Source organism: Leucoraja erinacea, chromosome 38 (assembly GCF_028641065.1).
Source record: "Leucoraja erinacea ecotype New England chromosome 38, Leri_hhj_1, whole genome shotgun sequence".
Taxonomy (NCBI): domain Eukaryota; kingdom Metazoa; phylum Chordata; class Chondrichthyes; order Rajiformes; family Rajidae; genus Leucoraja; species Leucoraja erinaceus.
In genome coordinates, this window is record NC_073414.1 from 6,360,050 (window position 1) to 6,504,228 (window position 144,179).

Sequence of the window (144,179 nt, forward strand, 5' to 3'; positions counted from 1 at the left end):
GGACACAACAAGTTATTGTACAATGATGACCACACATCTCTATGATGTTGCCTTAGTTAAAGTCAATTTTTCATTTTAGCCACTGTAAACACTCAAGAGCATGGCAGCATCCATCCAACAGAAAAAGGGTCTTAATGTGGGAAAAATTAAAATTATACTTTGACAGCAAAAGAAAAAAAACCTCTTGTCTTCAGAGTGAAATCAACATCCATGTTCTATTCATACAAAGAATGTCAATAAAAGCATAAAAGCAGTTGCTTCATAAGATACCTATTTCAGAAGTGGTCACGTTTCCATTAATGTGCTTCACCCTGCTGCAGGAGTTGCTGCCTCACAGTGACAGAGACCCCGGTTCGATCCTGACTACGGGAGCTGTCTGTTCAGAGTTTGAACGTTCTCCCCGTGACCGCGTGGGTTTTCTCCGGGTGCTCCGGTTTTCTCCCACACTCCAAAGACGTGCAGGTTTGTAGGTTAATTGGCTTCTGTAAAATTGTAAACTGTCCCTAGTGTGTAGGATAGTGTTAGTGTATCGGGATCGCTGGTCGGTTTAACCTCGATGGGCCAAAGTGCTTGTTTCTGCACCTTATCTCTAAACTGAACTAAACTAAAAATCTTCCTGGGTGCCTACCAAATAGCAACTGTTATAAGACAATAAGATATTCCGCATAGATACTCTGAAATTATTTAGTCATGCACCTACTGTACCTCTGTTATGAGGCATTGCCAGCTGCTTCCTTATGGGGAAGTAATACTGGAGAGGGTAGTAAACAAGGGGAGGTATAGGGTTATATTCAACTCCCTTCCTCTATCTAATAAACAGCTGTTTCCAAAGAGGCATTATTGGGACCTAACTGCAGAAAACAATAAAAGCAGAGCAAAAAAATATATATATTACCTTAAGAAAAATTAGAAACATTTCAAATCATGAGTTAATGGATATGTCTATAAGCTTAAAAATTCTATGAAATTGCTATGCTTATGAAAATTTAATGTTTGTGTGACAAAGGGACTGAAGAAAGGTCTCGACCCAAAACGTCACCCATTTATTCTATTCAGAGATGCTGCCTGTCCCGCTGAGTTACTTCTGCATTTTGTAATGGTAGCTGGTTTAACTCTCCTAATTTTGACTGGGACTGTCATTGTGCAAATTGATTAGGTGGGGCAAAGTTTGTGAAGTGGTCTGCAACGTTTTTGGAGACAATATGTGGATGGTCCAAGTGCAGAAGGGGCTACACTAGATCTCCTTTTAGCAATTGACCATGGGAAGCACTTGCTGCTAATATAAAGGAAGATAAAGATGAATAGAAACACAGGAAAGCATAGAAATGAAGGAGTATTCAAGCATCATAGAAACATTGAAACAGAGAAAATAGGTGCAGGAGTAGGCCATTCGGCCCTTCGAGCCTGCACCCCCATTCAATATGATCATGGCTGATCATGCAACTCAGTATCCCGTACCCGCCTTCTCTCCATACCCCCTGATCCCTTTAGCCACAAGGGCCACATCTAACTCCCTCTTAAATATAGCCAATGAACTGTGGCCTCAACTACCTTCTGTGGCAGAGAATTCCACAGATTCACCACTCTCTGTGTGAAAAATGTTTTTCTCATCTCGGTCCTAAAAGATTTCCCCCTTATCCTTAAACTGTGTGACCCCTTGTTCTGGAGTCAAGTCCATTCTTTCTAAAATCACGTTCGATGATGATGAACTTCATTTCTGACTATGATTACTTTGTTGGGGAAGGTTCTGCAAACTTACTTTCTGTTCTGCTAAGATACTCCGGATCAGACATTAAAATAGATGACTTCCCCTCTCTGTTACCATTCGTCTTTAAGCCATCAGCAGTTCTAGTTATATTTTGTTTTGCTAGTCTTAAGAGGACAAAAGAACTCCTTGTGCCACTTGTAATCAGAAAACAATTGGTAAGTAGTCTTTAAGAAGGAACTGCAGATGCTGGAAAATCAAAGGTACACAAAAAAGCTGGAGAAACTCAGTGGGTGCAGCAGCATCAATGGAGCGAAGGAAATAGGCAACGTTTCGGGTCTGAAGAAGGGTTTCGGCCCGAAACGTTGCCTATTTCCTTCGCTCCATAGATGCTGCTGCACCCGCTGAGTTTCTCCAGCTTTTTGGTAAGTAGTTTGCTGCTTTTCGTCTGATTTGTGTAGTTGATGTTGTGATAGTGTCCTTTTCCATTTTGAGAGTCAGCTGCTGTGCATTTGGTTCCTTTAAAGGAACCATTGAAACTGTGGCAAAGTGCATTTAATTTACAAAACTAATTTTTTGCAAATGTATGCCCTCTGTGGGGAGCCCGACCATTCAAGTACTCGTTTTTTTGTGATTTTCTATGATATTTTATCTTCTAAAACAAATGAAACAGAACTTGGGAGGTATGACCAATTGGCCCTTATGCCTGCAATTGGAACGGTGAATTTGTCATTTATTTAAAACCTGGAAGTAGTAGATAATCATGCTTTAAAAGAATCATGTTGCAATGTGTCTTTTAATCACTGCTAATAAATCTGTGAACAGAAGCAAAGGCTTATTAGTTGTACCGCTGCAAGTGGGAATTGTTCTGTTTCGGGACACATGGCAATGAAAGACTCTTGACTTGATTCTCAATGGTTCAATTCAATGCTACTTTATCGTCACATGTACTGTGGTACTTTTTTTGCATACAGTTCAGTAAAAAATATTATTACACATAAGCAAAATCATAGTTGAATACAAGTGTATATGAATAGTAGATTATATTGACACAATGAAGTCTTTCCAACTTCTGCCATCAGGCTGCTGATATAAAGTCCCCCTATCCAAGAAAAACATCCACAAAAACTCATTCATACCCATTGCCATAAACAGCTTCAATAAAAAATGAACAATGGACAAATTAACCCTGACGCAATGTCACTTTACACGTATCCACAACTTTTATCTTGTCTATTTTTACAGTTTTTAATCTTTATATTTGCTTTTAAGATCGATACACACTGTGTGTGCTTGCAGAAACCTGTGTTGTATAACTGCTTATCAGTACATTGTCCTGTCTGTATGTTGAGCCACGTCAAAGAAGATGTTCTGTTACGACAGACAATAAAGTTTTCTGAATCTGAATCTGAATCTGAATGTACAAGAGTCACAATGTTTCTGGTGACATTTTTCACGATTCTTGACTAAATGCCTCTTGACTTGGCGATTGCTAATGTGCTAATTTATTTTGAACAGAAAAATATAATTTTTTTTTAAAAATCTCTGTATAAATTGACCGCAATATATAATGTTTTACACTCTTCTTCACTATGAAGTTCCTCAAATGTTTTACTCTGAAGTTCCCCAAATTAAGCCTGTGCAGGTCTCGTTACTTGGAACAAACAAACCCTGATTAAGTGTACAAAGACACATTAAAAAGACATTTTATTTCCTGTTTTCAGAAATAGGTAAAGTAATATGATTGAGTAAACTTTGAATATCACATGAGGATTGTATTTTCTCTTTCTACCTAACATAAACCTAACATAAACGCGCAGCTCGTGTATTTTAAACAGCTAAAGTATTCACCGTGTAACCCAGTGCCACCAATTGGACATACACAATGAGATTTATTAAACTATTAAACTGGTAGGAAAAAGAAGGTTTGGACCATTTCCTACACATTAACAATTTGTATGTGAGCCATGTTTCTGGACTAAATTTCAGAAAGATATTTAGGTAAAGAAGCCCATTATTCTATCCAGAAAGACTGTATCTGACTAAGACATAACAGAAGGGTCTTGATCCGAAACATCACCCATTCCTTCTCTCCAGAGATGCTGCATGTCCTGCTGAGTTACTCCAGCTTTTTGTTTCTACCTTAGATTTAAACCAGCATCTGCAGTTCTTTCCTACACATTTTGCTATCAAGTTCCCTTTCAATATTACTATCGAGGAGGACTTGAGTGTCCATGTCATCATACCACAATTTTTTTCTGGTTAGTAGGGTTCCTGAAACTGTGAGGTTGATCGCACTAACTGTGAGTTATTGTATTGGGCGCTAAAATCAGGCAAGAAATTTGCAATACATGGCAAAATTTTAATCTTCTAAATCTGCCATTTTATTTGTATAATAATAGTTGTTAGTATTCTTCCTAGATTGAACATGTCTCTAGAAAAATTCCCAACAGTATTATTGATTGATATGTTCTGTTTTTTTTTCACAGGAAAAACATTGACTGTGCTTCAGTCATGTCCCCTCTGTACACTGCAATATGTTTGGCTGTGCTGTTTGATCCAATAGGCACCACAATAATTCAGACTGATGTTTTCGACAGGTAGGTTCAGTGCATTACAGTCTGCTGCAGCTGCTATTCTAAATTTAGTACCTAAAAAAAAATGCAGAACTCTCCATTTCTGTGTCTCTGTGTTGCAATGTAATCTTTCACATAGTATCCAGAGAGCAAATAACAGCAGATGTGAAAAAAATAGACAATGCTGCAAATGCTCAGTAGGTCAGTTGGCATCTGTAATGAATGACTTTCACAGTCCGGCCATTAAGTTGTGACAGGGTTTCCTGCTCTTTGTAGCTTTTGTTCTACCAGCAGGCTCTTCCTTTGAGAATAAATTATTTGTGTTTTCTTTGTATTTGAGCCTGATTCACTACTTAGAAGAATGTCTTGAGCACGACGGATTCACAGTTATACCATATTTTCCTCATCCCTTCTCTGAACTCTATTGCAAATTAGACAAAAGTGCCAGAGAAACTCAGCGGGTGAGGCAGCATCTAAGGAGCGAAGGAAATAGGCAACGTTGCTTATTTCTTCGCTCCTTAGATGCAGCCTCACCCGTTGAGTTTCTCCGGCACTTTTGTCTACCTTTGATTTTCCAGCATCTGCAGTTCCTTCTTAAACATCTATTGCAAATTAGCTAACTAGACTGGACAAGCTAGATGTTCCCAATGTTGGGTGAGTCCAGAGCCAGGGGCCACAGTCTTAGAATAAAGGGGAGGTCATTTAAGACTGAGGTGAGAAAAAACATTTTCACCTACAGAGTTGTGAATTTGTGGAATTCCCTGCCACAGAGGGCAGTGGAGGCCAAATCACTGGATGGTTTTAAGAGAGAGTTAGATAGAGCTCTAGGGGCTAGTGGAGTCAAGGGATATGGGGAGAAGGCAGGCACGGTTTATTGATTGGGGACGATCAGCCATGATCACAATGAATGCCGGTGCTGGCTCGAAGGGCCGAATGGCCTCCTCCTGCACCTATTTTCTATGTTTCTATGTTTCTAGGCAGAATTTAAGTAGAATTTTGTTTTCTGCACTTCTTAGTACCAAATGCAAAATATAGTTACCTATTACGTCTCAAGGAAAATCAACATGCACAATAGTCAACTATCAATCCAAAATTTCAGGCTTAAAATTCTGCTTGAGTTTTCCTAATTTAATGCTTTAGAATGGGAAGGAGAGCATTGAAGGCTCAAACTAACAAAAAAGCAAATGGCCCTTTTCAAACATCTCCTTGAGAGATCAACTAGGATGCAGCCAGAATTAAAATGGGAAATCTTTAGCAAATATTCAGGGTCACATTTGACTCTTTTGAAAATAGAAATCACAGTTCCTCATTGTATGAACTTTGTTTTAAAGCTGCAAGTGGAAGTGTTTGCTATTTGCTCAACTGTGGCCAGGATCATTCTGCATGGTAAGAATTTTGCAAATAAATGTTATATGTATATTTTTTTGTAAAGCCATGTTTAAATGGTTGATTCTATAAAGTACAGAACCCTTGGGATACGACTGGTTGAAATATTGTCCATTGCTTTGCTGGTACCTCATATTCAGTGCAAAAGCCAGGTGGAGGCGTTGTGCAAAGGTCATGTGACAAGCAGTGTGCTTCACTAAAACTAATATTTCAATTTGACGAAGAACAAATATATTTTTCAAAATTTTTTTTTTCTGGTGTTTAGATTTAAGAGATTTCTAAGTATGCCAGTCAAATGTGTAGGAAGGAACTGCGGATGTTGGTTTACACTGAAGATAGACACAAAATGCTGGAGTAACTCAGTGGGGAGAAAAGTCTGAAGAAGGGCCTCAACCCGAAACGTCACCATTCCTCCTCTGCAGAGATGCTGCCTGTCCCGCTGAGTTACTCCAGCAATTCGTGTCTAAGCCAGTCAAATACTTGATCAAAACCAATGCAGATGCATTAAAGGAACAGACTGGATGTCTGAAACAAATAAAAAATCTAGGTGCATTTGAGATAGCTTAAATGTTTCTCTGAGAAGAGACTGCCCACCACCCACCCCCCCCCCCCCCCCCCCCCCGGACACTTATTATTATTTATTCAAATCGTTTGCTATGTCGCTCTTCCAGGGAGATGCTAAATGCATTTCGTTGTCTCTGTACTGTACACTGACAATGACAATTAAAATTGAATCTGAATCTGAATCTGAATCTGAATCTGAATCTGAATCTGAAATGTTGCTTTTTATAGTGGGTTAAATTAGAATCCTGGACTTCCCTCAGATAAAACACACAACTGAATGGCCTTATTTTAAACGTTTGTTCAGCTGTGATCTGTTGGTGTTTTATGCAAAGTACCAAATGTATAGCGTGTGTAATTCTCTGACAACATCAATCAGATTTTAAATAGCACCTCCAATATATTGAAACATCTTAAATGGTTCAATAGTGAATCTTCAATCAATTGTTAAAGAAGAAATGGAACATCAAGCCATATGAAGTATTCAACAAAGATGCCCAAAGTTTTGGTCAATGAGATAGATTTTAGGCTGTGTTTCAAATAAAATGAGAGTGAGAGAGAGTAAGAGATATTTAGAGAGGAAAATCGTGAAATTTAAATCTTTACCAGCATGAGCAACATATTAATAAGTAAGAATAAGATCAAGAGCAGCTCCACCAAGTTAGACATTACAGGAGTTGCAGGAGGATTAAGTAGACAACTTTATTGAGGGTAGTGGTTGTTCAAGTAGGATATGGAGGGATAGAGAATAGACAATAATAGACAATAGGTGCAGGTGGAGGCCATTTGGCCCTTCGAGCCAGCACCGCCATTCAATGTGATCATGGCTGATCATCCCCAATCAGTACCCCGTTCCTGCCTTCTCCCCATATCCCCTGACTCCGCCATCTTTAAGAGCCCTATCTAGCTCTCTCTTGAAAGCATCCAGAGAACCTGCCTCCACCGCACTCTGAGGCAAAGAATTCCACAAACTCACCACTCTCTGTGAGATAAAAGTGTTTCCTTGTCTCCATTCTAGATGGCTTACTCCTTATTCTTAAACTGTGTGTGGCCCCTGGTTCTGGACTTCCAGGTTTTGGCTACTCATAAATGGAAGAATTTAGTGACTTTAGTAAGTGCTGCACCAAGACTGTGAAAGAGCAGGGAAGTAGGTCGGTAGGATCCACATGGGAAAGATAAGCATGAATTTTGGAAGTTGACAACATTTTCAGAAACATTGAAGCAGAAATGTTCAAGCAGACAGTTCTTGTTTTTTTTTAAAATAAGTGTTTTGAAGGCAACTCAGGAGTTGATATGATGTGACAGTACATGGGAAAAATATTTATAATAATCTTATTTATATAGCACATTTTTAGTCAACTTGCATTGACCCCAAAGTGCTATACCACTACCCTCAAAACACATAATTACATTACATTTACACACAGGCAAAGGTGGGTGAAGTATCTTGCCCCACGGACACAACGACAGTATGCACTCCAAGCGGGATTTGAACCGGCTACCTTCTGGTCGCCAGCCAAACACTTAGCCCATTGTGCCATCTGTCGTCCCCAATATCAAAGAGCACCATGCTCAGGAAAAGAAGTTTGGTGATCAACCTTTTGGTTGGACCAGGATCAAAGGAACAAGAAGCAGGTCTAGTAGACAAGGCGAACTTTGAAAATGCAATTCCACGTCTTAATATAGAACAAAAGAAACATTGATTTCAGGATTTGTGGAACAGCGGGAACAAAAAGGATGGAATGTAGAAACAAGGAACTGTCAATGCTGGTTTACTTACACAAAAGGACATAAAGTGTTGGAGTAACACAACAGGTCAGACAGCATCTCTGGAGAATATGGATAGATGATGTTTCAGGTCAGGACCCTTCCGCAGACTAAAAGGATGGTTGTGCTATTTATAAGTGGAGGGATCATGGAGGGTGGTTAATACGATGGTGACAAAACTTTTAATGGTTAATGCGGAAAATAAAATCCAACAATGGATAAACTAGATTGCCGCCAAAAACATTAAAACTTGAATCAGTTAAAAATGGAGGAAATGGAGATGGCGGGTATATAGGAACGTTCAAAGATGAGAGTGCAATTGTTATAATTGGCACAAAATATCAAAATATATGCTTCGTCAGATTGGAATCATTATAATGTCATAATTATGGTCATCTTCTTCTTGCGTATGGCATGCACGGCCTAAAGTTATAGGTCAACTTGTTCTATTTGATCTTATTTGTGCACGTCGAGTTAATTGCAAAACAGGGTGGACCACGTGAAGGTTGCAATCTCCCACCCCAAAATGATGGTGAACCAATGGTGGGATAGCAAAGTTTATTTAAGTGCAAATTAATTAATTCATGAATTATGGTTCGGAATTTTAGTCAGGCATCCTCAAACATTAGAAAAGTAGAGAAGAGAATTCTATTGCAAGTTTCTCATTAATAGATATCTTTCCTATGAGTACGGAAACTATCTGTTCTGACAAGCGGAAGGACTTGTCAGAAAACAAAAATTCATAATTGTTAGCTTCTGAACTGTTGTGTACAATAAACTAAATTAGTTGGGTTGAAATCTGTGAAGTGTTTATTTAATAATGCATTATGGAAATTTGATCTATGTGATGATCAATTTTTGATGCAAGAACGTCATGCTATATTATAGCAAGCTGCAACAACCCTTAACCTTCTCTGAATTTCATAGAAACATAGAAACATAGAAACCTAGAAATTAGGTGCAGGAGTAGGCCACTCGGCCCTTCGAGCCTGCACCGCCATTCAATATGATCATGGCTGATCATCCAACTCAGTATCCCGTACCTGCCTTCTCTCCATACCCCCTGATCCCCTTAGCCACAAGGGCCACATCTAACTCCCTCTTAAATATAGCCAATGAACTGGCCTCAACTACCCTCTGTGGCAGAGAGTTCCAGAGATTCACCACTCTCTGCGTGAAAAAAGTTCTTCTCATCACGGTTTTTGTAAGTTTCGATTTCCCCCTTATCCTTAAGATTTCCCCCTTATCCTTAAGGATTTCCCCCTTATCCTTAAGGATTTCCCCCTTATCCTTAAGGATTCCCCCCTTATCCTTAAGATAAGGGGGAAATCCAGTGGTAACTCACCACTACTGTCCCTCAGAAATGTTCTGGGCCTACACGAATTTCTAAGGTGATCGATAATACTCACCAGCAAAATGCTATTATTCAAGTGAGGGGGAAAGATTTAATAGGAAAAAGAGGCACAACTTTTTTACACAAAAATATGTGGTCGCTGAGGCAGGCACTATCACCACATTTAGAAACATTTGACAAGTTCATGGATAGGCTAGGCTTCGAGGGATCCACACCAAACACAGGCAGGTGGGACTAGTGTCGATGGGGCATGTTGGTCGGTGTGGGCAAGTTGGGCTAAAGGGCCTGTTTCCACGCTGTGTAACTATGGCTCAAAGTCTCTTATGAGAAGGAAAGGCACAAAATGCTGAACTAACTCAGCAGGTCAGGTAGCATCCCTGGAGAACACGGATAGATGACATTTCCAGTCGAGAACCTTCTTCACCTTTGTATCACTTCTCGCAGCCATATCGCTTGTAGGTTGTTGAGGTTCCAGCTCCTCTTCCAAACTTTCAAACGTGGGTTCAGGGGTGGTTTCAAGCTCATCCAGAGCTTTTTGGAGCTGGAAGCTGATTGTAGTCTTCTTGGGTCCTCTCTGACCTCTTCTCTTTCTCATCCAGTTTTTACGATAAGATCGTTTTAAATCCCAAATCCACCAGTACCGTTTGATGGAGTCAGTGCCCTTGACGTTCAGCAAACCTGATAAGAATTTTTAACTCGATCCTGGCATGGGAGTCGACTTTAAACACGATTTGTCTGGAGGAGAGCTCAGTGCAGCTGCCTTCACTGCTTCATAGCAGCCACCGGACGAGAACCTTCTTCAGACTCTTCAAAATAACCTGCATTCTCATTATTTGCCAATTTAGTTCAGATACAAGTGAACAACTATAATGTAAAAACAAAATTATGGAAAAAAAAGCACAAAAAATAAAGTTGTTTCTGTTTTTGAATCTAGACTTTGCCAAAACAAGACTGCAGGATCCCGGATCATGTGGAAGGATGGACTATACATGGACTATGGTAATTAGGATCAACTATTAACTATCCATTGACTATTTGTGCCAGGTTGAAGTGTTATCATATCTGCAGCCTGCACGTTTCAACTGTCCAAGTTCAAGTTCAAGTTCAAGTGAGTTTATTGTCATGTGTCCCTGTATAGGACAATGAAATCCTTGCTTTGCTTCAGCACACAGAAAATAGTAGGCATTGACTACAAAACAGATAAATGTGTCCATATACCATGATATAAATATATACAAAGGCATATTGCAAAATGGACAAAAGATATTTTCACACAAATCATCTTAAAAAAATACCTTTGTGCTTATATCATCCATAAATGAAAATCTGTTTCATGTTTGAGCATTGTTCTGGTGGTACAGTGCTTTGTTATATTTTGGGGTACAGTACAATCTGAATCACCGCCGCAGTTTAAGAATAAGGGGTAAGCCATTTCGAACGGAGACGAGGAAACACTTTTTCTCACAGAGTGTGGTGAATCTGTGGAATTCTTTGCCTCGGTGGAGGGCGGTGGAGGCAGGTTCTCTGGATGCTTTTAAGAGAGAGCTAGATAGGGCTCTTAAACATAGCGGAGTCAGGGAATATGGGGAGAAGGCAGGAACGGGGTACTGATTGGGGATGATCAGCCATGATCATATTGAATGGCGGTGCTGGCTCGAAGGGCTGAATGGCCTACTCCTGCACCTATTGTCTTTTGGCTTTTCCAACAAAATTATGGAAAGGCACATGGTTACAGCTCAAACTCAATTAAATGATCACATTGTTTACCAAAAGTCGCACCTTCAATTGGCCTCAAACTGGAGGGACACCATCCACAAAATCCTTCAATTCCTCTGGCAGGATCAGTAATGGCACAATGGCGCAGCTGGTAGAACTGCCACCTCACTACGGCAGAGACCCGGGTATGATCCTCGTGTGCTGTCTGTGCAACACTTACACGTTCTCCCTATGACTGCTTGGGTTTCCTCCAGGTGTTCTGAACCCAGAGACGTGTGGGTTTGTAGGTTAATCAGCCTTTGTAAATTGCCCCTAGAATGTAAGCGGTGGATGAGAAGGTTGGATAACATAGAACTAATGTGAATGGGTGTTCAGAATCGTTTGTAGTCATCAGCAAAAGTTTTTCCTTAGTTGGGAAGGTTTCCTTATATTACAATTACAACTAATGCTTATTACATTATATTTGTAATTAGAATGGACCATCCCCCAGTACTAACAGTATTTATAAAGGCCATGTTTGGCAACTCAGGTATAGCCTGTGTCGGCCTAATAAGAAAATAATCAGTTCTCATTCTTAATTCCAGCTGTTTGAGCTGAGATGTAAGAGAAAAGACATTGGAAATATCAGGAAGAAAAAAGATGCTTCGTAAAAAATGCTGAACTTATTTTAAAGAATATGTGATATTTTTTTTTATTTGTTTATCTGGGTTGGTTAGCATTAGTTGTCTTTGGGTTTTCTTGGACTGGTCAATGAGTGAACTGGCTCATAATTAGATTAGTAGTATTAGACAGATTAAATGGATTTTACTGAATTGAACGATAGCTAGATTGTTGGACATGGCATGATGGACAGTTTGGACTAAATAATGTTATTTGCATTTTTTTCCAGGCCAAGTGGGCGCCGAACCTGCAATCACACATGGCATTTAACTCATGAGGACATTGACGTAAGGAAAAAAAAGCCAAATAAAGCACTGTCATTATTTTATTACAGTGCAGAATAATGTGATACAATTACAAGTAGCAAAAAACAATATTAACCAGACAGATTAAATAGCAATATTTGGTAATATTTAGTTAAAGCTAAATATGGATTCGAATTAAAAGGGTTGAATGTCACCACAATATCATTAGATTTGCACTGAAAGAAGTACTTAGTCTACATCAACTTTGGAATTCATTGACCTATGGAACAGAAAGTACCAACATACTGATTTATAAATTTTGAGAACTCAATTTGGCAGATGCTTGAAAAAGTAAACCATATTTTTATCATATAAAAATTATTTAATGGTGGTCAAAAGATTTAACAATATCACATTTCATGCTTTATGATCGTTACTGCGATCTGAGTAATTAGCTGGCACTAACTGGATTGTTAATTATTATTAGCACATTGCCATAGGAGTGGCTAACGTGAGTTTGCAAGCTGCAGCCAGTGGCGGACTGGCCAGGGTGACAGCTTGCCCGATGGCAAGTTAGCCCCTGTTCAAGTGATAGCAAGTGATGGCAAGTGGGCCCCTGTTAAATGATAGCATTGTAGTTGCGGGTGGTAGACAAAAATGCTGGAGAAACTCAGCGGGTGCAGCAGCATCTATGGAGCGAAGGAAATAGGCAACGTTTCGGGCCGAAACCCTTCTTCAGACTGATGGGGGGTGGTGGAGGGGGGGGGGAGAGGGAAGGAAAAAGGGAGGAGGAGGAGCCCGAGGGCGGGGGGATGGGAGGAGATAGCTCGAGGGTTAAAGAAGGAGAGAAGACAGCAAGGGCTAGCAAAATCATCCATCCCCCCCGCCCTCGGGCTCCTCCTCCTCCCTTTTTCCTTCCTTCTCTCCCCCACCCCCCATCAGTCTGAAGAAGGGCTTCAGCCTGAAACATCGCCTATTTCCTTCGCTCCATAGATGCTGCTGCACCCGCTGAGTTTCTCCAGCATTTTTGTGTATCTTCGATCTTCCAGCATCTGCAGTTCCTTCTTGAACACGTAGTTGTGCTTGGGCCCCCTTTGTCTCCTGGCAACCAATATTTTTAGACCCAGTCCACCACTGGCTGCAACTGATTAAAACTTGTCGACAATTTACAAAGGGAATCATTATGTCTGGAACCAGATCTTTCGTGCTTGATATAAGATACGGCTGTACTTGGCGTGAATGGTAAACATATTTTCAGATGCAGCACTGGAGGTCATGGTAGTCAGTTGAAAACAGATTCTCATTCCATAAGGAACTAGGAAAAACCGAGACAACAGTGGGAGGTGGTAGTCACAGAGGTTAACATGGGCAGAGCTCAAGACTAAGACATAACTGCAGGGAAGAAAATGTACAATGTCTTCACACATGCAGTTAAGATAAGTAAATAGACTTTCAAATGCCATCTCCAAACAACTCCATCACCAACAAACATATATTATTTAATGCACACACCGCGCAGGACTACCGCGCTGTTTCTCTGAACCAAACTAAAAATTTGCAGCCAAACACCTCAGCTACTGACATACTGTATATCATGATATATCCACGTGGTTGGTAACTGGGTGCAAGTGACCTCTGGTCAGGGCAGTTAGAGTAGTGGCAAGTTTGCATAAATTCTGCAGTAGAGAATTAAGCTCAAAGAATAATTTGATTGGCATGCAGAAGGAAATGCTTGGAGCATCAACAGGCGTGTGTGGAAATATGTATGACATGTCGTGGAACAATGGAGAATCCAGATCCAACACCGCACACTGTGGTGGACTGGAAAGCCATTATTTTCTACAGCCTCTATATCTATAAGCATAAGTTGGTCTGACGCCTACAGAGTCCTTGCTTTTGCCACAAAGCTCTCTGCAGTCTTTGGAAATGTGATGATAATTGCTTTAAATGGCAAGGTGACATTGTTGGGAGTCTTCCCAGTGTTCGACACTGGGAGTTTACAACTGAGTTGACATCAAGGTGATGGCTATATCATTGTAGTCCAATTTGGCAGCTCTGGTATCAGATCAGCATTCAATAAAAAACAATGTCATGATCTGTCTACACTGCATATTTGTAATGTGAGCAGGCATCATAGGAGCCTGATGCCCACCCTAGTATGGCAAGCGCTGAGCATAGCCTGCAACAATGTGTATCCACATCTCTACACAACTTCAAAGCAAATCAGTACAAAACAATGGATCTACAAGCAAGCTAAGCATAAATGGAAATTCTGGAAATATAATTTATCACATGCCAGAATTTCTGATAAGAAAACTGTGAAATATCTAAACTCTGATGTGTTAATAATGCATTAGATTTAACACGCATCAATAGTTTTAAGAAAGCAATCAATCTTAGCATTTCTTAGTATTCACTCCGTAATTTTGATTTTCCAGTTGATTTCATTCGATAAATGGGGACAGAGCCAAACCAAAAGGGGCAAAGATCACACAAACCAGTTCTCCATTCTCCAATGGCATTGTTTTTGCACCACCACAATGTGAGTGCTGCCCATTTGTGTTATTTTATTGACATGAAACCATAGTGATTCATCACCCAATTTCCCAATGTTCTTTCTGGGATATCAAAGGTTCATGCATCTAGATTAGTTTAGTTTAGTTTATTGTCATGCATATCGAAGTACAGTGTCAAGCTTTTTTTGTTGCATGCTATTCAGTCAACTAAAAGACTAAAAGGTTTCCGTGCAGTTCCCGCAGGTTGCAGGTGGTTGCCGGAGGTTGCAGGTAGTGGAAGCAGGTAGGGAGACTGACAAAAACCTCCGGGAACCCCACAGAAACCTTGGGTGGGGTGCAAAGTCTCCAGAGGTTTCCGTTCAGGTTTCCTAAGTGGGACAGGGGCATAAAACACTCCCAAATTAAGTTGAGCCCGTGGGTCCCTGGAGGGAGACCGCTTTTCAGGGCTCTCGCAACGGCGACTTCTCCCGCCCGAGTTGCGGGGTCGAAGAGCTCCTGGAGCGGGGCCTGTCATCAACGCCCCGCGCGGCTTGGAATGGCCACGGGACTCTGCGAGCGCATGCCAGGGGCTCCAACACCAAGACCCGGTGTGCGACCTTGCATCACCCGGCGTGGCTTTAATGGCCGCGGGACAATCGCCATCGCCAGCCGGGGGCTTTGACTTTGACTCTGACATGGAGGGGGGGGAGAGTGCAGTGGAGAGATAAGTTTTTTTTGGCCTTCCATCACAACGATGTGATGGATGTTTATGTAAATTATGTTGTGTCTTGAGTCTATTTGTTTGTAATGTATGGCTGCAGAAACGGCATTTCGTTTGGACCTCAAGGGGTCCAAATGACAATTAAATTGAATCTTGAATCTTGATCTTGATCTTAAGGGGTAGAACTGGACTAGTTCTGAGGAACTTCTCCATCATAATATAAACAGTGCCACAGTAACTCCAATACATTATTTGTTGCTTTCCTTTATTCACTTTATTCACTTGTTAAACTATCAATTATCCCCCTTGGTGTTTCCCTGGGGTCATCTGAAATTTTTGGAGGTATGAAATTGACTTTTTAATGTATAAAAAGGGAAACAGCAATAACATTTCACGTCAAAGGCCCTTCACCAACATTGATAAGGGGTCTTTTGCCTGAAACATTAAATCTGTTTCTCTTTCCACAAATGCTGCTGGAACTGCTGAAAATTTCTAGTATTTTCTGTTTTTATGTTGGATTTCCACATCTGCGCTCTTTTTTATTTTCGGGTACAGGGAAAAATAAATTGAATTTGTGTTTTATGTTTGCAACTTTTTGTCAGAAGTGTGTTGAGATTGTTAATGCACAATTTGGCGTTCAAAGAGCCAATCTAGGAACTCTAGGGAAAAGACCTAGGGAATTGGCAAGACGAGAATGTACGAAGTGAAAGATCGGAACATTTATGCCTAAAATAGACATGAGGCAAAGATGGAAATATTTAAAATTTTAAAATGTGCTGAATAATCCAATTTACCTCTTCTACATATCCAGCCTAATGCTTGCACCTACGACACCTTAAATATCTTTTCCAATACTATCACAAGGAAAAATTCCGATTTTTTTCCTACAACACTCTGTATACCAATTCTACCATTGTCACGTTCATCGCAGTACATATAACGTGTACAAGAGCCGAGAGAATCACTGAGCTATGAAGTAACTTAAACACAAAGGATTCACCTGCAGTAAAATGTCTAGGCTTAGAGTTTGATCCATGCATTCGAATGAGGTTCACCTCAGGAAAGTATATAGGTTCTCCACCTAAAACTGAGTGGGTGCTTCTCACTCATTGACTAACCTTCATTGCATAAATAATAGTAGGCCTCCCTCGATCATGACTGACCATGGGTGATGCATCCTGGTCAGATGGATGCAAGCCTGGGCGATCAATGTCATATGGAGGACAGGCTGTTGCCCATGCAGCACATCCCCCCCCTCTCCACGTCGCTGATCGATCCAAAGGAACAGCAGGGCCGTTACAGTTTGGCACCAGCGCCATCGCAGGAGCTGCCAGAGTGAGGTTGTAGACAACGACGAACTGCCTTAGGGGCTCCGACTCCGGATTTTCTTCAGGTTTACTCTGGGATCCTTTTCCATGACTGGATATGGCCACAAGGCAGTGGAGGTTTTAAATCAGAGTTTTCCCTCTCCTAGATGGACTGCCTTCCCAGGCTGACGAGTCCCATCTGCCCGAGACTGGTGGGGGCGGGAGCGTCTACCTTCCCGTGCAGGTCTATAGCACCTGCCCACTGCCCACTTTACATAAACACATACAGGATAAATCTACACTTGCATGTCATTGAAATCTGCTTTTACGTCCTATAAGGGACATGGGTCTTCAATCCAAAGATGATAGGTAAAAGGCAAATTGAGAAGGAAAATGGCAAAATATTAAAATAAATCTTGCCCAAGGGTACAAAGGTGACAGGATGCACGTGAAGATTATTATTCTGTTACAATCTGGGTAAAATACTCGTGACAACAAGTCAACAATGACTCATGACAAATAGTGACATGCAACCTTCACAAAAACTTTGATGACAGGGAAAGATCTGGACCAATAAATCAGCCATTACAGTATCTCCATTGATTCAGCAGTGCCCATGAACTATGGCAAGAACATTTTTTTCAGAATGCGTATCCTGTCAAAGCTTTTTTACCTTAGTAGTGATTCTGGGAGACTGCCTGTGCTTTTAAAGTTTTTTTAAATTCTGATGAAAATGTTCCTTTACAATACATTCATTGGATGTATTCTTCAGGATTTTGGATCTATTTAAGTGCACGGCAAAAAGTGTACCACAAGGCCATATTACAAAGGCCACAATGTTACGGTAAAATGAAACTTTTTTTCAGCCAAGTTTTATTTTATTCACTCCTATTCTGTAACTTTGGGCCAAAATGTTGGACGTTTTTGCTTACTTACTTTGAGGAATATTGATAGTTGATGTCCACAACTTCAATAGGTGTTATGAAAATATTATATAAAAACTTGCTGCTGCGTTTTCATTTATATTTTCCATTCTTTTATCCCTGTATAACAGGACCTTCAAGTTGACTTGTTCCTTCACTGGCCAAGTCTAACCAATACTGATGCTTTCAAGTTTTGGTAAGTAGCATGTACATTACTTTGTCAATCTTACTCTGATGCAGCAATATCCCTATTGCATTCTTTTTAGAAGGGCCATTACTGCCATTTAATCAGGAAAACATTCAAGGTAATGGAAGCCTTGATGGGATATTGGGGAAATGGAAGCTTTAATTGTTCACATCATTGATTAGCACGGGTGTCAGGGGTTATGGGGAGAAGGCAGACGAATGGAGAAACATAGATCAGCCATGATTGAACGGAGGAGTAGACTTCATGGGCCGAATGGCTTAATGCAGCTCCAGTCATTTATGAACTTATGAGCTTGTCAAGGGATTGATTACAGAGCAAGTCTGATGGACCTGGGTGCATACTTGCCCTCTTGGGTATCAATTGGGCTGCGGCATAGTTAACACCTGGAAAAGGTAGACATTGTAAACCATATATAAAATTTCATTCTTATTTATAATTTGTCAGGTGACACATTCCTCGCATTTATTAGATATAGACTCACTGCAATAGACTCAGGAATAGTTGTTTTCCGAAAGTCATAACTACTCTTAATTCACACATGCACTGACTTCACAGCCCAACACCCGGACTTCCATCTATTATATCCACGTACTGAAATTTGGAACTGTAATGTGTATTGTAACTGTAATTTTTAACATTTTTTAAAAACATTTTTAATATTTAATATAATCTTTAAACATCTGCCTAAGAATACTACCTATTCATCCTTCACCATTTTGCATTTATAAATATATGTATATAGCGCCACAGAATTGTGCACCTATCCCCCCCCCCCCTCTCCCTTTTGTTTTGTTTTCTGTTTCTTGTGTTTTTGTACTAAATTATATGTATGCACTGAGTACGAGCTGCTTTTAATCTCATTGTACATGTATAGTGACAATAAATGGCATATCTCTATATCTATATATTGTGTAATGAAAACCAAAGGATATTTGGGGAAACAAAAATTGACAGTCCATTCATGTGTGAATAGTTATCTTAAATTACCATACTTATATATTAGTTGAGATACTCACATATTCAGGAATGTTTAAGCCTCCCTGAAAGAACATCTCTATATAACTAAAAGTCTTTGTCTTGTTTGTGTTTGTGTCTGTGTGCGTATGCGTGTGTGTGTGTGCCAATCTGGTTAATTCCTATCTTTTTCCAAACACTAGGCCATAGGCTTCCCATTTTCACACACCCTACTCACATTCCCCCCCTGGTGGTGATAAACATCTTGCTGTCGCATTTCCACCTATATTTCTGGTTATTAATCGTTGAAATTTAAAAAACAGCCAAAACCGCCCACTCACAGACAGCATCCAGCCTTCTCACAGTGATGATGTCACAATGTCTCTAACAGTGCACCAATCACAATGGGTTCTCAAGCCGGCTGCCAACTGTCACAATGACATCATATTGGGACGTTGCCAATGGTAACGAGGTTGCTGCCCCTCTACCAATATCTGAAGGGGCTGCTCATCACATTCTGGTTGTATTTTTGTCCCGCAATCCTGGTGCTTGGGCACAAGGCAGGGTGTGGGGAGGGCCAACTGGAGGGGGGGGGGGGGGGGGGGGGGGGGGGGGGGACTCTCATCGCCATTGTTAGCTGTTTGTTCTCATTTCCACCCTACAAACAGCTAACAATGGCCTTTTCTTTATCATCATTATTTTTTTGCATATCTTCCATTCATTGTTCTTTATTTCTCCACATCACTGTCTATATCTCCCATTTCCCTTATCCCTAAGCAGTCTGAAGAAGTCTCAGCCTGAAACGTCACCCATTCCTTCTCTCCAGAGAGGCTGCCTGTCCCGCTGAGTTACTCCAGCTTTTTGTGTCTATCTTCTTTACCCAATGCAGTGTTAATGTGAAACTTACTTTCACGGGAACAGCAGAGATTTATAATAAGAATATTTTGAGGAGTAACTAGATACGAAGATTGAAGCAAAGAGTGTCTATATAAGAAAGGTCTCAAACCAAAATGTCACCTATTCCTTCTCTCTAGAGATGCTGCCTGTCCCGCTGAGTTACTTCAGCTTTTTGTGTCTATCTTCTATTGCTCTTGGATTTGATTAAGAAGATTGTGTGGTGGTTTAAATTGAGCGCGAACAGCTGATTCGGCTGAATGACCTGGTTTTTGTGCTGCATGGTTTATGCCTTCAACAGCATATTGGATCAATATTTAGTGTTATTTATCTTATGTTAGATGGATACCTGATATTGCAGAATATGTTTTTCCTTCATAATGGTGTAGCGGTTTTTTTCTCGCTGTCCAAATGACTGGTCTCTACCAATCCAAGGTTAAACACAAAATTAAATCCCCAATTCAATTTGATAAAACTTCAAACAGTGATGGAAACTTATAATTAGTCACAAAGAAACTTACAAAATTCTTAAGGGGTTGGACAGGCTAGATGCAGGAAGATTGTTCCCCGATATTGGGGAAGTCCAGAACAAGGGGTCACAGTTTAAGGATAAGAGGGAAGTCTTTTAGGACCGAGATGAGAAAAACGTTTTTCACACAGAGAGTGGTGAATCTCTGGAATTCTCTGCCACAGAAGATAGTTGAGGCCAGTTCATTGGCTATATTTAAGAGGGAGTTGGATGTGGCCCTTGTGGCTAAAGGGATCAGGGGGTATGGAGAGAAGGCAGGTACAGGATACTGAGTTGGATGATCAGCCATGATCATATTAAATGGCAATGCAGGCTCGAAGGGCCGAATGGCCTACTCCTGAACCTATTGTCTATGTTTCTATGTTTATCATTGAAATTGTAAAGAAGATGCAGAGTATAGTTTAGTTTACTTTAGTTTAGTTTAGTTTAGTTTAGAGACTAGCTCATTTTCTTAATACTGAATCTGTTGAAGTTCAAAAGAACTAATTGGTTGCTTTCTATTCAAAAATAGCACTGCAATTTTTTTTACGGAGTAATGATTTTCCTCACATTTTGCAGGGGGAATGAATGGATAAAACATGGTACCTGTGCTGCCTGTGCTGACAGCATGTCCTGCCCACATAAGTACTTCAGCCTTGCACTCCAACTACAGAAACAGTTTGCCATCAATGAGTGAGTTATTTTATCAGATAATCAAATTTCACTTTTTCCGGTCGGTTTTGTCCATAAATTGGAAAATGCATACACAAAATGACTCAATATGATAACTGTTCCTTCCACAGTATTGTAATGAATGGTGTTGATGAAGAGCAATTAACATGTACATATATTTATTATCTACCTATGCCTGGTCGCTATGGTATAGAATCAGGGTGTCCCATACCCAATGGCTGGTTTTGATGGGCAGGAAGTAACAGTGCATTCTACATTATTTAATAGTGTATCGTTGCATAAGTATCAACAGAAGCGATTCCTTGTCAATTTCCAAAGCAACTCCCTTCAGTGATGTCCCGGAGTACAAATCGCAGCCTGTGTCCTTAAGAACACATATCTAATTCAAACAAAGTTAAATGTAACTTACAAAATTCTTAAGGGGTTGGACAGGCTAGATGCAGGAAGATTGCTCCCGATGTTGGGGAAGTCTAGGACAAGGGGTCACAGCTTAAGGATAAGGGGGAAATCCTTTAAAACCGAGATGAGAAGAACTTTTTTCACACAGAGAGTGGTGAATCTCTGGAGCTCTCTGCCGCAGAGGGTAGTCGAGGCCAGTTCATTGGCTATATTTAAGAGGGAGTTAGATGTGGCCCTTGTGGCTAAGGGGATCAGAGGGTATGGAGAGAAGGCAGGTACGGGATACTGAGTTGGATGATCAGCCATGATCATATTGAATGGCGGTGCAGGCTCGAAGGGCCGAATGGCCTACTCCTGCACCTAATTTCTATGTTTCTATGTTTCTATGTAAAGAGCTTTTTTTTCTCTTAAGACTGTTATACTATAAAATAACATAAAATTGTAAAGTTATCTTAATTAGAATTTACTTGTACATATGACACTGTTATTAAATCAACAAAATGTACTCATATATATTCAAATCCTATTTAAATTAAATAATATTTCTGGGTGTTCGTTCATATGTGCAGTTGTCCATATGTTGGGCAGTCATAACATATTTAGGGCTTGTAGCTATCATGGTGAGTTATCCACAGCCACCTCTTTCATACCACAGGCCACCAGGTCCTGTGGATTTATTGCTTTTCAGTCCCATTAATTGTTTCGAATTCAATTTTATGATGGCTGAGATTGAATTATGGGACAAAATTCTTTCCTTCTAATATCCCTTGTGTAAACCCAATAACCAGGCTCTCACTGCCACTGAGTAGAACTACTCCACCTTAATTCAAGCTCTGTGCAATAGCCAGGCAGTGAGATACAATGTCAGGTACCAATGTTGATTCACGTTTCTCTCTCACATCGGTTGTTTCGACAATAATCGACCAGGCACCGGGGTTGCTTTAAACGTACGTTTATTGAGCAGGAGTCTTCACACAGGTTACAACCTGGCAAAGAGTCAAGCTGCCTGCCCTTAATTGCAAGGCTCTTTATATGTTAATGCCACCGTTTAGCACCTCCCACATTCCCCCGATCAAAGAACCGACACGTACGAAGAATACAGGAAACCAAGTATGTACATATAAGGGGATGGTAGAGGAACCACACATAATCTCAGACCAGTACATCCCTTAGTCTTCCTGGCAAGGGGGGGGGGGGGGGGTGGTTGTGTATTCCTCAATCTTGCCAGACTGGGCCTGTGATCCTTTATTCATGACTACGCAGTAACTGCAAGACATTGTGTATTCCCTCCTAACAGCCTGTTCCAGCAAGCCTGGTCAGCAGCCATCTTATGCCCTTTGTTTCAGTCTACCTGGCCATCCATTTTGTCTTACAGAACAATCTTATAGCATTGATTCAGAATTTCTATTCATCACCTAGTTCACCGTGACTGGAGTGCATCAGCAATATGCAGGCTAAGTTTCACTTTACCGACATATGATATTTTGATTACACTATGAAAATGGATCATATGAATATCAACATAAGCAAAGCGCTATTCCGAGAAATCCCACTTTTCACCTACAATGACATTAAATATACAGAGCCAGAATCTGGCTGATTTCTTTGGTGCCACAAGATCCAGTTTGATTTTATTTATAGTATATCACACTGGAGAAATCACTTCAATCCCAAAATTAAACCAGGCGCCTTCAATGATAATTTAGATCCGATTAAGTGCCAGTGTCAGGCACATTCCAAAAGATCATAATGCCAATTTCAACGTATCCAACATAAACTGCAGCTGAATGATTCACACCATCAGAGACTCTCTCAATTAAATCATTCACCATATCATGCTGAAGAAACTCAGTAGGTCAGGCAGCATGTGTGGAAGTAAATGAGCAAATGATGTTTTGGATTGGAACCCTTCTTCAGACTGACCCGAAATGTAATCTATCAATTTCCTTCCATAGATGTTATCTGACCAGTTCATCCAGTGCTTTGTTATTTTCTCAAGATTAAAGCATCTGCAGTTTATTACGTTACCACATCATGTTGCTTTTCTCACTATTTAAATGGAAATATTATTGACATCATAAGATGACTCAGCTCCTTCAGAAGTAGCTTGCAAGTTGCTTAGACACCCTTGAACTTCAGAGAGTGCACATTAACAATTAGTGATTTATTTTTCTTCTCAGCATTAACCTGCTGAGATTCACATTCAAGTAACATCACCAGCAGGATATTGGAAGCAGCAGATCGATTTCATCAGTTTGATTTTACTGAGGAATCTCAAACACTGGGATTTACAGTGTTGCTTGCTTCCCACGAACATGGGCAGTGATTGATCTCACTCATGCGCCCAAAAATATCCTCCATTTTCTTAACATAAGGAGTTTCCACCCCCTTAGTGTAGAGCTGGGCTGCCGATTAGAATAAATTCTTGACAGTCAACGCCATAATTCCTGGCAGCTACCCGTAAATCATTAATGTCTGCGTCACCATACATTTCCACCACTGTCCAGCTAGATGGATTCTCATGCCATTTCTGACTCCAAACATACAGCACAGCGCTATCCAGCGAGATCAATGCAGAGTTGTTGTAGAAAATGCCATAGACTCCTAAAAATAAGATTCTGTTGCTTAAGTCCACTTTGTAAACTTGCTGCACTGCATGCCATTGAAGGGCAGAAATATCATTGCGAAGTGCTGTGTAGCTCAGCCAACTGAAGACAGTATCTGGTGCTGGAGCAGGAGCGGCAACATTTCGGTATCAGCAGATACATGAGACATGAGACACATCCTGAATATCTGCTGGAGATAGAGCAGCAGGAGAACATGAAGGCTACCAAGGGGATGTCCCAGCATGTCTTACTGACCAAAGAATTACCTTCCAGCTGAGTGGAGAAGGGAAGCATTGTCTATGTAGACTGCAACAAACTTCATATAACCATATAACAATTACAGCACGGAAACAGGCCATCTCGGCCCTTCAAGTCCGTGCTGAACACTTATTCTCCCCTAGTCCCAACTACCTGCACTCAGACCATAACCATCCATTCCTTTCCCGTCCATATACCTATCCAATTTATTTTTAAATGATAAAATCGAACCTGCCTCCACCACATCCACTGGAAGCTCATTCCACACCGCTACCACTCTCTGAGTAAAGAAGTTCCCCCTCATGTTACCCCTAAACATCTGTCCCTTAATTCTCAAGTCATGTCCTCTTGTTTGAATCTTCCCTACTCTCAGTGGGAAAAGCTTATCCACGTCAACTCTGTCTATCCCTCTCATCATTTTAAAGACCTCTATCAAGTCCCCCCCCCCCCCCTTAACCTTCTGCGCACCAAAGAATAAAGACCTAACTTGTTCAACCTTCCTCTGTAAAAACCTGCATCATAGTGTTATTTTTTTTAACCAGCCAGATATATCACTGGTCCCTCTCCACACTCTAATCCTTTATCCGTTCATTGGATAGAAACAATCCGCCAGCTGTATCTGGATGAAGCATCAAATTCCACCCTTGGTGATTACAACCATCTGAATGAATCCTGCTCTGCATTTCCTCCTGAAAAATCTAAACAAATTAAACTATAGCCCATATACACAATACACATTCCTCACATTAGCCCCACGCTACAGATCTAAATGTTCCTTAACATCGTGAACCCTTTGGAATGGTATTCAGTGTCAAAACTGCAACAGATATATCTGATCAATATAGTTGTGCATTCATAGAAACATAGAAAATAGGTGCAGTAGGAGGCCATTCAGCCCTTCGAGCCAGCACCTCCATTCATTGTGATCATGGCTGATCGTCCCCAATCAATAACCCGTGCCTGCCTTCTCCCCATATCCCTTGATTCCACTAGCCCCTAGAGCTCTATCTAACTCTCTCTTAAATCCATCCAGTGATTTGGCCTCCACTGCCCTCTGTGGCAGGGAATTCCATAAATTCACAACTCTCTGGGTGAAAAAGGTTTTTCTCACCTCAGTCTTTAATGACCTCCCCTTTATTCTAAGACTGTGGCCCCTGGTTCTGGACTCGCCCAACATTGGGAACAGTTTTCCTGCATCTAGCTTGTTCACTCCTTTTATGATTTTATATGTTTCTATAAGATATCCCCTCATCCTTCTAAACTCCAGTGAATACAAGCCTAGTCTTTTCAATCTTTCCTCATATGACAGTCCCGCCATCCCAGGAATCAATCTCGTGAACTGCCTCAATCACAAGTATGTCCTTCCTCAAATTAGGAGACTGTACACAATACTCCAGATGTGGTCTCACCAGTCCCATATACAACTGCAGAAGAAAGCTCTCCTGCTCTCAAATTCCTGCACTCCCACGCATTCCAGTTGCTTTCAATACATCTCAGAATTCCTGGAGAAAACACACAACTAAGAGCAGATGATTCATCTTTCCTCACCTTCCCAGTTGTTCCCAATTTTTCTCAGCTTCCCATATACTCCCTCCCTCAGAGGTCGCCACTCTAAGCAGGAGCAGACCAAACAAGGGGAAGGAACCACCTAAGAGCAAGAACAACAATCTAATTAGGAATGATTATATGGTCTGCTGCAACAAGCCTCTAATTTTGTAACAGGGAAAGATTCCCCAATGAAAGATTATGAATGAACACGCCTTGTAGATTTTGTGCTGAAGAGATGAGGTCCACAGTAGGTCACCTTGGTGTGTGTGTGTGCATGTTTACAGGCGCATGTTTGCATGTAGGAGTGTATAGGGAGCCGAGAATAATGGTGATGGGGGCAGAACTAGAGGAGTTTTGTGTGTATGTATGCTCCCTGTATACGTGCATACTTACATAGATGAGAGTGTTAGAGAAAAAGGGATAGATCATTATTTTGAGTAGTGTTAAGCTCACCTTGACATATCTTGTACGTTCTACATTTTATATTTGCGGCATCACTTCATTGTCCTGAAGGGGAGCATTCAAGCCACTTTCTAATAGGCTCTTCTTGCGGTTTGCCCTAGTTGTCTTCTGGCTCACTGGCACCCAGTACCTCCCTTCTGGCAATTATCTCAATGTAATGCCCCTGTCCCACTTAGGAAACCTGAACGGAAACCTCTGGTGACCTTGCGCCCCACCCAAGGTTTCCATGAGTCGCCAGAGGTTTTGGTCTCCTCTCTTCTCTCCTGCAGAGTGGCACATTTCCAGGGCAAAATATGGTGCACGTTTCAAGTATCTCGCTGCCTTTAAGGAAATGTGCCTTTAAGGCCTGCTACCCTTCTGTGACTGCCACACATCAAACTATCTGTGGATGTGTTAAACAGAGTATGTTCTATTGGAAACTCCAAATGTCTTGTTTCCTTCTGGTTGCAAACACTCTAATTTTAATTCAAACATCTTCTTCATCAATTTCCGAATCCTATAAACACTCTTTTAGGGGACTAAAATTAAGTGGAAATCGAGTTGGAGGTTTCATGTTAATTTAACCTGAATTAATTGTGATTTTATTTTTTAATTTCAGGGCCTTCATTGCTGCTGGTATCACCCCTTCTTGTGATAATAGCTACAAGGTAAGATCTATCCCAAAAATATTTACTGATTTGAATATTTTTATCTCCATTTCAAGTCTCAAGTATATCTGGATATAGAATGGTGCAGTGGAAGAAACTGTGTATCATATCACATCTGAGCTGGCTCTTTTGCAGAGTAATCCACTTAATCGTACTTCCATTGCTATTTTTTTCCCAGAGCCCACAGACTCCTATTTTTTTCCCAGAGCCCACAGACTCCTTTTTCAAGTTTTTATCGAATTGTTCTTTAGACATCACTATACAGTGAGAAGAACTTTTTTCACACAGAGAGTGGTGAATCTCTGGAACTCTCTGCCACAGAGGGTAGTTGAGGCTGTTCATTGGCTATATTTAAGAGGGAGTTAGATGTGGCCCTTGTGGCTAAGGGGATCAGGGGGTATGGAGAGAAGGCAGGTACGGGATACTGAGTTGGATGATCAGCCATGATCATAGTGAATGGCGGTGCAGGCTCGAAGGGCCGAATGGCCTACTCCTGCACCTAATTTCTATGTTTCTATGTCTATGTTAATTTCCCCTGTTTTGTTTGTTTGTGTTTGTTTTGACTAACAAAAATAGGATAAGGACATAACTCCAATTTTCAACCTGTGCACACTGTAATGCCCCTGTCCCACTAGGAAACCTGAACGGAAACCTGAACGGAAACCTCTGGAGACTTGGCCTCCCACCCAAGGTTTCCGTGCGGTTCCCGGAGGTTTTTGTCAGTCTCCCGACCTGCTTCTACTACCTGCAACCTCCGGCAACCACCTGCAACCTCCGGGAACCGCACGGAAACCTTGGGTGGGGTGCAAAATCTCCAGAGGTTGCCGTTCAGGTTTCCTAAGTGGGACAGGGGCATTTTTTTAAGCCACCCTGGGACCGACAATGCACAACATATCTGTATACAGTCATGTATAAATTTAAGATGAACTCCAAGAGAAAAATTGTAAACATTTAATAAAAATCATGCTAGTGAACACTAAGTTCCATGCAATGTGAAAAAATATATCATCTCATGGTCCTAGACTAGTTGGACATTCACAGCCATGCTGTTCGTGTAGCGTTCACATAGACAGAAATCTACACGATTGCAGAAATGCCACTCACTCGATGTTCAGGAAGCATCTAACCCTCCCAGTTCTAGGTGTGCTGACAACCAATGGTCTTTATTCAAGGAAATGAGGAAGATCCCAGGCATCGATTGATACTTTATTACCACATGTGCCACGTCACAGTGAAAATTGTAGTTTTGCATACCATACACAAGGTATGTAAAGAGTTGCCACATATAGGGGTCTGATAAAGTTACACAGTATTCAGTACAATCCAAAGTAGTCCTATTTGTTTTTGGGGACCCCCTATGCCAGGTCCTCTTTGTTCCCGGCGCCCTCCCCCCCCCCCCCACTCATGCCGGGTCCTCCTTCATTCTCGGCAGCTCCCACCCCCTCACTCCGGGTCCCTCTCTGTTCTCTCAGCGGCTTCCCACGCCAGATTCCTCTTTTAAAGGTACACTTCCCAGAGCAGTGTGCCAACTGCAACTCACATCATGTTTGGCCTGGAAAACAGCCAGGCTGCAGAAACGATGGGAGAGAGATCCACAATATTCAGAAAAGGACAATGACATACCAGTGGGTGAGATAAGTACCAGAAGGTACTGGGTGCCGAGGAGCTAGAAGACAACAAGGGCCAACTCATGAAGAGCTCACAGAAGCAGGCTGCGATCAATTGTTCGAATAATACTGCTGCTGCCTTGCTTCCAGTTATGAAATGCCTCAGTTTTGAGAACCCACATCCTTTTTAAAAATCCCTCAGTGGTTTCACCTCTCCCTTTCTCTCTCAATAACTATTAAAAACATTGGCGTTTCTCCAAATGTGGCGTCATGTGTATCCATGATTTCCCTTATGCTGCCACAGTTTGCTGGTCTTCAGATGTTTGATCTTGAGATACCAGTGTTCTTCCACAAATCTCTCATTTTCTCTCCTCCGATAAAATGTATAAAACTGAACGTTTTGGCCCCAGGGTTATCCCGACATTCTTTGCAGCTGGCAAAAGCATTTTAACTATTTTTAAATGCCTTTGAAGATATTTGGAAACAATTAAACCAAAGCTAAACCTGAATTATGTATCATTTTAATAAAAGTCTTCACAGAGGTTGAATACAGAAAGCATCTAGCCATTCAGTCCTATACAACTGAGAATTCTCACTGAAATCAGTGATGCTGCAGGTCAGAAATGTAGATGTAGTAAGCAGTTACTGAACACTTGAGGATGAATCCTTGAGGAAGAGGATGAATATCTCTTGATGTGATTTCAATGTGCCCGGTTTCTCCTTTTGTGATTTATGAACACATTTTATTTGCTATAGCTTCTTTAAACTGCCTTCAGACACCTTGCCTCACCAAAACAAAAAAATAATGACCACTAAATCACCTTTCATATCAATTTGAATACGTCCCATAGTGTGTTATGAGCAATTAAATATACACTGCTGCAATGCAGGAGATATGGCTGCCTAGGTAAAGGTAAATACAGCAAATACCCAGAAACAGCAAAATGATAACGACCACATCATAATTTTAAAGGGATAAAAATTATCCGGAGCAGCAAGGATAATATTCTTGTGTTTAAGGAACTGCAGATGCTGGATAATCGATGGTAGACAAAAAATGCTGGAGAAACGCAGCGTCTATGGAGCCAAGGAAATAGGCAACGTTTCAGGCCGGTCTGAAGAAGGGTTTTGGCCCGAAACGTTGCATATTTCCTTTGCTCCATAGATGTTGCTGCACCCGCTGAGTTTCCCCAGCATTTTTGTGTACCGAGGAAAACCTTCTTGTTGTTCTTTAAACAATGCTATTAAATTTGTTAGATCCACCTGCAGACCAGCGGTTTGTGTTTTCCCACCCTCTGCTAGATGGTACTCTCACTGTATTGCACAGGAACATCAGCTCAGACTTTTGAGTTCAAAGCAAGCTCTTACACAGCTCGTTATTGGTTCTTAATTACCTTAAATCTATCTAGTTATTGACCCATCTGAAATAAGAAACAATTTCTCTTTATAAATTCTATGTAAACCACTCTTGATATTAAATATTTTAATCAAATAACTCTTCAGCCTCTGTTCTGAAGAAAGCAATTCCAGTTTCTCCAATCTATCCACATAAAAGCAAACCACCATTCATGGAAATGAAGCGGTTAACTTTATAACCTGGCCTAGAAACTAGACTCTCAAAGGATTGGTATAATTGGTGTCTTGCAGAATCTATTTTATTGAGATGGATGAAGTAGAATTGGCCCAAATACTAATTGGAATATTAATGCTTTTGGGTAGAAATTCTAAGAAGAATATTTACCACACTAAGTTTATTAAATTACATGTTTTATAACAGTGATATAATGCAATTCACTTTTGCAATTATATCACCAGGGTTATTACAAATATTTGAATTGTTTTATATATGGGGAAAAATCTAAAAATATTGATGCACAGGATTTTAATAACCTCAAGTACGTTTATGTCACAAATCTTTCCCTGGTCATCTTGTTGGCCAAGTGACAAATGCAACACTAAGCTGTCACGTAAAACAATGGTGGCCTAGTTTTAACTATTCCACCGTGTGAGTAAAAGCATAAATTAGATACTTAACATTTTCTCCTGAAATGTGCAAGGATAGAACTACAGATGCTGGTTTAAACAAAAGCCAGACACAAAAAGCGGGAGTAACTCAGCGGGTCAGGCAGCATCTCTAGAAAATGAACAGGCGATGTTTCAGGTCGAGACCCTTCTGCAGACTCTTCACTCTTTGGTCCGAAGAAGGATCTGGACCCTAAACATCACCTATTCCTTTTCTCCAAAGATGCTGCCTGACCCGTTGTGGTACTCCAGCTTTTAGTGTCTACCTTTTGCTCCTGAAATGTTGCCCAGGAAAAGGTAATAAGTTCCATTTTGGGTAGAAAGTCATGAAGACGTGATTAAAAATCTTTCACTGAGATCAGTCAAGTGGCAAGATCAGCTTCTTCGGACTATCCAGGAAGATTTGGGAAAGATTTACGAGAATTAAGAGACTGTTCAGAGACTGAAAAATGGGAGCCTGGAGATGAGCTTCTGTTTTTAAGTTTTAAGCTCTTCTGGACCAATCTTTTTCTCTAAGGCCTGGTGGAACATTCACTGTAGCTCACCACTCAGTTAACACTGAGTCACAATAGTTTGCTTCCATAATATGTGTATTTAGAAATCTATCCAAGCTCTAGGTGTGTGTTCTCATCATCAACTCAGAAAAAAAATGATGAAATGATTTGTAAGGTTATTTCAGTAAAGATTTATATTAAATTGGGAACTGGCTGCTCCTAGATGGGTAAGTCAATAGGGTAATTTTAAGTAACAATCCTGGCTGCCTGGTTTCAACAAGGCAACTAGGGTTAAAATTCAACCCCATAGGCTGAATATTATCTATTATTGCAGCTTCTTGAGTATTTATTTATTTGGACCACAAACTGGGAAATGTCCCAACAACATTATCTCACAAAGCAGCAACGTAAGAAAAACTATATGACAAAGATTAAGTAAAAAAATGAGCCTTGTAACTTTCAGTTGGGTAATTTTCCAAATCATTTTCTCTTTCCCCATAGCTAAAGTGGCACAATTTGCCATAATCAAGCATTGTGTCAAGCTGGTCTCTGTATAATGCATACTAACAATATATGGTGCCTCTTAGATATACTAGAGTATGACAACGTTTTCAGAATATTCATTGGTGTTAATATTTCGATTGTAATCATGTATTGCCTTTCTGCTGACTGGTTAATAGGCAACAAAAGCTTCACTGTACCTCAGTACACGTGACTTATAAACTAAACTGAACTAAACTATTATGAGAATATTATTTTTCAATAAAGGAATTACCAAATTCCTTCATTTAGAGACAAAATAATTAAATGTTATTTGCCAGTGGTGTTTCAAACAGCACATTTATCGGAGATTTTCTAAATTGAAGAAAATAATTCTTCACCATTTTATTCTTTATCTAAATTTGATCCTCTAATTTTTTTATAATGTGCTTCAATGTTTTCTCTTGCTTCACAATCCATTTTCCCTCGGGCTATGTCTTGTAATTGAACTTTCCCCTTATCAACCTGAATCTGTCTTTGTATCCACTCGCAGTTGGAACATTTCCACTCGGCCCTAACTGATATGGGCACTCATGTCGAGTTCCAGTGTTGCACACTCAAGGTAAGATTTTCATCAATTTGCAACTTTGATTAATTTGCAGTTATTGATTGCCAGAGTAAGAGGCACAATCCCAAAAACTTCTTCAGCACAGGCTGGAGAAGGCTTGCATCAGTTTTGTGCAAGCATAAAGATTTCTACTGCATAAGTTCCAGGCAAATGCACAAGAAAGTATTTCCTTGAGCAATTTCCCAAAGCTGATGGAAAGTGAAATGATTAGGGGAAGATTGGGAAAGATGGAGAAAAGATCTTGAGAGGATAGAAACATAGAAACATAGAAATTAGGTGCAGGAGTAGGCCATTCGACCCTTCGAGCCTGCACCGCCATTCAATATGATCATGGCTGATCATCCAACTCAGTATCCCATACCTGCCTTCTCTCCATACCCCCTGATCCCCTTAGCCACAAGGGCCACATCTAACTCCCTCTTAAATATAGCCAATGAACTGGCCTCAACTACCCTCTGTGGCAGAGAGTTCCAGAGATTCACCACTCTCTGTGTGAAACATCTCAGGATCTGAGATGACGAAGTAGTGTGGTCAAAAAGGAAACTGGGAGATAAAGTGGGTGGGATTGTCCAAATTAAGAGAGGTGATATATGGTCATTTGTGGAAGGACAGATGTAATGGAGGGAGTAATAGTGATATAAAGACATTAAGAGAGCACAAATGGGGACTAGTTCAATAGAGCGCCAGGACTCGAGGGTTTGGCCTATATGTTGAGCAAGCTAGGACTTTATTCCTTGAAGCATACGAAGCAAAGGGGTGATTTTACAGAGGTGTTTAAAATTACGAGGGGAATTAATAGGGTGAATGCACAAGACAGTTTCTTATCCAGCATAAGGGAATCAAGAACCAGAGGACATGGGTTAAGGTGAGAGGGAAAAGATTTAACATTTAACACTGTTTTGCTGGAAGGTGAGGTGGTGGGTATATGGAATGAGCTGACGGAGGAGGTGGTTGAGGAAGGTGCAATAACACCATTTAAAAGACACTTGGACAGGTACATAGACAGGAAAGGTTCAGAGGGATATGGGCCAAATGCGGGCAACTAGCTCAGACGGGGGGCATCTTGGTCAGCATGGAGGAGCTAGTTCAAGGGGCCTGATTCTGTGCTGTACTTTAGGACTCTTAAAAAATAAAATTATCGAAGAAGATCTTTACATCTGGCTCTCTGATCCTTTAACTGGTTTAGACCTTAATCTATTGGCTATCTCCTGCCTCAGATACGGTTGAAACATTACTATCCTGAAGCATAAGGTACACAAAAATGCTGGAGAAACTCAGCGGGTGCAGCAGCATCTATGGAGCGACGGAGATAGGCAACGTTTCGGGCCAAAACCCTTCTTCCTTCTTAAATATGATCCTGAAGCATGCTTTTAGTTGTGCACATCAGTTTCTATCCATATTTGCTTTTAATACATGATTCTTCCTCTGATGTTATATTATTCCTCCTGGAAAAGCATCCAAACTATATTGTGCACTTTGCCTATAAATAAATAAATGATCTTGAATCTTCCATGCAGGAAACCATGTAATTGAATTTGCATCCATTATTGATTCATTATGGAACAGTAATCTGATAATAGCATCAACAGTATTTTCTGGGTTCTCTGCATCTCTGCTTTGTGGTCCTTAAGATCTACAGTACCTGTCCCACATGTTAAAAATAAAATGCCAAATGCAGGAAATAATAAATGCTGGAAGTAGATAACACTAGACCAGATACATCCTTTCCCCCTCAATTTCAGCATTCTGATGAAGCTGCTCACTTTGATGTCCTGGTCCATTCATGTGCCTTGGTTAATTTCACTCTCCTTCTTGAAGCATCATCGAATGGAACTCAAACAGGCCATTTGACCCACCATAATTACACTAACTAGTGGGGACCCAAACATTATCAATCTGATGTACCAGCACTTGACCCACAGCCGAGGCAATGCAACAGCTGGAGACACTTGCCCTTTATCTCTTCCCATCCCCTCATCCAAGATAACTAACAATCCTTCCAGCTGATATATCAATTTATCTATCAATCTGATTGAGTTTTTTGAAGAAGTTTTAGTGGTCTGATAAACGACTCCTGGAGTTTTCAACAATACTTATTCACAAGTTCAAGTTGCAGCATACAGGTTTAACAGGTCTGGCCACATCGGTGGTCAGCGCTGAACTAACGCGCGCAGGGGAAAAAACGCGCGAAAACATCAGCCCCTTCGAAGTCACGTGACCGCGGCTTCTGAACGCCGGGTTCGATATCTGCGTGCGCTAGCAGGTGCCGCTACAAAGTAACCAAAAAGGTGGATGAGGGCAAAGCCATAGACATTGTCTATATGAACTTCAGCAAGGTTTTTTGATAAGGTTCTGCTCTGGAAGTTTAGATTGCAGGTCATGTCAAGAGAGTTTATTGTCATGTGTCCCACATAGGACAATTAAATTCTTGCTTGCTGCAGCACAACAGAATATTGTAAGCATAAATACAGAACAGTTCAGAGTGTCTATATAGCATAGACCATATATATACACACAAATAAACAGATAAAGTGCAATGGGCTGTTATAGTTCAGAGTTTGTTTGATGGTGAGTTTAATAGTCTGATGGCTTGTTTGATGGATCCAGGGAGAGCTGGGAGAGATGGTCAACTTGGATGAGTTGGGCTGACGGGCAGATTTCTGTGTTGTACAATTCTATGACTATTTCCAGCATCTGCCAGTATTAGCCTTGTCAAGGGCATCCAATGGCAAGGGCATGTCTTTTTAATGAATGAAAGCATCTACAAGCACCATTTTGTATAAAATAATAATGCATTTGGTGTCTAATGGTAGTCTTCCAATAAAACATTGTTGCCAGACCTGTACTTATTTTGGCTGGGTGAATCACTTGCAACCTTAAAATCTTGAGGTAAAAAGATAATGATTTACTACAATGTTAGCAGGACAGCCTTTTATAACTCTCTTCCTTTTTTTGTTCTTTTAGAAACGCCAGGTTCTCATGCAAATCAAAGTTCCCCTAAGTAAGGACTTGTCTATCGGCTGCAATCATACCGAGGAACATTTCAGCAATCAGTATTATCATCCATGTACAAACAAGGCTGAAATATACTTCTATCCCTTCACACATCATCCACATAATCCTTGTCCCTAAAGGGATCTTCTATTTACATTGTTGTTGTTTTCAGGATGACTGCTTTTGATTGAAATCTATTAGGTGCCCTATCTTCTGATATTCCATGTAAGCCAAATGATTATTTGTCTGTTATGTTTCTGGGTGAAGGGCAAGGCAACAGTGTCATTATTATGATAAACGATTGTGTCTGGCCCTTCTTCATTTATCTTATGATTCAAAATGTAATTAAGTTTAACCTACTGATTTTTTTAGCCTTATTGTGTTGCATTTCATTTGACAAGGTTAACATTCAATCTCCAGAACTGTATCTCTAAGTTCATTTCTGGCACGTTGTTTTCTCTATTAAATCAAAGTGGCACCTCTGTCAGTTCTGCTCCCAATGAGAATTATTATCTGCCCCATACTTGCATTAATATCCTTTATTGGCACAGACATTTGCATTCATCTGAGATTATTCAACAATTTAAAATTTGTCTTTTTATTTTAAAAAATGTTAGTCCATTCAGCTTCACTTCATTGTATTATGTCTCTTAAATTCCTGTTTCATGAAGGGATTGTAAATTGAGGACTATTGTTATTATTCGCTCTTATGATTTTGGTGTACTTCCAATATTTACTTATGACGTAGAAGGAAGCCAATCGGCCCACTGAGACTATTCTGGTTCTCAGAGCGACCCCATTCACCCACTCTAATCTATTCTATAACACATGTTTATTAACACAATCCTGATTCCCCAATAGCCATCTCCACTAGGGGTAAGTTACAATGGCCAATTCACCGAACAGTCTGCATGTCTTTGAGCTATGGGAGGAAACTAGATCACCTGGGGAGAAACGCATACTGTTACAGAGAGAATGTACAAACTCCATACATACAGAAGTAAAGGTCAGAAGTGAATCTGGGTTGCTGAAGCTGCAAGAAATCTGAATTACCTACAGTGCCACTGCGCCACTCATAGCTCTTGGAGTGACTTTATGGAGTTAAATGGGATGATATATTATTAAAGCACATTACTGAGACGTATAATATGGCGTTATCCAGCAGCTGACCATGGAAAACCAGTTAAAGATCAAATTTACAGTTTTGTATTTCACAAGGCTGTTTTCAACCTTTTTGTAACCTTTATTCAAAAGATTGATTTTATCATTTCTTTACTAGAAAACATGGTATTTTATAAATGTTTAACATCAATAAATCATTTATGAAAGTGGTTCTCACTTCCTTCTGTATCTTTTCATGAGCCCATGAGGTCTACTGGAGCACTTTGTTTTTAAGCAAAGTGGACAGCGCCCCGCTGCGTGCAGTATCCATGCAGTGTAGACATTGATGAGTAAGAGTCTGGAAGATAAAGATATAGTTCTATATTTAAACAATTAAATAAATTAGATTATCTACAAAAATATTCAAATACATCAATTGAGTTTATACTGGTCTGGCAGGTCAGGTGAAACATTGCATTTTTGGGAAATAGATAAAAAGAGGTTCATGGCAAAAACTCCTGCAGTAAGGATCTGCAGCTGGATGAAACTGGGCACAGAATAAAATACAAGATTTGGACATTGGGATGCTTAATGGTGGTGTGGTGGAACAGGGAACAGTTATCTGGATATTTTGTTCTAAGAAGCAGTCACACCTTTACATTAATTACTGTAGAACTGCACAGTCTGAAGGAACAGGAGGATGAGACGAGTAAGGGAATCTAACCCTTGCACCTGCCCAGTACTTTCAAATTCACTGCAGCCTGTATAGATAAGAGCTGCAAACTGCAGGAAGGAAGACCAAAATGACCACAGTAAATCACGAGCGGAATAGATAAGGTGAATGCACAGTCTTTCCCCCCCACCAAGGACTAGCTGGTATACGTTTAAGGTGAGACGGGAAAGATTTAATGGGAACCTGTAAGATAACTTTTTCCTACAGAGGGTGGGGATGTGGAACAGGCTGCCAAAGGGGATAGTTGAGGCACGTACTATAACAGCATTTAAAAGACACTTGGACCAGACATTGATAGGAAAGGTTTGGAGGATATGGGCCAAACTCGGGCAAATGGGACTACTAAGTCCCAAGGGACATCTTGGTCGACATGGATAAGTTTTGACGAAGGGTCTATTTCTGTGCTATACGACTCTGTTGATGGAGAGAAAAGGTATGTAATTATAGGGGTTATTAAGAGTTAGCAGTTATTATTTGCAACTTCCATCATAAACCCCAAAGTGATATCTGCCAGAGTAGACAATATCACCTCTGCACTGGTAAGCAGATTTAGAGGGGAAAGATCCAACTGCTGAGGTCCATATGTGAACCGATGACATAAATAGGATCAGGTGGGAGGTTTTCCTCAAGTGATGTGAGCAGCTAGGGATGAAACTGAAAAGCGGAACCACAAATGTAATAATATTTGAATTACCAATTTAGCTTAATGAAAATTGTCATAGAGACAGGGAGTAGAAAATATGGCTCAAAGGACGGCTTAGGAGAAAGGGATTTCAATTTATGGGGCACTGAAACTAATAATGAGGAATGAGGGAGCAGTTCCATTGGACACACACACTTCACTATAGAAACATAGAAACATAGAAAATAGGTGCAGGAGTAGGCCATTCGGCCCTTCGAGCCTGCACCGCCATTCAATATGATCATGGCAGATCATCCAACTCAGTATCCTCTTCCTACCTTCTCTCCATACCCTTTAGCCACAAGGGCCACATCTAGCTCCCTCTTAAATATAGCTAATGAACTGGCCTCAACTACCTTCTGTGGCAGAGAATTCCATAGATTCACCACTCTCTGTGTGAAAAATGTTTTCCTCATCTCAGTCCTAAAAGATTCCCCCCTTATCCTTAAACTGTGACCCCTTGTTCTGGACTTCCCCAACATCGGGAACAATCTTCCTGCATCTAGCCTGTCCAACCCCTTAAGAATTTTGTAAGTTTCTATAAGATCCCCCCTCAATCTTCTAAATTCTAGCGAGTACAAGCCGAGTCTATCCAGTCTTTCTTCATATGAAAGTCCTGACATCCCAGGAATCAGTCTGGTGAACCTTCTCTGTACCCCCTCTCTGGCAAGAATGTATTTTCTCAGATTAGGAGACCAAAACTGTACGCAATACTCCAGGTGTGGTCTCACCAGGACCCTGTACAACTGCAGCTATAATCAAGCTGGAAGCATTGTTTCAAATAACCTGAGCTGCAGATAAGAGGTTAGAGGTGTAGGTAAAGGGAGGGGGTGCTGTTTCAGGTGACGAGAAATTAAGAAAGTTAGAGTGAAAGGACAAGGTGAATTATATTAGATAGCAAAATGTATAACAATACGCAGAACGTATTAGGAAATAATATAGTATACATTGGAATAGTATACATCCTTATTAAAATCAGAGCAGGGACAAAATAGTGAAAAACACACAGCTGAAGGCTTGTCATTTGAATGCTCATGGAATTCATTTCAAGGTAAATCAATTCACACCACAAATTGAAATAAATGGATACGAACTAATAGTTATTATGGAGATGGGTGTACATGTGCAGTGATCATGGCTGGGAGCTAAGTTCATAATAAATTCATAAGACACAGAAGCAGAATCTGACCATTCGGCCCATCGAGTCTACTTCGCCATTCAAACATGGCTGATTTATTCAGGGATTTTGAACTTTTAGAAGAGTGGTAGCCCAGATAATAAAAGGTGGGATAAAGACAGTAGAGAGAAAGCATTTTAGTTTGTAAAATCCAAAAGTAGAATTTGTTCAGGCAGAAATGAGAAATAGCAGAATGGTAGACAACATTAGTGGGACTTAGCAAAAGGACCCAAACAGTAATTTGAATGTGGGGCAGAGAATACATCACAATGTTAAAGGCTTCTGCAACAGGTGCAATACAATAATCATGGTCGACTTTATGTACAGACTGAACAAACCAAGCTAACACAAACTGTGTGGTAAGTATAATTATGGAATGAATACAATACAGTTATCTAAATGAATATGTTAAGGGACCAAAGATAGATTATATTAGATTAGGAGCATAATGAGAAAGGATGTAATTAATAATCTTGAAAGTTAGGGGCCTCTGGGAAGAGTAATCATAATGTGATAGAATTTTATATTAGGATTTAAATAGCTTTGGTTCAATCAGAAACCGTTCTTTATTGTAATCAAAACAAACTACAATGGATCAAAGTGTATGGATGTATTGCCCTTAAATTACATCATTGTGATAATAGATTTCCCATGGTTTTATTGAATGGTGGAGCAGGTATGAAAGATTGTATGGCCTATACATGCTTATATTTCAGCAGTCTGAAGGGTCTCGACCCGAAACGTCGCCCATTCCTTCTCTCCAAAGATGCTGCCTGTCCCGCTGAGTTACTCCAGCATTTTGTGTCTACCTTATATTTCTTATGTTCTTATATTCCTTTTCTAGGTATGTATCATCAAGATGTGATAGGAGAAGGTTATAGGAGAAGAATTAGGTCATTTGGCCGATCGAGTCTACTCCGCCATTCAATCATGGCTGATCTCTGCCTCCTACTCAATTTTTCTGCCTTCTCCCCATAACCCCCGACACCTGTTCTAATCAAGTTTTGTCTATCCCTGCTTTAAAAGTATCAACTGGCCTGGTCTCCACAACCCTCTGTGGTAATGAGTTCTGCAGATTAAATACCCTCTGACTCAAGAAATTTCTCCTCACCTCCTTTCTAAAAGAGCGCCTTTTAATTCTGAGGCTATGACCTCTGGTGCTAGACTCTCCCACCAGTGGAAACATCCTTTCTACATCCACTCTCATAAGAACAAATGTAATTACAGGTACAACTAAATGTTTGCTTTCAAGCTTCTAGTATTAGCTTCTCCTGTTAACCTATGTTAAGGTATTTTCATTGCATGGTGGAATACTGAGGCACTTAGATTTGGACTGACTCACTAGATCAATTTATCTAAGTTCTCATTTCAGTGGTCATTCATGGCTCACACTCCTCCCTGCTTAAACTTAGAATTGCATGCATGAGTGGTCAATCAGTGAAATCAGGATTGGACCTGCGATGTGTTCAATAGTTAAGGAGTCAGTTGATGTTGATGCATTGTATGTGCAGAATAGATATGTGGTTGCTGATACCTGTACCAGTGTGATACTATATAAAGGAATGGATGCCAAAACGATTTCCAGTCAAGCACAGCCCACCAGACAATCTTGGCCAAGTGCTGCCAAACATAAGTTTAGGAATAAATATTATGCATCAACAGCAAGTATTTATATTTGTAGCATTTAGTTCAAAGACAATAGATGCACAGGTATAATTTTTGCCTGTAGGTCAACTGCAACCAATCACACTGCATTGGTATGGCACAGCCAAAAGTAGAAATAGTCATCTATGAATAGTGAGTCTCTGGAACTCTCTGCCACAGAGGGTAGTTGAGGCCAGTTCATTGGCTATATTTAAGAGGGAGTTAGATGTGGCCATTGTGGCCAAGGGGATCAGAGGGGTATGGAGAGAAGGTAGGTACGGGATACTGAGTTGGATGATCAGCCATGATCATATTGAATGGCGGTGCAGGCTCGAAGGGCCGAATGGCCTACTCCTGCACCTAATTTCTATGTTTCTATGTTTCTATATGGGCCACCCATCATCAATGTTACTGCTGTGCTCTGCAAATGAAGAAGGGACTCGGTCCAAAACATCACCCATTCCTTCTCTCCAGAAATGCTGCATGTCCTGCTGAGTTACTCCAGCATTTTGTGTCTATCTTCGGTGTAACCAGCATCTGCAGTTCCTTCCTTTACTCTACAAATTCATCATGTATCGCACTATCACTGCAAGCATTTCACAGGAAATAATTGTAAGGCTTTTCCCATCAGATCTGTATACCAGGGTTCATTCCCTTTCAATTTTGCAAGGAATATGAGTTTCTAGGTAATGTCAAAATTGAAAGGGTGACCTCTGTGTGAGAAAAGGGTTAATAGGGATGGTTGATTTATACCAGAACTCTGAAAAATATAACTTAGAAAGAAATGAGCTTATCAGCAGAAGCCAGACTGCTGGTAGAATAAAGTAACAATATACAGAACAGAGAGAAATTCTAGATAAAAAGTAGCAAACAGATAACAACTTCAGCAGAAGCCTTGGGAGTCTTTGACGTCAGGAGATGGTCCGAGACATTCCTGGACATTCTCGTGGGAATGTGGGCTTTATGTTATGATTGGACGAAACTCGATGGGGAGGCATGAGGTCGTGACCATAGTGAAAAATGGTATAAAGATAGAAAGCATCTCCATCTTCTGTGTGCCTCTAGGGGACATCAGAGGAGAGGCACCTATTCTGCAGAATATGAAATTAATAAAAACACTTCTTTGTCTGAATTTGTCTCAAGAGCATTTGTGATTTTTGAATCTCACACTATGTTTCTATATGGGCCACCCATCATCAATGTTACTGCTGTGCTCTGCAAATGAAGAAGGGACTCGGTCCAAAACATCACCCATTCCTTCTCTCCAGAAATGCTGCATGTCCTGCTGAGTTACTCTAGCATTTTGTTGTCTATCTTAGGTGTAACCAGCATCTGCAGTTCCTTCCTTTACTCTACAAATTCACCATGTATCGCACCATCACTGCAAGCATTTCACAGGAAATAATTGTAAGGCTTTTCCATCAGATCTGTATACCAGGGTTCATTCCCTTTCAATTTTGCAAGGAATATGAGTTTCCAGGTAATGACAAAATAGAAAGGGAGATCTCTGTAATCTTTGCTGGAAACTCTGCAGAATTAATTCACCTTGCCCAGTGGCAGAGCACTAGGCCGTGGCCATCACATGACTCACCACAGGCCCACTGGAGGCGTCGGGAGACATCTTTGGGCTGGGCTGGGCTGGGGCCCATTTCCGGTTGGCGGGCTTTTTGCAGAGGGTGTGTTCGCAGTCAGCAAGACACGGTCGTGAGGGAATTCTCCTTTGGAGCCGGCAATCGTCGATTATAAAAGCGGAGGACTAAATATCCGATTCAATGCGCTCCACTGCAAAGTACGCCAATGTATAACGCGGTGAATGTTTGGTGCATTTTCTTCACGGTCACGTCGCCATCGCCGTCGCCATCTCCTTCCCGACGCCAAATTTTGTTTGGAAAACCTGCCAGGTTGCCCAGCGTTTATTGACTTCGCCTGCCCTTAGGAAAATAATTTGCTGCGTTCTTTATTAAGATTGTTCTTTATGAAGAACGTAATTGGGGAAAATTACAGAAAAAACCTTTCCAGTAAACCTTAAAATGATCATCCCCAGAGCTGGGTGCTCCGTTTGAAAGTGCACCATAATAATTTAGTCGATACTGGTGATTTAGCAAGCACCGAAATTAAGTTATAGTTCTTCCCGGATCGTTTTGGCATATGCCCCCAACTATCTTCTGAGTATTCCTGAAAATGACCTGTAGACTTTATCATCAGACAGCAAGCTTTCTTTTGATTCTGCATTGATTTCTTTATTGACAATGTGTGCTATTCAATATGTTGTGTGATTGATTAAAATTCTAGTTGCAACAAATTGCACTTAATAGAATGGGCACCTTTATGCCCCTGTTAGTGTAGTATAACAAACGCACAAAACGTGGGGAAGAACAAACTCAGTGTCTCCCAATGTTTTTTTCGTTGACTGCTGGGTGAAAAGGGATATCATATGTATGAGAATGCATTTACCTGTACCTAAAGTTATTAGTTGAGGTTATCATGTAGTTAAAATAGTGATGCAATGCAGTCATTATATTTACATTAATGTTACGGGATCATTAATTTCCATATTCATGCTATTGCTTTGAACTTTCTGGTGTTTTTCCCTCAGAGAAAATTGTACAGGTTGTGTTCCTTGGGGAAAAGTTAGACCTAAGATAAAAACATGGAGCTATTTACATGTATATAATGATTTTTCTCTAACTTCATGGTTTACCAGCTTTACACCACCAGTAATCAGCTAATTTGCTTCTGCCAGTTTCCCCTTGCAATACCATTCTCAAAAAATGAAATTAATGATATTCTACAACATTGTCAGTTGGTCCATTCATATTACTTGTCTGATCAAATGTGTATTTCCATATTTGTAAATAGTGTCTCCCTTCTAGGTATTGGAATCAAATGTAATTGTGATTTAGTTTTAATGTAAATAAACATAACTTGTGAAATTTCAGAACAATGATTACAAGGGAAGGAAGAAGAGTCCCTCGATTGGCTGCCTCGCTTTCTCGGCATATACCTTGTCCTTCATCAGTGCAAAATGAAAAAACAGTGGAAAAACCACCAATCGTTACTACAAGCCTAGAAACAACAGCTACCGCAGAGCAAATTGCTTCTGCAATTGTCCCCACATGTGATGCAACTGTTTCTGATTCACTGGAACTCCAGGTGAAGACATCAGAGAGTGAAGAATGTCTTCAGGTGCCAGTTGATGCAGACAAACCAGGTGTGTACATGACTAGAAAACAGATTTTGGGAGTTATTTGGAAGATATTAAGGAGTGTCTAGGTATCAAATCTGATGTTGGTATTGGCTGTATAAGGGAAGATAGTCTTTTAGGAAGGAACTGCAGATTCAAGAAAGTTTATTGTCATGTGTCCCAGGTAGGACAATGAAATTCTTGCTTTGTTTCAGATGCTGGTTTAAACCGAAGATAGACACAAAATGCTGGAGTAACTCAGCAGGTGTCCTGCTGAGTTACTCCAGTTTTTTGTGTCTATCTAATGGAAGATAGTAGGTGGAGAGTGAAATTTTCCATGCAAGCTCAACACAGAAGCGAATCACTTTGCCTAACACATCGTTGCTGGTTTCAATGGTGTGTACGGACCTCCACTGTGCCATTTCTGAAAAGTTATTGGGGTGGTTTGTTGTTGAAAGCTAAAATGCAGTTTTTATATCTGTTGCAGATCTAGTGTATAAAAATTCTGGCCACATTTGCAAAAAAATAACTGCAGCAATTCCAGTCTTTTCTCCCATGTCGACTTTTTTCCATTATATTGGATATTAACATTAATCATAAGGGACACGTTCCATAAAATTGGCCAGGCATCTCGACTAGTTTGGAAAGGGACGAAGAAATAAAATGTTCCTATAAATATTTTTAATTGTTTATTTAAATCTTTGATCTTCAAGTTCATCCCAAAAAGCAACAGAAGTAGTCTTGTGATATTTAAGGATGTGTAACATGAGAAAATGGTTAAATACAGATTGTGACAAAGGTGGAATGTCTTGAGAAAGTTAAAGATTAGGAAGAAGAACATTTCAATATAAGAATGGAAACAATTAGCTATCCTTTCTTTACATTTCTTGCAAATCTAGTGAATTTCTTGTCCCTTGATAATATTCTCTGGTTGAGCTATGGAACTGTTTGAGCTCTTAAGAATAGATAATCTATCACAGTCTGCAAGCAGTGATTTGTTTTGTCTTTCTCTCGGGATTGTTACCCTTTTTCTGCCCACTGAGACTGCTGGAGAACAACTAATAGTAATGAGGTTAATGCCGGTTGCTTATCTTCTGATATGATTCCTAACTCGTAAGTGTATGGAAGTATATGCAAGTGTCCTTCGGGCTAGTTATTACTTGTGATTGTGGACCATAGAAGAAATTTATAATATAAGATGGTTTAACTCGGACTATGGGCACCCAAAATTTGGTTATTTCTACTTGGAAAAATCTGGTAAACAGCATTCTATTTGAATTCTGGCTTCATGACATTAACAATGTAATTACAATAATTTTATTTGGTTAGGAAAAATCTAAAGGTTTATCCTAGGATGAAATGACAGAATTGAGGTAGCCTGATCTAAAACGTGTATAAGAGTTATGTATTGTATTGTTTCAGTTCCAGGTATTTGTTTTAATTAGGTTATACACATCATAAATACCGGCTGTAGATATCAGCTGTCCATTTCCCTCCAGATGCTGTCTGACCCACTGAGTTTCACCAGCACTTTGTTTTGTGGTGCTTTTATTTCCACTTTCACACATTGATGAAATCAAGAACGAATCGACCATTGTTTAAATAATTTCACTGAAAATGGATTGTTATTTCATTAAGTTTAAGAAGGAACTGCAGATGCTGGAAAATCGAAGGTAGACAAAAGTGCTGAAGAAACTCAGCGGGTGAGACAGCATCTACAGAGCTCCATAATTGCTGCCCCACCCGCTGAGTTTCTCTAGCACTTTTGTCTACCTGTTATTTCGTTAAGATTTGATTATATGTATAAATAAAAGTTGCTCCCTATTTGTCTTTTTTTGTTGGCCGATTCAGATTATCATTTAGCAATTGAATTTTCTGAGGTCAGGTTGTGTAAGGTCATTCAACCTATCATTTCTGGGTTGTCACTTTGAATGAACTTTCATATTTAGCCTAGTTCCCTGCCTTTTTTTAAAAAAAAACTCTGCACAGTTTGTATTGTCATTATGTCCAGATGTGAAATTTCTGTATTCTGTTAATAACCTGTTCTATGTGTGTGGCATGTATTTTTTTTAAATCCAATTCCCTTTTGATTATTTAGGCAGTTTTCTTAAACATGTGCCCCATTCAAATAAAACATAGATAGGCTAAAAGCTCATAATTTTGAATAGCTTCAGTAGAGAAGGCCTCTGGAGAACAATTCTAGTTTTTTCACTGTGTTCATATATTTTATAAATTGAGGATTCTTCTGTTGCAGAAGAACTTCCTGCAAAGACTGAAGTAGTTGAAGATGTGAATGATTTCATTAAACTACTGGAAGAGTTTGAAGAGAAAAATATAAATCCAGTATCTGCACTGTTACAGTTTTGCCAACGAAAAGGATGTGAGTTGCATTTTCAGGAAGTGGAGAATGCAGGTATTGTCTTATTCTGGTATTCATAATTATTTTACATATGCCTTTTTAAGGAATGATAGTTGTTGGATTTTTAATTCCAAACCTGTTCTTTGCTACCAATAACTACTGTGAACTGCGACTATGACGTCAAGTCAAGTTTATTTGTCACATACACAAACGAGATGTACGTCCTACCTTCTCCTGTTGTAAATTACAGAGAGCATTATATTTTTATAACTTTTTATAATCCTTTGTTTTAGAAGGCCAATTGATCAAACCATCAAATTGTACAGCTAACTTTATATTGTCAAATCATTTATCATTTAAAGGGATGGAAAATGTAAGATTGTGCAGTTAATTGCTCTTACTGTTACTGGATAAATCCACAGTGGGGAAATATGTTCAAATTTGTTGATGACTTTATGTTAGGGGATGAGGTAAGTTATATAGATGACAGCAGAATGATGCAAAGGGATATGAATAGATTGAAGTCACAGTGAAAAAAATATGTTATGACTGAACACAAGTTTTCATCTTCTGGTGATCCAATAAGATAGTATTTCCCTGATGTTCCAAAAAGGAGTAGAGGGATTTAAGAGACCATGTACAGAAATTGGTGAACCCATGTGAAAGGTACAAAAAAAATTCAGCATAATGGATTATTAATCATTATTAGAGGATGTAGCAGAAAAGGTTGGAGTTTAAGATCCAGGTGCCCAAACCTTTAACAGGACTTGGCAACTCGGGAAGGATTATTTCATCCAGGGCAGATTTTCATCCAGGGCAGATTTTCATCCAGGGCAGATTTTCATCCAGGGTAGATTTTCCATCCAGGGTAGATTTTCCATCCAGGGTAGATTTTAAATCTTAAATGCTTATGACACTAAAATTGGGACCAGTTTTCCTTGATAGTATTCCCTTGCTTTATTTAGAGAACTTGTCAGGGAAGGGTTCAAAAGCACTTTGTGTACTAGTTCGCAGAAAGATAGTAAATGGGACTGAGATGTAGATCAACGATAGTCTAATTATATTTTCCGAATGAGGAGTTCAAGAGCTGAATGGCAAAAATGCATATAGTGCAATATAAAATCAATGCATAACAATAACAGACTAAGGCTTCAGTTGTCTAGTTAAAACAAACGTAGTCAACAAAGAAAAATCACTAAGCCAAAAATAAGGTGGAAATAAAGTAGAAATTTAGCAGATTGAAAGATTCAGAAAAGAAGAGTTGATAGCCAAGGTTTTGTTTTGAGTGATGGAGAATGTGGACCGGGAGGTTCGGTCAGAGCATAGCAGTGGGAGTAGCAGTTATCACAATGAACTAGATGCTGGTTTACAAAAAAAGAAATGCTGGAGTAACTCAGAAGGTCATGCAGTATCTCTGAAGACATAGATAGGTGATGTATTGGGTCGGGACCTTAAAGAATCTTTAGCTGGAGTGTTCCTGTGTTATTCTGTTCTATGTAAATTATTTCATTTGGACAAATCCAGAACATAGGAAAAATGGGGTTATGATTCAGGCCTCTTAGCAGTGCTATTGGGGTGGGAGATTGCAACCTTCACGTGGTCCGCCCTGTTTCGATGAATGCAATCGACCAGGCGTGCACAATCAAATAAGATCAAATAGAACAAGTTGTCCAATGACTTTAGCTGTGCACGCCATACGCAAGAAGAAGCAGTGATATTGCATAGTACTCTCTCAAATAATCCAGAGCACTCATGTCAAATCAATGTGTATGTCCGTGGTTATTTTAAAATTTCAGGATTGAGGTAAGTAGTTTTTAATCGTGCAACCAATCTAATGATCTAAAGTCATGAAAATACATTTGAGTTGCGGATCAACAAAGTCATCAATGAGTAACATAACTGGAGATAAGAGTAACTGCAGATGTGTTAGAATCTTGAGCAAAACACAAAGGGCTGGAGAAGGGACAGGGTCAGGCAACATCTGGAGGAAATGAACAGATGTTCGGGTCAGGACCTTTCTTCAGGTTGGTCTGTGTTCATAACATAACTAGTTTGAAGAGCTGAATAACCAACTTTTCCTGTGGTTTTTATTATTTGGCCATTGCTAATTCTATTACTCAAATATTAATTTTGTTATTTCTACAAGCTGGTTTAAAAACTGACTAACATTACCTTTATTTTATTAGGAATTTCTGCTATCTCCTGTTATTCTCTTCGTGCTGTTGTAAATGGATTTGAGTTTAAAGAAGGAACAGGTGTCAGCAAAAAGGAGGCCAAATATAATTGTGCTGAAATTGCATTGAAACAACTCTATCAACAGTTGCGGTTGTTTACTTCGAGCGGTAAGGAACCTCTCTCTATTGGAGTGATATAGCATTGCTTATAAAATTGTCTCAATATCCTTTGTATTTGGATCATGCCTGATTAAAGTAAATCCTGTCTAAAGGGTCGTGCAGATAAACCCATTAAATAGCACTTTCTCCCAGTAGCTGGGTCCCCATTTGATTGTGTCTTTAAAGAACACTGCTCATAATAATTGAATATTCAGGTGTTTCTCATCAGAAATATTGCAAATGATTGTGGTAATAATCGCATTTTCTGATGTGTTTTATATTTTAATTCCTGTTGGGGAGGGGGGTTGAATCAGGAAATCAATTTTACAGATAATGTCTGTATCCAAGAAGGTAGGGGGCATGTGATGAGACACTATTAAGCAAAAATGCTTAGAGAGCAAGGAGGGAAGAGACAAAGACTTTAAGACTTTTGCCTCCATCACAGTGAGGAGGTGTCTGGTGAACTCGCTGTGGTGGATGTTAAATTTGTGTTTAATGTGTGTTTTGTTATTTTATTATATGTATGACTGCAAGGCAACAAAATTTCGTTTAGACCGAAAGGTCTGAATGACAATAAAGGATACTTTGATTTTGACTTTAAGAACTTGCCCTCCTCCCATCTAAACTAACCTAAACATGCCTTCCCCCAAGTGACAATGTACATTATTATATCCTGTTACTTTTCACAAAATCACAATTTTTAACAGTAGACCAGTTTAAATTGCCCCAACAAGTATATATGCCATCTAAAGTTCAGATTTGATCATCTCGTCCATAGAATATAACACATTTTCTTTGCCTGTGATTTTATATCTTGCACAAAATATTATACCCTTTAGCAGTGCACTGAGGATGGCTTGATTGTATTCATGTATCGTCTTTCCTTTGACTGGATGGCACATACAAGCTTTCACTCTTCCTTGGTACACATGACAATAATAAACTAAACTGTATAATCACATAATGCAAGTACAGTTGCTACCTTACAGCTCCAGATACCTGGCTTCCCATCTGATCTTGGGTGCTGTGTGTGTGTGTGTGGAGTTTGTGCAGGTACTCGCATAACACATGGACAAATAGTGGATGAAATTTAGTAGAGAATTGTGAAGTGATATATTTTGGCAGAAAAAAAGAATAATTCTTCATTGGAATCCTCCATTCACCTACCTTAATTCACGCTTCCCCTTTTAATATTCTTCAAAATGTAGATCTATCTGCATCTTATGCGGAACTTGAGTTGGTGCACTGGGATGGAAAGTTTAGTTATCAAGAGGATTGCACATTAGGAATGTGCCATTCCATTTAAACTAATTTGTACAATATAGAAACATATAAAATGATCTTATAGAAACATATAACATTCTTAGGGGACTCGACAGGCTAGGTGCAGGAAAAATGTTCCCGATATTGGGGGAGTGCAGAATCAGGGGGCGTCGCAGTTTAGGAATAAGGGGTAGGCCATTTAGGACTGAGATGAGGAAAAACCTCTTCACCCAGAGAGTTGTGAACCTGTGGAATTCTCTGCCACAGCAGGTAGTGGAGGCCAATTCACTGAATGTTTTTAAGAGAGAGTTAGATATAGCTCTTAGGGCTAACAGAATCGAGGGATATGGGAGAAGGCGGGAACGGGGTACTGATTTAGGATGATCAGCCATGATCCTATTGAATGGCGGTGCTGGCTCGAAGGGCTGAACGGCCTCCTCCTGCACCTATCTTCTTATTGATGTGCTACAATGTTGAGAACTCTGCTCTATCATTCCCTTCGCTCTATTTATTGTACTTGAGTTTGAACTGGTTATATATATGTCTGGTATAGCTGACCTGTTTGGATAGCATGCAAAACAAAGCCTTTCACTGCACCTTGGTACATATGACAATAATAAACCTAAACCTAGATTTAAAGCAATGTGTGCAAGGGCTGAATAGGGATTTTAAAATTGCTCCGTTGTTTTGGCTCTTTCACAGGCATCCAATTGGTGACATGGAGCAAATGTATTTAAAGAGTATCAATTGACTTCTACATTGTGTGGCAGAGTCGTATCTTTCAAAGGCTAGCAGCTGTCGTTTACATACACAGAAATTGCCAGTGTAAACAATCTGGATTATTGCAGTTATTTGTGAATGAAGTGATGTTTGCTCATAAATAAGGAGTGGCAATAGTCTTCTCAAATTAGGGATTTTTAAAAGCTGCTTTAATCAATCAAAGATTAAATATGTTCAGTAGCTTTACATAATTAAAAAAAAAATCAGATTGAATCAATTATCGGCCCTCATTTTAATGTGAAATTGGGTATGGCAGGCATCCGATTTGGGGAAAACAAATTTGAAAAGGAAGGGGTAGCCAGTTTTAACATACAAATCTAATTATCAATGACAGAATCAAGCTTGATCTGCTTATTTAAAGACCACCTTTGCTTGGCAACTTCTTTCCCCATGGCTGTCTCCTGCCAAAAGGGGCAAGTTAAAATCTCTCTTCCTGGAGATGCTATTTGGGTGTGTGCTGAAACGTTTGCGAGACCAAGCATAGGCTTGGCGATCATTTCGCTGAACACCTCTGCTCAGTCCGCGTAAACCTACCTGATCTCCCCCCCCCCCCCCCCCCCCCACACTGACCTTTCAAGTTCAAGTTCACATTTATTATCACATGCACCAATTGGTACAGTGAAATTTGGGTTACCATACAGCCATACGAATAAAAAAGAAAAGAACAACGCATGATAGAATGTAACATGAACATCCCCACACGTCGGAATCAACGTTTCCCACTGAGGGAAGGCAATAATGTTCAGTCCTCTTCCTCTTTGTTCACCCGTGGTCGGAGCCCTCCACAGTCGCTGCTACGGGCGGCCCGATGTTCAGGCCCTCTCGCCGGGATGATCGGAACTCTGACGTCGGAACGGAAGAACATTCTCAGTGGCTTGGAGCTCCGAATCGGCCACTTCCTACTTAAGACCGCGGTTCCCGAAGTCCACAGGCCGAGCTGGGCAGAGATTCAACACTGGTGGCTCTTGGCAAAGGGATCACCAGGACTCCGTGATGTGAAAGTCAGCGGCGCCCGTGGCTGGAAGCTCCGCAACCACAGGTCCACGATGTCAAAGCAGCAGGCCCAACACTCCGGAGCTTCAAACGGCAATCCACAGTAAGGCCCCGCAATGGAAAATCAGTGCTGCACCGCTGCTAGATGGTCTGGTTGATCTGCGGCAGGAAAGGCCGCGCCAATCCAGATGGTAGGCCGCGGGGGGGGGTGGGGGGGAACCATGACTTGACTTGACTTTTGGTTTCACCAGCAGTGTTTAACAGCAGTGTTTATATATAGTCCCCCCCCATTTTAGGGCACCATAATGTTTGGGACAGCAATGTCATGTAAATGAAAGTAGGCCTGTTTAGTATTGGTGCATATCCTTTGCATGCAATGACTGCTTGAAGCCTGCGATTCATGGACATCACCAGTTGCTGGGTGTCTTTTCTGGTGATGCTCTGCCAGGCCTGTATTGCAGCCATCTTTAGCTTATGCTTGTTTTGGGGGCTAGTCCCTTTCAGTTTTCTCTTCAGCATATAAAAGGCATGTTCAATTGGGTTCAGATCAGATGATTGACTTGGCCACTCAAGAATTGACATTTTTTTAGCTTTGAAAAACTCCTTTGTTGCTTTAGCAGTATGTTTGGGATCATTGTCTTGCTGTAGAATGAACTGCCAGCCAATTAATTTTGAGGCATTTGTTTGAACTTGAGCAGATAGGATGTGTCTATACACATCAGAATTCATTACGCGACTACCATCAGCAGTTGTATCATCAATGAAGATAAGTGAGCCAGTACCTTCAGCACCCATACATGCCCAGGCCATAACACCCCCACCACTGTGTTTCACAGATGAGGTGGTATGCTTTGGGTCTTGGGCAGTTCCTTCTCTCCTCCATACTTTGCTCTTGCCATCACTCTGATATAAGTTAATCTTTGTCTCATCTGTCCACAAGACCTTTTTCCAGAACTGTGGTTGCTCTTATTATTGGCAAACTGTAACCTGGCCATCCTATTTTTGCGGCTAACCAGTGGTTTGCATCTTGCTGTGTAGCCTCTGTATTTTTGTTCATGAAGTCTTCTGCAGACAGTGGTCATTGACAAACCCACACCTGACTCCTTAAGAGTGTTTCTGATCTGTCGGACAGGTGTTTGGGGATTTTTCTTTATTATAGAGAGAATTTGTCTGTCATCAGCTCTGGTAGTCTTCCTTGGCCTGCCAGTCCCTTTGCGATTAGTAAGCTCTCTTTCTTCTTAATGATGTTCCAAACTAATTTTGGTAAACCTGAGGTGTGGCTGATGTCGGTAATAGTTTTTTTTCTTGTTTCTCAGTCTCATAATGGTCTCTGATTTTCTTGGCACAACTTTGGTCCCCTTGTTTATGTAGCAATAAAAGTTTCCTAAGGTGATGTAAAGACTGGAGGGAAAACTTGGTGCTGAGACCTCGCTTATACCTGCATTAAGGAGGCATTTAAACACACCTGAGCAATTACAAACACCTGTGAAGCCATGTGTCCCAAACATTATGGTGCCCTGAAATGGGGAGACTATGTATAAACACAGCTGTAATTTCTACATGGTGAACCAAAATGTATAAAAAGGCCTTAAAATCTGACAATGTGCACTTCATCTGCATGTGATTTTTTATTTTCTATTACAAATCTCAAATTGTGGAGTACAGAGGCAAATCAATAAATGATGGGTCTTTGTCCCAAACATTATGGAGGGCACTGTATTCTGATATAATTAGTGGTGTAGATAGAAATTACCGAATTTCAGAATTTACTTTTCACGGAAATGAAAGTCCAGTCGATTGAAATGATTTACAGAGAAAGATGTTCATATAATTGCAAAGCAGACATGAAGAGAGTAAATTAGTCATTTGGACGAGTACATTAAAGGCAAATAAAAGAACTCTTCATTCATGTGACCAGAGTAAAAAGGTCTGCTTCCTTTGCAGGGGAATAGCAGGAACAGCTTTTTGTGTTATTCCATAACTGCACAGAAGAAAGCATATTGTAGATTTTAGTTTCATTTTTAAAGGAATCCTTTTCAAATTTATAATGTGTAATACATGTGTAATGTATTTATAATTTTTAATGTGTAATAATTTATAATTGATTGGAAAAAACATTGATTACACAACGTGGGAGGATATTATATTAACGAGTCTCCAGTTGTGTGGGGGCAGATTTTGTATACGATGGAAATGATTTTCTGATGCCATTATAATTGTTCAGTGAAAGTGTACATTTAAAGTATCTGCAGGATAAATCGGCGTGTTAACTGGTTTTCATGTACAAAGAATTGTCTTTACTGGCTTAACAAAAAACCTTTTACATTTTCTTCATGCAAGTATGGCTAAACTTAGATCAAGCTGCCCCAAAGGTGTTGATGGCCTGTGCTATGTTACTTCAGTCTGTGTTGTGAGAGTACTGCTGTATTTTGAGATTTTGACCTAGCAATGATGAATGAACAGCAGTTGTGTCCAATTTAGGATTGTGAGTGAGCCAGAATAAATGTTGTAGGAGACAGGACTTGTGCTACATTTGACCTTGTAAACATTGGCAGTTTGCATTTAAGAGATGCTACCAAAAAAATGAATTGCTGCAGTATATAACATAATGAACCGAGCATTATAAAATAAGTACTGGACATTGGTGAGAATAGCAGAAAAGCAGAATAATAGAGAATAGCAGAATAAAGAAAAACAAGCAGTTTCTATTTCCTATTTTCAGATTTGCAGTTTTCGGACTACAGTAAACTCTCGCTTTTACGGACCTCTTTCAAAGGGATTTTGGTTATAGCAGAAGCACATACCAACGGCTGACTGCACTGCCCCCGGATCATACCACTTCCCCACTGCATACTAGCCCCAGCTACTCGCACCACCTCCTGCCACTGGTAGGCCACGCCTGCCACTAACCAATACCTGCACTCTGGCTACCCACCGGTGACTCTGCCGATCGTTGCCTCTGCCCCGTCAAGTCATCTAGATACCAGCTCCAGAGTTGCTGCCTGACCTGCTGAATCACTCCAGCACTTTGTGCCCTTGTGTGTATTAACCAGCAACTGCAGTTGTTTGGGTCTACTACTTATATAATCATAATACTTAGTTATAGCGGGCAGTCGGCAATAACAGACACTATTGTCCAACCCCCATCCCCCATGGTTTGTTACAACAAGAGTTTACTGTACCTTGCTTTTCCAATCCAGCTGGTGGTAATGATGCATTTTTAGGAACAAGTGCCAAAGCTATTTGTATTGGATGTTGCAAGTAATTAGAGAGTATTTCTTCACACTCCAGAACCACCTACTACAGTAAATCAATAATTGGTACCTGTGGCAATTCAGTGCTAGACTGGTGCATTTTCTGGACTATTGCATATTAATCCTATTGATATATTTAATTTGCTTACGTTTGGTGTTATTGTACATAGAACAATGCACCACAGGAACATGGCCTATTATTATGTCATATGACACCAATTTACATTGCATATTTGACTGCATATTTACATGCTAGAATTCACAACTTGTTCATGTCTGTCAAAATGCTTCTTAAATGATACTCTCATATTTGCTTTCACCATTCCCCTTCAGACTAAAGAGTCCAGACCTGAAACATCGTCTATCTATTCCCTCCTGATCTGCTAAGTTATTCCAACACTTTGTATTCTTCTTTCTATAGCTAATACTAAAATCCAGCCAACATCCTGTTGAACCTCCTTTGCACCCTGTCCAAAACCTTAATATCCTTCTGTAATATGGAGATCAGAACTGCACATAATACTCCAAATGTGGCCTAACCAAAGTTTTATACAGCTGCAACATGACTTGCTGACCTTGTCTATACTGAGAAAGAACGGGTTAATATTTTGGGAGTATACTGTTATCATAACTGGGACAAATGTTTAGTAAAGATAGACTCAAAATGCTGGGAGTAACTCGGCGGGACAGGCAGCATCTCTGGAGAGAAGGAATGGATGACGTTTTAGGTCGAGATCTTTCTTCAGAGTTGAAATGTCACCCATTCCACTCCAGAGATGCTGCCTGGCCTACTGAGTTACTCCAGCATTTTGTGTCTATCTTCGGTGTAAACCAGCATCTGCAGTTCCTTCCCACACATTTAGGACGCTTGGAAAAATAGAGCATTAGAGAACAGCAAATGAAATACTCCAATTAAGGACATTAATGAGTGGAATATAACAGTGAAAGGTGACTTATCCTTCCAGTTGAAGGTAGACAAAAATACTGGAGAAACTCAGCGGGTGAGGCAGCATCTATGGAGTGAAGGAAATAGGCAACATTTTCATCACAGACTGATGTGAAGGTGGGGGGGGGGGGGGGGGGGGGGGGCGGGAAGAAGAAAGGAAGAGGCGGAGACAGTGGAGAGCTGAGAAGAGCTGAGAAGTGGAGAAAGCAGGGACTACCTGAACTCGATGGATCCGTGGCGTGTTCCCAGAGCAGACTGCCCAGCTTGATCGCCGACCTGGCTGGCTGGCGGTGAAGCCCTCCCAGTAGACTCCTCTCCTGCACGTCGGAACATCACCAGCTCCGCTGCCCCCGGGACAAGCCACCAGATTAGAGAAGTCAATGTTCTTACCGCTGGGTTGTAAACTTCCCAAGCGAAATATGAGGTGCTGTTCCTCCAATTTACGGTGGTCCTCACTCTGGCCATGGAGGAGGTCCAGGACAGAAAGGTCGGATTCGGAATGGGAGGGGGAGTTGAAGTGCTGAGCCACCGGGAGATCAGATTGGTTAATGCAGGTGTTGGGTGAAGTGATCGCCAACCCTACGTTTGGTCTCACTGATGTAGGTCATCTAGAGCAGCGGATGCAATAAATGAGGTTGGAGGAGGTGCAGGTGAACCTCTGCCGCACCTGGAAAGACTGATTGGGTCCTTGAATGAAGTCAAGGGGGGAGGTAAAGCGACAAGTGTAGCATTTCCTGTAGTTGCAAGGGAAAGTGCCAGGAGAGGGGGTGGCTTGGGTGGGAACGGACAAATTGACCAGGGAATTACGGAGGGAGCAGTCTCTGCGGAAAGCAGCCAGGGGAGGAGATGGGAAGATGTGGCCGGTGGTGGGATCCCGTTGGAGGTGGTGAAAATGTCGGAGGATTATTTGTTGTATGTGACGGCTGGTAGGGTGGAAGGTGAAGACAAGGGGGACTCTGCCCTTGTTCTGAGTGGCGGGATGGGGAGTGAGAGCAGAGTTATGGGGCATAGAAGAGATCCTTCCAGCTGAGGTCACTTATGGCTTCATAATTAATCTTTATTGCACTGCCTTGTCTGTTTACTTTCTGCTTCAAAATCTGCTCATTTTGTTATCCCATAGATTTTCCACCTCAATATTCATGAAATAACTGAAAATGTAAACGCAGACATGTCTGGTTCTCAGCTTTGACATTTAAAGTACTTCATATTTTTTTCATGGAGAAATATTATGCCCTTGTCAAATTTGAAAGAAATGGTCAAATTTGAACGTATGCAGTAAGTAGCCCAATTCCTCTGGACAAACGAGGTTTGGAATGACTCAACAGTGCGGCCAACTGGAACATGATGGTAATGCTGCTGTTCAAATAGCCAATAATTCAACTGCATCATTTAAAGGGGCTACTTTACTTAAATTGTGGCTGAAACATACCATGCAAAACATTGTTCCATTTCTAGTGTTTTTAATCATTTTATTCTTAGGAAGCAGCAAAGTTGGCATTCAACCGCTCCCTTAATCTTACTTAAGAAAGTAATTACAAAATTAAATAGTTGCAGTGCTACTTAAGAAGACGTTGCAGTGGTAGATCTGATGCCTCACAGCGCTAGAGACTGAGGTTCAAACCTGACCTCAGATGCTATCAGTGTGGAGTTTGTACGTCCTTCCTGTCACTGAGTGGGGATACTTTGGTTTCTTCCCACATCCCATAGACATACGGGTTTGTGAGGTTAATTGGATTCTGTAAATTGTAAATTGTCCCTGTTGTGTAGGATAGTGCGAGTGTATGGGTTGATCACTTGTTGTTCAGTGGATCAGAGGGCCTATTTCCATGCTGTATCTCTAAAACTAAAACTCCAAAATGAAATTCTAGATCGGAGAGCATCTGTGGATAGAAAGCTAACATTGTTAGATCAATGGCTATCCACTTACACACAACAACACTTATTGACATGTTGGAGTATGAATGATAGTTAAGCACTGATGAATGCTCGCTTGACAGCAGAGAGCCTTCTGTAGCTTTAAAATGGCTCCCCAATGTCACACCTGCATTAATTTATCTTTTTTTATTCCAACAGCACAACCTCCAGAAGTTGCCAAGTCATGTGCAAGATCCAGAGTGTTATCTGTGAGACGGCCACGTGTCCCAACTGGTAAGAACACTGGCAAGGAATCATTTTTAAGCTATGAAAATGTTTTTATTTTTTTTTAAGTGGTAAATCATTGCCAAATTATGTGGCAAACCAAATACGAGTTAAAATAAATGTAAACTCCTTTTTTTAATTTCAAGACTACTTCCTTGAAGGGATCGTGGATTAAATTGCTCTGATCAACAATTTGGTGGAGAGTTAAGTGGCCCGTCCCACTTTCACGACCTAATTCACGACCTTTCTTACTCGTGGACATTTTTCATCATGTTGAAAAAACTCCCCGACCTACTTGATGCCACGAGTACCTACGACCAGCATCATGACTTGCTACGACCTTGTGACGACCATGCTGCGAATACGAGTCAAGGGCGAACTCGGCAGAGGTCATGAACCGGGTTGTGAAAGTGGGACTGGCCCTTTACACACATGCAACTTTTCACCATCACCTCCCATTGCGAACAACATTGACCACCCCTTCCCCAGCACATTTTCCTGCCATCAACTTAATGTTCCTTCCTCAATGCATCAATGGAAATGCATCAATCATTAGGTCTAATGGATTTGGAGCTCTTTGAACTTGGGTTTGTCACCACCACCACCCCCTCTACTTTATTTGTGGCTTTGGTTCTAATTTCTTGCTGTAGGATTCTATCTTCTAGAGAGAGCAAGCCTCATCTGGCAACTATTTCTCTAATTTTTGAGAGGGTCTCTACCCTCTCAATGGCTGTTTGTATGTATGATGTTCAATAATAAAAAGTTCCACCAAAAGGCAAGGTATTGTCTAGGCAAAGTGCAGCCTAGTATTGGTCTCGACCCTAAACCTCACCCATTCTTTCTCTCCAGAGATGCTGCCTGTCCCACTGAGTTACTCCAGATTTTTGTGTCTTATTTTCTAATACTAGTAAATTCCCTCGTTAGCAAGGAAACTGCCGTGCATATAAAGTAACCTTTAATGCAAGAAACTGGGAGGGGCTTAGATTAGTAGATGTTATGTTAGATAAGAGATTTGGTGTAGAGGTACAGAATAGAAACGGGTCCATTAGCCCAACAAGTCCACGCCAATTGACCCATTCACACTCGCTAATTTTGCATCCAATCCCTACTCATTTGGGGTAATTCAGAGGCCAAATAACCTGCAAACATTGAAGTCTGAAGAAGGGTCTTGACCCGAAACGTCACCCATACCTTCTCTCCAGAGATGCTGCCTGTCCCGCTGAGTTACTCCAGCATTTTGTGTCTGTCTTTGGTTTAAACCAGCATCTGCAGTTCCTTCGTATGCAAATCTTTGGAATGTGGGAGGGAACCAGAGGAAACCCACATGGTCACAAGGAGAATGTGGAAATTCTTCATAGATAGCACCGAAGTTCAGGGTCGAATCATGGTCTCTGGCACTGCATGGCAGAAGCTCCACCAGCTGCTCTGAAATCTTATTTTAGTGCGAGCGCCTCGGTGAATCTTACGGGGTAAGTAAAAAAACATTGAGCAGTGGTATTTCACCGGCAGCCCCGGAGAGCCTCATATTTATTCTGCACCTTTCGTGTCTCTTCACAGATATTTGTTGGATTTTTTTTAAAAAGCACTGAATCCAAACATGCTCTTGTTTCCAATAAGAACATTTGCATTTAGTAAGGTTTGATCTCATGCAGATCAGTCAGTCCTCCCTGGCACACATTTGTTTATATCAATTCATTTTTGCTGCCTGCACAAAGTTAAGGCACAATAGAACAAAAGAGATATGTAGGAGTACACCATCCAACCAACCGTGCCTTCTTCACTGTTCCCGTGATATTGACTGATTTTTTTTTGGTTACCTCAGTACCACTTCCCTGCACTAATCTCATATCCCTTAGTTACTTTATTGTTTAAAGCTTATCAATCTCTGTCTTGAATGCACTTGGCAAAAGCTCTCTACAGGCCTCCTGGGTAGAAAATTCTAAAAAAATGATTACTGGTATTAGTAGACAGCATTGTCAGCATTAAATAGATATTAGAGCATATCATCCATTGCAGTTTCTTGTCAGGTACTAGAGATTGCAGATGCTATAACCCAGAGCAGAACAAACAGCTGGAAGAATGCAGCAGGGCAGGCAGCATCTCTGGAGGCAAAGGAATTGTTTGGGTTGAGGCTGTGCATCAGGTCTGAGCGTAAATGGGAGATAGCCAGTGTCAAGGGGGGAGGGGGAGGGGGATGGATGAGTGAAGGGCAGGCAAATAATGGATGATTCAGATGAGAAGGGAGTTAATGGGCAATGGAGCCCGGTAGGAGAGGGGGAGATGGTGACAGAGGCTGCAAAATGGGTAAAGATGGTGACAAAAGGGCTGCAGATTATGGAATTTGATGAAAAGATGAGTAGAACCAAATAAAGGAGGGATGGTGGCATGTGGAAACATGGGGAAGAAAATAGAAAGTAATTCAACAGGTTCCTAGTAAACATTTTCCCTCTCACCTTAAACTTGGTTATCTGGTTCTTGATTCCCTTACCCTGGTTAAAAGACACTGCATTCACCCTATCAATTCCCTCGTGATTTTATACACTTCAATAAGATCAACTTTAGCCTCCTGTGATCAAAGGAATAAAGTCCTGGCTTGTTCAATCTCTCCCTATAATTCGGACCCTTGAATCCTGGCAACATCCTTATCAATCTTCTCTGCACTCTTTCCAGCTGAATAATATCCTTCCTATAGTAGGGTGACCAAATCTGAATACAATACTCCAAATGCTGTACAACTCTAGCACAACGCACCAACTTCTATACAGTATCATGACTGATGAAGGCTAATGTACCAAGAGCCGCCTTTACCACCCTATCTAGTCGTAGGTACTCGTGGCATCAAGTAGCTCACGGCGTTTTTTCAACATGATGAAAAATGTCCACGAGTAAAAAAGGTTGTGAATTAGGTCTTAAAAATGGGACAGGCCCTTAAGGCTCTAGTTTGTAGTGGCACAGAGGACAGTGGATTGCATGGGATGCAATTTTTTTGGACGAGAATTTTAACTCCAGCTACTTCAAGCAAATGCAACAGACCTCATAACATGACATTACATAGATTCACCCCAGCATGCTGTCCAACAAAAAAAAAAAGTTTTTTTTCTCTTTCTCCTTTTTAATAACCACAAACATTGTTTTCTCCTTTCACAGGAGATGCCGGATCTGCTGATTTTTCACAGCAATTTCTGGTTGTTATTTCAGATTCCCCGCATTTGCAGTTTTTTAGATTCTCTAACACAGAGTAGGAAGTGTTGACACATTTGAACTGCAGAATGTGGGATCACACCTGCTGCTTAGTAACCAATAAATAAAATTAATGTCAATAGAAGACATGGAGAATCTGAGAATGTGTAGAGAATATGTGTGAGAATGTGCAAGGCATGATTAAGTTTGCAAGTGACACTAAAGTAGTGGTATCATAGACAGGGAAGGTGGTTATCAAAAATTACAGCAGGATCCTAATCAGCTGGGCAAGTGGGCTGAACAATGGCGAATGCAGATAAGTGTGATGTGTTACATTTGGGAAGTCATATCAGGGCAGGACCTTCACAGTGAATGGTATTTTTCTACAGACTGATCTTCTACTAATTGACATCCTCTTGCAGCAGTATATTTTCCTTTTGGCCTGTGAGATGACATGGGAAGATGAGGAGTAATAACTTTGTGGGAATTCCAAAATATTTAAATGAAATAATTTCTTAAAGTTTATAATTTCTTTCTTACTAAACCTGATTATTGAATGCCATCCCTTTTGATTTATTTCAGAGAATCTGGTCATTCATCCTATCCGTTGTGCAGCAATTAGCAGTTGCATGTTAAACATGCTCGTAGAACATCTACCAAAATACAAAAGCTCTAAAGGGACCCTGGCTGCTTTCATAGTGGAGAGAGGTAAGAATGTGGCACTTGATTATGATGGAAATCTGAAGTTCGAGAGCATAAAATAAGAATTGCTCTTCCCTCTTTTTTTTTAAACAATCTGTCATTAAATTTAACATCCGTTGTTGGAAGGAAATAGTAAATACTGGGAATTTAGTTATCATCTGCAGTGAGAGAGAAACACAAAGAAGAATGGTCCCAACCTAAAATGTCACCTTTTACTGAATTAGATGTGCCAGCAATGCAGGAGTGGGGCAAAATCCAAAGGCAGGAGCAAGATGGAATACTCTGTTTGAATGAGTGCAGCTCTGACAATGCAATACCTCTACTCCATCCAGGACAAAGCAGCCTGCATATTGGCAACCCATCTGTCATCCTGAACATTTGTTCCCTGGCCAAGTATTTGCTTTGGCTACTGTGATATCACCTCCCAAATCTATGGCAGTGCTGGTGAATGTCACCAGATTCTCCTCCCAAGTTACACACTTTTCTGACATAGAAATAAATCATATTCTTCAAGTTCGTTAAGGGCTTGGACACACTAGAGGCAGGAAACCTGGTCCCGATGTTGGGGGAGTCCAGAACCAGGGGCCACAGTTTAAGAATAAGGAGTAAGCCATTTAGAACTGAGACGAGGAAACACTTTTTCTCACAAAAAGTGGTGAGTCTGTGGAATTCTCTGCCTCGGAGGGCGGTGGAGGCCGGTTCTCTGGATACGTTCAGGAGAGAGCTAGATGGGGCTCTTAAAAATAACAGAGTCAGGGGATATGGAGAGAAGGCAGGAATGGGGTACTGATTCAGCCATGATCACATTGAATGGCGGTGCTGGCTCGAAGGGCCAAATGGCCTACTCCTGCACCTATTGTCTATTTCTCGACCCAAAATGTCATCTGTTCCTTTTCTCTGTTTGATCCGCTGAATTACTCCAGCTTTTTGTGTCTATCTTCGATTTAAACCAGCATCTGCACTTCCTTCCTACATATTTTATCATTGCTGTGTTTAAATTCTGGAACTCACAGTGGAAGTAGTTTCAAGAGAATGGCTCTCCACTCCCCAAAATAAATTTTAATCGCTGATTTTAAATACTGATTTTGCCAGTGACACACAGATCCCCAAAAGTGAATAAACATAGCTTGTGTGCAGAAACTGGCCATTTTGTCCAAATGATCTTGGCGCCCACAATGATCCCTAATGTTACTACATCGAGCTCTGTTCATGTAACTTGCAATTTGGAGAAGCATAAATATCGATAATCTGACTGGGGGGGGGGGGGGGGGGATCTTTGGGAATCGGGAAGAAGGCACAGGAGGCTGTTCAGGAACAGCTTCTTCCCTGCAGCCATTAGGTTATTAAACACTACAACCTCCAAATAAGCTCTGAACTACATAGATTAATATTGCACTATCATTGTTTGTTTGTTGTATGTGTGTGTATATATATATATATGTTGAATGTTATATACTGTTGTGTGTATATATATATATGTGTGTGTGTGTGTGTATGTATATATGTGTGTATATATATATATATATGTGTGTGTGTATATATATGTGTGTGTGTGTATATATATGTGTGTGTGTGTGTGTGTATATATATATATATATATGTGTGTGTGTATGTGTGTGTGTGTGTGTGTACATATATATTTATATATATTTATATAATATATTTATATATATATATATATATATATTATATATATTTCAACAGTGCAATGCATTAACCAAAGTATGAAGGGTGTCAACCCGAAACATCCCCCATTCCTTCTCTCCAGAGATGTGCCTGTCCCGCTGAGTTACTCCAGCATTTTGTGCCTGTCTTTAACTACGGTATAGTTATCCATGCTAAAGAAAGGAATAGCTTTAATTTTTAGACTCCGTATGAAGTGGTCTCAAGCCATCTATACTGCTCAATCAATGCAGAATATTTATTTCTGCTTCAGCGAGAATATTTCAATCTGTACTTCAAAATTATGTTCTTTCCTGCCATTGATTTTGGCTCCGCAGTGACAGAAGATTGCAGCAACGAGACTGGTGAACAGTATGAAGTTGTTGCTTTAGGAACAGGAGACTCTTGCTACAGCGGTTGGATGTGTTTTGATGGCCGTTTACTCCATGACTGTCACGCTGCAGTGATTGCAAGAAGAGCATTGCAAAGGTAATGACGCGGAAAGTTTGTTTAAGTGTGTATACATGGTGTCATGAGATCTCCATCTCCTGTCTTCAGTACACTCAGTGTTCCACTATATGGAACATTTGCAAGTAGTTCATCCATATGCAGATGGACAAAAACAGTGGCATTCTGGGGAGACTGGAACGAGGCAAGCCTGATCCCTTGGAATGGAACTGAGGGAAGATTGGAGAAATTTAATGGGCTTGGTTGTAACAGGTTCATTAACATGTGAAAATAAAATATGTAAAAAAGATGAATTCAAAACCAAGTGCCCCAAAGCGACATATAACCATGTTTTCCAGAGATGCTGCCTCAGTTGCTAAGTTACTCCAGCACTTTGAGTCTGTTTGTGTATTAACCAGCATCTGCAGTTCTGTTTCTACATTTTGCATTTTGACTGTTCCAACTGCAAAATCTCCTCGAGCTACTCGTACTTTGAAGAAGTTCTCCTCTCTCCAGGAGTTCTGTGAGTTCCATGGAGTTATCTCAGTGTTACCCTCTGATTCCTGCTGCTCTCCATCCTTTGTCCTGCCTCTCCCCTTTCCCCGCTTTCTTCCCCCCCCCCCCCACACAATCAGTCTGCAAATGGGTCCCAACCCGAAACATATTCTCCAGAGATGCTGCCTGACCTGCCGAGTTACTCCAGCAGTTTGTGTCCCTTTTGTAACAGTTTCAAGCGAGCAAAAGGCAAATTTAGGATTGACGATGAGAAATGTATCGATAAGCATCATGGACTATGTTTATTAATTTAAGGGACGTTCTCCCCATGACCACTTTGGTTTTCTCTGAGATCTTCTGTTTCCTCCTACTTTCCAAAGCCGTACATGTTTGTTGGTTAATTGGCTTGGTATGTGTAAATTGTCCCTGGTGTGTGTAGGATAGTGTTAATGTACTGGGATCGCTGGTCGGTGCGGACCCGGTGGTCCAAAGGGCCAGAACACTGAGGAAGGCCCATCTGCCTGCTAAACTGCTGGAGTCTTTCTACCGCTGTTCTGTAGAAAGCATACTGACTTACTGCATAACTGCCTGGTTTGGGAACTGTTCAGCAGCTCTGACAGAGGGTGATAAAAACTGCCCAGGGTATCATTGGACTCCCCCTGCCCCCTCTGGAGGACATTTACCACTCCAGATGCTGCAGCAGGACCTGTAATATCGTGAAAGACATTACACATCCTTGTCACCACCTGTTCACACTGCTGCCGTCAGGAAAAAGGTACAGGTCGCTAAAGTCACGCACTGCCAGACTAAAGAACAGCTTTTACCCGTCAGCAGTCTTGGAACTGAACTCTGTCTCGGGAGCGGGTTATGGGGAAGGAGGGGGGGGTGGGAGACAGTTAATTTATGTTAATTTATGTAAATGTGAATCCATGGGTGGGGTTTGGGGAGGGAGGGAGTGTAAAAAGTATGAGTATGTGAATGTTTGAAGTTCTTTTTATATGGAGAGACACAGTAATCTCGTTGTATATAACACATGCAATGACTATAAAGCATTCTGACTCTGATTCTGATTCTGTTTCTCTAAACTGAACTTTCCCAGCATTAAGCTTTTCAAATATCAACGAAAGCACAAACCGGGGATCAAATTTGGAATATGTCCGCTCCCGATATCTTGCTTTCACAACTCGCTGCATCAGTCTGAAGTTTGATTTCCTTTTCAAGACCACTTTTTATTATTGTGGAGAAGTTTAATGAAAAGGCTATAAAATCATTGTTTTTAATTTTATTTTTTTATATTTATTAGAAGCAAATGTACAAGAGTAAAACAAACGGCATATAAAATTATACAGTTATTGTACAGCTTCAATTTTGACTTTTTAGCTTTGAATTAGAAGAAAAGAAAAGAAAGAATAAGTGAGATGTGTAAAGATAGGACCCCTAGACTACCAACGTAGTGTAGCCAAAGAGTGGGGTAAAAGAAGGAGAGAAGAAAGAAATAGAGGGGGGAAAAAAGAACAAAAAGAGAGAGATAAGTGGTGATATACCTGCCTCTCGTCCCTCCCCACCCCATCATTGTTAAATATACTCGGGGTCAGGTAGCATATGGAGACATTTGTGGGTAATCTTTCAGATCTGTTACAAACATTTCATCAAAATGTATAATTTGCAAGATTTAATTTTAGATTTCCTGTGCTATTTATTTCTGGATAGAGGTTTTGTGATTGTTGTAAGACAGCATTGTGATGGTGCTTTTTCATTTTGCAGATATTTGTTTAAGCAGCTCCTCCTATTCTGCAGCAATAATCCTGCGTGTTTAGAAAAGTGCATCTTCTGCAAGTCTTCAGAAAATGATTTCCTCTCCCTAAAGCACAATATATTTCTCCATCTCTATCTCAGCAGTGTGCCGAAGGGGGCTGCTCGAAGCATTCTTATGTAAGTGCTTTAAAGTAATCCTCTTACAATTCTACTACAGATGCTTAATGCTCTGGTTTATTGAGTCCGTTTCAAGTCAGTAGATGTTCATTTATCACAAATGTGGACAAGAATGTTGACATATAATTTGGTTTCAAAGGTATTTTATTATCACGTTTACAATTAAGGTACAGTGATATTCGAATTACCATACAGCCATACTAAAAAAAAAGCAACAAGACAGACAACTACATAAAAGTTAACATAAACATCCACAACAGTGGATTTCCCACATTCCTCACTGTGGTGGAAGGCAATAAAGTCCAATCTTCTTCCCCTATTCCCTTTGGAAACAAAATACATGAGTTGCAGGGATAAAGTTGATAGTCTTAATAAGCAGTCATGTTATCATCTTGCTAGATCTATGGTGTCAGTAATTTTTTAATTTTTTTTACCCTGCTTTGAATTTACGTCGATGAATAATCTTCGCAGGGACCCTGTGCCATACCGAAATCCTGAGATGAGACTTCACATTCATTCGAAAGGCTCTATCATGCCAGCAGCAATCTGTCGCCCAAGTGTGACCACAACCCATGTCTGCTGCATGTCCGCCAGCGATAAGCTGAGCAGATGGATGGTGCTCGGAGTCCAAGGCGCCCTCCTCAGCCACTTCATCAAACCTTTATATATCACCAGCATTGTCATTTGTAAGTACAGCAGTGTTCATCTGCAGAAGTCGTCTTTATTAGTTGGGGAGGGGAAATGTTTAACTATGTCCAAAACTATGTTTTCTGTAAATTGTCCCTTGTATGTAGGGTAGGGCTAGTGTATGGGGATCGCTGGTCGGTGTGGACTTGGTGGGCTGAAGGACCTGTTTCCGCGCTGTATCTCTAAACTATACAAAAATGATGAAGTTCCCTCTTTGTGAGTTTTTAGTGCAAGAAAGTGAAAAAATAAACTGGAGCTGGTCGTGTCACTCCTGGTGTTCACTCCACCCTTCAGTCAGACCATGGATAATCTTGAACCGGCTTCACTTCCCTGCACCCGCCCTGTGCTTTGATTCTATTAATATCCAAAAATCTATCAATATCTTAATTTCCACAGTCCTTATGGGTAGTGAATTCCACCTCTGGCTGACAAACTTTCTTTCACCTCAGTCCTAAATGGCTGATGCCCTTATTTTGAGACTGACACCAGGTTCTAGATACCTCAGGTGGAGATAAAGATGATCCCTGCATCCAGCCTGACAAGTAATGCAATCATTTTATGTATTTCATTGAGATTTCCTCTCTTTCTTCTAAAGTTGTGGGAGTTTGCGCCCAGTCTGTTTCATCTCTCATCAAGCATATCTGCCAGTAAGGGATGTTTCGGGTTGAGACCCTTCTTCAGACTGCTGAAGAAGGGTCTCGACCCGAAACGTCACCCATTCCTTCTCTCCAGAGATGTTGCCTGTCCCGCTGAGTTACTCCAGCATTTTTTGGAAACCTTTGATTTAAAACAGCATCTACAGTTCCATCCTACACAAGAATATCCTTCCTTTGATAGAGAGACCAGATATGTACACAATATTCCAGGTGCCGACTCGCCCAGAATCTAACCACATTATGATAAGATCATATTACTTTTGTATTCAAAACTTCTTCAAATAAAGGGCAACGTTCTATTTGTTTTCCTTATTACTTGCTATACCTGCATGTCAACTTTCAGTGATTTCCGTTGAATGAGACGCAGGTTTAGTTCAATTTCTCACTATTTAAAAAAAAACAAAAAACGATTCTATTCTATCCAAAATGGTGAATTTACACAGTTCCATGTTATATCTGTCCAGTCCTCACACATTCACTTTGCTTTGCTATATCCCCATGAACAACCCCAGCCCCCTCACAACCTGCACTGCCACCTAATTTGAGATGATCAGCTCACTTGAAAACATTACAACTGGTTCCGTCCTGTCATAAGTGACGAGCAGAATTAGGTCACTTGGCCCATCGTCTACTCTGTCATTCAATCATGGCTGATCTACATCTCCCTCCTAACCACATTCTCCTGCCATCTCCCCATAACCCTGACATCCATATTAATGAAGAATCTATCTCTGCCTTAAAAATATCCATGGACCTGGCCTCCACAGCCTTCTGTGGCAAAGAATTCCACAGATTCACCACCTGCTGACTAAAGAGATCCCTCCTCATCTCCTTCCTAATGGTACGTCCTATAATTCTTAAGCTTCGGCCTCTAGTCATGGACTTTCCCACTAGTGGAAACATCCTTTCCACACCCACTCTATCCAAGACTTAAACTATTCGGTACGTTTCAATGAGGTCCACCCTCAGCCTTCTAAACTCCAGCGAGTACAGGGCCAGTACTGACAAACACTCCTCACTCAACCCACTCATTCCTGGGATCATTCTTGTAAACCTCCTCTGGACCTTCTCCAGGACCATTACATCTTTCCTCAGATATGGTGACCAAATATATGGGTAGATATATTTATTCGGTCAAAGGGTGGCGAATCTTTGGAGGCCGTCAATGGATATTTTGAAGGCAGAGGTTGACTGTTTCTTGATTAATAAGGGTGTCGGGGATTATGGTGATAAGGAAGGAGAATGGGATTGAGAGAGAAAGATGGATCAGCCATGAATGAATGGTGGAATTGACTTGATGGGCTGAATAGCCTAATTTAGTTTAGTTTAGAGATACAGTGCGGAAACGGGCGCTTCGGCCCACCGGGTCCGCGCTGACCAGCGATCCCCGCATATTAACACTATCCCACACCCACTAGGGACAATTTTTACATTTACCAAGCCAATTAACCTACAAACCTGTAACTGTTTTGAGTATGGGAGGAAACCGAAGATCTCAGAGGAAACCGAAGATCTCGGAGAAAACCCACGCAGGTCACGGGGAGAACGTACAAACTCCATACGAACAATTCTGCTCAATAACTTATCAGCATGCAAGTGAGTGAATGCCGGATTTTTAAAAAGTAACTTTATCAATTGAATTTGAATACTTCTCTGTGTTTCCAACTCAGCTGACCAATTTCATACCTTGACTATCGTCACAAAAGCCATCAACCAACGGGTGGATGAGAGTTTGAATGAGAAGCTCCCTTCCCCATTCACAGCGATGAGGGCACATTTCTCCCACTGCAGTGGAGAAGAATCAGAGGAAGTAGAAGCTCTTTACAAACTGAGCATTAACTGGTGTTGGGGCGATAGCTCTGTGGAAATAGTAGATGGAGCAACAGGAAAGATCACGGAAGAGTAAGTCTACAGCAGTTCCTTTTTTTTTTTCCTGAAGTAATTGTTTAAACTTAAAATCTACAATCTCTAAATGTCATGTAATTGGGGCAGAAATTGCAGTTCTTTGCAGTTAGTACTCGTATCGCATGGTGTTATTGTGGATTGTCATATTTGTTTAGTAATCAAAAAGATCTCTTAACTTTTTTTTAGAGATACAGCATGAAAACATGGCCTTCAGCCCACTGAGTCGGCACCAGCCAGCGATCCCCGCACATGTACACTATCCTACAAACACTCAAATTTACACTCGTATAAAGCCAATTAACCTACAAACCTGTACGTTTTTGGAAAGTGGGAGGAAAACGAGGATCTCTGAGGAAACCCACACAGTCACAGGGAGAAAGTTTAAACTCCATACAGACAGCATCTGTGATCAAACCCAGGTCTCCGGCGCTGTAAGCCAGTAACTCTACTGCTGTGCCCTCTGTGCCAGAAATGTGGTGACTCGGTGGCCAACTTTAAGGGCAGCACAGTTGCTCGCTGGTCAGCATGGAATCAGTGGGCCGAACGGCCTGTTTCCGTGCTGTATCTCTAAACTAAGCCTGTTGCTGAAGCCTCATTAACTACATGGAGTAATGTATATATTGATTTCTCAAGCACATTACCGAGCACTTCCATCTCATTCAGTTCACAATAACATGCAGTCACATTGGCTCAGCGATAGAGTTGCTGCCTTACAGCGAATACAGCGCCGGAGACCGGGGTTTGATCCCGAACACAGATGCAGTCTGTATGGAGTTTGTATGTTCTCCCCGTAACCTGCGTTAGTTTGCTCCGGTTTCCTCCCACATTCTAAAGACGTATAGGTTTTTAGGTTACTAGGCTTAGTAAAATTGTAAATTATCCATAGGGTTAGGGTTAGTATGCAAGGATAGCTGGTCCCGCAGACTTGGTGGGCCAAAGGGCCCGTTTCCACACTGTATCTCTAAACTAAAGACTGTAATGCCTAGGTGACGTCTGTTGATTTAACAGGATTGGATGCAAAAACAAAGACCTAGGTAGACATGATGTGATTATTGATTGATTGAAGTGTCATTGGAATGCATTTTTATCTGGCTGCATCTAGAACCTATAGTGCTCTCTGCATCTAGGATTGACCGAGACAACTTGGTGTTTCTTCTGGATTATTATTGCTAAACCAAAGATGAACTGGGTACCTTGTGATAATGTCCTAATCTTCAACACAGTAACACAAGAAAAAAGATGAACAGATTAGCACAGCTTGTAGATGGCTGGGACTGTGAGCCAGCAATTATTTTCAATCTTCATCTCCAGTGCTGTCTGCATGGAATTGGCAGCTTCTCCCTGTCCATGCAAGATTTCCCATTGGTTTGTTTTCCCCTCCCATCCTAATAATGTGTGTTGGCATGTTAATTATCCACTATAAATTGATCCTGGTATGCCAGTAAATGGAAAAATCAGGAGGCTTGATGGGAATGTGGGGAGAGTTTAAATGGATGTAGGATTGATGTCAATGGGTGCTTGATAGTCACTGCAGACTGGATGGGTCTTTCCCCATGGTTTACGACCCCTATAATCATGTGCATTTCTTAAGGATAAGGGGGAAATCCTTTAAAACCGAGATGAGAAGAACTTTTTTCACACAGAGAGTGGTGAATCTCTGGAACTCTCTGCCACAGAGGGTAGTTGAGGCCAGTTCATTGGCTATATTTAAGAGGGAGTTAGATGTGGCCCTTGTGGCTAAGGGGATCAGGGGGTATGGAGAGAAGGCAGGTACGGGATACCGAGTTGGATGATCAGCCATGATCATATTGAATGGCGGTGCAGGCTCGAAGGGCCGAATGGCCTACTCCTGCACCTAATTTCTATGTTTCTATGTATAAGAATGTATGTTGTGCAGAGTTGGAAATCGGTACTGACTTGTGACATGTACTGAATTTCACTTTAAGACTACTTTAAAGTAATCTGCAATCTACATTTTAGAAACTTAATGTGGAGGATTGCTGAAACTTACAGAATGGCAAATCCTCTAATATTAACGCTTGTATGAAAGGCATGTTTTATTAAGTTTGTATTTCAGAAAGTTAATTTCTGTATTTGTAAAACAAAAACCTCAATGATTGATGAATAAGAATACCTTGATAAAGTGATCATTGAGCAATATAGGATAGCTGTTTCTAATTTCTAAGTGAGTTTAGCTTTAAATTGTTTCTCCATACTACCTTAGTTCCCCTTTTAAGAACGGAATCAACAGTGCCAGTCGTTTGTGCAAGGCTGCCATGTTTTGGTCCTTTCAACGTTTAGCAAAAGCAATGGATAGACCAGAGTTACTGGAGTGGTCAACATGTCATGAAGCCAAGGTAAACCGATTTCTAGTGTTCGCAGAGGAACAGCTACAGCATTACACTTAAGTATTTAAACAAACAGAAAATGAATATTTTTGAAGTGAAGGAAAAGACAAGAATCCATAATCAAGGGGGAGACTTGATAGAGGTCTTTAAAATGATGAGAGGGATATACAGAGTTGACGTGGATAAGCTTTTTCCATTGAGAGTAGGGAAGATTCAAACAAGAGGACATGATTTGAGAATTAAGGGACAAAAGTTTAGGGGTAACATGAGGGGGAACATCTTTACTCAGAGAGTGGTAGCTGTGTGGAATGAGCTTCCAGTGGAAGTGGTGGAGGCAGGTTCAATTTTATAATTTAAAAATAAATTGGATAGGTATATGTACGGGAAAGGAATTGAGGCGTTATGGTCTGAGTGCAGGTAGATGGGACTAGGTGAGAGTGTGTTCGGCACGGACTAGAAGGGTATATAAAACCCATATATTGTAGTGCAGAATAACATTGCCTGGAACTTCACAAGTGCAATACCGGTTCCGTTTGAAAAATCTGTACTCATTTTTCATTACGTATTCCTTAGTGTATTTCTATTTGAATCTGCAGAAACTGCACTTTGGGCTCGTGATTGCCAATAAATGACAGAGCTGAGAAAAGAGTGAAATTAACAACATGTGCGATTCCCTAAACCACTCTTCCTGATTTACGATTTCCTTTCTTCATAAACAGCTGGGAGAGATTTATTATTTCGGATGTCAATACCTTCCTTAGTCCATTTGCAAGATGATGGATCAATGGTGCTTTATTGTCACATGTGCAAAGTGCAAACACACAGTAACATTTTTGTAAGTAGTGCAGTAGAGTATCACCATACCACCTCTGATTAGCAGTTGTACAAAAATAGTCTACAGAGCCCGCATGCAAGAGGCACCATTTTCCAAGTCTAGTCCGTGCTCCAGTTGTTATGAGCGGTGCCCACTGCTGTGGGGCCTCCAACCAACGCCTTCACTTGGTTGACCAACAGCCGATGTCCCTCTCCTTGCCCATCCACCTTTGTTCTCGGGGGAGCTACCCACAGCTGGCCTTGAAGTCGCGCTAGGCCAGACCCCAGTTCCCTCTCCTCTTCTACCAGCCTCTGGTCTTCAAGGGATGACTTGCGGCGGTTCAGCTGTAGTTGCCGGGTTCTAGCACCTAGCACAGCTTGTAAGATGCCTTCCTCAGCTAAAGATCCTGCAATCTATTTGCTTTTAAAACCCTAGTTAGAGTCATAGAGCTATACAGCATGAAACAGCCCTGCTGACCAAGTTGGTGTTCTGGGCTAGTCCCCTTTCCCTACATTTGGTCCATATCCCTCTGAACCTGTCTAACCATATTTGTCCAAATATCCTTTGAAAGTCAATTATATCTGCAAGCACTGTCACCACTTTTAAATAATACAGCTATTTTAAGCACTCCCCTCATGCAAAGGCTTAGACTTAGCAAAAAATCAAGACCCAAGAAATTTCAAAGAAATGCGCTTTTTTTCCCCCAGGAATCTGAGTAATATCAAACCCTGTATCATGATTTTTGCAGGAAAATTGTTTTAGAATTAAATTCATCATTTGAATTACATGGGTACATAAAAAGCTGGAGAAACTCAGCGGGTGTAGCCCTATGGAGCGAAGGAAATGGGCAACGTTTCGGGCCGAAACCCTCCTTCAGAATTTGAATTACCAGTCCTTGTGCTGTCTCCCAGTGAAGTGAAGAACGCAGGTTCTCTCGAACAGTAAACTTGTAGCTGCAACCCCTTTGCTTTAAGTAGAGGTCCTGCAAGGAAACTCTATTTCTTGTGCAGTGTGGCACAGTAACTTGCAGTTCGGAAAAACTAATCCGAGATAAAACCTGAATTGTGCTCTCCTATCTGTGGGACAAATCAATTTCCTTCCAATTATAAACATTGATTTTTAATCTCATTTTTACTGACTTCCCTTGTAACACCTTTGTTGCAATGTCCAGGTTCAGGAACTGCTTCTTCCCTACAGCCATCAGGCTATTAAACACTCCAACTACATAAGCTGTGAACTACAATAGACTATTATTGTACTTTTTGACATTATGATTCAGAGATTATTGACTAGTATAAATGGATAATCGCTTTCCATACCATTGTTTCCACTACCAAAGGATGGTTCTTTAGCAATTCTCTGACCAGTCTGACTGTCCCTAATTACTTATCTCTGTTTACTTTGTTGTTACCTTCTCGCTAATAATTTATTCTACATTTTCCTTGATTCCCTTCCCCCCCCTTGATGTCTCATTCTCACACCCTACACTTCCTTATCTCTGAATCTCTCCCTCCCCTGACTCTGTCTGAAGAAGGGTCTCGACCTAAAACGTCACCCATTCCTTCTCTCCAGAGATGCTGCCTGTCCTGCTGAGTTACTCCAACATTTTGTGTCTATCTTCCATCCAGGATGTAATTCCCTAACCCTGGAAGACTGCAATTTGTTGCACCAGATCATAGATAAAATGATTTATATATTATAAAAATCATATAAATTATTATTCATTTCATTATATCATTTATATAATGATATATTATATTTAATATATATTAGATCACCCCTCAGTCGCACATGCTCACGAACTAATGTCCTAGCCTGCCTAACCTCCCTATAACCCAGTCCATTGAGTCCTGGTAACATCTTTGTAATAATTTTACTGCAACTTAGCATTATATCAGCTATTACAATTATTTATTGTTTGATTTAAATTGAATATCATGTCTAGACAAGTGACCTATTTTGTAATCATTTCAGAAAGAAGCTAAAAAATACCAACAAGCCAAGGGCATTGTGAACTACCACTTCATATCCACTGGAGCTGGGCCATGGCCACAGAAAGGTTTAGTGGACAACTTCAGCAAATAGATCTCACTGGGATAGAAAGAAACTAAACTGATTATTATTTTTTTGTTTAAAAAAAAAAAAAATCATTCTGAATGTTGGAAATGCCTTAGTCTGAAGATCAGGCAGTGTCTTTTTCAAGCGATGCTTATTTAATTTGTGTATCTCATTTTGCTTTCAGATCATGCAACTGCTTTCTGAAATTGATTTTTTTTTTTTTTTTTATTTGCTTTGTACATTTCAGTTGTAATATTAAAGTGCGGTTTCAAGGAACTAGATGTGTTGGACTTTATTTTTGAAGGAAGGTAAATTGCTTTTTTCTTCCTCCTCTGTTGCTTGTTTGCGTTTTGATACGCAGATTTGTCATCACTAGCAGTTGTGCAAACATGTGAAAGTCATGGATGTTAGAACAAGAATAAGCCAGATATTTATTCAAGCTGATGACTTAGCTGGCAGGGGAGAGACGGATTGCTGAGCCCAATCTTCCAGGGCAAGATCATTGAAATCAATGGTGAGGAAGACAATGGTTGGCACGGTGGGACAGAGGTAGAGTTGCTGCCTCACAGACCCAGGTTCGATCCCAACTACGGGCGCTGTCTGTATGGAGTTTGTAAGTTAATTGGCTTGGTGTATGTGTAAATTGTCCCTAATAGTCGGATAGTGTTAATACGCAGGGGTCGTTGTGGGCTGAAGGGCCTGTTTTTTTTCCAATGCATCTCTAAACTAAACAATGAAGACAATCTTACAAGCTTCACCTCCTGACAGAGGTGGATCTTTGTGCTGGACAGGGGACAAATAACTAACTGGCTCCACTGTCATGGGCACTGTGATCATTATAATTAATTCCACTGGAGGATGAGAAGTTTGCAGCGTTCTGCTCTGGCCAATCAAGGTATATGTGGCCATTGCAGGGCCAATGGCTGGCAATGTCCTGCTGATACTCTTGCCTGCATCATCACTGCAGCTAGACCCCAACCAGCAGAACATCCAGACTGCTGATGAAAACGGTAAAAGATGCAAAAAAAGTGTGAGATATCTTCAGCAATCCAACAGATGAAGCATACCACCAAGGCACCAGATGACTCTACCTGATCCTGGACAGATTTTCTGTGTCCAAAACACCCAGGTCCGATCCACTGAGATCACTTTGGTATTCTTCTGACCACTCAATCATTCAGGTTGACTCACTTTGAGGAAGAGCAAAAGGCAGGCACAGGGTGTAGCAGTTGAACATCTAGCTATTGTCCCCAGCGAGAATCAAGGAACTAAAAAGGGATTAAGCAGGTTGGGAAAACTGAAGACTCTTGGGATTGCTGATGCACAGATAAGAATAGATATAGATATGCCATTTATTGTCACTATACATGTACAGTGAAACTGAAAGCTGCTCGTACTCAGTGCATACATACAATTTAGCACAAAAAACAAGAAACAGAAAAAAAAAAAAAAAAAAAAAAGAAGCACTGAAGCGGAACATGGAGGTTCTTCATCCTATAATGCGTATTCAGGAAGGAAGAGGGTCAGACATACTTGAGCAATTCCACAAGTTTGCAAAATCTCAGGTTGGTGAAGGAGGAATCGCGGGAGTTGAAGTGGCAGCAAGATCATCTGATGCAGAGTTTGGGCTGAGGCAACAAAACCACCCAGTTAAGTCGTGTTTGGGTCTGTGGAACTGGATGCCTGCAGGCCTCCTGGAAGTGTGCAATGCTTTCATTGTAGGGAATCCATGAGGCAGTCATCAGGAATGGAAAAACTGCTGCACTGAATGTCGATTGCAGCAGTTATCACCAGTTGGATCATGTCTGTTTGTGGACTAGAAAATCTGAATCATTGCTTGTGGATATCATCTGCTTGGCCCAGGTGAAGATGTTTGACAGGACATTACATAAATCCACGACGACCTGCTCTCCAGATCATGCTTTGAGGGAAGGATACAGGATTGGATTCTACTGGTCTATGTGAATGGGTGGGAAACACTTTACCCATAAAGTTTGGAGTAGGGCAGAGTTGCCCACTCTGTGTGTGTTGCTGGAAACCCATCAGAATCCATCAGGCATGACAGGTGATGTTGCTCGTATACAACACCATTTTATTTTGCTTGGGCTCACTTGGTCCAGATCAATTAGCACCTGCCACCTATTGCCATGGTAATTAAAGATAGTAACTAAAGATTCAAGAGTACCTAATTAAAGGCTAGCTTTAATTCTAAGAAACCAATACTATTTTTAAAACTCATGGCCATAAGTAATTGTTTTAGAACTAGGTGATGGGTGTGAATTGTTATGAATTAGGCACATTCCTTTTCTTTTTTGTTTCTTTACTTATTTCCTTTCTTTTCTTAAGGCCCTCTTCTCTTTGGGGCCTTCAGTTTATTTATACACACTTTCAAGCACGCAGTTTATTTAACCATCATCACTCATTTAACGCCAACTACTGCGGACTACACTTCACTACTATCCTTGTTCTTTTTCTCTTACTGGTTAAAGTTTAACAAAAACAGTTGTACACAATGTATTATGTTGCATATCATGATTAAGATGTATGTACATGACTTCTAATAAAAAATAAATTGAAAAACAAAACTCATGGCCATGTTAACAGTGTGTAATATGCTGGCTATTCTAACTAGGACAGCACTGGGTTATAATTTAAATGCGCCCTCCAACAGTCAAAATTGTTCCATGCAGAGGCTTTTTGAAACGTCTAATTGCTTAAATATTCTGTGCCCAGGCTCATAGAATTGTAGGACAGTGCAAGGTGGATTAAACAGAAACCTCAGACCTAATGGAATAGCTCATCATTTATTCAATAATTTAACAATGAACTATTTATAATTCATTGGAAGGTGGGACACAGAGCGCTTGACACATAAAACAGCTATAAATTTCTTGCACAACTGTTTGCAAAGTTGTAACTAATTCTTTCCCTTCATGACATACTAAAGCAGTGCATAAAACAGGAGCAAGCATGTAATGTAATCAAACCGAGTTAAGCCACCCTCAAATTATAGGTGAGAAGATGCACCAAATGGTGCACACTAGGATTATATAGCACCCAAGTTATTTAACCCCTTGTGTTATTGCCATTCTAACAATGTTCTTTTGGTTGACCAATTCCTCCAACAGTGTAGCACTCAATCAGGGATCTTTTAAAAGAAGCAGCAAGTTCTATGCCTCAACCACAGACAGTTCAAGATAGCGCACAACTTCCTCCCACTCCAATTTTGCAAGTGTTTTTTTGTTTTTGTTTGTTTATTTTATTAGAAGTTAATACAGTACAAAACAATACAGTGGTACCTAATTTTAGGTGCCAACTATGTCATAACCAATTTCGCAAGATCTAAAGTATACAAGCAAGACTAATGTGAGATGTGTTGATTATATGGATCCTTTCCCTCAGTTGAATGTTTGTTATCCTTGACTAATAACTTTAAAAATTGGTAACTTGTCAATCAGAAAATATCCTTGCTGGTGCTGCATTATATTTGATAACTTAACAGCTGATGACAAGTATCTCAACTACTTAACAATTTTTATCTATTACTACATGAGGAAGTTTGGCCATGGCCTTCCCTAAAGCCCTCATTGGAAGGTGGAACAGAGAACTGCTATAAATTGTAGTACCTGACTGCAGGCACAAAATTTCGTTCAGACTTCGGTCTGAATGACAATAAAGGAAATCTGTAATTATATTTTCTTCCCACCTACAAAGGGCATCTGACCAATATGTAGCAAACAAGAATATTGTCTAGTTGAGCCATGCATGATCCTAATGGATTAAGACTTTAAATACCAGTATTAACCATGAGATTGCCACTAATATACACTTGAGCAAACAGGCTATTCAACAGTACAGATGGTTAGATGAGCTTTGCAAATATACTACTCAAGTTTTCCAACAAGTTGCCCAATGTCCAGTTGGTTATCCTGTAATTACCTGGTGAATACAATGTGACATGTTGCCCTGGATCCCACACAGTTTAATCTTGTGGACCAGTGTCCCTCTGTGGGACCTTGTGAATAAGCCTTACTGAAGTCCCTGTAGATTACAACCACATACCCTCATTTAATTCCCTCAGTTTCACATTGGATCTCCATTTAAAGTCACACTGATCATCTTTGATTAATCTGTATGCATTTCATTTCTCACTGCAATATTTCCCCCCAATTGACCCACAAGCCTATAATTAGAGATCCAATTCAGGGGTAAATGAATCAGAATGTCCTCCACTTATCTAGCCTCCACATGACAGATGCGATTTGAAAATCCCCAAATCTCCCATAATAGCCTGCAATGCATGTCAGATCCAGGGCAATTATCCATCTTGGTAAACTGTTCAAGAATTCCACCCAGCCATTCCTAGTTCAACTAAATAGCCACTGCCATACAGATGAGAACTATTAATTTAAGACTTGACCCATGCTCTTGCTCCTTGTTCCTCAGAAAGGTCTTTCCTTGGTTATTAATATTTCCAATCATAACACTCTACAAAACAAGTAGATCCTTGCTTGAAACTATGGAGATCTTCTGCCACTTAACCAAACAGTCTCTTGCTACAAGATAGTGGTTAATCCATTTTTTCTAGGGCAAAAAGCAAATTGTTGTGAATCTTATAGAAACTTACAAAATTCTTAAGGGGATGGACAGGCTAGATGCAGGAAGATTGTTCCCGATGTTGGGGAAGTCCAGGACAAGGGATCACAGTTTAAGGATAAAGGGGAAATCATTTAGGACCTAGATGAGAAAAACATTTTTCACACAGAGAGTGGTGAATCTGTGGAACTCTCTGCCACAGAAGGTAGTTGAGGCCAGTTCATTGGCTATATTTAAGAGGGGGTTAGATGTGGCTAAAGGGATTAGGGGGTATGGAGAGAAGGCAGGTACGGGATACCGAGTTGGATGGTCCGCCATGATCATATTGAATGGCAGTGCAGGCTCGAAGGGCCAAATGGCCTACATAGATAGGACTCACTGCTCGGGTGTAATACATTGTTCACTGCTCAGGTGTAATACACCATATAACAACTGGGATTGTTCAGTGCAAAGACTGCTGAACTAGCAAGTGAGCCCCATAAATCAATAATGTGCAGCATTCATAGCATAGAGTTCAACAAGGTCCAAAGCACTGATGAAAATGTTCAGCAATAAAAGCCAAGAGGGCTTTTAATACCAAGGGCAGCACAATGCTGGCTTGTGTGTTCACACACAATGGAAAGATTGTTCGGTGTTGGAAAAATAAAAAGCATCAGGTTTCGTTGCAGAATAATAAACAACCAGCAAGAGGGAAGTAGACTTTATTTCAATCTCCACAGACAGCAGCATCAACAACAAGAAATCCAAGAAAGGTGGTCTCCATCTTCAAAAGTTTAAGGACAAGTCATTTTACAGATTATGCAGAGGATAGCCACAGACAAACACACCAACTCAAAGTCAGGGGGTGGGGGGGAGCAGAGAAGAGAGAGTCCACATGTACATTACCAATGCTTCATTTATGGATTTTAACTTCCAGAACAACAGAAGGGAAATTGCCACAGCTGGTAAAGCCCAGTGGCACACTATTGATCTGTTGAGTTTAGAAACCACCAACATAGCCCATCACAAGTCAACTACTGGAATTTTAAACCAGGGTAGGATTTGGTAGCTTGGGCTATTGTTGATACACGGCAACAATTGAACCAATGCCCAGACACAGCTGGTAAAGGAGCTGGGATCACAAACAAGGATCCAAAATCTAAACTATCAACATTGGAGATTTAATTCAGTGCATATGTCTAGAACAATAAAATTTAGAGCTAGATATCTAGTCAAAGCAACAGACAACATTCATTTCCCAAATGTTCAGTATTCACTTAGATAACAATTCTCAAGGTCCTTTAAATATCAATGTTGATGATTTAGTGGAGTAGATTAAACCAGAAAATCAAACTTCTGAGTAAGATTGCAAGTTCCTTAAAGTCTGGAAATACTTGCAATTTCTGGACATGCAAGCTCAGGTACAACAGGTATGTCATCAGGGTTTGGCTTAGATGTGTGTGCATGCTGGACAAAGGAGATTGGTGACAGTCTGATCACGACTCCCAGCATCAGTCAGCCAAGCAATGGACACTTTATGCAAATTTCCACCTTGGTATCATTCCCAATACTGTAGCCTAAAAGAGACTGAAATACACTGAACAAATAAAGTGGTACTATAGTGCAGAGTGGCAGGAAATTGGTGTTAAATCAATCACTAACATTACCTGCCCAATAAAAAGGCATTGCCTACAATATTATATCTGTTATCTATTTAATGCCAAATGCAGCGAGTATATATTATTGTGAACAAGAGTGAAAGGGTGAAAAACAAAATCAAATTCAAGATTATAGGAACCATTTGTTGCAGCTAATAAGTGTTGCAATGTGATCAGAAGTGTTTAAATCTGGCCCGTTTAGACAAGTACACAGAATAGAGTTTGACACCACAAACAGCTGAACCTACATCAGGCCTTGAGGGGGGTGGGGTCCTGAAACTTGCGGGGCTGTGATAAACTACAGTAAAGTCACAACCTGGAACTAATTAAAACTTTAAAATGATAACTTATTCATAAATAGTCAATCAAGAACAATTGTACAAATGAAGACATTTCTAATAGCTTCAAGATGAGTGAAGTTAGTTGTCTGGGCTATGGTCAAGCACATTTTTGAATGTTAAATATATGCCCAAGGCCCAAATTCTTGCTGCATGTAAGTTGTGCTGTGGGAACAGTGAGGAGCATTTCATAAAACCCTCCCAAAATATACAGGTATAAATTATTCAATGGGTAAGCCAGTGTGATGCAAATACCAGTACTATTAAAACCGTGAAGGTAATCCAGGTGAAGTTAGACGGTTTAAATATCCAAAGCAAATAGATCCCATGCAAAATAAACTTTGTACCTCAGCCCAGCATACTTGCACCAACAAAAAAAAATGACAATTAGTTGTAATTTGAAATACGAATTGAAGTATCAAATTCAATTAAAACATGATGTGAACTGGTAATTCAAATCCAATAACAACAATTTCTGAAGGCACATCAGGATCTGGGAATAGATTTAGCCTTTAACCAAAAATGACAAATGGCAGATTCACAACCTACTGGTTTGTGGCTCTTTCCACAAGCAGTTTAAAGCCCCATTTGCAAATGACCACGCAAAGTGGCATTGCCATACAAGTGTTCCAGTGAAGTCTCAGAATAAATTGGAGAGGGTGAGGAGAGTACAGGCTTGAACCAAGTTGATACCTTGACATACCACCAGACATCTGCACAAAAGATAGGGTTATGTACTAGTGATGCTTACATTTTGATGGTCAAATGTAATGTTTGGCCCACACAAAGTAAAAATCAATAGGAAAAATGAAACTTAACAGACATACCCATGGAAACAATACCCAGACATGAATGTTATGCTCAAGGACACATCTATAGTACAGGTGAACTGGTAACTTGCATGCATTAACATTTTAAACAACAAATCTGCACCAGAACACTGCACCACAAAAAATTCCAACATTCAGTTCACTAGTTTTTCTATTTACCTACAAACCTTCTAGAAATAAAATTTGGTGGCAGGTGCGTGGTCCAGCATGGGATTGGAAATAAAGCCAGTTATCAGTGGTACAATTGGGACAGATGTCAATAATATTCAGTGTTTTACAACAGCCCACCATAATGGATCAAATTCAATGAGAACTGCTAATGCCAATCAGAATCATTACCCGAGATGCTGCAAGATTTGGTGCAGTAACCATGAGCAGTTGGATTCATGCCCGATAGTGAAAGGAAGTCAAACAGGTTTGTCAGTGTGAGCCTCAGATTTTACCACCCAGCTTCCCAGCCTTTCCAAGCATTCAATTCACCCACAAACTTGATTATTTCCCTTGCTTTCTCCACTCACCTGCGACAAACATCGAGACTTGACCTACATGAAAACTAATTCGGGCAAGACATTTGCCCGACACGTATTATCTGTAATCTTTCAAGAGCCGGCTGGTTGCACTTGGTCCATTCAACACCACGTCACCCCATGTTAGCTTAAATACAACGTGGACATTCAACTTCTTTCACATTGTAGGGTTTGAGCAATGTAAAATTTTACAAAGTGGTTAAAGTAGTAATGTTAGTGGGAAGGCTGAACAATATACTGGATATCCATACTGCAATGAGCAAATAGATGTTACAACAGCAAAGAATGGTAGAGCAACCAACTCAATGTTACAGTCAATAATCAACAGCCAGTTTGGCCCTTTATACACTGCCTAGCTAGACTCAATGTGTGTAGATGCTGCAAGATCGGTTACAATGCTTCCCAGGAGAATCAGACACTCAAGACGGGTGTTTAGCATTTACAAGTATGCAGATAAACTATTTAAATTGGTTAAGTACAGGAAGATAATGTTTTAAGATGAGTCACTTTACTGCAAATGAGTCCATTCTGCACATCTGCCAAATTTTAAATATTTCCTGACACAACTATACCGACATGCAAAAGGCTCATTCCCAGATAAAAGTCAACCACATTTTTTTTGTGCATTTCACTTTCCTTCACTTAATTCCACAACTTTGCACTAAAGGGTAGGTAGGGGTGTGACTGAACCTTAACCGTGGCTCTCAGGTGTCTAGTTAGTCTTGACCCCAGTGCAACAAGACCTTTGTGGGAAGGGGGAAAAAAAAAAAAGAGACAAGGGAGAAATTGAATACTACAAAATATCTTACAATCCAAGTGTTTCAAAACAGTAGACAAGAAATTAAGACGTGTTAACTAAGACAAATTTTCCTGGAAATTCCAATTGGTCTCATGTCCATTTGGTCAGAATGGATCTGCCAAGAATGGGCACAAATCAATGGGCAATTATTTTAAAACCATTACTGCTCAGGAGACGAATGCTGTAGTTTCAATATACTGTGCAAGAGGAATGGATCTGTCTCTGCCACTTTCCTGCCCTTAGCAGCAGCCGCCACCACCACTGCCTTGCTTTAAGGGAGTGCTCTGGATTCGGATATTGGACTTCTCATCGTTGTGTGTTGGTCCAGTCCCCATCCGATTCTTGATCTCGGCAGCCATCGTCACAAATGCCTGTTCAACGTTGGTGGCATTTTTTGCGCTCGTTTCCAAAAATGGGATTTGAAGAGAGTCAGCATACTCCTTGAAGAGAAAGGGAAAAAAAATGTTTGTCACCTTTATATTTTCCAAATAATTAGAAAGCCATATATTATTTTTTCACACAGAGAGTGGTGAATCTCTGGAACTCTCTGCCACAGAGGGTAGTTGAGGCCAGTTCATTGGCTATATTTAAGAGGGAGTTAGATGTGGCCCTTGTGGCTAAGGGGATCAGGGGGTATGGAGAGAAGGCAGGTACGGGATACTGAGTTGGATGATCAGCCATGATCATATTGAATGGCGGTGCAGGCTCGAAGGGCCGAATGGCCTACTCCTGCACCTAATGTCTATGTTTCTATGTTTCTATTTCTGGGATGGCAGGACTTTAATATGAAGAAAGACTGGATAGACTCGGCTTGTACTCGCTAGAATTTAGAAGATTGAGGGGGGATCTTACAGAAACTTACAAAATTCTTAAGGGGTTGGACAGGCTAGATGCAGGAAGATTGTTCCCAATGTTGGGGAAGTCCAGAACAAGGGGTCACAGTTTAAGGATAAAGGGTGAAATCTTTTAGGACCAAGATGAAAAAAACATTTTTCACACAGAGAGTGGTGAATCTCTGGAATTCTCTGCCACAGAAGGTTCGTTGAGGCCTGTTCATTGGCTATATTTAAGAGGGAGTTAGATGTGCCCCTTGTGGCTAAAGGGATCAGGGGGTATAGAGAGAAGGCAGGTACAGGATACAGAGTTGGATGATCAGCCATGATCATATTGAATGGCAATGCAGGCTCGAAGGGCCGAATGGCCTACTCCTGTACCTATATTCTATGTTTCTATTAAAGTCGATAATTCAATGGAATGAACAACAGGATCTGTTCATTGTGTTCCAGGCCCTGGGGAAGCACAACTTTGGACCTCCAATCCAAGGAGTTTATCTAGGCTTGAACTTTTACTACATTCAAAAGTCACTACATCAAGAATTGAACTGCCTTGCTATTCCTCTCAATAGATATTTCCTGGTTCAGAAGCCAGCATTTAGCAAGTTCCTGCCCAGACTGCTGTCGTCTCTGGACATATTTAATTTCAGAGATTCAGCATGGAAACAGACCCTTTATTCCACCGAGTCCATGCTGACCACCGATCACCTGTTTACACTAGTAGTCCCAGTATCTCATCCACTCCAAAGCACATAGTAGGGGCAATTTACAGAAACTAGTTCACCCACAAACCAGCAAGCCTTTTGGAAGAATTTGGAGCACCCGGAGGAAACCCGCGTGGTCCCAGGAAGAATGTGCAAACTCAACACAGACAGCACCCAAGGTCAGGATCGAACCCAGGTCTGTGGTGCCGTGAGTCAGCAACGCGACTCTTCAGCTAAATGCATTTCGTTGTCTCTGTACTGTACACTGACAATGACAATTAAAATTGAATCTGAATCTGAGGTAGTTTTTGCTACTGAAGAAATTTAAAACTTTAATATACAAGTTAAAAGATTTAGAAAAGCTTTTGAGTTTACTCCAGAAACGGCTGATTATAGAACAGAAAAATAGATTTAGCCCTGTTGGGCGTCTTCTTCTTCTTGCGTGTGGCGTGCACAGTCTAAAGTTGGCGGACAACTTGTTCTATTTGATCTTCTTTGATTGTGCGCGCTGGGTTGCATTTGTCCAAACAGGGCGGACCACGTGAAGGTTGCAATCTCCCACCCCCCTATTGGGTGTGAAGTAACATGTGGCCTCTGCACTATAGAATATTAATAAATCCAAGTATTCTTGAAATTCAATTTGCATTTGTAATATCACTGTAAGTTTTGCACAACATCACAAGGATATTACATTAAAATCGCTTTCAATAGCTTGCTGGAATATTGCATAGAGATCAGAACAATGCCAAATGTAAGCTAATGTGCACCAGAGTGCGAGCCATATAGAGCAAGATATGCTCTACTCTAATCATTTGTAGTTTGATTGCGTCCACACCCACCTTTGGCCTCCTTGTCAAAACTCAAGCTACGTCTCAAACGTTGGAACGATACCAAGCACTACTTTCTGGAAGTTTTCACAATTCATTTAGCAACTGAATTGGCTCACATTTTTATTGCACAATTGTCTATTCTGCAAGAGCAGCCTTTTACTGTTGGATATTTGAATGTTTACCACCTTGTCAGCACAACAGGTTCTTAACGCTGGGGTGATCAATGCTTCCTTTTTAATCAGATTTGCAGCCAAGATCTGTTACTGTGTGGATTGTGTAGTCCATCCTTCAACGTTATACCCTACAGGATCAGAATAACTCTGCTTCTCCACATAGATAATAATTCAACTATTTTGAACATTTTGCCACCATTAGAAACATAGAAAATAGGTGCCGGAGTAAGCCATTTGGCCCTTCGAGCTAGCACTGTCATTCAATATGATCATGGCTGATCATCCCAAATCAGTACCCCGTTCCTGCTTTCTCCCCACATCCCTCAATTCCGTTAGCCCCAAGAACTATATCTAACTCTCCCTTGAATACATCCAGTGAATTGGCCTCCACTGCCTTCTGTGGCAGAGAATTCCTCAGATTCACAACTCTCTGGATGAAAAAGTTTTTCCTCATCTCAGTTCTAAATGGCCTACCCCTTATTCTTAAACTGTGACCTCTGGTTCTGGACTCCCAACATCGGGAACATTTTCCCCACATCTAGCCTGTCCAATCACTTCAGAATTATATACGTTTCTATAAGATAATTTTATATGTTTCTATAGCCAACAAGCAGCTTGGAGGCTTTCCCCATAGAGGATAGGTGGGAGATAAATCTGGTTACTGATAGAAAATTAATTGCACAAAAAGCCAGACATTAAGATTGTACTTTAGTTGGTGCCTAAATAACTAATAATACAATCTAATAACTAGTTCACAATTTAAAATTGACCAAATCCATAAAATACACTATTGAAGTTTTTAACACAAAGCCATGGCTCAAAAGAGTGTATATACCTTCGCTGTAGTATAATCCACCACCTTCTTACTAGTCAAGTCGCATTTATTCCCCACAAGCAATTTGTTCACATTTTCACTTGCGTAACGAGCTATTTCTTCCAGCCACTGCTTGACATTATTAAAGGAATCCTGCAGATGTGGGAGAGATCAGGAATTACTGTATTATCATAGCACATCTAAAATTCAAGCATTGAACTTTCCTGAAAAGCTGGCAAGTTGCATCCTAGGGTTCATTTCCTGGTATTGTATGCATCAACCATAGCACATTGTAGTCTACTGGGAGATAGGAATTTACATCTTCATAATTATACTTGCAACATGGACCCATTAAGCTGCATGGCCTGTTAATTCAACATGGAATTCAAGCTAAATACATTACTGAAAAAAAGCCCAGACAAGTTTGCTGTAACAGTGAACTTCATTAATCTATTAGACTGAACACAGTGGGCTAAACTGACAGCATTTTCAATTGACTGGAAGCAATTGACATCAATATTAACATTTACATACACGTGTGTGTGTGTGTGTATGTAAATGTTAATATTGATATATACACACACACACATAAATACACATATATATACACACACACACATATATATACACACACATATATATATATACACACACACACATATATATATATATATACACACACATACACACACATATACACACACATACATAAATATATATCTCTATCAATAGTCCTGCCATGGAAAAAGGATGTTCAAGAATCTGTACCTAGTGAACCAGATACCATATCGTTGGGATTTATTAGCAAATCAACAAATTATTGCATTCCTACAAAACTTGGAAACTGGCTGAAGATTTTCCCCAAATGCTGTTAGATTCGACAATCTTAATTCCCAATTTTAGCTTTCTTGAAGGCGCCAAGTACATAGAAAGACTTTTTAGGGTGGAGTTTTTAAAATTGGAGGGAGGAGGAAGCAAAGTTTTAAGAGAGAACAGGTATATCTTTAAGATCAGTACAGGAGCCCATGCACCAGTGAAGCTAATCAGAGGGGTAGGACCTGGGCTGTTTCCAGATCCTATGAGAATAACCAAGCAGAATTAAATTCTGCCATCTTGCAGAGTAGGAATAAAATTGGGATTTGGCAATTTCCCATCAGGAAAATAATTGAGTTTAGTCACTTCCCCTTGTACAGCACCTTTTGTAAGTGGTTCACAATAAAATGGACCTGAAGAGGGCAAGTTATTTGCACCGTTAGAATATAATTGTTGCTTCATAGCGAGAATTATAATTGTCCTGGTGATGGGTTGTTGCATTTTTGTTTATTTGCCACCCCAATGGGTAATGCACAGCAAAAGCTCACATTAACTTTATTTTACCATTTAATAAAGTCTTCAGGCTAATAATCCACCCCAGTTGAACCAGGAAGAATGTCAAGTTGCTTTCTGCATAAACCCTGGTGCTATATTTGTGTACTCTCATTTGGCGAAGTCCACACAGCATCAGGTTTGGGTCAATACCATTCAGAGCTCAAGCTCTGAAAAGGTGTTGCCCCAAATGATAACTTTCGTCTCCAAAAGGCACTACAGGTTCCTCTGGTCCCTACGAGTTTCAGGATTTTTGGATTACTACAACTCTGCCTTTTAAGAATTGCTGCATTTCCCGACTCATTTCACAGGAAAATCATCTTTCACCAAAACAATCTCAGGAATTTGGATACAAACCAAAAAAACGTGCGATTGTCATATATAATCAGAAAGTAACCCTGTTGAAAGATGAGGTTACAAATTCATAGATCCTCTATTCAATTCGGCAGCTCGCCCTACCTGATCGGTGACATCATAGACAATGATAATGCCATGTGCTCCCCTGTAGTAACTGGAAGTGATGGTCCTGAACCGTTCTTGTCCGGCCGTATCCCACTGGAAACAATAAAGTCAAATGTAACATCCAAACCAAACTCAAGATTTATTGCATCCAGGCAGAGAAAGCTTTAAAAAAAAAAAAAAAAAAATTTGAACCACCTTAAAAGCACAACCACAATTTGAAACGAGTCTCAAACACAGGTTCAGGAGATCCGTTAGTACCATATACCATCGATCTCCACCTTCAGCACCCTGATCCCTACACAACACATCATTCATTCCGAGAAAGAAGGGTTTCGGCCCAAAACGCCGCCTATTTCCTTCGCTCCATAGATGCTGCCTCACCTGCTGAGTTTCTCCAGCATTTTTGTCTACCTTCATTCAGACATGTTGCCATTCCCCATTTCCTCCCTTATGTACACACTGAGGGATGTGGCATACAAAGTTCAATCTTGATTAAGAAAGAACGGCAGATGCTGGAAAAATCAACGGTAGACAAAAATGCTGGAGAAACTGAGCGGGTGAGGCAGCATCTATGGAGCGAAGGAATATGAGACGTTTCGGGTGGAGACCCTACTTCGGACTCTACCTAAGTTCAATCATGAATCACTGGACCTTTGACTACAAGCACCAATATGAAAGTGAAAACTGTCACTGTATGTCATGTTGTTACTTGTAGGTGGAGCTCCAAGGCAAATTCTTTGTATGTGAATACTTGGCCAATAAACTTACTAATTCTAAAGGCCAGTTGATCATTAAGGGACCAGAAAGCCGCTCATGACCATAGGAGACCTCTCACGACCATACAGCCTATGGTCATGAGAGGTCTCCAAAGAGTCGTAGCGTCTTTCTGGTCGCCGCTGAATTTTCAACATGTCGAAAATTTTGTTGACCTATGACGTGTGCCGGCAGTCGCCTGTAAAGGGCGCCTAAGTGGGACAGGCCCTTTAGAATTACAAGCAAGATCAAATGCAGAGTTGATGCACAGACAATGATTTGAGCCAGGCAATTTAGAATGTCAAAACATGTACTTACAATTTGTAGCTTAATGGTTTTGCCTTCTAATTCTATGGTTCGGATTTTGAAGTCGACACCAATGGTACTGATGTAGCTTTCAGTGTAAGTGTCATCCTGTAAAAAGACAAAATTACTGAGCAGCACAAACACACTGGTCACCCACAGATTCATCCAGCAGATCTGATGGGCCAGATATTGACGGCAGCATTTCAGAATTACTATATGAAACAAGACCTATCCACAACCAGTGGGACAAAATATTGAATGAATTCAGTGACATCTCTTTGAAGAGCGGTCCTTTGAAGGGCGGCACGGTGACTTTGTGTCCAGCATAACACCTTTTTGGCAGTTGAACTGTTTTTGGTTCATGTTTAATGCCACTCTGAAGGACTACTTAATCCATATTATTCAATAAGATGTCAGGTATGATCAACTCCAAAAATTAGACCAGAAAACTAAGAATGTGTGATTTAATATAGTTGAACCATAAGCATCAATGCTATTACTTTGCACATGGCATTCTCATCTTCATTCCTGAAAGATGGTTGCCAACATTCACAGATCTATCTTCAGTTCCACTTTTTGTAGATTTTATTTGAATAGTGGATTTGCAAACTCCAAATGGCTGAGCACCCCTTGGAATAACATCTCAAATCAACTTGTGGCAATCCACAAGCATTACATCCACCCACCAAGACAGACTCAAAGATGTAGTCATTTATCCACTTGCTTGAGCAGCAATGAGGTTCGCTCAATTCCACTTGTGCAGCTCCAGGGTTGATGACATCCTGGTTTGAGGTGACTGATAAGGGCAATGTGGGATCTACAGACTTCAAAGAACAGGTGGGTGGATAGTTTGGAAGATGCTTTGTTTCTGCATGCTTTTAAGCATCTGTTCTCAGTGTTATCCCAAATTTACTCCTGCAGTTTCATCATGTACCAGGGAATCTGACTTGGTGATACTCCAAGGTGGCTCCAGAACATTGAATGATCCACATCGACCAAGTAACCTCTTGCCGTAGCTTACAATGATTTAATTCTTAAATTCAGCAAAGCTAATACTCCCACTATTGTTACTACGTTTCCTGCAGCATTGCATCCTGCTGCGTTTGGTCCCCAGCCTATATCTTGCTACCTGCACGTCTCAGCCTTATGTACTCCCCACCCCCCAAAATCCTAGCTGGTGGTCCATTCAACAATTCTTCAAAGTGGTTAAAATGGCATTTGGGGAAAATAAGTCTGGGCAGAGTAATCAATAAGTCGATACAGTATCTGTTTGACATAGATATAATAGAGAGTCAGAACCTTCCCCCCCCCCCCCCCCCCCCCCCAGGATGGAAAATTCAAATATTAGAGGGCACAGCTTTAAATTGAGGAGCAAAGTTTTAAAGCAGACTTGCAAGGTATTGTTTTAAGAGAGGGTGGCGAGTGCCTGGAACACTGCCTGAGTGGTGGTGTTGTGGCATTTTAAATTACTTTTGGATGGGCATATGGATATTCAGGAATGGATGTATATAGATTACACATAGGTGAATAAGAGATGATCTTGGCATGTTCAGCACAGACATCGTAATGTTCCATATTCTAGTTACACAGGAGATAAACAGCTGTCGAGAAGCATTTAACAGTTAATAGTAAGTATGCAACATTCAGCACAGCAACCTAACCCGGTGGTCCAATTACATCAAATAAGTATTCAGAGCTGGATGTTTGGGGACTGGAGTGGGGACATAAACAAAGGATTGCTTGCATCAAATGAGGCAGAGGAAGCTACAATTTAAAATGGCCGTTGTTTACATTTCATTGTAAAAGTTCAATGCTAAAATTAGAGGACTTACAGCAAACCGGAGCAGTAGACAAGATTTGCCAACACCAGAATCGCCAATAAGCAGCAGCTTGAACAAGTAGTCACTGCGGATCAAAAAAGTAATTAGTACTACAGCAAGCAACATGGGCAATACAAAACTATTCAATACACGACCCCTCATTGTCTTCAAGGACATCAGATGCTATCTGTGAACAGTTTAGAACATCTTCCAAATGAATATTTAGACTACGATTCAGCAGTTGACGTAATGAAGTGATCAACGTGTGCATTTACAAAAGGTTAGTGCTCTGTAAGACAGCACCCAAAATTAACACCTCAAAGAATCTCTTCCCACTTAATGCAGATTTAAACTGGCTAGGGTTACAAGTAGCCATTTTCCACAATGGAAGCAATTCATGCTGCAGTAAAATTTAAAGACATTAGCCACCTAATGTCTTTAAATTCCAAACTAATGGAACATCCAACTCTTCTCCTGGGCTCTTGCTGACTTATTTTACTCAACAACTAAGTTGTTGGTCAAACAATGTCGGAAGTAAAATAAATTCCACATTATTTTTTTCTGTGGAATGCAATGGACCCTACATAGCAGTGACAGTTTGCAGTAAGATCTCATTTTATACAGATCTTTTCAAAACAGATTTCTAAAATATTAGATGCAGTGACTTGATCACCCAATCTACAAACAACCCTGTTTCAGTACTTACAAATTGGGAGGGGAAAAAAGCAGCAAACTTTCCGGTTTTACAATATTGTAGGCAGATGCAGAGCACCCAGAAATAGGATAATATACAGCTATCTCCAAGTGCCCTAATTAGCTAAGCTTCTGCAAGTCTAGCTGGCTAATCCAAACAAGCAGCATTTGATTTTGCAGTGCTGGTTAATGCAACAAGAGTTACATTTCAACTAACAAAGCCCAACTCAGACTATCTATTCTAATTAGAACATCAAAATACATTTGACCAGAGATAGCAAAAACATTCTTTAAACAATCCCAAGACCATGCTTTGGAGCAGAGGGGGTTGCAGGATTGTCTAGAAATTATAACCTGTGTAGCGGTTCAGAACTTTACTCATCAGAGGTCCTTCTAGTATCTTGCCACCAAACACAGGCAAAATAGCTACTTATTTCCTTTGTTCGTTTCCTTCACAAGCAAACTGCTTTATGTTAAGTGCTTTCCTGCTCAACATTTTGAACTCTACCAGAACACAATCATTTCACAGATGGATACAGTGCTGGAGTAACTTAAGGGTCTGTCTCACTGTACGAGTTTACCCAAGAGCTCTCCCGAGTTTAAAAACTTGTGGTAAGTACATAGCGGGTACGTCAGAGCTCAGGACGTCTCTTAGCGGCTCGTAACGCTAACGGCAGGTACTCGGGAAACGCGATAAGCTCGTGAATGTTTTTTCAACGTGTTGAAAAATGTCCACGAGAACCCCGAGTACCTACAAGCGGCTATTGCCGCAATTCTCAGAGTTCGAATCAGGGGAAACTCGGGAGAACTCTTGAATTACCTCGTACAGTGGGACAGGCCCTTAAGCTAGTCGGGCAGCATTGCTGGAGAAAAAGGATGCGTGACGTTTTGGGTTGGGACCTTTCTTGAGAATGAAGGATCCCAATCCAAAACACCATCCATCCTTTTTCCCCCCCAAGGATACTGTCTGACCTGCTGAGTTACTCCAGCGCTTTGTGTCCATCACTGGTATAAACCAACCTTCTTTCTATGCTCCCAATCATTTCACTTCATAAACATAGTTAAAGTTTAGATAAATCCTATACTTTGCAATGTGTTCCAAGTCAGCGCTACTGCAACAAAGTGTTTTGCATTATGTAAAAAGTAGCACTAAATAGAAATGTATGCAGAGGCTACAAGTTAAACCACACTTAATCTCATATACCATCTTGACTTGGTGGCAGAGCTTAATCAACTAGTAAGCTACTAGTTTACAGACTCAGTTAAGGGCAATACAGAAAACTAAAAGTTCATACAAGTTGCATCCAATGCATAAAATGGCATGTTCAACAATGTAATGCTCTGCAGGCATTATGTTGATACATTCTCCTGTATACTAGAAATGTAGACTGGGGAAACTACTTTACATCTAGTTTAATCTAAGGATGCCCACATTCTACTCCACCCCATTTGAACAATCCATGGATCACCATTCCAATGGATGCCAAGTATCAAGGCATCTCTGGAGATATTGATGTTGAAGAAGGAACTGCAGATGCTGGAAAAACCGAAGGTAGATAAAAATGCTGGAGAAACTCAGCGGGTGAGGCAGCATCTTTCGCTTGGGTAGTTTACACCCCAGCGGTATGAACATTGAAGGTACACAAAAAAGCTGGAGAAACTCAGTGGGTGCAGCAGCATCTATGGAGCGAAGGAAATAGGCAACGTTTCGGGCCGAAACCCTTCTTCAGACATGAACATTGACTTCTCCAATTTCAGGTAGTCCTTGCTTTCCCTCTCTTTCCCCTCCCCTTCCCAGTTCTCCCACAGCACACTGTCACCACCTCTTCCTTTCTTCTTCCCGCCCCCACATCAGTCTGAAGAAGGGTCTCGACCCAAAACGTCACCTTTACCTTCGCTCCATAGATGCTGCCTCACCCGCTGAGTTCCTCTAGTATTTTTTTTATCTACTCTGGAGATATTGAAATCTTTTTTTAAAAAGCAGATTATATCTGAAGCAGTGCTATGCCTATTTAGACAGGCTCTGGCTCCATCATCTCCAGAGCCATTATCTTTAACATTGCCCCTGATTGTCAATTGTAATTACAGGCCATTTTCTAATCAAATCTCAGTTTGTGTAAGGTCATTAACTTCGAACACCAGTATTTCTCTACATTGCTTCTATCAACTATTTCCAGCCCTGTATATCACATTTTCATGACAAAATGGATTGTTGTACAATGCTGTATTTAGAGGTCGTATTATCCAAAGCACAGAGAGATAAGGTGAAAGGTTTTGAAAATGCATCAGCCTCACTCATGAGATAGCCATATAATGCAGTGTCACAATTCTTACTGCTATTTGAAAACTTGTCCAGAATAACTTCAGTTCTCAGAGACAAATGCCTTGGACACTGCCCTTTGGTTTAAGCACGAGACCGGCATGATACACAGTAACATGTGATTACATGTTAATAATCAGTTCATTTCAAATAACAAATCAAATCAAAAGTCACTGTTTAGCAGGTTAGCAGCCGAGGTCAGTATGAATGCCGATCTGCACAATGGGACATTTTTAATTTGAGGGGGACAGGTTAGCCAAGTGTCGGTAAAACAGGAGGGTGACCACACACAAACTGGGAAGATTTGGGTAGCTCACAGCCCAATGCTACTAACTCTGAATTCTCGTTATACCACCCCAATGCCCCCTCCCTTTACCCTGCCTCACCCCTGTGCATACACATTTTCTCAATGCCCCCTCCCTAGTCACCCTGCTCCTTTCCCCTCTACACACGCTTATCTCCAAGCCCAGTCCCATATTTTCATTTTATTTCAACTATCTCAATACAATAACTGGGAAAGGTTCCAGCAACCTAATACTACACAATTGGGGTTCTAAATGTTTTTATGGAGATAACTCTGAAGGGTCTGTCCCACTGTACGAGGTCATTCAAGAGCTCTCCAGAGTTTAAAAAAATTAAAAAAAATAAAAACTCAAACTCGTGGTAAGCACGTAGAATTTATGTAGCAGGTACGTCAGAGCTCGGGACGTCTCTTAGCGCTAACGGCAGTTACTCGGGAGACGAGGTAAGCTCATGAAGATTTTTCAACATGTTGAAAAATGTCCACGTGAGCCCCGAGTACCTACAAATGGCTATTACCGTAATTCTCAGAGTTCGAATCGGGGGAAACTCGAGAGAACTCTTGAATTAGCTCTTACAGTGAGACAGACCCTTTAGCTTTCAGCTTCAAACAAGATGCACATTATCAAGATAACACATTATCCAAAGTTACAAATGGTACATTTTAAATGGTTGAAATCATTCTACATCCTGCACCAACCTCCACTGTGAAGTGTGCATTGCTCTAAACCGCATTTTACATTTACAATCAATACATCCATTCACAAGTAGTTTACCAAGGTGACTTAATTTGGATGCGTGCGTGCAATTGGCAACAACATTACAATGCCTGTGCTCCTGTGCTCTGCAACAAACTCTTGTATATTGGATGCAGCTACCTATCCATTATCTTTTGCCCAACTCCCTCTATTTACACTGCAGGACCTCATCCATTTGGCATAAATGACATAGATAGGAAAATGTGTACAACAACTTCTGGGTGCTCACTACGCTCTCTCTACTGCACTAAACTCGAGGAAGAATTACACAAAACCATACCGTACTTTAACCTGCTATCACCCTTTACTTGGTCCTCTCACTGAAGCCTCAGTATGCTACTTAATCTTTTAGACTGATCACTCACCCCGAGGAAGGCCTCCACACAGGAGGGCATGTCCACAGCAAAGACAGACAAAATGCTGTGAGCAAGACAGCAGTATCTCTGGAGTGAGGGAATGGGTGATGTTTCGGGTCGAGACCCTTCTTTAGACTCCAGTCCTGTTTTATCCTGAAACATCACCCATTTCCCTCTATCCAGAGTTTAAGAGGGAACTGCAGATGCTGGAGAATCGAAGGTTACACAAAAAAGCTGGAGAAACTCAGCGGGTGCAGCAGCATCTATGGAGCGAAGGAAATACGCAACGTTTCGTGCCGAATCTGAAGAAGGGTTTCGGCCCGAAACGTTGCGCATTTCCTTCGCTCCATAGATGCTGCTGCACCCGCTGAGTTTCTCCAGCTTTTTTGTGTAACCTCCCTCTATCCAGAGATGGGTCTCGACCCAAAACGTCACCCATTCCTTCTCTGCAGAGATGCTGCCTGTCCCGCTGAGTTACTCCAGCATTTTGTGTATAACCAGCATCTGCAGTTCCTTCCTTCACAAGTCCAACAGGGTTGCCAAGAACAAACCGGCAGCTTTTCCTCCAGCCGTCAATCTCATGGAAACTCAACACTTTGTCGAGAGGGCCAGTGGAATATCATAGCAATGTGCTGAATGCCTTCATAACCCGTGATGCCACTTTAAAAGAACAATGTACCGGCACTCTGCTGTACAACACTCCCCAGGGCCCTGCCATTCGCCGTGAAGGTCCTGCCCTGGTTTGACTTCCCAAAATGCAACTTATTTGCATTAACCATTCCTCAGTCGCAGGCCTCTAGTCTGAAAAACAACCTTCCACCATCACCCGATGCTTCCAACCATGAAGCTAATTTTCTATCCAGTCAGCTAGCTCTTCCAGGATCGCATGAAATTTAATCTTCCAGAGCAACCTACTATGCAGAATCCTATCAAATGCCTTGAAATGCATAGATAACATCTACAGTTCTGCACTCAACCTTTTTGGTTACATCAAAAAAACAACAGATTCAAGAAATACAATCTCTCACAAAACCACACTGACTATCCAAATGCACACACCTCAGAAAACTCTCCAATAATTTGCCTACCAGACAGACAAAATGCAGGAGTCACTCTGAAGGAGAATCTCAAACCGAAACATCACCCACTCCTTCTCTCCAGAGATGCAGCCTGTCCCACTTACTTACTCCAGCATTTGTGTCTATCTTCAGTTTAAACCAGCATCTGCAGTTCCTTCCTACACATTTTACCTACCACAGATGTTAGGCTCACTGGTCTATTGTACCCAGGCTTTTCCTTGCAGCCCTTAGAGGCACAATAATTATCCACCTTTCAATCTTCCAGCACCTCAGCCGTATCTAATGTGTATCTCAGCCAGGTTGTCTGCAGTTTCTTTTCTAGCTTCCCACTTTGTAAATGGATATCTGATCAGGCCCAAGAGATTAATCTACCTTCATAAACCTTCAGCACCTCAACCGTAATACTGACTGTCCTGAAGACACTTCTGTTAAAATTCCTATGGTAACTTTGATCTCAATTAGCACAAAGAAATAAATTAAATTTATTATATACTGACCTGCACCAAACACCCATACGTAGAACTAAATATCCTTATCCACTCCTAAAAGCCTTTGAACATTTACAAGTTCACATACCTTGGCAGCATTCTCTTGTGATAGACAACAAAATCAACTGGATAACAAGCCAGCTCTTTTTGAAATAGCGAAGTGTTGGAATGAAATGGAATCAGCAAAAGACCAAGCTCAGGTGCATCCTGCTGCTGTCATGCCCATCTTCCTCTAAGCTTGCAAGAGATGGACAGTGTACACCAGTCATGCCCAAAGATCTTGATCTTTGGTCATGCCAGACACATCCACAAGACCTATCTGCATAGATACAAGATCATTCTGAAGGGTCTCGATCTGAAACGTCACCTATTCCTTCTCTCCCGAAATGCTGCCTTTCCGCCGAGTTACTGCAGTATTTTGTGTCCATCTTCGATTTATACCAGCATCTACAGCTCTTTCCTACACAGATAAGACAAGACGTTCTGCCCTAGAAGTTACATGTTTGAAGAATCAGATTGATTGGCAGGTCATGTCAGAATGTCTGATGAGAATATCAAAGCAGCTAATGTACACAGAGCCGAATGGGGGAAATGATTGTGGGGAACAGTAATAAATTAAAATTCTTAGAATAGAGAAGTTTTGACAACACCACAGGGAACAAGCATTGTACCGTGCCGTTTGGCATCCCACATAAAATTGTGCACGTTCATTCATCAAGCATAAAATGGAGGAAGTAAAGAGGAAAAGAGAATTGTGGAAATCAACTACAGCATCCACCTGTTACCTGTGTGGAAGGAACACAAGTCTCGATTGCTATAACCAAATATACCTGCACACACATTGCAATACCATAGACTAGATGTCATTGTCTTCATCAAGAATAACAAACTGGTCATACACTGTTCAAGTAAGTCCTGCAACAAGCTTTTGGATTTGGGATCATCAACACATTCTGCTGAAAGGCCAGACTTTGGGCCTATATCAACTGATGGCATTCCCTGGCATGCAGCGATGGACAAGTCCTAGGTTAGATCGGTATAGGGAGGAACTGCAGATGCTGGTTTATACCAAAGGTAGACAAAGTGCTGGAGTAACCCAACGGGTTAGTGAGCATCTCTGAAGAAAAAGGATGGGTGACATTTCGGGTTGAAATCCTTAATCTGTTAGAAGAGATCCACCCGAAACACCACCCATCCTTTTTCTCCAGAAATGCTGTCTGACCAGCTAAGTTACTCCAGCCCTTTGTGTTTATCCTAGGCCAGATCTGTTTGGAAAGGATAGAGAAGAAATGAATTGGATGCATCTGATCGCAGAGCAACATCATATAGTCAGCTGATTAAGGCCCAAGCTCCAAGAATTCTGTCCCTAACCGCTCTACCTTTAAGATTTGATTATTAATCCAAATGCTTCATGTAACTAAATGTCAAATTTTGTCCAAAGCCTTGATTTTGTGCTGCATAAAATGATCAACTGTTAAATGGTCAAATACAATTTTAAATTTAATCATTGGGCTGTGATAGTCATTAATAATAAAACATTAGTTAACAATAATTAAAAAGTTGTGAATTCATCTCCTGCCGAGATAGTTATGCATACATGATCTTTAGTCCAAACACCAATTCAAAATGTGGAAGCAAAAGGAGTGCAGAGGCTGATTTACCAAGGAAAGACAAAGTCTGAAGAGGGATCCGGACACAAAACATCAGCTCGACATGTTGTCCTGGGAAGCTGCCCAACCTACTGAGTTACACCAGCATTTTGTGTCTCACCAATTCAAAGTGTGGGTGTTTAAAAAAAAAAAAACACTTCAAGGATTTTCCTGATGCTCATTCTCTTTTATTAGTTTGCACCCAACTTCTATCAATTGTAGAAAACATCAGGAGCTCTGCCACCTACAGAGATAAATCAAAGCATTCATTTCTGTTTCTGGGATCTCCACCAGTATTAGAGGTCAAGTATCTGAAAACTAATCAACTCGGGAATGTGTTTTTCATGTAAGCAGCTTAAGGTTTACTTCACTATTATGCTGATGTCAGGACTGACGAGTGGAGTCATGCAATGTTACCTCCTGTTAAATTAAAAACACTTTGTAGGAAGATTAAAACCCCGCACACTTCATTCACACTAACCAAATAGTCGTTTAAATAAACCAGTCCAAATCATGTGTAAAGTCCAATAGTCCAAGTAAAGTGACATTACTTCAACATTTCCATCTTTCATGCATTCACCAGCATTATGTGCATGCAATAGTAATCACCCATTTCACTACGAAAACAATCAGGTCCACGTAATTTCAGTCCAACAAGCCGAGTTTGAAAGTCTATAAATTGAAACGGCCCAAGTTTGTTTTACAGTAAAATCCAAACTCAGACATGTTCCCCACCCCTCACACAAGGGAACAAAACGTTCATAGCAAAAGGATTTGAGTATAGGAGCAGGGAGGTTCTACTGCAGTTGTACAAGGTCTTGGTGAGACCACACCTGGAGCATTGCGTACAGTTTTGGTCTCCTAATCTGAGGAAGAACATTCTTGCCATAGAGGGAGTACAGAGAAGGTTCACCAGACTGATTCCTGGGGCGTCAGGACTTTCATATGAAGAAAGACTGGATAGACTCTATTTATACTCGCTAGAATTTAGAAGATTGAGGGGGGATCTTATAGAAACTAACAAAATTCTTAAGGGGTTGGACAGGCTAGATGCAGGAAGATTGTTCCCAATGTTGGGAAAGTCCAGAACAAGGGGTCACAGTTTAAGGATAAGGGGGAAATCTTTTAGGACCGAGATGAGGTTTTTCACACAGAGAGTGGTGAATCTCTGGAATTTTCTGCCACAGAAGGTAGTTGAGGCCAGTTCATTGGCTATATTTAAGAGGGAGTTAGATGTGGCCCTTGTGGCTAAAGGGATCAGGGGGTATGGAGAGAAGGCAGGTACAGGATACCGAGTTGGATGATCAGCCATGATCATATTGAATGGCGGTGCAGGCTCGAAGGGCCGAATGGCCTACTCCTGCACCTATTTTCTATGTTTCTATGAAACATTTTTAAAATTGAGGAAAGGCTCAGAATAACAGGCAGGTGTTTGGGGAGAATGGGGTTAGAAGGGAGCAATAGATCAGCCATGATTGAATTGAGTAGGCTTAATGGGCGAATGGCCAAATTCTACTCCAATAACTTATGACTGCAGGATCCCATCTTCCGACTTGCTCTTGTTGTCCGTTTATCTTGCATCTTAACACCGTGTGACTGGTCCAGTCTTTGTTGATGGTGGGAACACTTAACAGCAATGCCACTGGACATCAAGTATGTCATTAAACTCTTGGAGATGGCCTTTCAATCCATCAACCATGCCAAGTACGTAATATCTTCAGGTGGACTTGCCATGCTGTTCAGAGATCAAGTCAAGCATGGACTGAAAAAAGTTATTTATATTGCAACAAGATCTGTGCAATTAAATTATTCAATTGAACGAGTTTATACGGCAGTTTTACACAACCAGCCTCCAAAGAGAGAAAAAATTTAGCCATAGAATTCTAATCAAAAAGCTAAAGCAGTGGCCCTAAATATCAACTGCTGACCTGCTCATCCGTATCTCTTCCCCTACTACTCTCAGCGCAATTTCTGAAGTTAAAAGCTCAGCACTGCCGGCAAATGGAGTCATGTGTACTTCCTCCCCGTCATGTGATGTGGAAGCCAAATCTTGAACTATTACTGGATTCAGCACATTCCCACGACAGTATCGCTGAACTAACTTGCTTAAGTCTTGAAATTTGCATCACAAATTGTTAAATGCACTTCAATGTGAAAGTGCCAAAAACAGGTTTCAGAAAAAGTGGATGTCAAGCCGATATTCAAAGGACAGGACGGGCCTTATCTACCTCAGCTATTCTGCCCTACAGGACTCAATCCTCCAAAACCTAAATAGCTTCAAAGCAAGGTCTAGTGATGCGACTAGAATGGCCCTAAATATTAGTGCACTACCATTAAAGGTACATTGTTACAAATGAAATTGAAGGACAGTGCCCTCCATAATGTTTGGGACAAAGACCCATCATTTATTTATTTGACATTGAGAAATTGACATACGTAATAGAAAAATACACATGTGGTTGAAGTGCACATTGTCAGATTTTATTACAGGCCATCTTTATACATTTGGATTCACCATGTAGAAATTACAGCTCTGTTTATACATAGTCCCCCCCCCCCCCCCCCCCCCCCCATTTCATGGCACCATAATGTTTGGGACACATGGCTTCACAAGTGTTTGTAATTGCCCAGGCATGTTTAAATGCCTCTGTATTGCAGGTAAAAGAGAGCTCTCAGCACCTAGTCTTTCCATCACCTTTGGACTGGTGAGCTTACCAATCACAAAGGGACTGACAGGCCAAGGAAGACCTCCACAGCTGATGACAGAAAAATTCCCTCTATAATAAAGAAAAATCCCCAAACACCTGTCCGAGAGATCAGAAACACTCTTCAGGTGTCAGGTGTGGATTGGTCAATGATCACTGTCTGCAGAAGTTTTCATGAACAAAACCACTGGTTAGCTGCAAAAATAGGATGGCCAGGTTACAGTTTGCCAAGAAGTACTTAAAAGAGCAACCACAGTTCTGAAAAATGATCTTGTGGATAGATGAAACAAAGGTTAACTTGTATCAGAGCGATGGCAAGAGCAAAGTATGGAGGGGAGAAGGAACTGCCCAAGATCCAAAGCATACCACCTCATCTGTGAAACACTGTGGTGGGGATGTTATGGCCTGGGCATGTATGGCTGCTGAAGATATTGGCTAACTTATCTTCATTGATGATACAACTGCTGATGGTAGTAGCATAATAAATTCTGAAGTGTATAGACACATCCTATCTGCTCAAGTTCAAATGCCTCAAAACTCATTTGCCGGCAGTTCATTCTACAGCAAGACAATGATCCCAAACATACTGCTAAAGCAAAAACAATGTTTTTCCAAAGCTAAGAATTGGTCAATGCTTGAGTGGCCAAGTCAATCACCTGATCTGAACCCAATTGAGTACGCCTTTTATATGCTGAAGAGAAAACTGAAGGGGACTAGCCCCCAAAACAAGCATAAGCTAAAGATGGCTGCAAAACAGGCCTGGCAGAGCATCACCAGAGAAGACACCCAGCAACTGGTGATGTCCATGAATCACAGACTTCAAGCAGTCATTGCCTGCAAAGGATATGCAACAAAATACTAGACATGACTACTTTCATTTACATTACATTGCAGTGTCCCAAACATTATGGTGCCCTGAAATTGGGGGGGGGGGGGGGGGGGGGGGGGGGGGAAAGAAGACTATATATAAACGTTGCTGTAATTTCTACATGGTGAAACCAAATTGTGTAAAAATGGCCTTTATTAAAATCTGATAATGTGCACTTTAACTACATGTGGGTTTTTTTTCTATTACAAATCAAATTGTGGAGTACAGAGGCAAATAAATAAATGATGGGTCTTCGTCCCAAATGTTATGGAGGGCACTGTAAGATGACTGAACTTATTGCCTTCCATCACAGTGAAGAATGCTGATTCCATTGTGGTGGATGTTTATGTTAAATTCTATTGTGTATTGTGTTCTTTTTACTTGTATGGCAACTCAATTATAACTACCTTAATCGGTGCATGTGACAATAAATGTGATCTTGAACTTGTTCTTTTCATCAGCTTCCAGCTGGTGGCAACTTACATTGAAACCTTGTCTAAATCACTGGATGTATTACTCAGTGTTAATGTGCAATGTTATGTTTTCTTCCCTGATATGGAAGAAAAATGAGGAGATGATAACCTAAAGAAAAGCTTTATTATAGCCTGGAACAACCAAACTCGCTCAACTTGGAAAGGCAGGGCAAAAGAAAATAGAAATACCCAGGGCTGACCACATTTAGAATCTGCAACCAATGGTCAATCAGAAACATTCGCTCCCCAGATGTAGCCTGACGCTGATTATTTCTAGTATTTTCTGTTCTGTTTAGAATTTCCAGATATTGCTACTATCCTTTTCACAAAGTTCTGGAGCAACTCTCCAAGATACTCCAGCACAGTCTTTATGTAAACCCACGGTTCTTTATTTCTCCCTTTCACATGCTGCATTGCAAAGTTTCCTTGGATCACAACCTTCCAAAAACTTTACCCACCAAGGTCAGAGTGATCACTGGAAGTACCCGAGATCTCAATGTCTCTGCCTACAAAAATTTCAACGCTTCCATTACTGGTCAAGTGATAACTCAGACATCAGCTTAAAAACACTATTTGTTATAGCTTGCTATGCAAAAAATTGGCTACTGTGCAAAACAGCATCTGTTTCAACTGCTTTAATATCCTGCAGTTACAAATGAGTTTACCTTTATACTCAAACTCTGCATTGTTATATTTAAAATGTCCTCCACTGGAAAATGTCTGCAAACATCCCTTCCCAAAGGAACTTTACTTGCCACTGCAAACTGATCAAATCTTAAACTCATTTATTTACTACAAAGAGAACAATAGCAGTAAAGGATGCCAAGAGACACTTCCTGTTTTACCGTTGAATTTTCCAACCAAACATGTTGAAAGTCCACGTGCTGGGAGGAAAATATCCTCTGATACTATTGTTTAGTAAATTTGCCCTCCTGACTTCAATTGACCAGCACAGTAATGCAGCAGTAGAGCTGTTGTTCCTTAGCGCTAGGGACCCGGCTTTGATCCCGACTACGGGTGCCGTCTGCAGAATTCGTACGTTCTTCCCCCCTGGATTTTATCCAGGTGCTCCAGTTTCCTTCCACATTCCAAAGTTGTGCAGGTTTGTAGGTTAATTGGCTTCTGTAAATTGCCCCTAGTGCGTAGGATGCAGAAGTGGGATAGTAGAACTAGTGTGTACATGGTCAGTGTGGACCCGGTGGGCCGAAGGGCCAGTTTCCACACTCTCGCTAAACTGAATTAATAGTTACACAAACTTTGTATTTACTTTCATGTAGCAATATTCCACGCTGTAGCAAGCACCAGTGCCAGAATTCTAACCAGTGAAAAACAACACCCATCCCCTTCTCCCAATGTTCTGACAACCAAAATGCTAATCAACCAAATACCTTTGCTATTTATACATTTCTTAGCAATTTCAGCAAGCAAGAAAAAAAAACTTAACCCATGTTTTTCCAGCTTATATACCAAATGTACAAAGACACTCACTAGAAAACAGAAGTCACTGCACCTTGTGAAATTATTGAACCCAAGTGAACAAGTCAGTAACTACTCAGTACAGGCATCCCCAACTTGCGTAATAGGCGAGCTGCGTAAACTCACACTACATAAACAATTCACAATAGATGGTCCTGTTTCCCGACTGATCTGTGTCATTGCAACAGGATGGCGAGTACTTCAGTCCACTTCATAGATATAAAAGTTTTGCCCCAGCAAGATGCACTTTGAGCAAGTTTCGTTGATAAACTGCGATGGCGAGCGAGAATGAGGAAGATGGATAGCAACCAGCCGAGCACTTTCTGCAGGTCACCGCCACTGACAGGACATGCTCAGTCACCATAGGGCTCCCTCCCCTCTCGCTAGCAGCTGTCATTTATTCCTGATGGCCTTATCTACTCCTCTGCAGTCGCCGACACCGTCCACCTTGACTCCTGGGAGGGGTGGAGTGGATAGGAAGAAGCTACAGCCAACAGGAAGAACTGGCAGCTGGGGAGAAGGACGGGAGCACTAGAGACCGAGCATGTCGCATCAGTGGCAGTGGCCTGGAGAAAGCACTGTCAGGCAGGGGCTACAACACAAGCCGCAACAACAGGACAATGTGGCAGCTGGTGGAGGGCCTAGTTTTAAGGTGAAAAAAAAAGTGCTGGTGTAACTCTGGGCTGAATCAGTCTGAAGGATCCTGACCAAAAATGTCACCTTTCCATGCTCTCTACCTAACTGCTGAGTTATACCAGCGCTGTTGTTTTGTGCATTAACCAGCATCTGCAGTTCTGTTTCTACCCTGTTACAAGGCGATTCTGACTTGAGCAAGGGTTCACGGAACATTATTATCCTTGCGCAAGTCAGGGAGTGTCTGCACCAAGGGCAAAAGGCGGCAAATGTGGTCATTGTATTTTGTCTCAAGCATACGTTATACACGAGCTGGCAATCCAAGGATCACATTGCTTAATTAAAAAGATTCATTTGGTAATCTGAAGGGAATTTGTTCAAGCAGCAATCTTGAGAAATGGCACTTTAAAGGACAATAAAAAACAAAGCCACTCCCACCAAGTTAGGCTATCGGCTTGTCACAATCTAAGTTTTATCAACCCAAATTATACACACTACAGTTTGTCAATTGATAACAATGTCCAGGGATAAAGCAGACATATGCAAAAGACTGCCCTCTGCATTACTACAAGATCAGTAAGCACCCCAATAGTTTCTTCCACTCCTTGGTCCAGGTGCAATAAAGCCAGTTCTATTTACAAATACACGAGTGGATATCAGTATTTGGCAACCAAGATTCGGTGATCTTGATTGTATTGTACACCAAGAAAAAATGTTTCTATTTCACATGCTTACCACCCAACCTCATCTCCACCTCACCACAATCCTAGTCCCTTCCACATTTAAATCTCCATCACACAATCACCAACATCTTGCATTCAGCAACCAAGATCAACGACTGTGATTACCTTTACTGATACTTCTAATTAGAAATAAAAAATGCAGATTATGGAAATTTAAAACAAATTGCTGGAAACTGACGCCAGGGAGAAACAATGGCAATCACTTGGATCAAAGAACCATAATTGGAAAACAGTATTTAGTCATTTGGATGATGGGAAATGAGTGCAGTAGGAACAATAGGGAGGTTTCTGTGATACGGTGAAGACAGGGTTGTTTGGGTGACAAATGCTATTGATGCATTCAGCACTTATGGTATCTCCTCCACAAGTATTGGTATCTCCTCCACAAGACATCAAATGTAGATCAGGTGATCACCATGTAGACCACACTGGTTCCATTCACACGATGAGCTTCAGATCACTATTACACAAATTGTTAAATTTCCACTTTGACCCACTTTGGCATCCTACACTTCCTAAAAAAAGTCCCACTAAAGCACAAAGCATGTCAGTTTCGGCAAATTGCAGCAATCGACACAGTTCAATTAAATTCAACACATTTCAGATAATCAATGTCAGACACATCACTCATCTGGTAATATTAACTCAATTATTTTTTTCACAGTTGCCACATGATCTGCAAAGTAGTCCAGATTTCCAACTGCTGCTGTGCCCTGCAGCTCAGTTCCTGCAGCATTTCACTCTGTTCTTAATCACCACCCTCTTTCCTCTAGGCAGACCCGCTAAGATTAACAAGCATTCATCCTCTTCAAGAGTGTGCCACCTGCACAATCTGCCTCACTACCTGCAAAAGAGTTCAATTACGAAAGGTAATTGTTCTTACGAAAGTTAAAAAAGAAAAAAGGCTTCTGTACAGATACTACTGGGCAGTTGAATCTTGCTAGCGTTTGGTTCAAGCTTACTAAATCTCCAGTAATCTCAACGTCACTCGTCCTAATCCCCTGAAGTGGCATGGTGACAAGCTATACCTGTGAAGTGCCATTTTATTGAAAGCACTGGCGGCATCAGCAACCCTTGATCATCACTACAAAACTCTGTGGTTGGGTCTTCACACACAGACCCCTTCACAGACATACTAAATGAAAAATTCCATTCTTTGACCTGCAATTCAAGGCACATGTAAAAATACAATGAATTTTGTCACCAGCATGATAGGAAGCCAACCAGACATCATTTAAAATGTCTTGAGTTACTGGTGAACAATGCCCATTTCAATATAAAATGTTACACGAAGGGTGTGAAACAAGTGGTTTCCCAGATAATTTTCCACATTAGAGATTTCATTAAACTAATACTGTTGCCATATTTTATACCTCAATTTAAATAACAATTACAGGACTTACTCTCAGCAATTCCCAGAAGACACTATTACTGGTGAAGGTACACAAAAGCTGGAGAAACTCAGCAGGTGCAGCAGCATCTATGGAGCGGAGGAAATAGGCAACGTTTTGGGCCGAAGCTGGAAAATGGGGGAAGCAGGACAAAGTGCAGCAGGTAATAGGACAACACAGGTGGACAGGCAGATAGTTGGAACAAAGGCCAGAGGTGAGAACTGAAGGTGCGAGACAGGTTTGAAGAGTTGCAGATTGTGATGTGGCCTCACTCTGGCAATGGAGATGGTCCAGGACAGAAAGGTCAGCATGGGAATGGAAGTGCCTCCAATAGAAGATCCTTCCTCAAAGTGTATTAGACACATCTCCACACCAGTCTCAACCCACCTACGATCAAAATCCTCCATATCAATACACCTAAATGGGATTACGCCATTAGCCATCAGTCTATCATGAAACTTGTTAAATTTACTGGTCAAGACCAATAATAGCTCTTAGTTAAGGATGTTTTAAAGTTCTCATCCTTCAGTTATCCCGTAGAAACCTATATAATAATCAATGGTGAGAGGTATGGGGGAATGAGGTCAAATACATTCTCAAAATGGGAGTTTAAAAAAGTCCAATTGTTCATTTAAAAAATGTCACTTGTGGCAATGTACCAAAGGCCCACCTGAATAAACACGATTGATAAGGGACAATTGTCACATGACAGTAATTGTATTAGGAAGGAACTGTTGCGCACAGAATAACAAAACTGTTCTGATTTTGCTTTTTGCATCAGTCAGCCATGGGGAGCACAGGCAAGGGGCAAATAACACTTTTTTTTTAAATAAGTTTAAGCACACAAATTTACTTAATTGGAAGTTGGGCATCAACAAACTAACCCGAAGGAGTGTTATTATCAATACTGCAGAATGATTGGAAGTAACCAGATGACCTGTACAAAGTCTTAAATTAGTTTATAAAAGGATTCTTTCAAAATCACTTTCTGGTGAAGCTTAAATTGGGACATTACTTTGTTCTACAATTTAAACCATCAACCCCACACCTATAACTATCCTTTACACAAAACACATTTTTTTACATCCGCAAGGACAAGCATATGCCATAAAATAAATAACACCCATGAGTTACTTACACTAGCCAGATGCAAATGAAATGAAAAAATTGTCAATTTATACAATAGGATTCAAATGAATAAGAGTACACAAGTAAAGTGCCCTGCACACTTTTCTCTATCATGTAAAAAGCACCAACTGTACTCTTAGAAGTGCCTGTTTTTTAACAACCAAAGTAAATCAATGGAAAACAGAAGCTTCGACCTGACAACTTCCCAATGAGATGGGTGTGGTTAAATTGCCAGATCACAGCCTCTAGACTAACTGGAGTACATTTCATGTCACCATGGTCATTAATAAAAGTGAGTAACAATTTCAAGAGATGGTGACATTAAGACTTATTCTTCAAAATATAACAAGGAGTTATTTCTGCCCAACAAACGCCCCACCTGGAGAAGGAGGCAGAAATCCCTTAACCAAAAAAAACATTGTATTCCACCCCCAAACATAATGTACCCGAGACACCTATCGATTGGTGCCTGTGCGAATGAAACCCCATCCCCCAGTAGTATGCTTCAGAATGGAAACCAGATATTGCTCAGCCCAGGTTAAACCTTATAACTAAAACATTAGGAGCAGCTGCCAGTATGGAAGCTGGAATTAACACCAGAGACTTTAAAGCAAAAATCCAGTTGCAACTTCTCTTAGCATAAACCCCACGGGTGTCAAAACTTTAAATAGTTACAGCCAGCATTATTTTCCTCCCAGAATTTGTTTTTAATTTTAAGGCACTTCCTCCAACGCAAGTTTATGAAAGGAGCCTATAGATCTTATAGAAACTTACAAAATTCTTAAGGGGTTGGACAGGCTAGATGCAGGAAGATTGCTCCCGATGTTGGGAAAGTCCAGAACAAGGGGCCACACAGTTTAAGGATAAGGGGGGAAATCTTTTAGGACCGAGATGAGGAAAACATTTTTCACACAGAGAGTGGTGAATCTGTGGAATTCTCTGCCACAGAAGGTAGTTGAGGCCACAGTTCATTGGCTATATTTAAGAGGGAGTTAGATGTGGCCCTTGAGGCTAAAGGGATCAGGGGGTATGGAGAGGCAGGCAGGGAGTTGGATAGTGACAAAAAAGTTGAGATGATCAGCCATCTATGGAGCGATCATATTGAATGGCGGACGGGCAGGCTCGAAGGGCCGCTTTTTTGTGGTAACCTCGACTCTGCACCTGATTTGGATGATGTGCCACATATTGTGTGGGTTCGAAGGGCCGGGCCTACGACTAACCTATGTGCCACCGTCTGGTACTGGTACACAAAAATGCTGGAGAAACTCAGCGGGTGCAGCAGCATCTATGGAGCGAAGGAAATAGGCGACGTTTCGGGCCGAAACCCTTCCTCAGACAACTTCTTGACAACCTGAAGAAGGGTTTCGGCCCGAAACGTCGCCTATCTCCTTCGCTCCATAGATGCTGCTGCACCCGCTGAGTTTCTCCAGCTTTTTTGTGTAACCTTCTTGACAACCTAAACCGCCGGCCGGCTCGCTCCCTCTACTTACTACTCGGGGTTCATGGCTGACATTTCACAGGGAGGCGTTCAGTCGAGGAGTGTGGAAGCGGCGTGGGGTTTGTCGTCCTGGCTGCTAGGCCCGGCTCGAGTTGTCTTCCTTCTTTCCCCCCCGCCCCCCGGTGTGTGTGTGTGCGTTGCCACCGCCGCCGCTCGCCTCTCATTTATCAAAGATGGCGGCCCCGAGCGCCCCGCCAGCTGATCGGCGGACGCCTCCCTCACTCAAGTTTGCCTGCGCCCTGCCTCCCCGCTGACGGACAGCTCCTCTGCCCAACAGCCTCCCGCCTCTGCCGCCCGGCCCCGCCCACCCGCCGACAGCCGACAAATCCGGACGGCGCGGGGGCGGGCGGCCCTGCAGCAGGTTTGGTTGAGAGGTGCGCTGACGTCATGCTTGAACGTGGCAAGGGGGATCACGAGGGCAAGCGGAGTCACGTGGGGGGGGGGGGACTCTTAAAGCGGAACGCCTCCTCCCAGGGAATTGCTGGCAATTTGCATTGAATGAAGTCTAGTGTCAATATTAGACACAAAATGCTGGAGTAACTGAACGGGACAGGCAGCATCTATGGATAGAAGGAATGGGTGACGTTCAGATTCAGATTCAGATTCAGATTCAGATTCAGATTCAGATTCAACTTTAATTGTCATCGTCAGTGTACAGTACAGAGACAACGAAATGCAGTTAGCATGTCCCTGGAAGAGCGACATAGAATACGATTTCAATAAATAAATCTATTTATATGCATACAATCATAGACGTCCTGGGTCGAGTCCCTTTTTCAGACAATGTCTTAGGTATTGCAAATGAATTGGGCTGGCACAAAAAATAGATCTCAGTGGCGCAATATCTTGCACAAACAAAGCAAGAGCTAATTTTCTTAATTAATATGTAAAAATATAAAGAACTGCAACTGCTGGTTTTCAAAGGACCCAACATTACTAAGTGCTAAGTTACTCCAGCATTTTTGGGCTTATTTTTTCTTTCATAAATATATTTGTCTCTTGGTTGAATCATAAAATGGTCACATCACAGAATTAGCCCATTTAGTTTCTTATTTCTCTGCTGGCTCTCATTGGAGCATCTCATTCGTTCCCCCCTCCGAGTCTTTCTCCTTGACCTTGCATTTTTCTCATTGTATATTTATCCAATTTCCCTCTTGAGGGCCACGATGGAACTCAACCACATGTTCCACTAGTGGGAGAGCCTAGGACTAGAGGTCATAGCCTCCGAATTAAAGGACGTTCTTTTAGGAAGGAAGTGAGAAGGAATATATTTAGTCAGAGGGTGTCATTCTTTGCCACAGAAGGCTGTGGAGGCAATGTCAGAGTATGTATTTAAGGCAGAGATAGTTAGATTCTTGATTAGAACAGGTGTCAGAGGTTATGGGGAGAAGGCAGGAGAATGGGGTTAGGATAGATAGATCAGCCATGATTGAATGGTGGAGTAGACTTGATGGGCCAAATGGCCTCATTCTATCATTTATGATCTTGTCATCTTCTCCAAATGATCGTGTGGGTTTACACTGGCACCTTTGGAGTTCCGTCATCCCAAGAGACAACAGGTTAATTTGATGCTATGTATTACAATGTCTATCAGAGAGTGGTTGAATCAGAGAGGGGGAGGGGTGACCAATGGGAATGCAGGAGTAATAGATTTTAGGGAAACAGTAGGGAATGGGAATGCTCTGAGACCCAGCTCTGGGAGACTCCCTGAAAAACATTGTCAACTTTCAATAGATAGACACAAAATGCTGGAGTAACACAACGGGTCAGGCAGCATCTCTGGAGAAAATAGTTGATGTTTCGGGTGACACCCAAAACGTCACCTATTCCCTTTCTACAGAGATGTTGCCTGACCCACTGAGTTACTCCAGCATTTTGTGTCTATCTGCAGTGTAAACCAGCATCTGCAGTTTCTTCCCACACATCAACTTCCAATATCTTGACAGCCCACCTCTTGGCTAAGGCAGACATTGATGTTAAATTTGTCACTCCAGCCTTTGATCAATATTTGAAAATTGAAACCTTAGATCTGGCACAAAATGCATGATATATGCGTGATCTTTATAGGTTGAAGGCAAGAGGGGAAAGATTTAATAGGAACCTGAGGGGCAACTTTTCCAAGGAACTGCAGATGCTGGGAATCGAAGGTAGACAAAAATGCTGGCGAAACTCACTTCGGAGGGAGGAGAACTCGGGCAACTTTTTCACATAGCATTTGGCGGATATATAGAACGAGCTACCAGAGGAGGTAGTTGTGGCAGGTACTATAACAACATTTAAAAAAACATTTGGATAGGTTCATGGATAGGAAAGGTTAAGAGGGTTATGGGCCAAATGGCAGGCAAGTGGGACAAGTGTAGATGGGACATCTTGGTCAGCAGGTGCAAATTGGGATGAAGGGCCTGATCCATGCTGTTAGGAGCACACAGAATCCCCACATAAGCAACAGAATGTTTACATATTCTGTTATGCTGCAGCAAGTAAGAATTTCATTGTTATATCTGGGACATATGACAATAACTCACTCTTGAGAAGGAGCAGAGCACCCCACAAACTACCAAAAGCAGCTGCTTCATCTTTAGAAGAGTTCATGTTTCCAAGATTGTCTTCATTGGCCACCTCATGCATGGGGACAATCTATCAATTGTGTCCGAAGCAGGGCCTCTGATATAAAAACTCACTGACTGTATGCATTTTGCGATCTAGCCGTGCATAATAAGTAAACTCCAGCATAGCAGCAGCAGGGTGCCTGTGCAGAATGGGAGCCCGGGGGGCAGGACGTTCCTCCTCCCGGCCGCTAGGTGGCGAACACCCGACGCCGCCTCGCCGCCTACCATTCATCACCGTGCCCCATTGGGCAAAGGCCGTGGGAGCCGTGAGCCAATGGCGGAGGGTGTTGTTGGGTTGTCCGGGTTTCTGGCGTCGTGAGGGGAGAGAGAGGGAAGAGGAGAGAGAGAGGGGGAGAGGGGAGGAAGAGGAGAGAGAGGGAAGAGGAGAGAGAGGGAGAGAGAGGAGGAAGAGGAGAGAGAGGGGGGAAGAGAGAGAGAGAGAGAGAGAGAGAGAGAGAGAGAGAGAGAGAGAGAAGGATAGAGAGAGAGAGAGAGAGAGAGAGAGAGAGAGAGAGAGAGAGAGAGAGAGAGAGAGAGAGAGAGAGAGAGAGAGAGAGAGAGAGAGAGAGAGAGAGAGAGAGAGGGAGAGAGGGAGAGAGAGAGAGAGGGAGGGAGAGGGAGAGAGAGAGAGAGAGAGAGAGAGAGAGAGAGAGAGAGAGAGAGAGGGAGAGGAGAGGAGAGAGAGAGAGAGAGAGAGAGAGAGGAGGAGAGAGAGAGGGAGAGAGAGAGTCAGAGAAAGAGAGAGAGAGAGGGAGAGAGAGAGAGAGAGAGAGAGAGAGAGAGAGAGAGAGAGAGAGAGAGAGGGAGAAGGGAAGAGAGAGAGAGAGAAGGGAAGAGAGAGAGAGAGAGAGAGAGAGGGGAGAGAGAGAGGGAGAGAGAGAGAGGGGAGACAGATGGGGAGAGAGAGAGGGGAGAGGGGGGCGACGGAGGGGAGGGAGGGGAGAACGAGGAGAGGGGGGAGAGGGGAGAGAGGAGAGAGAGGGAGGGGGGGGAGGAGAGGAGGGGAAGAGGAGGATAGAGTGAGGGAAGGAGATAGGGGGAAGAGGAGGGAAGCAGAGAGAGAGAAGGGGAGAGAGTTTGAAGGGGAAGAGGGGAGGAGAAAAGGAAGAGGGAAGAGCAGGAGAAAGAGAAAGTGGGAGAAATAGAGAAGGGTGAGAGTGAGAAAAAAAAGGGAGACAAGGGAAGAAGAGAGGAAGAGAAAAGAGAAAAGGAGAGGGGGAGAAAGAAGAGGCGGGGTCGTGGATCAAGTCGGCGCCAGCGTCTGGCCAGCCCCGCCCACCTCCGCGCTGATTGGTCCAGCCGGTAAGTCTGCGTCCACACGCGTGCTCCCATTGGCCGCTCCACGTGTCTGTCATCTCGGGGGCGGGACCAGATGGCTCATGATCCCGCCCCTACAGATTTAAGAAGGCTCTTGGTCCTCCAAAATATTCCAAATTGAATTTATCAAAGATCTTGCTATAAGATCTTTGGAATTTATATTGTAGGTGGCTTAAAAGGAACTGCAGATGCTGGAAAATCGAAGGTAGACAAAAAATGCTGGAGTAAATGTTTATATATTTCTTTTTAGATTCTCAGAAATATTGACATACTGATCATTCAAAGTCAAACATATCACAAGAAGTGATGCTATTCTATGATTTAACGTTAATTTATCGTTATTGTTTTATATTATTTATATTTAGTATTTTCTGAGTCATTCACAACTGTCACTGTATGTCAGAATTAGGTCATTCGGCCCATCGAGTCTACTCCACCATCCAATCATAGCTGATCTATCGTTCCCTCCCAACCCCATTATCCTACCCCCCCCCCCCCCCCCCCCCCCCCCCCCCCGTAAAGTTTGACACCATACTAGCCAAGAATCTGTCAATCTCCTAATGGCTTAGCCTCCGTACCAATGATTTCCACAGATTCACCACGCTGACTATAGAAATTCCTCCTCATCTCCATTAATTAATAATGTTTTATAGTTTATGTTTAATGTTTTATGTGTCATTCCTAACTGTCACTGTATGTCATATTGTCACTTGCGGGCGGAGCAACAAGGCAAATTCCTTGTATGTGAATACTTGGCCAATAAACCTATTCATTATTCATTCATTCTAAAGGTACGTCCGGTTTTGTGCAGGAGGATGGCGGAGCTTCATATCATTGGGCAGATTGTCGGAGCAAGTGGCTTTCCTCAGCACAGTCTCTTCTGCAAATGGGGACTGCACGCAGGTGAGGCTTTCATTGGGGGTTGTGGATGTTATGGATTGTTACCTGGTCGTTGATTCAAGCTAGGTTTATAGATAATGCACCCTTCAAGTTCTTATTTGTCGTTTGCTTTTAAGGTAGAAGAAAACTAATTTCATTTCTTATGGGTTCTTTACAAGCTCAGGACATCCCAAAGCAGCTTACTGTTAATGAAATACCGTAGGAAGTGCACTCACTGACATCACATAACGCATGCTGCAAGGCCTTAAACTTACATTCCTCCACTAGGTATTATAGATTCATAGTCATTGAGTGATACAGCGTGGAAACAGGTCCTTCGACCCAACTTGCCCACACTGGCCAACATGTCCCATCTATACGAGTCCCACCGTTTGGTCCATATCCCTCTAAACTTGTCCATGCACCTGTCTAAATGTTTCTTAAACATTGCGAGAGTTACTTCATGACCCTGCTCCTTCCCTCTTGTCTATTGTTCCCCCCATCTCAGCAGCCCACTGTCTCATGAACTACCCTCCTCCAATCTAACTGCCTGCACATTCCTCTGAAATACTTTGCCAGTGGCAACCATGCACCCAACCACCAAGAAGGAAATAATGGAGGGAACTGTGTTGTTCAGAAAAGATTTACTGAATTGATCTGTGGCTGAACTGTGGTTGTTCTTTATCTCAGCAACTCTGGCGCTGTGAGGCAGCAACACTGGCGCTGCACCACTGTACGCCCCACAGTATCAATTTTTGTTTGATTACTTTCCGCTTTTCCACCTCTGGCCTAAAACATGCCTATCCAAAGCAAAAACATCCCAATTTAGTTTGGTGCATTTTCTAAAGAAATATGAAACATAACCTGTAAAATGGCCGAGCTAGTAAGTTAGCCAGATATTCTGTGAATACAAATCAGAGTTGTTTGGACACTACTATGATTGATCTAAGATAGACACAAAATACTGGAGTATATCAGTGGAACAGGCAGAGAGAAGGAATGGGTGACGTTTCGGGTCGAGACCCTTCCTCAGACCAGCACATAAAGTGGATTGATATAGATGTGTTTAAGAAGGAACTGCAGATGCTGGAAAATCGAAGGTAGACAAAAGTGCTGGAGAAACTCAGCAGATGCGGCAGCATCTATGGAGCAAAGGTAATAGGCTGTTTAAGCACGTACTGCATAAATACGTGGTACTCCACCTGCAACTGCTCGGACAGGAAGGCTCTGCAGAGGGTACTGAGGGGTAGTGATCATTGGCGTCTCCCTACCCTCGGCACAAGAACTGTTCCAGAACCGCTGTCTGAAAAAAGCTCAGAGAATTGCTAAGGACAAACTGCACCCCCTCCACATACACCTAGATCTCCTGCCATCAAGCAAGAGATATCGCAGCATCAAAGTCCGGACTACAAGACTGCTAAACAGCTTCCTGCCTCAGGCTGTGAGGCTGCTAAACAGTCACTCTGTACTCACAGTCACCTGATTCTGCGGCTTGGCACGGACACTTTAATAACTGGCACTGGCCACTTTAATAACTGGCACTGGCCACTCAAATCAGCTGCCCCGGACATTTTTATGATTGGTTTTACTGTATTTTAACGTTGTTGTTTTACCTGCTTTTAACTATTTATACCGTTCCATCAGGGACTGGATTGTTTTTTAGTGTTATTATGTGTGAAATGTTTTAAATTTCATGTGCGATGCTCCGCTATTCCCTGGGAAATGTCTTTTCATTTTGCACTGTACAACTGTTGCTTGCAAGATGACAATAAAGGTTGATTGATTGATTGAAGAAGGAACTGCAGATGTATAGATGTTTACCTGATAGACAGTATGTTGCAGAGAAGGGCTTAGTTCTTGGGTTGCATGAGTCTATATTTCTATTAACAGGATAGTAAAAGGCCTAGATACTTGCTGGGTGTTTCTTCTTTAATAATTCACATGGTGGTAATAACTAGATCCACATTTTCTGAAGAAGGGCCTCGACCCGAAACGTCATCCATTCTTTCCATCCAGAGATACTGCCTGTTGCGCTGAATTACTCCAGCATTTTGTGTCTATCCACATTTTCTATCTGTTGCGTGCTTTAATTATGATCAACTTCCTTCTTCCTGCAGGTTGTGCTTGGAAGCTCCTGTCTGGCTTGAGGGAAGGGCAAACGCAAGTGGACAACCCAGCAATAAAGGAGATGTCCTACTGGTCACATCCTGTTGATGTGCACTATGCAACCAAAGGTCTCCAAGGTGAGTTTTGTTGGGGTAATATATTTACTGTGATTACCAGAGAGCACTCAAGGAGGCTATTCAACTCTCAGTAGTTGGCCCCTTATTCCCATTGCCCTGGGCCAGTCGGGGCAGCATGGTGATGCAGCGGTAGAGCTGCTGCCTTAGACTGCCAGAGAACCGGGTTTGATCCTGCCCACAGGTGCCGTCTCTATGGAGTTTGCACGTTCTCCCCGTGACCTGTATGGGTTTTCCTCCAATGCTCCACTTTCCTCCCACACTCCAAAGACGGACAGGTTTATAGGTTAATCGACTTCAGTAAAAATTGGGGGGTGGGAGATTACAACTTTCACGTGGTCCACCCTGTTTCGACTAATGCAATCAACTCGACGTGCACAAACGGAAGATCAAATTGAACAAGTTGTCCAACAACTTTAGGCTGTGCACGCTGCACGAAAGAAGAAGAAGTAAAAATTGTCCCTAGTGTATAAGCTAGTGTTAATGTGTGGGGATCGCTGGCTGGTGTGGACTTGGTGGGCCGAAGGCCCTGTTTCCATGCTGCATCTCTAAACTAAACAGTCTAATCCTTCTCCATGAAAACTTTAACATTAATAAAATTATGGTCACTGGTCCCAAAGCGCTTCCCCACTGACACTTCAGTCACTTGCCCCACCTCGTTCCCCAAGAGGAGGTCCAGTGTTGCACCTTAGACATAAATGCTGGAGAAACTCAGCGGGTGCAGCAGCATCTATGGAGTGAAGGAAATAGGCAATGTTTCTCCAGCATTTTGTCTACCTTCGATTTTCCAGCATCTGCAGTTCCTTCTTAAACACCAGTGTTGCACCTTCTCCAGCTGGGCCCTCTATATAATGACTAAGGAAGCTATTTTGAACACTGAGCAAATTCCACCCCATCCAAGCACTTTACACACTGGGTGATCCAGTCAATATAAGAAAAGTTGAAATCTCTCACAAACTATTCTATTTAGTTGATTATATTATTGTTAGGTACCGAGATATAGTGGCAAGCTTTTGTTTTTGTGTGTTAGCTAGTCAAAGTAAACAGTATGCATGAATACAATCAAGTCGTCCACACTGGATAGATAAAGGATGCAGCGTTTAGTACAAGATTTTAACAGCTATCTGCAATCTCCCAATACATTTGTTCCTCTAATTCAAGCTGACTATTGTGAGGTCTATAATACAATCCCAGTGTTGAGATAAAGAGCATTAAAGACTCGTGTCTGCACCGTGCCCCAAAAGTCACCAGGTTTTCTTGCTATTGAGGGAGTGCAGCGTACGTTTACAAAGTTAATTCCCGGGATAGCGGGACTGTCATATGCTGAGAGAATGGAGCAGCTGGGCTTGTATACTCTGGAGTTTAGAAGGATGAGAGGGTATCTCATTGAAACATATAAGATTGTTAAGGGTTTGGACAGGCTAGAGGCAGGAAACATGTTCCCAATGTTGGGGGAGTCTAGAACCAGGGGCCACAGTTTAAGAATAAGGGGTAAGCCATTTAGAGACGGAGACGAGGAAACACTTTTTCTCACAGAGAGTGGTGAGTCTGTGGAATTCTCTGCCTCAGGTGGAGGCAGGTTCTCTGGATGCTTTCAAGAGAGAGCTGGAGAGGGCTCTTAAAAATAGCGGAGTCAGGGAATATGGGGAGAAGGCAGGAACGGGGTATTGATTGGGGATGATCAGCGATTATCAGATTGAATGGCGGTGTTGGCTTGAAGGGCCGAATGGCCTACTCCTGCACTCTATTGTTTCTGTGCACTCCTCTTGTGTCGGGTGTGATACAGGAGAGAGTAGTGATCGGGTTGTTTTGTTTCCTTTCATGGTTTAATAGATCACCGCCATACATCGTGATGAGGGTGCCTGAGGTTCTGTGCTTCGGGTAACGTCGGGAGGGGAAGGGAACAATAACTGGGCGGATGGGGTGGGGGGGAAATCCTCGGCATGGGCAGCCATCTGACCCCGTTGTCCCTTCTGCCTGCTGCAGGCTGGCCCAAACTCTTCCTGCAGGTCTGGCACCAGGACTCCTTTGGCCGGAGCGAGCTCTACGGCTACGGTTTCTGCCACATCCCCAGCAGCCCAGGCTTCCACCAGATGGACTGTGTCACCTGGCGGCCTCTGGGCACCTGGCAGGAGCAGCTGTCCCAGATGTTTGTTGGCGGCGGCCCCCAGCTGAAACACAGCGACCTGATCCACACCGGGGCCGACCGCTACCGACTGCACACTGTGGCCATGGGCAAGGTCCACCTGCAGCTCAACATCATCCTCCGCAACTTCGACCGCTACGGGGTGGAGTACTAAGTGGTGAGCCGGCACTGTCGCGGGGAGTGGACGTTTACCGGGCAGGAGGGATCCTCCCCACTTCCCGCCGGTCGCCTGCCATCTATGAGACAGTCTTCAGAAGATCCTCCGATCACATGCAGCACTGGTGGAGCCGCTGCCTCTTAGCACTAGAGAGCCCAGGTTCGATCCTGACCTCGGGTGCTGGCTGTGTGGGGTTTCCACGCTCCCCGTGTGACTGCGTGGGTTTCCTCCATTTCCGAAAGACGTGCGGGTTAGTAGGTTAATTGGTCTCTGCAATATTATGCAGGGAGTGGGATAATACAGAACTATTGTGAACACGGGGGCGGGGGGGGGGGCGATGGTCAGTGTGGATTCAGTGGGCCGTAGGGACTGTTCCCAATCTGTGTCGATCAATCAATCAATCTATTAATCAGTTCAATCAATCAAGCTTCACAAAGATCTCAACTCCAGCTCTGCTGCACGGATTTGGTGCCTGTGTCTAAGAACAAGAAATAAGAACGAGAGCGAGCCAGTTGGCCATGGAATCTGCTCTGTTATTCCATACGATCATGGTTAGTTTGCTCTTGGTCTCTGCCCCACCATCCTGTGTGATCCTCATAATCCATGACTCCCTACAGTTCCAACGTTTGCCAGTCCCAGCCTGTGAATCCGCAGCTCTTTAGGATAGAGAATTGCAGAGTCATAATCCTGAGGGAATATCCTCCTCATCTCCATCTGAAATGTGGGATTCTTTATAATTGAAATTAGTTCTAGATTTCTCCTCGCAGTGTAATATCCTCTCAGCCTCCAACCTGTCAAATGTCCTCGGAATAATATTGGCTATAATATTCATAAACTCCAGTGGATGTAGATTCAAGCTGCTCATACTTTATCAGACAACCTGTTTGTCCCAGTAATCCACCTAATCGACTCCTTGAGCTATCTCCAGTGCAAGTACATCTCTCCTTGGAGAAGGCGACCAAAACTATATGGCGTATTCCCTCCTTGGTCTCACCAATGAAAAGCAAAAAACAAAATGCAGGTGCTCGAAATCTTTAATAAAAACAGAAACTGCTGGAAACATTCAGCGGGCCAGGCAGCTTCTGCGGAGAGAGATAGAAGGCCCTTTGTTAGAATTGAAATACAGAAAACGAAAGTTAGATTTAACTGAGACACAAGGAACTGCAGATGCTTGTTTACAACAAAAAGCACAAAGTGCTGGAGTAACTCAGCGGGTCAGGCAGCTCTTATGGGGAACAGGGATTGGTGACGTTTCAGGTTGGAACTCTTCTCCAGACCCGATCCGAAATGTCCCATATGCATGGTCGGTGCCTGACCCGCTGAATTACTCCAGCACTTTGTGTCTTTTTTCAAGATTTCTCTCACACTAAAAACGTAACTAACTTTTCTCCCTCTGTCCCCATACTCTTGACGGATCTTTGACTTGAATGATCAGCTCTCTTCCCCTTTCCACAGATGCTGCCCGACCTGCTGAGTGTTTCCAGCATTTGCCGTTGTTGTTTGTCGTCTCATGAATATATTTATATAAAAAGTGTGTCTACTTTTGTACTTGTTGCAATAACAGCTGATGTCCTTTTTTCCCTTCCTATTTACTTGCCGTGATGGGCATTGATCTGGGTGGCGCAGCGGTAGAGTTGCTGCCTCACGGCGCCAGAGACCCGGGTTCAATCCTGACTACGGGTGCTGTCTGTAAAGTTTGTACCTACTCCCCGTGACCGTGTGGCTTTTCTCCGGGTGCTCCCGTTTCCTCCCACACTCCAAAGGCCTACAGGTTTGTAGGTTAATTGGCCGCTGTTAATTGTCCCTAGTGTGTAGAATAGTGCTAGAGTATTGCTCAGCCCAGACTCAGTGGGCTGAAGGTCCTGTTTCCACACTGTATCTCAAACATCCATTTCCCAACTCACTGACCATCGCATTGGGCTGGGGCACTTGTTTTAACTCTGGTCCTATCTCATTTCACCTATCTGTGTTTAATCCCTAGATAATTCATTTATTGCTGCAACATATCAGAATACTTTGTGTTCATCTTTCCCAAGGTCTGCAATGGCTGCAGAGCGGTGATGTCTAAATCCCGTTTCACATCGCGCTGTATCTCTAAACTAAATTAAACATCAGAGCAAGCCCACACATGCCGAAGAGAGACACAAAATGCTGGAGTGACTCGGCAGGACAGACAGCATCACTGGAGAGAAGGAATAGACAAGAGGTGCAGGAGTAGGCTATCCGGCCCTTCGAACCATTCACTGTGATCATGGCTGATCATAGCCTCTGAGTATGAATAATAATAATAATATATTTTATTGTCATTGCACATAGGTGCAACGAGATTTGGTATGCAGCTTCCATCCGATGTCATAACTTAAAACAACTAATAAAATTTAGATTTAGATACCCCGAGAAACATGATTTATAAAAGGAACAGTGAAACAGTCAAAACAGTCTAAAGTGCAAATGTGTCTCGACCCGAAACATCACCCCTTCCTTCTCTCCAGAGATGCTGCCTGTCCCGCTGAGTTACTCCGACATTTTGTGTCTGTCTTCGGTTTAAACCAGCATCTGCAGTTCCTTCCAACACAAGTCCACACATACCTTGGGCTCAATGACAAATCCCTACAGTCCTTGCAGCCTCAAAGGGCCTGGGTGCTGATGTTGGGTTAATACTCCCTCCCTGATCACCATCATTTGCCTTGTGTGGTTCAATGACTTCCAGCTCATGACCTTGTGGCTGCGTTTTGCTCATGGAGTTGAGTGATTGAAAATTCTGAAGCCAAACAACAAACTCTATGATTTTTAAAAACTTTGCCAGTGTTGTTAGTACACAATGAAGAACCCTCTCTCACACCAACTTGCACAGCGGATGCTGTACATCGACAGGAGGTGCATGAATGATGCTGGTGTGCATGTCACTGAGAGGTGCCATCAGTGGACATGCACCCCAGTGACACCTCGCCTCTATCCAACCACAGATAATATCTGAAGAACTAATGCAAAGGAAATAAATAACAGGAGGCATGTAACATGACTGCTGACTTGATTTCACCCAGGTTTCTCGATCGCACAAAGTCAGGATCTAACCATGGTGTAATTACAACATTTAATCAACGATCTGATCTGCTAAATAATAAGGTCGGCTGCAATCATTTAATATTTGTATTTTGTCCAAAGCAATCAAGTTCTCTTTCTCGTCTTCTTGACTGGACTGTGTCTTTTATATTCTGCCTCTAGAAACTGGACTGTGCTCTCTTTCTCCTTTTCCTTCTATTGCTCGTTCCTCCTTTCTTGTTTCCTCTCTAACCCCCCTTCTCTCTCTCGTTCTCTCTATCCCCTTCGCTCTCTCGTTCTCTCTGTCAACCTCTTCTCTCTTGTTTGCTCTCTCACCTTCTCTCTCTCATTCCCTCTCTCACCCCCGTCTTTCTCTCCTCTCACACCCCCTTCTCTCTCTCATTACCTCCATCACTCATCCCCTTCTCTCCCTTGCCCCTCTCTCCCCTATTCTCTCTTGTTTTCTCCCTCTTGCACCCTTCTCTCTCTCCTTCCCTCTCTCCCACATCCTTGCTCTCCACCCTGCACTGTGCCCCCTCCATTAAACCAGCACTGGACCCATTTCTCCACCTGTGACTGGTATGCAATAGAAATGTGCACAGTGTTATTTTTAAAACCAGAGGTATATTACTATATGTAAAATGATTTTTTAAACATTTGATTAACGTGTGAATTGTATATATCTAAATAAATACCGTATTTAAAAAACGTGGAGTTATTTGTTATTGGATGGATTAAATTTTCACTGGCTTTAAAATGAATGGGCTGAGTTGGGCCAAAGGGCGTGTTTCCATGCTTTGGGCACTGCTCAGGTCTTAAACTCCAAACTCAAGTTGGCACCCTCATTCCCAGAAATGGAGGTACAAGGGTACAGCTACTGGAGGAGCAAAGATCAGAGCTCTAATCCTTGATCTCTGCACTTGCCTGCAGTTTCCATGTGTTTTATGTTTTACCAAAATAATGTGCATTTTCTGTTGAAGGTAGACACAAGATGCTGGAGTAACTCAGCCGGATAGGCAGCATCTCTAGAGAGATGGAATGGGTGACGTTTCAGGTCGGGATCCTTCTTCAGAAGACCCGAAACGTCACCCATTCCTTCTCCAGAGATGCTGCCTGTCCCGCTGAGTACTCCAGCGTTTTGTGTCTATCTTTGACTGGATAGACTTGGTTTATACTCTCTAGAATTTAGGAGACTGAGAGGGGATCTTATAGAAACTTACAAAATTCTTAAGGGGTTGGACAGGCTAGGTGCAGGAAGATTGCTCCCGATGTTGGGGAAGTCCAGGACAAGGGGTCACAGCTTAAGGATAAGAGGGAAATCCTTTAAAACTGAGATGAGAGAACCTTTTTCACACAGAGAGTGGTGAATCTCTGGAACTCTCTGCCACAGAGGGTAGTTGAGGCCAGTTCATTGGCTATATTTAAGAGGGAGTTAGATGTGGCCCTTGTGGCTAAGGGGATCAGAGGGTATGGAGAGAAGGCAGGTACGGGATACTGAGTTGGATGATCAGCCATGATCATATTGAATGGCGGTGCAGGCTCGAAGGGCCGAATGGCCTACTCCTGCACCTAATTTCTATGTTTCTATGATACTCTACTGCTGCCCACGAAGTGCAGAGAGGATCGGAGGACACTCTCCATGGACACCATAGGTCAGGGCAAGCATTGGGTTAAAGTGGACAGTGGGCTCAGTTTAGTTTGCCATTATTGTCACGAGTACAGGGGTACAGTGAAAAGTCTTGTCGTTGTGTGCTATCCAGTCAGCGAAAAACTATATGATCATCCTGAGCCGCCATCAAAGTCATTGGAAACCCTCGGACTATCTTCAATCGGACTTTACTGGACATTATCTTGTGCTAAAGAAATACAGGATATTCCTTTAATCCCGTATCTGAACACTATGGATGGCTTGATTATAATAATGTATAATCCTTCCACTGGCTAGATAGCATACAACATATAAGCTTGTCACTGGACCTCGTGTACACATGACCGCAAACTAAGCTAAACTGTACATGATTATAATCAAAGCATCCACAGTGTACAGATACAGGATAAAGGGTATAACGTTTAGGTCCAGGTAAAGTCTGATTGTCTGAAGATGCTGGAAAATCGAAGGGAGACAAAAGTGCTGGAGAAACACAGCGGGTGCAGCAGCATCTATGGAGCGAAGGAAATAGGCAACGTTTCGTGCCGAAACGTTGCCTATTTCCTTCGCTCCATAGATGCTGCTGCACCCGCTGAGTTTCTCCAGCACTTTTGTCTCCCAAAGACTCAGGTTGGTTAATTAGCCACTTAATTCGCCCCAATGTATGTGGGTGGCAGGAGAACCGGAGAGACGTTAACAAAAAGTCACGGATGGATTGTTCTGAGAACTAGCATAGACTCAAAGGGGTGAATGGTCTTGTTCTGCTTCATATGAGAAATGCTGTTCTATTTACCTCGCCTTGCCCTAACTCCACCTGTCTCTATATCTCCATCTTGTTACAAAATTACAAAATTCTTAAGGGGTTGGACAGGCTAGATGCAGGAAGATTGTTCCCGATGTTAGGGAAGTCCAGGACAAGGGGTCACAGCTTAAGGATAAGGGGGAAATCCTTTAAAACCGAGATGAGAAGAACTTTTTTCACACAGAGAGTGGTGAATCTCTGGAACTCTCTGCCACAGAGGGTAGTTGAGGCCAGTTTATTGGCTATATTTAAGAGGGAGTTAGATGTGGCCCTTGTGGCTAAGGGAATCGGGGGGTATGGAGAGAAGGCAGGTACGGGATACTGAGTTGGATGATCAGCCATGATCATATTGAATGGCGGTGCAGGCTCGAAGGGCCGAATGGCCTACTCCTGCATCTAATTTCTATGTTTCTATGTTTGTTCTCACTGCCTACCCTCTCATGTTCTCTGTTTCCGTTATCTCTCTCTATCTCCACACTATTTGCTTATCACATTGCTGCTTATACAGTATATCCCTCACAAAAGCCCAACCAGACAGTAAAACAAACAAGCTACTGCCTGCCGCCTTTGATCTGTATTAAGGGAGTGTTTAGTTTAGAGATACCTCGTGCAAACAGGCCCTTCGGCCCACCAAGTCCATGCTGACCACTCATCACCCGTACACTAGTTCTATCCTACTCACTAGGGACAATTTACAGGTGCCATTTAACCTGAGAACCTGCAAATCTTTGGGACATGGGAGAGAATCGGGGCACCTGGAGCAAACTCATAGGGAAAACATACAAACTCCACATAGACAGCAGCTGAGGTCAGGATCGAACCCGGACTCTCCGACCCGAATCGTCACCCATCCTTTTTCTCCAGAGATGCTGCCTGACCTGCTGAGTTACTCCAGCACTTTGTGTGTCCGACCTATGGTTATTCACTCGGTTTGTATTTGGGCACAGAGACCAGATGCAGCAAATCCAGTCGCAAGCTCTAGGGGGCAGCCACACCCCACAAACCAGTGTGCAGAACTCTGTTGAGGTCAAGGTTTACACAGAAAAGCTGGAGAAACTCAGCGGGTGCAGCAGCATCTATGGAGTGAAGGAAATAGGCAACGTTTCGGGCCGAAACCCTTCTTCAGACTGATCAGGGGTGGGGGTGGGTGGGGACAAGAAAGGGAAAAGGAGGAGTAGCCGGAAGGCTGGAGGGTGGGAGGAGACAGCAGGGGAGCTGAGGAAGGGGAGGAGACAGCAAGGACTAACAGAATTGGGAGAAGTCGATGTTCATGCCCCCGGGGTGCAGACTCCCCAAACGGAATATGAGGTGCTGTTCCTCCAATTTCCGGTGCTGCTCGCTGTGGCCATGGAGGAGACCCAGGACAGAGAGGTCGGAGACGGAGTGGGAGGGGGAGTTGAAGTGCTGAGCCACCGGGAGGTCAGCTAGGTTATTGCGGACCGAGCGGAGGTGTTCGGCGAAACGATCGCCCAACCTCCGCTTGGGTTAGGGTTAGGGTTAGGTGCCACCCCCCCACCACACATCGCCTCGTCCCCACCTGCCTTCCTCCGGACCCAACCCCCATCCCTGTCGAGTGTTCACCATCCCCCCCGACCTCCCCCTCTCCAACACCGAACGGTCCGTCCTCAACAGAGGTCTTACCTTTGTCCCCCTCCGTCCCCACCTCAATGAATTCCGCGCACACCACGACTTGGAGCGCTTCTACCGTCGCCTCCGCCTCACAGCTTTCTTCCATGGGAAGGAGTCCTCGCCCCCCACTGATGACCCCTTTTCCCGTCTCCAACGCACCCCCTCCTCGTGGAACCCCCCTCGTGGCCAATTTCCGGCTTTAGAACTTTTTATCAATAACTGCCGTCGCGACATCAACCGCCTCAACTTCTCCACTCCCCTGTCTCACTCCAATCTCTCACCACAGGAACGCTCTGCCATCGACTCACTACGCAACAACCCAGATTTGGTTATCAAACCCGCTGACAAGGGAGGTGCCGTGGTAGTCTGGCGCGCCGATCTCTACAAAGCTGAGGCCACGCGCCAACTATCGGACACCTCCTCCTACTTACCCCTGGACCATGACCCCACTGACGAGCACCAGGCCACCATCTCCAGCACCATCACCAACTTCATCCACTCCAATGCCCCACCCGACCGAGCCTCCAACCTCATCGTTCCCCAGCCCCGCACAGCCCGATTTTACCTTCTCCCTAAAATCCACAAACCAGATTGTCCCGGAAGACCCATTGTCTCCGCCTGTTCGTGCCCCACCGAACTCATTTCCAAATACCTTGACTCCATCCTATCACCCTTGGTTAAATCCCTCCCTACCTATGTCCAAGACACCTCAGACACTCTCCGTCGTCTCCGCTCATTCAATTCTCTAGGCCCTCACCCCCTCAGTCACCATGGACGTCCAATCACTATACACCTCCATCCCCCACCACGATGGTCTCACAGCCCTCCGGTTCTTCCTAGAAGCAACCCATACCCAGCCACTGACACTCTCCTCCGCCTAGCGGAGCTGGTCCTTACCCTCAATAACTTCGAGTTCGACTCCTCCCACTTCCTCCAAATACAAGGCGTAGCTATGGGCACACGCATGGGCCCCAGCTATGCCTGCCTATTTGTAGGTTACGTCGAAACAATCCTTGTTCCATACATACCAGGGCCCCATCCCCAACCTCTACCTCCGCTACATCGACGACTGCTTTTGTTCCACCACCTGCACCCACACACAACTGACTGACTTCATCCACTTCACCACTAATTTCACCCGGCACTGAAATACACCTGGACCATCTCCGACACTTCCCTACCATTCCTGACCTCACTATCTCCATTGCAGGTGATAGACTTCTAACCACATACACTTAAACCCACTGACTCCCATGGCTATCTGGACTACACTTCTTCCCAACCTGCTTCCTGTAAGGACTCCATCCCCTACTCCCAATTTCTCCGTCTACGCCGTATCTGCTCCACGGATGAGGCGTTCCACACCAGGACATCTGAAATGTCCTCACTATTCAGGGAACGGGGGTTCCCCTCCTCCACCATAAATGAGGCTCGCACCAGGGTCTCTTCCATACCCCGCAACACTGCTCTCTCTCCCCATCCCCGCACTCGCAACAAGGGCCGAGTCCCCCTAGTCCTCACCTTTCACCCCACCAGCCATCACATACAAAAAATAATCCTCCGTCAGTTTCGCCACCTCCAACGTGACCCCACTACTGGCCACATCTTCCCATCTCCCCCCATATCTGCCTTCCGCAAAGACCGCTCCCTCCATAACTCCCTTGTCAATTCTTCCCTTCCCTCTCGGTCCACCCCCTCCCCGGGCACTTTCCCTTGCGGCCGCAGCAGATGCAACACTTGTCCCTTTACCTCCCCCCTCAACTCCTTTCAGGGACCCAAGCAATCGTTCCAGGTGCGACAGAGGTTTACCTGCATCTCTTCCAACCTCATCTATTGCGTCCGCTGCTCTAGATGTCAGCAGATCTATATCGGTGAGACCAAGCGGAGGTTGGGCGATCGTTTCGCCGAACACCTCCGCTCGGTCCGCAATAACCTAGCTGACCTCCCGGTGGCTCAGCACTTCAACTCCCCCTCCCACTCCGTCTCCGACCTCTCTGTCCTGGGTCTCCTCCATGGCCACAGCGAGCAGCACCGGAAATTGGAGGAACAGCACCTCATATTCCGTTTGGGGAGTCTGCACCCCGGGGGCATGAACATCGACTTCTCCCAATTCTGTTAGTCCTTGCTGTCTCCTCCCCTTCCTCAGCTCCCCTGCTGTCTCCTCCCACCCTCCAGCCTTCCGGCTACTCCTCCTTTTCCCTTTCTTGTCCCCACCCACCCCCACCCCTGATCAGTCTGAAGAAGGGTTTCGGCCCGAAACGTTGCCTATTTCCTTCGCTCCATAGATGCTGCTGCACCCGCTGAGTTTCTCCAGCTTTTCTGTGTAACCTTCTGTTGAGGTCAATAACACTTGGTGGAGCTTCAGTCCGGAGAGAAACTTTAAATATTTGCTTCAAGAGGTTACAGTAACCCCAAGAGGACTCATCATTTAATGACATGTCACTTGGTCACAGTTGTTGCACTTTTGTTTTCATAGAACAAAGCATAGCACATCATAGAAATAGCTATCGGCCTATAATGGCTATACTGAACATGTTGCCGACCAACTTTTATCTGGCTGATATAATCCATATCCCTCCATTCCCTGCATATTCATGTGCCTCTCTAAGAGCCTCTTAAATTTCACCATCCTATCTTCCTATAAAGATACACAGAGTCTCTTGCCCAGAGTAGGTGAATTGAGGTGATTTCAGGTGAAGGGGACAAGATTTAATAGGAATCTGAAGGGTATCTTTTTCATACAAAGGGTGGTGGGTGTATGGAACAAACAAGCTACTGCCACCTTTGATCTGTATTAAGGAAGTGTTTAGTTTAGAGATACCTCATACAAACCGAGTCCATGCTGACCACTCATCACCCGTCCACTAGTTCTATCCTGCACACTAGGGACAATTCACAGATGCCAATTAACCTACGAACCTGCACATCCTTGGGACATGGGAGGGCTATCGGAGCACCCGGAGAAAACTGGGAGAGCTGCCCGAGGAAGTATTCAAGAAGGAACTGCAGATGCTGGAAGATCGAAGGTGCACATAATTGCTGGAGAAACCCAGCGGGTGCAGCAGCATCTATGGAGTGAAGAAAATAGGCGACGTTTCGGGCCGAAACCCTTCATCCGCTGCTCTAGATGTCAGCTGATTTACATCGGTGAGACTAAGCAGCGGTTGGGCGATCGTTTCGCCGAACACCTCCGCTCAGTCCGCAAGAACCTACCTGAACTCCCGGTGGCTCAGCACTTCAACTTCCCCTCCCATTCCCAATCCGACCTCTCTGTCCTGGGTCTCCTCCATTGCCAGAGTGAGCAACACCGGAAATTGGAGGAACAGCACCTCGTATTCCGCCTGGGCAGCTTGCATCCTGATGGCATGAATGTTGAATTCTCCCATTTTGCTGCATTTGCCCTTGCTGTCTCCTCCCCTTCCTTAACCCTCGAGCTGTCTCCTCCCATCCCACCGCCCTCAGGCTCCTCCTTCTCGCCTTTTTCCTTCCTTCTCCCCTCCCACCCCCCATCAGTCTGAAGAAGGGTTTCGGCCCGAAACGTCGCCTATTTTCTTCGCTCCATAGATGCTGCTGCACCCGCTGAGTTTCTCCAGGAATTTTGTGTGCCAGAGGAAGTAGTTGAGGCAGGGAAGATCGCAATGTTTAAGAAACATTGCTATATTTAAGAGGGAGTTAGATGTGGCCCTTGTGGCCAAGGGGATCAGAGGGTATGGAGAGAAGGCAGGTACAGGATACTGAGTTGGATGATCAGCCATGATCATATTGAATGGCGGTGCAGGCTCGAAGGGCCGAATGGCCTACTCCTGCACCTAATTTCTATGTTTCTATGTTTCTATGTCTAAACAGACAGGTACATGGATAGGACAGGTTTGGAGGGATGTGGACCAAACATGGGCAGGTGGGACTAGTGTCGCTGGGACATGTTGGGCGGTGTGGGCACGTTCGGCCAAAGGGTCTGTTTCCACGCTGTATCACTCTATGACTCATCCACTACCACCCTCTCTGGTGGTGCGTTCCAGGCAAACGCCACTTTGTGTGAAAAAGACTTACCCCACACATCTCCTTTGAACTATGTCACTCTCATCTTAAAACTTGGCCTCTGTTATTCAATATTTCCATCCTGGGAAATAGGGTCTGACAGTCTACCCTATCTATTCCGCTTCTGTTCTGTTAGAAACATAGAAACATAGAAATTAGGGGCAGGAGTAGGCCTTTCGGCCCTTCGAGCCTGCACCACCATTCAATATGATCATGGCTGATCATCCAACTCAGTATCCCGTACCTGCCTTCTCTCCATACCCTCTGATCCCCTTGGCCACAAGGGCCACATCTAACTCCCTCTTAAATATAGCCAATGAACTGGCCTCAACTACCCTCTGTGGCAGAGAGTTCCAGAGATTCACCACTCTCTGTGTGAAAAAAGTTCTCTCTCATCTCGGTTCTAAAGGATTTCCCCCTTATCCTTAAGCTGTGACCCCTTGTCCTGGACTTCCCCAACATCGGGAACAATCTTCCTCCATCTAGCCTGTCCAACCCCTTAAGAATTTTGTAAGTTTCTATAAGATCCCCTCTCAATCTCCTAAATTCTAGAGAGTATAAACCAAGTCTATCCAGTTCTGTTCAACTACAGTCTTTTTCACACAATGTGGCGATTGCATGGAACGCACCACCAGAGGGAGTTAGTGGATGAGTGATACAGCTTAGAAACAGAACGAGCTGATAACATTTAAATATCAGCCTCCAGTATACTCAGCTCCGTCATTAAACATAGAAAGATAGAAAATAGGTGCAGGAGTAGGCCATTCGGCCCTTCGAGCCAGCACTGTCATTCAATAAGATCAAGGCCAATCAACCGAAATCAGTACCCCGCTCCTGCTTTCTCCCCATATATCCCGTGGTTCTGTTAGCCCCAAGAGCTAAATCTAACTCTTTCTCTTGAATACATCGGTAAACAGGCAGTGTTTAAGAAAGAACTGCAGATGCTGGAAAATCGAAGGTAGATAAAAATGCTGGAGAAACTCAGCGGGCGCAGCAGCATCTATGGAGCGAAGGAAATAGGCAACGTTTCGGGCCGAAACCCAAGGGTTTCGGCCCGAAACGTTGCCTATTTCCTTCCAGCATTTTTGTGTACCTTCGGTAAACAGGCAGTGATGGGCAACTTTCACAAATTTGTCTTTGCCAGAATGTGGCAACACTTGTGTACTGCCTAGGTGAGGTCTGCTGTATGATATTGTATACAAAATGAAGCACTTCATTGTACCCAGGTACATGTGGCGATAGAGTGCCATTGATCTGGGCGGCAGAGAAATTCTGAGACGCCTTCTGTCTCTTTTGTCTATCTGGTTATTTGCCACAACATTCAACAGGGTGGTGCCAGAGTGTGGAATCTCTTTGCTTGCAGGTCCCAGGGGATCATCTGATACGATCATCCCACCCTTTTAAATCTCTTTTCCATATCCAGTACTCTGTACCAAAGATCCTATAGCGGAGCAAGATAGACCACTCCTTCTAAATGCAATGGGCTGATGTGTAGTACGCAACGGAGCGGAACGTGGGCCTTTTTTTCATCCATTTCAGTAACCGGACCCGACCCGACTCGCAGTGTAATCAACGTTGCGGGGGAACAGTTTGTGTTAATAAATTATAATTCTGAAAATGAGGAGAAGATTTTTACCAAAGAACTTTGATTTTTACGAGGATGTTTCCGTAACCGGCTTCCGTCTCCGCACTAGTATCTTTGCTCCGCTACGGGATCTTTGGTGCGGAGACGGAAGCCGGTTACGGAAATGGGGGCCGAGAATTACCCACGAATCTGCCCATGACCGTACTACGTCTTTTTCATCGAGTGGGCGATCTTGCTCGCTGTAGGGTCTTTGCTCTGTACCTTCCCCTTTGCTCTACCTATTGTACATGTGGTTGGCTTGGTTGCATTTATGTACAGTGTTATCTGATCTGTTTGGTCAGCTTGCAGATCAAAGCTGTTCCCTGTACCTCGGTACACGTGACTATCATAAATCTAAACCAATGCTTCTCTTGCTACAGAAGTTGCCACCATTTCCAGCACCTTCAGACTTCTCTGTCTGAAGAAGGGTCTCGACCCGAAACATCACCCATTCCTTCTATCCAGAGATCCTGCCTGTCCCACTGAGTTACTCCAGCATTTTGTGTCTATCTTCAGTATAAACCAGCATCTGCAGTTCCGTCCTACAGCATAGAAGCCATGCAGCATGGAAACAGGCCCTTTGGCCCAACTTCACTTTCCCCATGACCTTATGAGATCTCCTTTCATCCTCCTGCGCTCCAAGGAATAAAATCCTAGACTGCTCAGACCCTCAGGTTCTGGCAACATCCTCGTAAATCTTCCCTGCCCTCTTTCCATCTCTTTCACACAGAGAGTGGTGAGTCTGTGGAATTCTCTGCCTCAGAGGGCGGTGGAGGCCGGTTCTCTGGATGCTTTCAAGAGAGAGCTAGATAGGGCTCTTAAAGATGGCGGAGTCAGGGGATATGGGGAGAAGGCAGGAACGGGGTACTGATTGGGGATGATCAGCCATGATCACATTGAATGGCGGTGCTGGCTCGAAGGGCCGAATGGCCTACTCCTGCAACTATTGTCTATTGTCTATTAACAATATATTTCCTATAGCAGGGTGACCAAAACTGTGCCTTCACCCTATCCCCCTTGTTATACACCACTGTAAGATCATCCCTCATCCTCCTGCACTCCTTTTGCAAACGTAGGTCCTTTGTATTGTTGGAATAATGTCCACCAGCCATGGTTATCAGTTCATATTTCTGCTGTTGTTTCTCTCTCGCTGTTTCTTTGAGCCTGGGTTGAGTTAGTCCAGCTGTTCATAGCTGAGAGCTCAGTCCACTTCCTGTTTGGCGGGCCCCTTCCTGCCATGCCACAAAACTTCCTGTGACACGCTATGGGAGAGAGAATATAGCGGCTGTTGGAGCCGCTGCCTGGGTTCGATCCTGACCTCGGGTGCTGTCTGCGCGGAGTCTGCACGTTCTCCCTGATACCATGTGGGTTTGTCAGGGGATACGGGGCGAAGGCAGGAGAATGGGGTTCAGAGGGAAAGACAGATCAGCCATAATTGAATGGCGGAGTAGACTTCAAGATTCAAGATTCAAGAGAGTTATTGTCATGTGTCCCTGATAGGACAATGCAATTCTTGCTTTGCTTCAGCACAACAGAACATAGTAGGCATGAATACAAAACAGATCAGTGTGTCCATATACCATTGCATAAATATATACACACATGAATAAATAAACTGATAAAGTGTAAATAAACAGAAAATGGGCTTTTAATGTTCAGAGTTTTGTTCGAGTTTAATAGCCTGATGGCTGTGGGGAAGTAGCTATTCCTGAACCTGGTCGTTGCAGTCTTCAGGCTCCTGTACCTTCTACCTGAAGGTAGCGGGGAGATGAGTGTGTGGCCAGGATGGTGTGGGTCCTTGATGATGCTACCAGCCTTTTTGAGGCAGCGACTGCGATAGATCCCTGGACTTGATGGGCCGAATGGTCTAATTCTGCTCCTGGAACTTCTGAACTTCTTCACTTTGGAACATAGAGCAGTGCAGCAGAGAAACAGGCCCTTCGGCCCACAATGTCTGTGCCCAACATGTTGTCAAGATAAACTAATCTCTTTATCCCTCCATTCCCTGCGTATCCATGTTCCCTGCATATCCATCTAACTCTACTACCGTCCCTGAAAGGGTGCGTCAGTGTAAATAAATCTGCCCCGCACATCTCCTTTACACTTTCTCCACTTATCTTAAAGCCATACTCTCGTGTCTTTGATATTTCCATCCTGGGAAAAAGGTTCTGACTGTCTGCCCTATCTGTGTCTCCCATAGTTTTAAATACTTCTATCCGCATTTCTACCACATCCCAATGATCGTAAGGTGAGAGGAGTAGAATTAGGCCATTCGGCCCATCTAGTCTACTCCGCCATTTAATCATGGCTGAGTTATCTCTTTCTCCTAACCCCATTCTCCTGACTTCTCCCTAATATCCATTCTAATCAAGAATCTATCTATCTATCTCTGCCTTTAAAATATCCACTGACTTGGCCTCCACCGCCTTCTGTGGCAAAGAATTCCACAGATTCACCACCCTCTGACAAAAGAAATTCCTCCTCATCTCCTTCCTAAAGGAATGTCCTTTAATTCTGAGGCTGCGCCCTCTAGTCCTAGACTCTCCCACCAGTGGTAACGATTGGCTGAAGGGCCAGTTTCCATTTTATCCCTCACTGAGACCGTTCCCCTTTCACTTGCTGTAACTACCGCACCTACTTTCATTTAATACTTAAACCCCTGTCCCACAGTACGAATTCATTCCAAGAGTTCTCCCGAGTTTGCCCCGATTCGAACTCGGAGATTTACGGTAATGGCCACTCGTCGGTACTCAGGGCTCTCGTGGACATTTTTCATCATGTTGAAAATTCTTCACGAATCTTCCCGTGCTTGCCTGCCTTTAGCGAGTCTTCCCGAGTACCTGCCATTAGCGTAACCAGCCGCTAAGAGACGTCCCCGAGCTCCGACGTACCCGCTACGTTCATTCTCCGTGCTTACCACGAGTTTGATTTTTTTTTAAACTCGGGAGAGCTCTTGGAATGAACTCGCACCGTGGGACAGGGCTATTTACTCTGTTAACACTTCCTATAATGTTGCATGGATTTTCTGTGGCAGTTCTCCCTGTCACACTTCCTATATTTGTTTCACAGCTATTTCCAGTTACATTGACCCTGTTCACACTTCTTCCAATGTCACATAGAGTGATGCAGCGTGGAAACAGGCCCTTTGGTTCAGCTTGCCCACACCGACCAACATGCCCCATCTACACTAGTCCAACATGCCCGCGTTTGGCCCACATCCCTCTTAACCTTTCCTATCCATGTACCTGTCCAAATGTCTTTTAAATGTTGTTATAGTATCTGCCTCACCTATCTCCTCTGGCAGCTCATTCCATACACACATCACCATTTGTGAGAACAAGTTGCCCCACAGGTATCTCTTAAGTCTTTCTCTATATCTATCTTTTTTTAGAGATACAGCGCAGAAAGAGGCCCTTCGGTCCACTGAGTCCGTGCCGATCACCCATCACCCCGTACACTATCATTATTGTTCAGTTTAGTTTATTGTCACGTGTACCAAGGTACAGCTTTTGTTAAGGGGCTGTCCCACTTGGGCGACCTAATTGGCGAGTTTAGAAGAGTTTAGGAGAGTTCGAAAAAATGACATGTTGAAGACCTCCTTCAACTAACTTCGGGAAAATTGGACACCGAATAGTGGAGAGTGAAGATGACCTCCTTCGACCTCCCTTCGACCTCCCTTCGACTACGATGAAAACTATCTACGGCATTTTCAGGCATTTTCTGTTCTAAATTTTGAATGAAAGATACACCATTACCCACGATGGTTGGACTGGATAGACTTGGTTTATACTCTCTAGAATTTAGGAGACAGAGAGGGGATCTTATAGAAACTTACAAAATTCTTAAGGGGTTGGACATGCTAGATGCAGGAAGATTGCTCCCGATGTGGGGGAAGTCCAGGACAAGGGGTCACAGCTTAAGGATAAGGGGGAAATCCTTTAAAACTGAGATGAGAAGAACTTTTTTCACACAGAGAGTGGTGAATCTCTGGAACTCTCTGCACAGAGGGTAGTCAAGGCCAGTTCATTGGCTATATTTAAGAGGGAGTTAGATGTGGCCCTTGTGGCTAAGGGGATCAGAGGGTATGGAGAGAAGGCAGGTACAGGATACTGAGTTGGATGATCAGCCATGATCATATTGAATGGCGGTGCAGGCTCGAAGGGCCGAATGGCCTACTCCTGCACCTAATTTCTATGTTTCCATGAATGACAAACCCCCTGTAGAGCAGAACACAATATAGGACAACATAGGAACAGGCCCTTCGGCCCACAATGTCCATGCCGAACATGACATCAAGTGAAACCAATCTTTTCTACTTGTACGTGATCCATATCCGTCCACTCCCTGTATATTGCACTAAACATTATTCCCTTATCATGTATCTATACACTGTACATGGTATCGATTGTAATCATGTATTGTTTTTTTTACTGCTGACTGGTTAGCACGCAACAAAAAGCTTTTCACTGTACCATGGTACACATGGCAATAAACTAAATTAAATAACTAACTATTGTTTAAGAAGGAACTGCAGATGCTGGAAAATCGAAGGTAGACAAAAGTGCTGGAGAAACTGAGCGGGTGCAGCAGCATCTATGGAGCGAAGGAAATAGACAACGTTTCGGGCCGAAACCCGAGGGTTTCGGCCCGAAACGTTGCCTATTTCCTTCCAGCATTTTTGCGGGAGCAAAGGGAATAGGCAACGTTTTGGGCCGAAACCCTTCTTCAGAGAACTAACTAACTAACTAGCCTATTTGAAAGCCTCTTAAACACCACTTTTGTAATGCCTCCACCACCACTAGCTCTGGCAGCGAATTCCAGGCACCCACTACCCTCTGAGTTAAAAAAAAACATGCCCTGCACATCTCCTTTAAACTTTGCCTCTCTCACCTTATGCCCTCTAGTCTTTGACATTCCCACCCTGGGGAAAAAAGTTCTGACTGTCTGACAGTCATATTTTTAATCTACCTCTATCAGACTACAGACAGTGGGAGGATAGTCCTGTCTCAGACAGACACAGAGAGTGACGCAGACAGACACATACAGACCAACAGATAGCAAGCGGGTGCCTGAAGTCCGTGCCAGGTGATTTCCTTCCCACTCCTACAACAGGCTGGAGACACAAGGAACTGCAGATGCTGGAATCCGATGTAGAATACAAAGTGCTGGAGGAACTCAGCAGGTCAGGCAGCATCTGCGGAAGGAACATACAAGCGGCGTTTGGCCAGGCCCCTACTTCAGAGTGATTGTATTCGAATGGTAAAGAGGTGGGGTCGGGACAAAACCAATTAAGTGATAGGTGATTTAGGGAGGAACGGCAGGGGTGGGAGATTGCAACATTCACTGTTTCAATTAATGCAATCAGCCTGACGTGCACAATCAAATAAGATCAATTAGAACAATTTGTCCTACAACTTTAGGCTGTGCACGCCATACGCAAGAAGAAGAAGAAGGAACTGCAGACAATAGACAATAGGTGCAGAAGTAGGCCATTCGGCCCTTCGAGCCAGCACTGCCATTCAATGTGATCATGGATGATCATCCACAATCAGTACCCCATTCCTGCCTTCTCCCCATATCCCCTGACTCCGCTATCTTCAAGAGCCCTATCTAGCTCTCTCTTGAAAGTATCCAGAGAACCCGCCTCCACCGCCCTCTGAGGCAGAGAATGCCACAGACTCTCAAATCTCGGTGTGAAAAAAGTCTTTCCTCGTCTCCGTTCTAAATGGCTTACCCCTTATTCTTAAACTGCGGGCCCTGGTTCTGGACTCCCCCCAACATTGGGAACATGTTTTTACACAGAGGGTAGTGGGTGCCTGGAACATACTGACTGGGGAGGAGGGGGAGGGATTGTGGAGGCAGATAGAAATATATTTTTAAAATAGGTGCAGCAATAGGCCATTCGGCCCTTCGAGCCAGCACCGCCATTCAATATGATCATGGCTGATCACAATCAACATACAAGATACATTTATTTGTCACATGTGCCAGTTGGCACTGTGAAATTACATAACCAATCAATACCTCAATGGTGGCATATGAGACTTTTAGATGGGCCCGGCATCTGCTTCTTGCCTATGGCGTGCACAGCCTAAAGTTGTAGGACAACTTGTTCTATTTGATCTTCTTTTTGGTTGGTTCTTGGTTTCTTGGTCTTCCAAAATATTCCAAATGGAATTTAAACTGGAGGTGGTACCTCACGGTGGTACCCCATCTCCCCCCTCCCCCACACCTCTCTCCCCCTCTTCTCTCCTCCCCTCCCCCCCCCTCTCTCCTCCCCCTCTCCATCTCCCTCCTCTCCTCACCCCTCCCCTCCTCCTCCCACCCCCATCCCTCTCTTCCCCCCCCCCCCGTCCCTCTCTACCCTTTGTTTGTGCACGCCGGGTTGATTGCATTCGTCGAAACAGGGCGGACCAGGAGAAGGTTGCAATCTCCTACCCCAAGATGGGCCCTGATATGCAGGGAATGGAGGGATATGGATCATGTATAGGCAAGAAGGTTAGATTACCTTGGTATCATGTTCGGCACAGAATTGCACAGAGAGAGTGGTGAATCTCTGAATCTCTGGAACTTCTGGCCGAAGTTGGGCCAGTTCATTGGCTATATTTGTAGAGCCAAGGGGACAAGGAACTGAAGATAGACGGGAAAAATCAGCCATGATCAATTAAATGGCGGGTTTCGGCCCGAATGGCCTACTCCTGCACCTATTTCCTTCTATGTTTCTATGAATGGTCTGCTTTGTAGAAACAAGGAACAGACAAAAATCTGAGGTTTCGGCCCGAAACGTTGCCTATTTCCTTCAGCTCCATGATGCCTTCGAATTTCCAGCTCCTTCGAATTTCCATCATCTGCAGTTCCTTCTTCACAGGGGTCACAGTTTAAGGATAAAGGGGAAATCTTTTCGGACTGAGATGAGAAAAACATTTTTTACACAGAGAGTGGTGAATCTGTGGAATTCTCTGCCACAGAATGTAGTTGAGGCCACAGTTCATTGGCTATATTTAAGAGGGAGTTAGATGTGGCCCTTGGGGCTAAAGAGATCAGGGGGTATGGAGAGAAGGCAGGTACAGGATACTGAGTTGGATGATCAGCCATGATCATACTGAATGGCGGTGCAGGCTCGAAGGGCCGAATGGCCTACTCCTGCACTATTGTCTATGTTTCTATGTTTATGTTTCTTAAATAAATAAAGGAACTGAAGATGCTGGTTGATACACGAAAGGACACAAAGTGCTGGAGTATCTGGAGTGTGAAGAAGGGACTCGACCCGATACGCCACCTATCCATGTTCTCCAGAGATGCTGCCTGGCCCGCTGAGTTACTCCAGCACACTCTCTGTGTGTGTCTGTCTCTGATACAGCTCTGTGTGCCTGATAGCGCTATAGAAATCCACATTTGACGCGAAGTGCCTGCGCGTTTGGCATGTTTCACATCCATCGCATGTACAGTACATGATGCTTGAAGGAAATGATTGTGCAGACACTTATTAGTAAGACAAGCGCAGAGAACTAAAACCACAGCACTAGCTAACCCACCCATTTCCTGGGCGGGGCCCGCTCTCGGCCGACTTATAAAGTCTTCAACTCTTGTAAGCTTATGAGACTCGGGGAACTCGCCGCCACCGACTCTGTTGCAGCCAGTTCAACACTTTGAGAGAAAGTTGCTCCGGGTGCTGCTTGGATTAACAGGCGGGCAGGAATCTCACACAGGCAGATAGACTAGAACAGTCTTGTGTGTGTGTGTGTGTGTGAGAGAGAGAGAGAGGTTCAGACTTGATTTACAGCCTTAAACCAACGCTGTACTCCTGCTGAACCTTGGTTCCCGTTTCATCGCTGTTGCAACTCGAGGTGTCAATTTCCCTGTCAATTTCACCACCACCCCCGGGGACGAGGATGCAACTGCGGCTGCTGCTCGGCTTGGTAGCCCTATTCCACTCCCTCCCCGTCTCCTGGCCAATGTCCACCTGCAAGACCATTGACATGGAGCAGATTCGCAAGAAGCGGATCGAGGCCATCAGGGGCCAGATCCTGAGCAAGCTCAAACTCTCCAGCACCCCCGTGGCCGAGCAGGTGACCGTGACCAAGGAGGCGATGGGCCTGTACAACAGCACCAAGGAATTGCTGGCTGACTTGGGCAGGGAGCAGGAGGCGGTCTTTGAGACCACAGCGGACTACTACGCCAAGGAAGTGCATCGCTTTGATACATTGCTGCCCATATGTGAGTAGCCACGCGTGGTCCTAGTGCCCGCCTCGCGTATCGCTGGACAGACACAAAATGCTGGAGTAACTCAGCGGGACAGCTGGCTGTCCCGCTGAGTTACTCCAGCAATTTGTGTCTTATCTTCGGTTTAAACCAGCATCTGCAGTTCCTTCTTACACAGTAAAAACTAGACAGACTTCAGCCCACCAGCGATCACACTATGCTACAGAAGTCTGAAGAAGGGTCTCGACCCGAAACGTCGCCCATTCCTTCTCCCCAGAGATGCTGCCTGTCCCAGCTGAGTTACTCCAGCAATTTGTGTCTTATCTTCGGTTTAAACCAGCATCTGCAGTTCCTTCCTTCACATTTCGCCCGGACAGCTTTCTGGCTTAAGTCCTACCCTCCACCACCTCCAGTTTAAATTCCATTTGGAATATTTTGGAGGACCGAGAACCAAGAACCCCAAGCGGTATGAATATTGACTTCTCTAACTTCAAGTAACCCATATAACCAAGGAGATAGGCAACGTTTCGGGCCGAAACCCTTCTTCAGACTGAATAGACGTCGCCTATCTCCTTCGCTCCATAGATGCTGCTGCACCCGCTGAGTTTCTCCAGCATGTTTGCCTAACTTTGATTTTCCAGCATCTGCAGTTCCTTCTTTAACCCATATAACAATTACAGCACGGAAACAGGCCATCTCGGTCCTTCTAGTCCGTGCCGAACACTTATTCTCCCCTAGTCCCATCTACCTGCACTCAGACCATAACCTTCCATTCCCTTCCCGTCCATATACCTATCCAATTTATTTTTAAATGATAAAATCGAACCTGCCTCCACCACTTCCACTGGAAGCTCATTCCACACCGCTACCACTCTCTGAGTAAAGAAGTTCCCCCTCATTTTACCCCTAAACATTTGTCCCTTAATTCTCAAATCATAACCCTTGCTGCATCCCTCTCTTTCCCAGTTCTCCGACCCAGTCCCCCCCCCCCCCGATTGCATTTATCCCTCTTTGCTTTGTTGTCTCCTTCTCCTAGCTAACAATTTCCCTGATCGCTATCCCCTTTCATGTCTCGTTTTCACACCTTGCACTTCCTTATCTCTGTATCTTCCTCTCCCCTGACACTCTATCTGAAGTAGGGTCTCGACCCGGAACGTCACCCATTCCTTCCCCCCAGCGATGCTGCCTGTCCCGCTGAGTAACTCCAACATCGGCCGGGCATCTCTGTTCGAAGTTAAAGCATTTAACTTTCTCCCCCCACCCCCCCCCCCCCCCCCCCCCCCCCCCCCCCCCTTTTTCCCCCCCCACCCCACAACCCCCCCCCCCCCCCCCCCCCCCCCCCTGAAGAAGGAACTGCCTTTTAGTGGAATAAATTCTCCAATAGATTCGCAAATTAGAGATGGATAGGAAAAAAATAGAGGGATATGGGCCGAATGTAGGCAGGTGGGACAAGTGTAGATGGGAGCTGTTGGTCGGCATAGGCAAGTTGGGCCGAAGGGCCTGTTTCCACAATGAATGACTCCATGGTTAGTATTTCCTAAAGTCGTCGCATTCTGCCTCTCCCTCTCTCCCCGTCTCCCCCTCTCCCTCCCTCTCCCCTCTCCCTCTCTCCCTCTTTCTCCCCCTCTCCCCCCCTCTCCCTCTCTCCCTCTCCCTCTCCCTCTCTCCCCCTCTCCCTCCCTCTCTCTCTCTCTCTCCCTCCCTCTCTCCCTCTCTCTCCCTCCCTCTCTCTCTCTCTCTCTCTCTCTCTCTCTCTCTCTCCTCTCTTTCTCCCTCCCTCTCCTGCTATCCGGGGACAGAGTGAGGGAGAGGGGCAGAGAGAGGGGAGACAGAGACACACCGAGGGAGAGACAGGGGGAGAAGGGGAGGGAGACAGAGAACACACACACACACACACACACACACACACACACACACACACACACGGGCAGAGACTAACAGACAGACAGAGTCACAGACAGGAGCAAGCAGAAAGGCACAATAGACAAACACAAAAATCTGGAGTAACTCAGCGGGACAGGCACAGGCAACATCTCTGGAGAGAAGGAATGGGTGACGTTTCTGGTCAAGACACAATGTCACAGACACACAGATTCAGACAGACAACGCACAGAGTCAGACACATGGGCAGCCAGACAGAGACAGAGGTCAGACAACCAGACACTCAGAGCAGCAGGGTTGTCGGGGAAGGTGACACGACACTGTTTCTGTTGGCGTTGCCCCTCTACAGCGGGACCTCCGCTTCTTGCAATGGCCACGGTGGGGAAAGGTGGAGCATCTATAGTGGTTGAAGCAATCTTCCCCCCAGGAGATTTGCAGGGAAACGCGCACTGTCAGAGCTCACTGGGAGATCTGTGTGGGCTGCTGGCAGAGGGAAGGGCGTGTGTGTGTGTGTGTGTGTGGGACCCCAGACTGGGTCTCCTGCCAAAAGCCTTGGCCTCTGAGCAGTGACCGTGTTAGGAAGGAACTACCAGTAGAACATAGACACGAGTAGTAGACAAAAAAAACTGGAGTCACTCAGCGGGACAGGCAGCATCTCTGGAGAGAAGGAATGGCTGACGTATCGGGTCCCGACCCTTCTTCAGACCGAAACCAACTTTGTTTAAACCAGCATCTGCAGTTCATTCTTACACAGTAAAAACTAGACAGACTTCAGCCCACCAGCGATCACACTATGCTACAGAAGTCTGAAGAAGGGTCTCGACCCGAAACGTCGCCCATTCCTTCTCCCCAGAGATACTGCCTGTCCCAGCTGAGTTACTCCAGCTTTTTGTGTGCTATCTTCGATTTAAACCAGCATCTGCAGTTCCTTCCTACACATTTACACTACAATACTGTTGTCTACACTAACATTAACCTACAGACACTAGGGGCAATTTACCAAATCTTTACCAAAGCCAATTAACCCACAAAAACCTGTAGATCCGGTGGTCAGGATCGAACCCGTGTCTCTTAAGGCAGCAAGTCTACCGCTGCGCCCCCTAGTTGCTGCAGATGTGAATGGCCGAGTCGGTAGAGCTGCCGACTCAGTCCCACCCACATTTGTTGGTGACTCTCTCCCTCAGCCCACTGTCTCCGACTCTTCCTTTCTATATTTAAGAGGGAGTTAGATGTGGCCCTTGTGGCTAAGGGGATTTAGGGGTATGGAGAGAAGGCACCGGGGTACACCAGCCCATATTGAATGGTGGTGCAGGCCCGAGGGGCCCCCCCCCACCCCTTCCACCCCCCCACCCTCACATCAGTCTGAAAAAGGGTCGCCTATCTTCTTCACTCCATAGATGCTGCCTCACCCGCTGAGTTTCTCCAGTGCTTTTCCCTACCTGAAATAGGTTGGTGGTTCAGAAATACCAATGAAGCTCATAAATAGCAGGCCATTCAGCCCTTCTGCCCCCTCCCTGTCAAAGTCATAGACTTGTACAGCACAGAAACGGGCCCCTTTGGCTCCACTGGTCCACTCCGTCCCATCTAAGCTAGTCCCATGTGTTCAACATTGGCCCATGTCCCTCTAAATCTTTGCTATCCACGATAGTCACAAAATGCTGGAGTAACCAGCGGGTCAGGCAGCATCTCTGGAGAAAAGGAATGGGTGATGCTTCTGGTCGAGATTTTTCTTCAGACCTATTCCAACACTTTCCTATCCATGACCCTGTCCAAGCATCTTCCAGGTGATGTTGATAATACATGTTCCTGTTCTACTCCATCGTCTGCCCTTCCAGCATTATCTGGTTAGCACACGACAACAAAAAGCTTTTCACTGTACCTCGCTGCATTAAATTATATGGAGGCACAAGGAACTGCAGATGCTGGAAAACTTGAGGGAAAAACACAAAGTGCTGGAGGAACTCGGGTTGGGCCGGGCAGCATCTGTGGAGGGAATGAACGGGCCCATCAGTCTGCGACCAGTCCATTCCCTCCATAGATGCTGCCTGACCCACCGGGTTCTTCCAGCACTTTGTGTCCCAAGAGTTTGCAAATTGTTGGGTTGGCCAATTCGTACCTCAGTGTAAGTGGGACTCCAATACCTTGCCTTTGTGATGGTCAAACATAGGTTCATATGTTATAGGAGCAGATGCTGCCTGATCTGCCGAGTACCCCCAACACTTTCTGGTGTGTTCATGATTTTACTCGGTGGTAATTCGTTGTCTATCTGAGTCTATCTTCCATTTAAACCAGGATCTGCAGTTCTTTGCTCCACATTTTGTCTGTAGT

At 42.7% G+C, this 144,179-nt stretch overlaps 5 protein-coding genes across 6 annotated transcripts in view; 4 read left to right on the forward strand and 1 right to left on the reverse strand.

Annotated features, from left to right (window-relative positions):
• Positions 1–1,773: 1,773 nt before the first annotated feature.
• Positions 1,774–36,148, forward strand: rnaset2l (ribonuclease T2, like). The gene is made up of 10 exons (XM_055663718.1): positions 1,774–1,924; positions 4,197–4,305; positions 5,613–5,667; positions 10,284–10,348; positions 11,955–12,012; positions 17,548–17,612; positions 20,560–20,673; positions 26,545–26,593; positions 31,750–31,818; positions 34,789–36,148. Exons 2-10 carry the CDS (start codon positions 4,220–4,222, stop codon positions 34,954–34,956), a joined length of 729 nt encoding a protein of 242 aa, XP_055519693.1. The 5' UTR covers positions 1,774–1,924; positions 4,197–4,219; the 3' UTR covers positions 34,957–36,148.
• A 5,635-nt stretch (positions 36,149–41,783) lies between these two features.
• On the forward strand, positions 41,784–75,620 carry LOC129714193 (adenosine deaminase domain-containing protein 1-like). 2 transcript variants are annotated; one of them, XM_055663712.1, is made up of 12 exons: positions 41,784–41,944; positions 43,095–43,366; positions 45,594–45,752; positions 47,885–48,040; positions 57,341–57,415; positions 61,169–61,294; positions 63,289–63,439; positions 65,657–65,824; positions 66,296–66,510; positions 68,838–69,069; positions 71,297–71,429; positions 74,209–75,620. In XM_055663712.1, the coding sequence occupies exons 1-12, from the start codon at positions 41,928–41,930 to the stop codon at positions 74,317–74,319; spliced, it is 1,815 nt and encodes a 604-aa protein (XP_055519687.1). In that variant the 5' UTR covers positions 41,784–41,927; the 3' UTR covers positions 74,320–75,620. The 2 variants fall into 2 exon arrangements, with proteins under 2 accessions (XP_055519687.1, XP_055519686.1); XM_055663711.1 differs by lacking the exon at positions 41,784–41,944 and adding an exon at positions 41,949–42,056.
• A 3,953-nt stretch (positions 75,621–79,573) lies between these two features.
• LOC129714201 (ras-related protein ORAB-1-like) lies at positions 79,574–109,815 on the reverse strand. Its single transcript, XM_055663725.1, has 6 exons — positions 109,630–109,815; positions 91,092–91,164; positions 89,272–89,367; positions 88,198–88,293; positions 86,395–86,526; positions 79,574–83,459 (listed from the first exon to the last, which is right to left on the reverse strand). Exons 1-6 carry the CDS (start codon positions 109,650–109,652, stop codon positions 83,259–83,261), a joined length of 621 nt encoding a protein of 206 aa, XP_055519700.1. The 5' UTR covers positions 109,653–109,815; the 3' UTR covers positions 79,574–83,258.
• Positions 109,816–113,365: 3,550 nt separating this feature from the next.
• On the forward strand, positions 113,366–120,670 carry b9d2 (B9 domain containing 2). Its single transcript, XM_055663726.1, has 4 exons — positions 113,366–113,548; positions 114,355–114,466; positions 116,560–116,685; positions 118,669–120,670. Exons 2-4 carry the CDS (start codon positions 114,379–114,381, stop codon positions 118,980–118,982), a joined length of 528 nt encoding a protein of 175 aa, XP_055519701.1. The 5' UTR covers positions 113,366–113,548; positions 114,355–114,378; the 3' UTR covers positions 118,983–120,670.
• An 18,523-nt stretch (positions 120,671–139,193) lies between these two features.
• Positions 139,194–144,179, forward strand: part of LOC129714196 (transforming growth factor beta-3 proprotein-like) — a 47,374-nt gene continuing 42,388 nt past the window's right edge. Inside the window, exon 1 of the mRNA XM_055663717.1 lies at positions 139,194–139,985. Coding sequence (XP_055519692.1) covers positions 139,661–139,985 — 325 coding nt within the window. The 5' untranslated portion in view covers positions 139,194–139,660. The remainder of the gene's footprint in view (positions 139,986–144,179) is intronic.

Excerpts from the sequence above, each read along its gene's own strand:
- rnaset2l (XM_055663718.1), top strand. The coding sequence starts at position 4,220 with ATGTCCCCTCTGTACACTGCAATATGTTTGGCTGTGCTGTTTGATCCA. Across the intron at positions 10,349-11,954 it reads TGGACTATACATGGACTATG|GCCAAGTGGGCGCCGAACCT; the intron begins GTAATTAGGATC and ends ATTTTTTTCCAG. Across the intron at positions 20,674-26,544 it reads AAACAGTTTGCCATCAATGA|GGCCTTCATTGCTGCTGGTA; the intron begins GTGAGTTATTTT and ends TTTTAATTTCAG.
- b9d2 (XM_055663726.1), top strand. The coding sequence starts at position 114,379 with ATGGCGGAGCTTCATATCATTGGGCAGATTGTCGGAGCAAGTGGCTTT. Across the intron at positions 114,467-116,559 it reads CAAATGGGGACTGCACGCAG|GTTGTGCTTGGAAGCTCCTG; the intron begins GTGAGGCTTTCA and ends TTCTTCCTGCAG. Across the intron at positions 116,686-118,668 it reads TGCAACCAAAGGTCTCCAAG|GCTGGCCCAAACTCTTCCTG; the intron begins GTGAGTTTTGTT and ends TGCCTGCTGCAG.
- LOC129714193 (XM_055663711.1), top strand. The coding sequence starts at position 41,953 with ATGTATAACGCGGTGAATGTTTGGTGCATTTTCTTCACGGTCACGTCG. Across the intron at positions 43,367-45,593 it reads AGTTGATGCAGACAAACCAG|AAGAACTTCCTGCAAAGACT; the intron begins GTGTGTACATGA and ends CTTCTGTTGCAG. Across the intron at positions 61,295-63,288 it reads TGCTTTCATAGTGGAGAGAG|TGACAGAAGATTGCAGCAAC; the intron begins GTAAGAATGTGG and ends TTGGCTCCGCAG.
- LOC129714201 (XM_055663725.1), bottom strand. The coding sequence starts at position 109,652 with ATGTCAGCCATGAACCCCGAGTA. Across the intron at positions 89,368-91,091 it reads GTCTACTGCTCCGGTTTGCT|GATGACACTTACACTGAAAG; the intron begins GTAAGTCCTCTA and ends GTCTTTTTACAG. Across the intron at positions 88,294-89,271 it reads AAACCATTAAGCTACAAATT|TGGGATACGGCCGGACAAGA; the intron begins GTAAGTACATGT and ends TATTGTTTCCAG.